The sequence below is a fragment of the Arvicola amphibius genome, chromosome 12, assembly GCF_903992535.2.
Source record: "Arvicola amphibius chromosome 12, mArvAmp1.2, whole genome shotgun sequence".
NCBI classification, from domain to species: domain Eukaryota; kingdom Metazoa; phylum Chordata; class Mammalia; order Rodentia; family Cricetidae; genus Arvicola; species Arvicola amphibius.
Window position 1 is genome coordinate 119,675,164 of NC_052058.2, and position 144,179 is coordinate 119,819,342.

Genomic DNA, 144,179 nt, shown 5'->3' on the forward strand with positions numbered 1-144,179 from the left:
CTTTCCACAAATTGGAGGCTTAGCTGGATGGGGTCTTTCTCTGAGGTAACTACTCCCTTACTCCACTTAGACTAAGGGTTTTCTTTAATCTGTTTTTACTTCCTGGTGCCTCTTTTCTCCTCATACTGTATACATTCTATTTTTCTTTGCTTAGCTTGTTCTTTTTCATTATAGATCTGCATAAGAGTGGCCAATAATAGCCAACAACAGAGTCAATACTAGGCTGTCTTGAAATCCATAACTCTTTAATTTAGCATCGGGCAGATTTTTGGACAAGGACAGAAAGCAACCACATTATTCACCAAAATATCACAAGAATGATATCTAAGCCACATATTACTATTCTTCTCCTCTGAAACCTCTTGAACCAGACCCCAGAGTACAAAACAACACAGTACCAATATTTTCCATGCTCCTAATATTATGTCCCATTAAGCCTCACTTAAAGAACTCAACTGCTTTCCCAGTGCAAAGTCACAAAGTCCATATTCCTCCAAATAACACTGTGGTCAGTCATATCACAGCAATATCCTAGTCTGGTACAACTTCTGTCTAAGTTAGGGCTTCTATTGCTGTGAAGAGACACTGTGACCACAGCAATTCTTATAAAGGAAAACATTTAATTGGAGCTGTATTGCAGTTTAGAGGTTTAGTCCATTATCAACAAAGTGGGCCACAGTGGCATGCAAGCAGACACGATGCTACAGAGATAGCTGGGAACTCTACATGTGGATCATCATGAAGCAGGAAGAAAGAAAGACACTGGGCCTAGGTAGCTTGAGCATGGGAAACCTCAAGGCACACCCACAATGACACACTTCCTCCAAAAAGGACACACCTACTTCAACAAAGATGTACCCATTAATAGTGACACTCCTATGAGCCTATGGGAGCTATTTTCATTCAAGCCACCACAGAGACCATTACTAAGCAAAGCAATGCAAAAATCTCTAATGTGTCCATAACCTGTTTTCAAGCTGAGCTCCATGTTAAAAATGGACCACTGACCCATTTTGCCACAAAGAAGGGTCTACTGTTGGCAGCACATACCACGTGCTGTGCCTTCCTAACATAAAGCATACAAAAATGAAACGTAATCCAAATGCAGTAAATACTGTCATTTTCCCTCTGTGAGCATAAATTTAAAAGGTACATGGAAGACAGTAACTACCTTAGTCATATCCTGTACTCCACAGCACCCTGAGCAACTTTTAGTGACTGTGATGTTAAAGCAAATAGCATTGAGATTAATAGTTTTCCTTGGTCCTCCTGAAAGTATAAAGTTCAGATTTTACACTCAAGCCCCATGTCACCAAAGAAAGATGGCAATTTTGGTCTTCTTAAAAAAATACTGACAGTATGATTGGTCATCTCTTGGGTAAATTCCCAAGAGTGGAATTGCTGGGTCCTGGGGTAGGTTGATCCTGAATCTCATGAGAAAACGCCACACTGTTTTTCAAAGTGGTTGCACAAGTATGCATTCCCACCAGCAATGGATGAGTGTACCCCTTACCTGACAACTTCTCCAGCAAAGGATATCATTGGTGTTTTTGATTTTAGCCAATCTGACAGGTATAAGATGGAATCTCAAAGTTGTTTTGATTTGTATTTCCCTGATAGCTAAGGAGGTTGAGCATGACCTTAAGTGTCTTTTGGCCATTTGAACTTCTTCTGTTGAGAATTCTCTGTTCAGTTCAGAGTCCCACTTTTTAAATGGGTTAATTAGCATTTTAAAAGCGTTTGTTTAACTATGTTCATTATTTGTAATATAATTGTAATAACTTGTAATAGCCAAAACCGGGAAACAACCTAGATGGCCTTCACTGAAAGAATGGATGAAGAAACTGTGGAATATATACATATTAGAATACTACTCAGCGGTAAAAAAACAATGACATCGTGAATTTTGCAGGCAAATGGATGGAAATAGAAAACACTATTCTAAGTGAGGTAACCCAGACCCAAAGAGATGAACATGTGATGTACTCACTCATAATCGGTTTCTAGCCATAATTAAAGGACATCGAGACTATAATTCGTGATCCTTGAGAAGACAATAAGAAGATGAACCCAAATAAAAACATACAATTATCCTCCTGGATGTTGGAAGTAGATAAGATTGCCGGGCATAAATTGGGAACTTGGGGGTGCGGTGGGATGGGGGCAAGGGGAAATGGGGGGAGAAGGGCGTGAAGGGGAGGATGGGGAGAGCTTGGTGGAAGGGGATGCTTGGGATATAGGAAGGGTAGACATGGGAGCAGGGAAGCATATATCTTAATTAAGGGAGCCATCTGAGGGTTGTCAAGAGACTTGACTCTAGAGGGGTTCCCAGTTGTCCAGGGAGATGCCCCCAGCTAGTTCCTTGGGCAGCTGAGGAGAGGGAGCCGAAAAAGGCCAGATCCTATAACCATACTCATGAATATCTTGCATACCACCATAGAACCTTCACCTGGTGTTGGATGGAGATAGAGACAGAGCCCCACATTGGAGCACCAGACTGAGCTCCCAAGGTCCTGATGAGGAGCAGAAGGAGAGAGATCATGAGAAAGAAAGTCAGAACCATGAGGGATGCATTCACCCACTGAGATGTGGGACAGAACTAACTGGAAGATCACAAAGTTCAGTTGGAATGGGACTGATGGAACATGCGACCAAACTGGACTCTCTGAAAGTGGCTGATGGTGGAGGCTGACTGAGAAGTCAAGGACAATGGCGATGGGCTTGGTCTCTAAGACAAGGACAGGCTCTGTGTGAGCATTGTCATTTTGGTTGCTCATCTTCCTAGACCTGGAGGGAGTTGGGAGGACCTTGGACTCAACATGGCTTTTTGGCCTGGAGAGGGAGGGAGTTGGGGTATGGGTGGAGGGGAGGGGAGGGAAGGGAGAGGAGGCGGGGAGGAGATGGCAATTTTTAATAAAAAAATAAACTAAAAAAATACTGACAGGAAGAAAGGTCCTTGACTCCTAACCCACTCTCTGTATTGCAAGATCCCTAATGATGTGCTCTATAGGATATCATTCTTATTTCAATCAATGAAATTCATTTTGAAATGGATAATCTCCCCTTTTCGATGTCCTTCCTCTCAACAGCTATTACCAGAGCTGTTCCTATCAGTACTTGGGCTCTGACCACGTTAACGAAGTCAGGACCGCGAGGGGTGCGGTAACCCACTGAGATGGTGTGACAGATCTAATGGGAGATCACCAAGTCCAGCTGGAATGGGACTGATGGAGCATGTGATCAAACCGGACTCTTTGAATGTGGCTGATGGTGGAGTCTGACTGAGAAGCCAAGGACAATTGGGCTGGGCTTTGATTCTACTGCATGGACGGGCTCTGTGGGAGTCTTTTCAGTTTGGATGCTCACCTTCCTGGACCTGATGGGAATTGGGAGGACCTTGGACTTCCCATAGTGTAGGGAACCCTGATAGCTCTTTGGCCTGGAGAGGGAGGGCGTGGGGGTGTGGTTGGAGGGGAGGGAAGGGAAGTGGGAGGAGGGGCGGAGATGGAAATTTTTAATTTTAAAATAAAAAAAGACAGATGAAAAGGCAAGGTTAGGAGTGAAACACTGATGAAAGATTAATCCTCTGCAGCCTCGCAGGGAAGACAAAAAACAAGGTCCAGAGACAGCCCCTCCATGTCCACTAGATGGTTAAATGAAATTCCATTTTCTTTGTTCTGTTATTTCAATAGTCTGACAGCCAAATGTGGAAAGAGATACAATAGGATAGGTACTTCCACAGTCTGAACCCCAATACCAGCAACTTCTATCTTTGCATGAGAGAACTGGCTCCATTGACATCAGCATTGCACCTGCCATGAGGATGCTTATTTAGAAAACTGATTGTATATTCTTGGTTTTAGGTCTTACACTAATGTTTGTTGGGAAAATTTAATGCACACACTTATTGGATAATTCATTTTTATCTTTAATATTAACAATAGGGTAGATATTTCTTTGCATATAAATTAGGAAAAGCAGTTATGTTTAAATTCTCACACTTTAAAGATAGTTATGAGTACATGCTGTGTTAACTTTTTTTACAAATACAAATTTCTTCAATTTTTAACTTTACATTTATGTATAATATAACTAAGTTGTGTACTATATCCCTACATATCATCTTTGAAAGGAGCTAGCAGTAAATTATTAGACATGAAGTAGGAGTGCTGAAGACTGTTTTACCTTTTATAAATATCAAATCCATGTACAATAATCACAAGACAGAAGGAGGACTCCATGTTGCATCACCAGTCACTGGGGAATGAACTCTCAGCTGCTGAGCGGAAACCTTATTCCCCAAATGCCAAGAGGAACTCCAGCCACAGCCCTGCAGTTCCCATACCATCCCAAAGAAAGTAAGCATGAATTCCTCATCTTCATTTCTTGTCCAGTCACTTACCCAGAGAAGATCACACCCAAAGAGCCAAGCTACCCTGATGTGGGATTCCCTTCTGTATGCTTTGAATATCATTGGTTAATAAAGGACTGTCTTGGGCCTGTGCAGGGCAGGCAGGGAAAACTAAACTTAATGCTGGGAGAAAGAAGGTAAAGGAAGTGAGATGCCATGTAGCCGCTGCTGGGAACAGACATGTTGGAAACTTGCCAGTAAACCACAGCCATGTGGCAATACACAGATTAATAGAAATGGGTTAAATTAAGATATAAGAGTTAACCAATAAGAAGCTAGAGCTAATGGGCCAAGCAGTGATTAATTAATATAGTTTCTGTGTAGTTCTTTCGGGGCTGATCAAGTGGAAACAAACATGCAGCCTCCTACATTACCCCAAGAGAATTTTCAGTCAGATGAATTGAATTCTCACAACAGGCTTTACCACCAGGTGCTTCCCAGACTCAAATTAACAAAACAAGCCATCACTATAATGCAAGGAAATGCAAACCTTCATTTGTGTTCTTCCTTGATTTGATGTACATTATGTACATAATAGGGCATTTGAATCACTACAATTCAGAAATAACACATCTTTCCTACCATACTTTGCATACAAATCATCACCAAATAATATTTAAATTGTGGTGCATGAGAAAAGTTATTTTTGTGCTAAGTAGTATCTTTTTCTCATTTTTCTAAAGACAATGCTCAAGGAACTGTTTTAAAGATTGAAATTCTCCCCTAAAGATTTGAGGTAGTGATGTATAAATGTATCTATGTGATACTTCAATAAAATTCAGTATAAAAATTATTCATTTTAGCCAAATACAAAGCTTATCTCCATATGCCCCAATTGATATCCACATATTTTGTATTTATAGAATATAAATGGTCTTCTAGAATAATTTCTATAACCTGAAAACTAGGACCAATATACACAGAAAAATGATAAGAGTAAAGTTATAACTTAAAGAAAATGAGTTTAAACTCTTTGAAAAACAATAAAAATTAGTATTCTTAATTTTTTGTTAAGTTTGGCTTTTCAATCTCTCAGTTATTCATCGACTCTCAGCTGTATATTCTGTTAAAATTATCTGTATAGGTATCACATGAAAATATCAATTCTAATTTGTATGTATCGTATATATAACAATACATTTTAAAATTTTGGTTTTATCAGGGAAAGTATAACTGTACTTAATAGCAGCAATTTTCTTTACAGTGTTATTCTCTCCATTTCTTTCAATGATACTAGAAGCATGATTCTGATACTAAAAATGCTTACTTTTACTTTTTTAACTTTTTGGTTCACTTTGATTTAGAAGAGTTTTTCTTTCTCTCTTTTTCTTCAATCTGTAAAAAGTTCTTACACACTCACATGATATATACACAGGTGATTACCACCTAATAATGAGTACAACCTAGATACAAAATAAAACATGTGGTGATTATTATGCAAGCATTATAGAGAATATCTATTTACTCCTGTGTGGTACAACATGCTCAACAGCAAACATATTTATAGACTACATGTGTTCAGCCACAAATTGTCTCTAGAGATACACTAAGTGAAATAGTATGAAATCAAAGCAGACACAAGTGAAAATTTCAATGTATAGATGGGAATCAACATAAGATCCATAATTCTGGTGCTCCTATGATCCTCACAAGACCATATAGCTATTACAGTAAAAGTTGTAACTGAAGAATGACCATGAATTAATAATGTAATTATTAACACACCGCGAGTGAGTGACTATCAATGCACAAGGTCCTTGTGCTTACAGATAAGCACTAGGAAACCCAGAAATATAAAATTAACAGAGCTGACTCCTCAGTAGAGAGATATATACCTGTTTTCCACACAGAAGTCTGGGAGTGGATAATATTAAGAGCCTGGTGATATGTGCTTTCTGAATGGACAGGCCATACCCAAATCCCCAAAACTATTACGTTTACCCCAGACTCTTCTTCCCTAGACCTTTAGTTTTAGCTTTGTTTCTCAGTCAATAGAACCCATTCTTAGGGGAAAAGTCTCACATACTTTGTAGCTTAATGGCATATATAATAATTAGACTTCACAAAATTACCCCCTAGGTCCTTAGCTATAGAACACATTCTTATGGAAGAAGTCACTTTGCAAAATAGTTTTGATGTCATCATTCTTTAAGTTTTATTGTCCAAATGGGATTGAGATGACTGTTAATAGGAAACTTTTCTTCCAAAACTGTACCATATTTAAATGCCTAAATTTAAACTGCCCAGGGTCAGACTCTAGGAATTTAAGCCAACAATAGCTCCTGAGTTGTGTTGAACAAGATTTCCTTCATACCTCACATGGATCATTACCCTGATGGCCCTGGTGTTTTGTAGTCACCCACAAAAGCAGCATTGCTGCTTATTGCTATTGTCAAGGGCTATGTATTATATTTAACCATGGGCTCTAAAGTCTGACCCACAGCAGATTTGCACACAAAACAAACATGAACACAAGCATAAGTAATACATTGCTCTCCATCAGTACCACAAAGACATCAGTCAACTCTAGAATATTTTCAGTTCCATTATCCTCTAAAGGGACTATCATGATATATGCTGTGGCTGACTGAAATCCCTCCTCTTTCTACTTTTCTCCATCCTTCTTCCTTATCTCTTCCCTTTTCTCTATTCCTATGTGTCTATACTTCATACATGTAAAATAAATCTAACAGTGTTTTGATAGCTAATTCAGTTGAGTGAATGGAAACATTTAAACACATGATAATAGGCAGTTCTGTTGGAGCTGGGATGCTGCAGTGAATATCTGTAAGATCAACCTACATTCTTGTAGATGTTTGTACTGAGAAGCAGAAAGTTGGAATCTTTTGTTCTCTGCCAGTTTCACTTCACTGATAGTCACTCAGGGTGCCTGTTGAGACTGCTTTCTCTTCTGTTGTTCTATTTCCATATCTCAAATATGACTTGTTTTTATATTTTGTGCATCTTGAGAGTGTCAGACTTACAAAGGCCAGGCTTACTGTAAATTGCATTTGTATTTAATTTTAACCAAAACTTTTTCAAATGGTTCTTTTCTTGGAGGAGTATTTCCTGTTCACTGGAAATTCCTGTTCCTGGTCATTATTTGGTGAATGGCTGAGGTCTCTGTAAGGCTACAGATACCTATTTATGGGAACTAGGCTCCTTAGAGGGAGTGGAAATTGACTGCTTAAGATTGCAGTGTCAAAACAATGATTTTATTTTAAAAAAAACACCATATCAGATGCAATTTCACAAACCCTTGATAGACTAAAATATGAAAATGGAGATGGACCTTTGACAAACTCAATGAGCCAGGACACGGAATCTAAGGAGTCTGTAATAAAACTTACACTGTCCCACATCAATTTCCTTAGAGAGTGCTTGCATTTTCTTCTCTGTGCTTTGAGACACTCTTGCTATAGTTTAAGCTGGTGTCCTACTTATGACAATCTTCTTACTTCACTTTGTCATATGCTTGGATTGTAGGCATAAACTTTCATGCCCAACTCACAGGCCACATATTTAATATATATCTGAACAGGACATGTTTATAAAAATAGAGGAGACATGGTGGCAAATTAATTTTTTTGCTGCTTAGAAGTACAGATTTCACCCACAGACACCAACTACAGGCATTATGTCACAAGGTAGGCTTTATGCCATGAAATATGTTTATAATACAGTTTCTAATTGGCCAATGCTGGATTCTTTTAATTTTAGCAGCAATGTGGAGTAGAGGATTTTATTTTAAACATCACTCTCAATATGTTGCTTCTTGTTATTGGTAGGATGGAACCATACTGTATTTTAAAGACAAGTGGCAGCTCTGGTTCCAGAAATCACAGTCACTGCATGTACGATCTTAACTACAGGGTCAGAGCCTGGGAGGGCACAGTTCAATAATCCCCTTTCTTTTCTTCTTTCCCACCCCTCTACTATCGCCTACACAGCTTTTGTTAGTCCACAGTGTTTCAGATGGTGTGCAGATGTTAGACTGTCAATCAGTATCTTTTCAGAAGTCCTTCATGAAGAGCCAATAATTAGTCATTTACAAGAAGCCACACCTTGCCTGTTGTTTTTAAACATGACAAGCAAATAGAGAGAAAGCAAGACTTTAAACTAGACTTGCAGCTATGCCCTGAGAAAAGAACATATAAGACAGCACAAGTCATGTTACCATGATATAAACTCTCATCACAAGCACAGATACCTGTGATCAAAGAAGATACACAGGTGACTGTTTCCTACACATAGCACAGAGAGCCTACACTTCCCAAACTGTCATTGCTGGCAGCTGAAACTTAACTTGCAAATGGATGAGTCGGGATGTTCAATGGACAGCAACCTGGAGGCTTCTGCAGTGCCTCTTTTCATGTTCAGTGTTACTGTCACAGTGCTCATACATGAATGTAATCACCTAAGTTGTTTGTTTCTTTGGTTGGTTGGTTGGTTGGTTTTTCAAGACAGGCTTTCTCTGTGTAACAGCTCTAGCTGTCCTGGAACTAGTTCTGCAGACCAGGCTGACCTCAAACTCAAAGAGATATGCCTGATTCTGCCTGCCAAGTGCTGGGATTAAAGGTGTGCACCACCACCACCTGGACAACTGCCTTTTTTATATAAGAAAGGCCATCTGGCTGAGGCCTTGTGAATCCCCTGATGTAGGGTAGCAAATGTGCAGTCAGATTCTGACCAGGCTGATGAATGGGAAACGGATCAACTGTTAGGGATTCTCCTATATGCTTGATATAGGGAAAGGAAATAGATGCATTTCATCACTAGCCAACAAAGAATAATGAGGGATAGAAAAAAAGGGGAGGGGTAAGAGAGAAAGAAAAGAGGAGAAAGGTATAAAAATATTTCAGGAACACACAGTTTTATTAACAGAAACTTCTTTCTGGACAACAGACAGTGTGTATGGATTGAAAAACATATTAAAAAGCATAATTATTGTATATTGTCCTTAACACAAAATGAGCTTTTATCTCCTGAAATTTGTTAAATTTTCATGTTAAGACAAAGTATTAGATTAAAGAAAAACATTCATGTATCAAGAACATTTTATGGTGAAGAAAAGTTCTTTAAAGGCAGAGATAGTTACATTTATGTGAGCTGGATCTTCAATCTAAGCCAGTCTCAAGCTATTGTTTCCTACAATCTTTAAACCAGTGATGAGCAGTGTTCATATTTACAAACTGTTTTCTAAATTACAGTTTCTTTGTTAGTTTAACATTACTGTTCATTAGCCAGAGAGAAACAGTAGAGGTAAAAGTAAAGGATTGAAGACAAATAAAATAAAAACAATAATAACCATGTGTCAGTTACAAGCGTCTCCATCACAGAGTTGCAGGCTTGTGAGTAAATAATCTGTCCAGCTTTACAATCAACAACAGCATCTGCTTGTACAGGCTTCCTTTGTTCCTAATCAAACAACTGTGCTATTTAGTATATTTCTATGACAATTGCCTAGGACAGATATATATATATATATATATATATATATATATATATATATATATATAGAGAGAGAGAGAGAGAGAGAGAGAGAGAGAGGGGGGGGGGGATGGAGGGAGGGAGGGAGGGAGGAAGGAAGGAGGAGAGGGAGAGGGAGAGGGAGAGGAGGAGAGAGACAGAATCAGAAAGACAGAGACAGAGAGAAGTAGAGACAGGCTGACTGACTATACTGACTTGGATAAGTAAAGAAAAGATGAGCATGTGCTGTAAGCTATGGTATAATCCTTTCCAGCCTTGCTCAGGTTCTCTAGTTTGAGGCTTGTTTTGTATCCCAATGAGTAGAGTTATTGTCTAGAATTCTTGAGTTCAAAGACCCTAGTCAACTAGGAGTGGAATGTAAGTTTAGAAATGCACCTGTTCATGGCCTTGTGTTGAAGATGTTGTATCGGAGGAAGGAAACTTAACAGAATCAAATGAGTTTACAGAAAGAGAAAAACACTGAGCCTAAACAAAACAAGCATCAGTTGTATAATCAAGGGGAAAATCGATAATATCAATTTAAAAAACATTTTATTAAATTTTATTAATATTTTTATTAAATATTATATCAAGTTGGATGTTATTACTAAAAGGAAATACTAGTAAAATTCTAAAATAGTTTGCTAGCATTTAGCCTCTCAATATGATGGTGGGACAGAAGTAACGGGAGATCACCAACTCCAGTTGGAATAGGACTGATGGAACATGTGACCAAACCAGACTCTCTGAATGTGGCCTACAGTGGGGGCTGACTGAGAAGCCAAGGACAATAATGCAGGGCTTAGATTCTTCTGCATGGACGGGCTCTGTGGGAGCCTTCTCAGCTTGGTCGATCAACTTCCTGGACCTGGGGGGAGTTGGGAGGACCTTGGTCTTAACATAGAGTAGGGAGCCCTGATGGCTCCTTGGCCTGGAGAGGGAGGGAGTGGGGGTATGGGTGGAGGGGAGGGGACGGAAGGGGGAGGAGGAGGGAGGAGATGGAAATTTTTTAAATATTAAAAAAATAAACTATGGAAAAAAAGAAGACAGACATTGTACTATCACACATGTATGTTGTCCTTAGAACATGAAAATCTATGCAGACAAGGTAGAGGGTAGCGGGTGCAAACGTGGGAGAGGGAACGGGGAGCCAGTGCTTCATGTAATAGAATCTCTGTTGAGAATGATGAAAAATTGTGGGAATTTGATGGTTTATGGCTGCACAATATCATGAATATTCTTAATGTTGCTGATTCGTTAGATAGTTGAAATGCCAAATGTTATAATACATACATGTGCATACATATATATATATATATATGTGTGTGTGTGTGTGTGTGTGTGTGTGTGTGTATGCATATATATACACATGCACATACATACATATGTACATCTATGAATATCTATGTACATATGCATGTCACAATAAAAATAATTTTACCATAAGAAAAAAAATATGGTCACATTTTAAACCTTTATTTCTTGTTTTAATTTTCATTTATTTAAAATTAGGAAAGAGTTAACTAAAATTGTAGAGATTACTTGAACAGTCTACACTCCTCTATGTACCTTGACTTCTGGTGTTTACTGCTTGACCAATATTAGAGAGTTGATTTAAGCACACTGATTGCGTGAGAAATTCTATTTAATGCTCTCTTTCTAGTACTTGACTACAGTGTGCAACTGGGATTCCCATGATGAACCACCTGCTCTGTGCACTTAGGAGCTTGGAGAATTTGAACTTGAATATTATTCTAGCTTCTATCCTCTCTTGCTTTCCCTAGCTCTTGTGTCATGATGTTTTATGTGTCCACAAAAATATCTTTAAACAAATCTTCCCATAGTTGTATATTCTTAGAGAAGTCAAACAATTTAGAAAACTGCTACAAAGATTTTGAGAATATGACCATTAATTTGGATCAAACATACTTGATATTATTCTGAGAAGCAGGAGAAAATATTAAGAACATTTTGACAACTGGGATATTAGCCCCTTAGCTCATAAATAAAGTATGTATATCGATTGGAACATAATCCTAATACTTTGATTAAGGACAAATGAGTATGATTATATATGAAAAAGTAAAGGCAATAATATAGGAGAATATAAGTAACGCCAAACACCATTTAAAAACCTCACATGAAAGTTGATGTGCTTCTGTAGATCTTCACATATGTATGAAGGGAAAGATAGGTTGTAGTGTTAAAGTTTAGTTACCCTGTAATGGGTGGCAGTGTCCTAATAGACAGCAGAGGCTGAAAAATAAAAATGTCCAGTTCCAGGAGTAGGTTACATCATAGGAGATGCTGCCAGTGAGTCTCATAGACTTGCAACGTTAAAGTCTATTGCCAGTGCTCTGGGTTACCATTCATAACTTGACTAATAAAATGCTATTACTGAAGACACCACATACTTAAGTCATGAAAGGTGATTTTAAGCTGCTTACCTGCAAGCCTCATCCCTATTAATAGTGTTCTAAGTGCTACAAGGTACTCTGCATGATACCACAGGAGAAAGGTAGTATTAATCTTACTCACTTCTTAGCCCCAGTTAAGTACCAGTTTTGAAGATATGGCCATTGATGTATAGAGGGGGAAATATCATGGGAGTACCCGACCACTTTCTGATTGCCTTTACATTCCACTTCACAAATTAAAACTAATATTTGATAGCAATGTTGGGACATGAACCTGAGAACAGACAGATCATAGACTCTAGTGGAAAATGTACTATTATTATTCTGATAAATGGAGATAGTATTAAACTGACTGCTAGGGACTCATAGATTAATGCATCTCTCAAGCCCCATCAGAGAAGCTACACTTTGCTTTGTTGTTCAACACAAACACCCATAATGGTACAGGGTACAGAAAATAAGAATTTACAGAGTTCACAAGTCATAGTGGAACATCTATATCACTACCTTTCCAAGTTTCATGGATCACTGTGGAAGAAGTGAGCAGAAATTCCCTATAAGCCAGAGATTATGGGTGAATACACAGAAACAACAGGGAAAGTGCACATATGAACTAATAGAAATTGTGACAGCATACACGAGCTGTATGCAAACTCACGCAGTGTCAAGTGGGTTGACACAAAGTCCCATGACTAGCTGAGTACTGGCAATAGATAGCTGCCGGGAGAGCGATGATGTTCTTGAAGACTGCTATCCTTGGTAAGTTGACTGTACTTCAGTGGAAGTCTGCACATAGAAGAATATGTAGGCAACTCAAATTGTACTTGATAACTAAGGCAGAAAAGTAGTCACAATGTTGGCAGAGCTGTGAATGGGAGGTGGTTCTGGGAAAATTTTGGGGACGCTTGAATGTAATCAAAACATTGTACAAAATTCTCAAAGGATTTAAAATATTTAACAATAACACAGCCTAGGAGTAAATACTTGAGAAAGAATACATTTGAGTGCTATATTTGCCCTCGTGTTAAAAAATATGAAAAAAATCCCTGGCACTAAACAATAACCATAGTGTCTATTACAAATCATTTCTGGAGATTAATCTGATAAACATTAATTCTAAGTATGTGTTTTAGCTGTTTGTACTGGGGAATAATTTTCCCCAGTAATAATAATAATAATAATAATAATAATAATTTAGAATACAATCATGGTTAGAGAAAGGTGGGTAAGAAATACCTTACCACATGGAAAACAGATGATTTTGTCAACCCTGATAAAAGACCACTGTTCTCACGAATGCACAGAAACATACATACATACACATACACACATACACACACACACATGAGAGAAAGAGAAACAGAGGAGAAAGAGAGGGAGGGAGGGAGGGAGGGAGGGAAGGAGGGAGGGAGGGAGGGAGACGGAGGGAGGGAGGGAGGGAGGGAGGGAGGGAGAGAGAGAGAGAGAGAGAGAGAGAGAGAGAGAGAGAGAGAGAGAGAGAGAGAGGAGGCATTTGAAGGCAGGAATATAATCTTATCTTTTCCTTTGTCTGTTCTGGGAGCATAACTTTCCTACAATCACTATAAGTGAAAAGGAGATTTTCCCCAAAACAAACTAGCATCCTTTTCATGCTGGGTTGGCAGTCAGTTATTAAGCCTTCTGATATTCAGCTGTTCTGAAGTTTTACAGAGTGGAATAATATCAAGTAAGGGGCAAGAGACTGAAGAATAGGTCCAGGCTTTCTCCTCAGGAAAAGGACATAAATAAATTACAAATTTTAACTATGTACATAAAGAACAGCCTGAGTTAAGTCAGAATGTGATAGATGAGAGACAAGACTGAGTACAAACACATCAACTATGCCCACCTTTGATTTAAGGTTGAGGATTCATGCTGAGCAGACACTGACCTTGCTATGTCACAGAGTAAATTGAAGCCCTGCCTACAGTTATATGTCTAACCACATTTTATCCTTACAAATAATAGCTGATGATGTGGCAAAGTAAACAAGGGTCATGTAATAAAAGATATGGTGTATCTTAGATACAAAAGTTTACTTGACAGCAAGAGATGATTCTGCTTTCCCTACTGCATTTTGTAAGTTAATCAAAGAAATAAAGTAGCAATAGATTGACAGGAATAAATGCACGCATACAACTTAGATTCAATAACACAAGCACAAGAGGACCATAGGAATAGGACTAAATTCCTCCAAAATGTGAAGATTTATGAGCTTGCATACCATCTTAATCCCAGAGCAGGAGAGTGGGTGTTGCAGGAGAGAAGACAGACTGTTGATGATGAATGGACCTTCTTCTCTGCACCTTTGACAAGTTCTCTTTCCTGGAAGATGAAACTCCGGGGCAAGGTTCTGAGGATTGTACCCTTCCTGGAAATAATGTAAATGAGAAGATAAAGGTAGGCCAAAGAAATGTCTCTGTGTTTTTCTTCTATTTTAAATGCCTTGTACCTCAAATAATAATCATAATCACCAGGGACAATGACATAATTTAGGTGCCATGAAGTATCTTGAACTCTCTTGTAGTCATGGTTAAGTGTGATATATTCTGCTTTCTACTATGCTACTAAAGTATCTAGATGGTGGTGAGGTCTGATTTCCACGTATGGAAACAATGACATCATGATGACACTGGGGACAAGGGAGAGGCGACTGCTAAAACTTTTCCATTATTTTCCCTTGGCTTTAAAGACAATATATATTATCTTCAGATATATTGGAGTATTACATTGATATCACATTAAGATTCTGTGGTATCTTCAGAAGAGAAGCCACAATTCTCCCTCTGCATTTTTACATAAGGACACATGTTAAAAACAAGACAAAGGCTCTCACTGCATACCTAATCTACCAGCACCTTGATGGATAACCTGCTCTCCAGGATGGCGAGAATCAATTTCATTTTGCTTTTAAGAATCACTGATTTATTAATTTTTATAGGCTAAATGAGTTAAGATATCCAAATGCTGTACTTATAAACAGAAGCATATGTACATACATACAACCTTATATATAAAAAATATGTGTGTTTATACACACTTCAGGGTTCACTTATAAGGAACTAGCTTGAACAGAGACATTAAAACCAAAATAGAGACATTAAAGAAAACACAAACCGAGTAAGTTCTGGAAATAGAAACTATGAGTAAATGATCAGGAAATACAAATGCAAACATAGGCAGCAGAATAGAAGAGATGGAAGAGAGAATTTCATGTGTTGAAGATATGATAGAGGAAGTAGATTCATCTGTCAAAGAACATGCTAAATCTAAGAAAAAAATTAACTCAAAGTATCTAGGAAATATGGGAAACCATGAAAGACCAAATCTAAGAAAACTAGGGAGAAAAGAAGTTCAACTCAAAGTTACAGAAAATATATTCTCCAAAATCATAGAAGAAAACTTTCCCAACCTAAAGAAGAATATGCCTATTAAGATACAAGAATGTTATGGAACACCAAGTAGACTGTACCACAAAAGTCCCCTTAACACATAGTAATCAAAACATTAAACACAGAGAATAAAGAAAGAACATTAAAAGCTGCAAAGTAAAAAGGCCAAGTAACACATGATGGCAGATCTACTAGAATGACACCCGACTTCTCCATGGAAACAATAAATGTCAGAAGGAATTGGTCAAGTGTTATGCAGATATTAAGAGTCCAAGGATGCCAGCCCAGACTATTATGCCCAGCAAAACTTTCAATTACCATAGACAGAGAAAAGACATTCTATGACAGAACCATGTTTAAACAATACCTAACCACAAGTCCAGATATATGCACAGTACTAGAAGGAAAACTTCAACATAAGGAAATCAGCTGCATCCACAGAAACACAGACAATAGATGATCTAAGAGCGACAAATTCCAAGTAAGGGAAAAGATCACGCAATAACATCACCACCAACAAAAAAGCAAAATAACAGTCACTAGTAATGACTGGTCATTAATATCCCTTAATATAAATGGACTCAACTGACCTATAAAAAGACAAACATTCTTAAGGTTAGGACAGCTGACAACATGAAATGCAAGTTTGCAGTGTTTATCTGCTCTCAAAGTTGGGGTGTCTTAGTCTGTTTTCTATTGCTATGACAAACACATGACCCAAAGCAACTTGGGAAGGGAAGCTCAGAACCTAAGGTTATTCTCTATGACTGAGGGAGTCAGAGCAAGAACACAAGGTATGAACCTGGAGGTAGGAACTGAAACAGAGGCCATGGAGGAGTATTGCTAACTGACTCTCTCCTCTTTCCTCTGAGTTTGTTCAGCCTACTTTTGTAAACACCCCAGGACCATATTTCTAGTAATGACACCCAGTGGGTTATGTCCTCTCACATTGATCAACAATCAATATGATGCTATTTAGACTTTTCTTTTCTTTCTTTTTTTTTTTTTTCATAAAGTAAAATTTAATTAATTTAAAAAAATAACTGAGTGAGGCCAAGCATGATGGCACATGTCTTTATGCTCAGCACTCGGGAGGCAAAGACAAGCAGATCCCTGAATTCAGAGCCAGCCTGGTCTACAGATCGAGTTCCAGGACAGCCAGGGCTACACAGAGAGACCCTGTCTTTACAAAAAAAAGTCAGGCAGTGGGGGCACATAGACAATGTGATGGAAGCATTTTCTAAATTTCAATTCCCTCTTTCCAGATTCCCCTAAGCTGACAAAACTCTAAACAACATCAAGAAGGAAGCAGTTGTCATTGCTAATAAAGGTTAAAACTTACAGTAATTTAGACTATCCGATATCTGTCTACAAATGCATGCATATATTTCTATAGTGGTATCTCAAAATCCTTAAGTATACTTCAGGAAGAACTTAAGTTTCCATTTATTTGTTTAGAATAATGCAAAGAAATAACAACAGATAACAAGACAGTAAAACTCCAATATTCCAGGGTCCTAGAAAAGGTATCACCACCTGTACCAGTGATGCCAAATGTTGTTGTGTTGTGTTTTGCTATTTTGTGTTCTGATTGAGGAAAGAATGAGTCAAATACCTAGAGTCATGAAGATCACTGTGTGCAGTCCCATGAGGCTCAAGGAACTGTCAGTGTCTTGGTAATTAGGTTTTCATAAGATTTGCAGCACAAGGAGCAGCACTAAAATAGCAATAGTAGTGAAATTGCTTCACAGTCCTTCTTCCATTCATTGATAGAAGGATCATGAAGGGTCGATGTTTAAAATAATTATTCTGCTCTTTAATTTTGTCATTTGTTCTGACTATTTACAAATAGGGGCTGGAGAGAGGGGTCGTTGGCTTACAGCGCTGGCTTCTCTTGCAGAGGTCCCAACACATAAGTGGCTCACAACCATCTCTACCAACAGCTCCAGGGAATCTTACACCTTCTTTCCCTCTAAGGGTACGTACTCAGATGACATATTCTCACACTACAAATGCATACTAAAAATAATAAGTATTTGAAAAATGTACAGAGTATATGTAGTACATTCATTAACACATATAAATATGTATAAACTTGTGTCAATTCCTGTACCTATAAATGTGTATAAAGTGAGGTAAATCTAAAATTCTAGAAAGGAAACAAAGACAGGGTAATACTAAGTGGTGCAGAAGGACAGGATATAGAAAAATGATGTATGGGTCATAAAAGTGGCTATTTTTTTTTCTAGCTTCAATTGTCATAGATTTTTGCTTGTTTTATGGTAATGGATATGTGAATTCAAATATGTAATGAAGTAGCAAGAACCATTTTTATACTTCTAAAGAATCCAACAAGTGTTATTCCTATGAGCCAGTGACCTGTAAGTTGGATTTCTGTAAAATCTCACTGACCATTAGAGTAAATCATACATAATCATACATGCATAACTAGTCAATGAAAATGTTGTTCAGATCAACTAATTCAGAAAAACATACTATAATTTTTTAAAAAACTTATGTGGGGAGGACTTTTTTTCAAACTTACAGCTTTATTAAAATTTGATTGATTGAGGATTTTTTTTCTTTTTTATTATTAAAAATTTCCACCTCCTCCCCGCCTCCCATTTACTCCCCTCCCACTCCACCCCCCCCCCATCTCTCCTGTCCAAAGAGCAGTAAGGGTTCCCTGCCCTGTGGGAAGTCCAAGCCCCTCTCCCCTCCATCCAGGTCCAGGAAGGTGAGCATCCAAACAGGCTAGCCACCCCCCCCCCCCAAAGCCAGTATGGATCCAAATCCAGTGTCATTGTCCTTGGCTTCTCAGCAGCCCTCATTGTCCACCATGTTCAGGTAGTCCGGCTTTATCCCATGCTTATTTAGTACCAGTCCAGCTGGCCTTGGTAAGCTCCGATTAGATCAGCCCCACCATCTCAGTGGATGGGGCTCTATGTCTTCTTCCCTCATCTTCTACTTCCTGATGATTTAATGAGAATGCCCATTCCCCAGGGCTTTTATATTTGAATGCTTAATTCCTGTAATGGACTGTTTGGGAAGAGTTAGAATATACAGTGTCTTTGGAGGAAGCCTGTAAAAGGGGGTGAGTTTTGAAGTTTATGGTACCCATGCAAATCTCTCTCTCACTCTCTCTCCCCCTTTTCCCTGTCTTGCTCATTCACTCAGCAGGCCTCCTGTGTATCAGAATGAAAAGATCTCAGCTATACTGCAGAGACATGACAGGATAGCTACTTCCTGACATGATGATCATAGACTGGCTCTAAAACTGTAATCAAGCCCCCAAACAAATCTATCCTGTCAGAAGAATTGCCTTCATCATGGTAGCTCTTCCCAGCAGTAAAACAATAACTAAGATACTCACCAAGGACATCTTCTGTGCATAGAAATATATTAATGTTATCTGTTGAAGTCTGAGAATCATGTGGAAGTGATAAATGTCTTTATTCATGATCACTTGTTAAAAACATGTGACACTATTCCTAAACTAAGCATCTTGGAAACAAAAACTGTCAATTCAGATATGCAGATTGCAGAAAGCTCTAATCTTTCTGAAGGTGTCATTCTGTCCCTTTTTAATCATAGTTTCTTGGATTCCTATTGGCTTTCACCTGCTTTATGACATCACTGCCCGTCTTAGCCAATCAGCACCAGATAGAGTTTTGAGGTTTCCATGGAGTTTGCTGACCAAACTTGCCTCAGTACGAGCATCTTTGATTGTGCACACGTGATTTTTTACTGTGAAATCTATGGACCCATTTTATCATCCCGTTATTCAGACCCTACTCCTCGCTTTCCCTGACTTGAAGATGTCAGGTAGGAAAAGAAACTTTAATATTATCTAATTGTAAAGCTCCCTAAATGAGGAAGCATCAAAATCATGTGAGACAAAAGGGAGAGTGCGGAACAACAGGCTGGTGCCCTAACTTTCCCCTTGGTTCTGATGTCTCCTAGCAGGTTCCAGGGCTGGAATTCTTTTTGCTCCATAAACATCAGATGAGAGTTTTCACACACACACACACACACACACACACACACACACACACACACACATAGATAGAGAGAGAGAGAGAGAGAGAGAGAGAGAGAGAGAGAGAGAGCCATCAGGGTTCCCTTCACTATGTTAAGTCCAAGGTCCTCCCAGCTCCCCCTAAGTCCAGGAAGGTGAGCAACCAAACTGACAAGGCTCACAGTGAGCCCGTCCATGCTGTAGAGTTCAAGCTCATCGCCATTGTCCTTGGTTTCTCAGTCCTCCTCCACCATCAGCCACATTCAGAGAGTCCGGTTTGGTCCCCTGTTCCATCAGTCCCATTCCAACTGGACTTGGTGGTCTCCCATTAGATCTGTCCCACCGTCTCAATGGGTAAACGCACTCCTCATGGTCCTGACTTCCTTGCTCATGATCTCCCTCCTTTTGCTCCTCATGCTCCTCATCAGGACCTTGGGAGCTCAGTCCAGTTCTCCTATGTGGGGCTCTGTCATTTTCTCCATCCAATGCCAGGTGAAGGTTCTATGGTGATATGCAAGATATTCATGAGTATGGCAATAGGATCTGGACATTTCTGGCACCCTCTCCTCAGCTGCCCAAGGAACTAGCTGGGGGCGTCTTCCTGGAAACCTGGGAACCCCTCTAGAGTCAAGTCTCTGCCAACCCTAGAATGGCTCCCTTAATTAAGATATATAATTCCTTGTTCTCATAACCACCCTTCCTATATCCCAACCATCCTATTCCCCCAAGCTCTTCCCATCCTCCACTTCACACTTTTCTCTCCCCATACTCCCATCTCTCCATGCCCCCATCCCCCATCCCACCCCACCCCCAAGTTCCCATTTTTTTGTCCGGCAATCTTGTCTACTTCCAATATCCAGGAGGATAACTATATGTTTTTCTTTGGATTCACCTTCTTATTTAGCTTCTCTACTGTTTTTTACGAATTATAGGCTAGATGTCCTTTATTTATGGCTAGAAACCAATTATGAGTGAGTACATCCCATGTTCATCTTTTTGGGCCTGGGTTACCTCACTCAGGATGGTGTTTTCTATTTCCATCCATTTGCATGCAAAATTCAAGATGTCATTGTTTTTTACCGCCGAGTAGTACTCTAATATGTATATATTCCACAGTTTCTTCATCCATTCTTCCACTGAAGGGCATCTAGGTTGTTTCCAGGATCTGGCTATTACAAATAATGCTGCTATAAACATAGTTGAACAAATGCTTTAGTAATATGATTGGGCATCTCTTGGGTAAATCCCAAGAGTGGGATTGCTGGGTCCTGGGGGAGGTTGATCCCAAATTTCCTGAGAAACCTCCACACTGTTTTCCAAAGCGGTTGCACAAGTTTGCATTCCCACTATCAATGGATGAGTGTACCCCTTACTCCATATCCTCTCCAGCAAAGGCTGTCATTGGTGTTTTTGATTTTAGCCAATCTGACAGGTGTAAGATGGTATCTCAAAGTTGTTTTGATTTGCATTTCCATGATTGCTAAGGAGGTTGAGCATGCCTTTAAGTGTCTTTTGGCCATTCGAACTTCTTCTGTTGAGAATTATCTGTTCAGTAGGTCTAACAGAAGGAGATAGAGTCTCAATTGGCCATTTCTTGTTGCCTCCGCTTGGCTGGCTGCATGGCCCACCATTAGCGCTTGGGCCCATCTCTGCCCTGGGACCAGCCACTCGGGACCTGCAAGTCTCTGCGTGGCTCCGCCAGCCCACCCGGGGTATGCAGCATTTTTAAAATAACAATAATCACCCATGTTGGAACCAATTTATTGTTGGAGGCCACTAGTTTATTTCCTAACCACCCTTTCTCAAAATAATCACATAGAAATCTGTATTAATTGCAATATTCTTTGGCCAATAGCTTAAGTATATTGCTAGCTAGCACTTATATTTTAAACTAACCCATGTCCATTAATCTGTGCATCACCATGAGGTTGTGGCCTACTGGCAAAGATTTGGTAGGCTCTGGTGGAGATGTCTATCTCTTGCAGTGGCTACATGGCTTCTCAATGACTCTGCCATTTTTTCTCCAAGCATTCAGTTTAGTTTTCCTACCTAACTCTTCTGCTAAGCCACTAACTGAAACAGCTTTATTCATTAACCAATAAAATCAACACATACATAGAAGGACTTCCCATACCACCCACAGACTCTGAAGCAGCATGCACAGGGCCTACAGGGGTCTGCAAGAGATCCTCAGCAAACATATTTGAGTATTCATTTTTGTGTTTTTATGGGACTCCTAATTGTGGGAACAAGTGTGTCTCTGATTCATGTGATCTCTTGCAGGGTCTTTTCCTTCGGATGACATTTCTTGCCTAACTTCAATGTGTTGATTTTGTTTGTCATGATGAGTTTGATCACAAAATCCCATAAGAAGACTGAAGGAGAGATTCTACCTCATGAAATTGTCTTCTGGCCTCCACACTTCACATGTGTACTTTCCCATATTAAAAAAGAAACACGATCAAAAACCTTTAAGTAGCTTTCATGAGTGGTGTAGAGATGCCTCAGTTATTAAGAGCATCTACTGCCCTTGCATATTACCTGAGTTGAGTATGCAGTGCCAATATCAGTGCGCTCACAACCATTTGTTACTCAAACTCCAGTATCCACTCCCACACCTGCAATCAAGTGCACATAGCCTCCTCTCTCTCTCTCTCTCTCTCTCTCTCTCTCTCTCTCTCTCTCTCTCTCTCTCACACACACACACACACACACACACACATACACACACAATTTAATTTCCTTAGCAGTTAGAAGCACTTGTTTTTGCAAAAGATGTGGTTTCAATTCCCAGCACTCACAAAGCAGCTAACGACTGTAGGACTTCCTCAGATACTAGGTCGACACATGATTGGTATACATGTATGATAACAGAATGCTCACACCAAATATATAAGATGATTTCTTATGTATTTTTTTAAAACTAGTAAGTACCTATAACTTCCAGGAGTACCTCCCACCTGCTTTTTATTTGAGATCAAGGTACACCAGGCAAGGAAAGGACTCTGAGAATGATTTGCCATTGAGCCATCCAAGTTGCTGGTACAAAGGTGAGGCTGAGGAATATTACTGGTACACTGTAAAGCACCTGTCCTGTTGCTGGATTTGAAGTTGGCAAGGGGCTGCCTGCCCTCTGTCCATGCTGAATCTGCACCTACTAGGATGGTCAGCAGGTAAGGCAGCCACTCCCGTGGCCCTTAAATCAGAGCTACATGCAGGTGTAGTGTAGTAAGACCACTGGTGACCCTGGTGAAGCCTTGCTAAAACAAAGTCATGGAGGAAGCCAGCCAGGCAACACACATGTTCCCAGAAATGTTGCTGGGAGCAAGGTGACCATAGACCCCTGCCCCCTCTTTCTTTGGCACTGGAAATGCGCCTGTGCTGATATCACCAGATGCTGATAGTCCCTCATGGAATAACTGCCTGAGAGCAACCTCCTGAGTCTATAGATTGGCACCTGCCTTGTCTGGGACCCCAACTTTTCCTGCAGCAAACCCCACTGAATCTTAGTCTGCTGGACAACCAGGAAGAGCTCTGAGTACACAAGCAATGTGTCCATGGTGGCATGTGAAGGCCATGGGCAGGTCAGGGCATTGTATCTGCTGTGTCTCAGGTGCTTCAAGTCTTAGAGAAAATCACATGCAGAAAAATCAAAACCACTTCTAACTCCACTCCAGGAGATTCAGCATCCTATTCCAGTGATGGAGAGTAAATGTATTTACATGACTCACACACTGACACATACAAATAAATCCTCCATAATAAAATAATAAATATTAAAAAATATAGTATGTGTAATAAATTCTTTTACATATGTATTTATTAGCATATGTGAAATAATGTACTATAAAATGTATATATGTATGCATTTATATATGTATGTATGCATGTTTGTATACAGAGATACACTGATATACTACATATGCACACAAAGGTTTCTGATGTGGTAAAAGACTAAATCATTATAAAGAAAACAAACACTGAGTAATATAGGTAAGATAGGGTGTAGTCAAAGGATTTATGAAAATGAATATTATTAATCTATTTTTTCTCATTTTAATTTTCAAAGGTATTTTGTTTGTTTTCTGATGATGGATATGTGAATTCAACTATGTAATGGGGTAGCAATAACCATTTTTATATTTCAAAAGGAATCCAACAAGGGTTATTCCTTTGAGCCACTGACTATGAAAGTTGGATTTTCTTCTAAATTCTACTTTCCATTAAAGTAGTAGGAATCACAAAAAAAAACTGGTCAATTAATAAATTGTTCACATCAACTAACTCAGAAAACAAGTCTTTTTAAAAAAATGTTCTGTAGGGTGGAGTTTGTAACCTGAATTTTTCTCCCTTGTTCTTAAGTTTGAAACTATATCAAAGCCTCCTTCCCCCCCCCCCCCCTATCTCTGGCATTCAGAAGAGCTAACCCCATCTGCTGTGGGAACTTCTTTAGCCAATGGCCTTTGGGATGCTGGCCCACTTTGGACATGGTCTCATGTACTATAAATGAAGACACAGAGGTGAGCACAGGCCCCTTGACTGCTGGATTTGGTTCCAGTTCCCCATGTATGCAGAGAACTACAGATCACTACTGTTTCTGCAAGTTTACCCCCTAATGGATAAACCTTTGTTAAGCTCCATTCTGAGCTAGTGTGGAAGTGTTTTTTACAGTGACAGTTTGACACCCATGTGGTCAGAATCCATGCCTTTGTCAGGCCTTGCCCCAAAGTTTGCAGCCTTCTCCCACCCATAGACATGAACTACCCTCCGCAGCTGAACTACCCCTCTGGCATGTGGCTGTGCATTCTTTGGCTGTGCCCACCACGAAGTAACTTGGCAATTTCCCTCTGTCCAACACATTTGGCTTGGCCCTGCCTATTGAGTGCTTTTTTGCAGAAACTCCTCTGTGGATTCTCTGGTTTCTGCCAAGCCTGCTCTAATCAGACCTAGTTCTGTTTTGGGGAGCAGGGGTTGCTCTGGCTTGTGTTTCCAGTTCAGATCCAGGAATGTCTGGTCCAAGCTCTAGGCAGTATCCTTGCAGGTCATGTCTGCCTGCAAGCTTTGGGTTCTTTGATATGCTGCACTACTGTATATGGATGTGCTGCTCTTAATTAACTAAATTTGTTGGTATTTAAGTTTCAGGTATTTCAGGTACTGATCTAGGACCTGCCTTTCTGCTACCACTGCAACACCTGCTGGGGTAGTAAAAATTGTTACTCCCATAACAATTTTCTGAAAATTATAACAGAAATAAGTTATATTGATTAATAAAAATAAATTTGAATATTGTAAACCAATCACCAAGATAATTTCAGACAATATCACCATCCAGGAATTTAACAACATTTTTGTTTCAAATATGGATTTAGTTCTACAAAAGTTATATTAGTTACTTTGTATAAATATATATTTGTGCTCATGGCACTTAGCTTTGTACTTCATATTATATCCTCAAAGAAATGGTTAGATAACAGGGTCAAGAATAAGAAACTTTTAAGAAGGATACAGTTCTTAGCTAAAATTGTTCATACTATTGAAAATGACAACCTTAATTTGACAGACAAAATTCAATCCATGTCAATGGATTATAAAATTTTATAAAAGGGTGCTGAAAGATTATCTAAAAAATCATATTGTTAAAATTGACAGTCAAAATCTCTTAAAAAGTTATGATAAGTTAGCATATAAAACATGTCTCCAGGAATGCACTCTGCATACCATCCAAATAATACCCAAGGATGAGACAATATCATTAAAGGGAAAGTTTAATACCTTGAAATTACATGTGCAGAACAAGAACCAATAATTATTTGATTTAATAAAATAAAAAAAATACAAGTCAAGAGATTCAGGCTGTACAAAAGACAGTGATAAAAAGATTTAAATTGATTTATAAATCTTGTCAAAACTGAAAAGAAAGGAGAGGAGGTAGAGAAAATGATTTAACATTGCCAGTTCCTCTCAGAGTCAGAGATGACTTACCAAAAGTTTTATCTACTTATCCTGTTATTATCTCTGAATAGTCAGCAAATACTCAATACCCAAATGGATACGAAATATGTAAACAAAACATATAGGTATGAAAGATCTAAAAAAAATAAGCAAACAATTGTATCTTATGCCATGCATTCACTATTTGTTAGGGAGATGGTAAAGTTATGGGCTTTAAGCAAAAATGTCACTCCACATGATTGGCTTCAATTAATTTCCGTGGTGCTTGCAGACTGGTCACAGTTACAGTAGAAGTGCTATTGGAGAGAGGAGGCTAAAGCCTTAGAACAGCAAGAAAGAGTCAAAGGATTTGAGGCTTACCAAGATCAAATTTACAATGATTTAGAGGTTAATAGTCATCCACATTTGTCATATTTATAGTTAGACTAATAAGGTCCTTTAGATGTATAGAGATATTATAAATAGGTAATCTTCAAATACTTCAAAGAACTATAGAATATGGCATTTAAATAATTTAGGATTCTGTTGACAGGAGACACATTGCTCCTGACAGCACCAATCTATTCCTGAGAGAATCTTGGGCACCAAAGAGACTCCACTTGGAGCTTATTTTCTTCTTGGAAAAACTGGCCTTTGGAAAAAAAACTGGCCCTGCCTTGATGACTGACAAAATGCATGGTGTCCAGGCTGGACAAGCAAAATACAAACAAAAAGACTCCTAAACCTTAGCAAGACAGGGTAAGACAGTTTTTAAATTGTTCTTGCCTCTAAAAATGGTGTATCAGTTACTTTAGGCATTAGCCAAAGTTGGTTGTCCCAACGTTGCAAATGAGATGTTGGATGATTGCCCAGGTAGCCAGTTGTCTCTGTCATTTCTTGTACCTTTTCTAAGTTACTTGATTGTACTTCCTGTTTACTCAAGGAATATTATTTCCTTTCTTGCTTTTGGACAATTGTCTTGTATCCTGTAATGATTTGTAACTTGTATTGGTTTAATAAAAAGCTAATTAATCAGTATCCAGGCAGAAAGTATAGGCAGGACAACCAAAACAGGAGAATTCTTGGAAGAGGAAAGGCTCAGTCTGCAGTCCTCACCCAGACCAGAAGCAAGCAAGATGAGAATGCCTCACTGATAAAAGGGACCAAGCCACATGGCTAACACAGACAAGAAATATGGACTAATTTAAGATATAAGAATCATTTAATAAGAATCCTGAGTTAATAGTCTAACCAATTTATTACTAATGTAGGCCTCTATGTGTCTCTTTGTTACTGAACAGCTGTGGGACTAGGCAGGACAGAAAACTCTGTCAATAGTTTCTCAGGTATTTCATGGGGTTAAGAACTAAATAGTCATAGTTACTCTCTTCTCATGACTTAGCCAAACCATTTCTAATATAAGACTTTGACATCTTGGAATAAGATAACTATTGAAACATTTAGCATATGTTTTCCGCTTGATGTTGATTATGCTGGTTGTGATTCTAATTTTTATGCTTGATATTGTTTCTTATTGTATATAACTTTGAATTGAACTTGGAACTTCTTTATCTAGGCAAAAGAGGAAGGTGCTGTGGAACTCCTTCAGCCAATGGGCTTTGAGATACTGGCCCACTTTGGGGGTGGTCATATGTAGTATAAATGCAAATGTAGGGGCGTGCATGGACCCCTTGAATGCTAGATTTGGTTCTAGTTCCTTATGCTTACAGAGGACTGTGGATCAGTATTCTTTCTGTAAGTTTAACCATGGAGGATGGACATATATGAGAGCAAGGAAAGACATATCTTGATTGAGGAAGTCATTATGGAGTTAGCAAAAAACCCAGCTCTAGAAACATGCCCAAGAACCCATAAGCATGAACCCAGCTGAGACCCTAAGCAATAGAGGGTAGGGGGTCTGAACTAGTCTTCCCCTGTAGTCACACTGATGATTATCTTATATATCACTAAAGAACCTTTGTCTAACAACTGGGGAACCTAGTCAATGACCCACATCAGAGCCCTGGACTGAACTCCCAAGATTTAGTTGAAGAGTGGAGGGAGTGAGAGTATGAGCAAGGAATTCAAGACCACGGGGTCATCCACTGAGCCAGTTGGCTTGAGCTAATAGTAGCTCACCAACTCAAACTGGACTGGGAGTGAATAAGCATGGGAACAACCAAGCCCCCTCTGAAGGTAGATGACAGCTAGGGCAGACTGAGTGACCAATGATATTGACACTAGGGTTTGTCTCTACTGTATATACCGGCTTCATAGGATCCTATTTTTTTTTAATGTAAACCTTGCTCAACCTAGATGTAGCAAAGAAGGTTTGGACTTTCCACAGTGTGGGGTACATGGCACTCCCTTATGTCTGGGGAGAGAGAAGGAGGGGACTCGGAAGAGGGGAGAGAGTGGGAATTTGGATTGGTATTTTTGTAAGTAATAAAAAAGGAAAATATTTAAAATAAATAAATAAATAAATTATAAAAAAATAAATTTTTGAACAATCAATTTTGGGCTAGTGTATGGAAATACCCATTTCTCATCAACTGTAGCCCTAGGGAGTGCAGGCCATGCATTTTGCCTGGGCAGCGCAGTGGAGCTGACACTACTGACAAGGGTGTCAGTGAGAATGTGAGCATGACCTCAACTACCTTATAGTGGCAGAGTGGAGGGTAGATGCCCCCTACACCAGGAGATGTCCCCACACCCCTGACTACTGGTAGCAGGTGGGAGAGTTGACTCTGAGGTCATGAGATCCTGTGAGATAGTCATGCACCTCACTAGCCGCAGCAATTAGGAGAGCAGGACCTGCACCTCTCCTAGGCAACCCAGTAGTGCTGACACTGCTAATGAGGACACAGGTGAGTTGGCCCCAAGGGCATAAGCATAAGGATCTAGCCCCCATACTCATCTGTCATGAACAGACTTGGGTGGGGGAGAGATGCCACCCTTTGCCCTTTACCTCTCATTTCCTGTGGTAGATGGGAAAGCAGGTCCCTGGATCATGAGACTAGAAAACCTGGCCCTCCCTGAGCAGCTACAAGAGAACAGTTCCTGTACTTCACCTGGGTAGCATGGAAATGCTCGGCCTGGTGGTGTAATTTAGATGAGCTGTCCACAAGCAAATGAGAGCAGAGGAACTCACCATGCCTCTTATGGTTTACTGCTTGGGGGAGCTAGCAGAGGACAGTGCTGGAGAGCTCACCCTGGTGTTAAGAATGAGGGAGGGTTGACGATCTGACTAATCCAGCAACCACTTAGGCCCACAACTGGGGTTATGAGTTGGCCCATCCCAATATCCAACCCATATATAAACTACTACAGCTTGTGAAGGGGCCAGTCCCACAGAAGCAATTTTCAAAATCTCCAAGACACAGGACAACAACAGAGTATCCAAGAGGAGTCCAAGTGAGGGCCCAGGATCAATAGTGGAGCAGAAACAAGAGCACTCAAGAAAGACCAATGATTCATTGCTATGAACACTTGCAAGTAAAAATGTATGGACTAAAGGATATATTTGTTAATCAGTGTGTCACAGCAAAACTTCCATGACAAATTTTCAATTTTGTTTTATCTGAAGTGGGGCTTGCAAAGGCAGAACATGGATGTAAAGGAACAGGGAGATGAATGGGTTTGAGATGTGTGATGTGAAATTCACAAGGAATTAATAAAAAATTAGAAAAGAAACTATGCCAAAATATTATTTTAGAGTATTATTTGTTAATATTTATTCATTGTCTGATTGCTGAATCTTTGAACAATACTTTCAGACCCATAACAATACATCAAACTGTCAATGTTGAATGACATCTTCAAGTATAAACAATATTCTTCTCCTAAGTGGACCATTAGAACAGTGTTTGGGCCTGTAGAACATACTTTTACACTATGCAATCTGTTCTATATCTGTTGCAACAGGAGTCTCCTGAAACGAACAAGCATCATTTAACACAATACTTTATTTCAGATTATGGTTTTAGATGTGGTATTGGGAACACAGACAGTCACTGTATTGTACAACTCAAAAATTTATAGCACATGATATTAAATAGTCCATTATTTATGAACAAGGTCAACTGAGCTCATACAAACATCTATACTGCAGATACTTATCACTCATCTGGAATATGCACAATATTTAGTGTGCTTTCTTGCACAAGGCTTCTCTAGCTGGACAATAATGATTTTTTAAAACAATAGTGCAGGCCCTTTATGATTAAGCTGGTCAATGACTTTCTACACAAATAAAGTCACAAGTAATTAAAACAACAGTAAACCAGTGTGAATTTCATCAAACTACACAGATTTTTGCCCCCACAGAAAACAATCAGTAGTCCCTCAAGTTTCTCAAGAATAATAAAAATAGTGTTAGAAATGCATTGCTTCTTTCCTTATAAGCATGAATATACCTTTTTTTCCAGTTAATTTTATGGTTCACCTCCCATATAGATGACTCAGACCCAGGTCGGTTCTGAGCTTGACAGTGGAAACAGGAGACTTAAACATCTAGGAGATTACTTCAGTATAGAATCAAGTCACAGACCCAGTCTCTATTCAAACTGAAAACAAATGTCTCCTTATTCTACTTCATCTATCCTCATTGACCAAAAAGAATTAAGGCAGATATCTGTCATGCATTTATGTCCTGGAGGAATTCCTGCTTGCAAATGAGAAAGCACTGCTAGTTTCCACATTTCCTGTACACCAGAGGCTGATAGGCTCCATCTTCCTCTTTCTAAATGAGGATTCTCTTTATGATTTCCTTCCTTTTTCTGACAGAGCTACTTGCCACAGCAGTAAATATTTTGGGCTGTGTCTTGCTCCTTTAAACTTAAAGAAAAAACACATTACAGTCATAGTAGAAAGCAGTATCTTTCAGAAATCCAGAACTGTGGACCTCAGTGAATGCCTGGACAAAATTGTGGATAATTTTGTTTATGAAATAATTCTGTTACTCTGTGCAAGATACAAAGTCTATATTTAATGATATATAGAGCAAACATATAAAAGATAACTCAATGACTTATTGAAATCTTAATTATACTTGAAACCCTACTGACCATATCTTTTCTAACCATTACTCTGTGATTAGCTGATGTTATGGAAGAGAAATCTCCTAAAGTAGGGTTCCCTGCTGGAATATCTTGTCCATAATGGTCCTGATAGAGTTTTTACTCCTCTTCTATTTTTAATGATTGGTGAAAGAATTGATCATAAGTACCTAGAGGAGATAGTCCAATATTGAAAGGGTCTGGACTCTAAAGTGCTACATGGAACAGAGATTACAGTCTTTACCCAATCTCTGCACATTCCCCACAGTTGAACTTTAGCCAAATAGTAACATTATGCATTTAAAGATTTTATAATCTGGAATATGAGTTCAAAATATATAACTTTTAGAGTACTGATATATTCCAAAATTGAAAATTCCTACACCTCATGTGATGGATTGTACTGAAAGTGTGGATGTGGCAAAATACTATAGAAAACCTTTGTAAGGCTATATGTATGAGGTGCCAGAAAAACATCAATGAAGTCTCGGATGAATCACAACTCCAATCAGTTCCTTAAACTATCTAAATATGATAAACTATGAAATTATTCCTGAATCTAAAAATATCTGAAATCTGTAGATAACCTAGGTAATAAATATTTCAGATATTTGACACAGCATTAATATAAAACTGTTGTCATTAATATTAACAGTTGTAGTTAGAACTTACTAGTGGAACAGAAACAATAGAATGCATGCACATTACAAAGCGGATTTATTAGACTGACTTGTATTATAAATACTAGGTCATCCAATAGTGGCCATCTGCTAGAGAAGCTGATTACCCTTATGAGTTTAGATGTCTTAGAAATTCCTAAATAGCCCTGGAAAACCTAGAAGTTTCCTTGAAAGTCACTTTCTTCAATCCACACCCAAAAGCCATAAAAATATATTTAACATGTTACTGATGGATGACTGTATCAGAGGAACAACTGTCAAAGAGCATGAAGTAAAGTCAGGTGTCTTAGTTATGGTGACAATTGTGGTGATGGAACACCATGAGCAAAAGCCGCTTGAGGAGGAACAAGTTTAGTATGCTGACATTTGCACATATCTTTTCATCATCAAAGGAGGTCAGGGCTGGAACTCAAGCAGGAATTTGGAGCAAGAGCTGATGCAGAAGTCATGGAGGAATGCTTCTCATTTGGATTACCATGATTAGCATGCCCTCTTATAAAAGTAGGAACAACCCACATCCAATCAAACACAATGAGCTGGGTCCTACATCAGTCACTAATTAAAAGAAATGCCATAAAGGCTTGCCTTCAGCCAGATCTTTGGAGGCATATTTCTCAATTGTGGCTCCTTCATGTCTGATGATTCTAGTTGGTTTCAAGTTCATATAATACTAGGCAGCAAAATTGAATCATTGTCAGTTTGACAACCAAACACATTACTGTTAATTCACAAACCTCTTGTTCATCCCCAAGAGCACACATAAATATTAACATCATAATATAAAACATTTTACAAACTTAGAGAGGCCAATAGTCTTAGAGATTCAAACACTTTAAAAGTTAAGTTTCTTTATTGTATAAGATTGTTTTGGCTATCCAGGGTTTTTGTTTTTCCATATAAAGTTGATTATTGTCCTCCAATATCTGTGAAGAATTCTGATGGGACCTTGATGGGGATAGCATTGAATCTATAGATTGCTTTTGGAAGAATTGCCATTTTTACTATGTTGATCTTCCCAATCCACGAGCAAGGGAGATCCTTCCATTTTCTGGTATCCTCTTCAATTTCTTTCTTCAAATAAATTTCTTTCTTGTCAAATAAATCCTTCACTTCTTTGGTTAGAGTTACCCCAAGATATTTTATGCTATTTGTGGCTATCGAGAAAAGTGATACTTCTCTGATTTCCCTCTCTAATAACTTATCCTTTGTGTATAGGAGGGCAACTGATTTTTTGGAGCTGATCTTGTGTCCTGCCACATTACTGAAGGAGTTTATCAGCTGTAGGAGTTCTTTGGTGGAATTTTTCGGGTCGCTTATGTACACTATCATATCATCTGCAAACAACGAAAGTTTAACTTCTTCCTTTCCAATTTGATCCTCTTGACCCCCTTATGTTGTCGTATTGCTATTGCTAGAACTTCAAGCACTATACTGAAGAGATAAGGAGAGAGTGGACAGCCTTGTCATGTTCCTGAATTTAGTGGGATAGCCTTGAGTTTCTCTCCGTTAATTTGATGTTAGCTGTCGGCTTGCTGTAGATAGCCTTTATTGTATTTAGGAATGACGCTTGTATCCCTAATCTCTCCAAGACCTTTATCATAAAAGGGTGTTGAATTTTGTCAAATGCTTTTTCAGCATCTAATGAGATGATCATATGGTTTTTTTCTTCCTTCAGTTTATTTATATGATGGATTACATTGATAGATTTTTGTATGTTGAACCAGCCCTGCATCTCTGGGATGAAACCTACTTGATCATAGTGGATAATTTTTCTAATGTGTTCTTGGATTCAGTTTGCCAGTATTTTATTGAGAATTTTTGCATCAGTGTTCATGAGTGAGATTGGTCTGTAATTCTCTTTCTTGGTTGAGTCTTTGTGTGGTTTAGGTATCAGGGTAACTATAGCTTCATAAAAGGAATTTGGCAATGACTCTTCTGTTTCTATATTATGAAATACCTTAAGGAGTATAGGTATTAGCTCTTCTTGGAAGTTCTGGTAGAATTCTGCATTGAAACCATCTGATTCTGGGCTCCTTTTGGTAGGGAGGTTTTTGATAACAGTTACTAATTCTTCACAACTAACAGGACTAACTTCTGGAGGCATTACCATCCCTAACGTCAAACTCTATTATAGAGCTACAGGATTGAAAACAGCTTGGTATTGGTATAAAAACAGAGAAGTTGACCAATGGAATTGAATAGAAGACCCGGATCTTAACCCACAATCCTATGAACATCTGATTTTTGAAAAAGGAGCCAAAAGTACACAATGGAAGAAAGAGGGCATCTTCAACAACTGGTACTGGCATAACTGAATGTCAACCTGTAGAAGAATGAAAGTAGATCCATATCTATCACCAGGCACAAAACTCAAGTCCAAATGGATGAAAGACCTCAATATTAATCTGAACACACTGAGCCTGACAGAGGAGAAAGTGGGAAGTACTCTACAACAAATGGGCACAGGAGACCGTTTCCTATGTATAACCCCAGCAACACAGACATTAAGGGCAACATTGAATAAATGGGACCTCCTGAAGCTGAGAAGCTTCTGTAAAGTAAAGGACACTGTCACTAATACACAAAGGCAGCCTACTGACTCGGAAAAGATCTTCACCAACCCTGCAACTGACAAAGGTCTGATCTCTAAAATATATAAGGAACACAAGAGACTAGACTTTAAAATGCTAATTAACCCATTTAAAAAATGGGGCTCTAAACTGAACAGAGAATTCTAAATAGAAGGAGTTCAAATGGTCAAAAGACACTTAAGGTCATGCTCAACCCCCTTAGCTATCAGTGAAATGCAAATCAAAACAACTTTTAGATACCATCTTATACCTGTCAGATTGGCTAAAATCAAAAACACCAATGACAGCTTTTGCTGGATAGGTTGTGGGATAAGGGGTACACTCATCCATTGCTGGTGGAATGCACACTTGTGCAACTACTTTGGAAAGTAGTGTAGTGGTTTCTCAGGAAATTTGGGATAAACATACCTCAGGACCCAGGAATTCCACTCTTGGGAATTTACCCAAGAGATGCCCAATCATACTACAAAAGCATTTGTTCAACTATGTTCATAGCAGCATTATTTGTAATAGTCAGAACTTGGAAACAACCTAGATACCCTTCAGTGGAAGAATGGATGAAGAAAGTGTGGAATATATACATATTAGAATACTACTCAACGATAAAAAAATGACATCTTGAATTTTGTGTGCAAATGGATGGAAATAGAAGACACTATTCTAAGTGTGGTCACCCAGACCCAAAACAAGAACATAGGATGTACTCACTCATAATTGGTTTCTAGCCATAACTAAAGGACATCGAGCCTATAATTTGTGATCCTTGAGAAGATAATAAGAAGGTGAACCCAAAGAAAAACATATAGTTATCCTCCTGGATATTGGAAGTAGACAAGATTGCCTGGGAAAAATTGGGAACTTGGGGGTGGGGTAAGATGGGGGTAAGGGGAGATGGGAGGAGAAAAGCATGAAGGGGAGGATGGGGAGAGCTTGGGGGAATGGAATGCTTGGGATATAGGAAGGTTGGATATGGGAGCAGGGAAGCATATATCTTAATTAAGGGAGCCAACTGAGGGTGGTCAAGAGACTTGACTCTAGAGGTGTTCCCAGGTATCCAGGGAGATACCCCCAGCTAGTTCCTTGGGCAGCTGAGGAGAGGGAGCTGGAAAAGGCCAGATCTTATAACCATACTCATGAATATCTTGCATATCACCATAGAACCTTCACCTGGCGATGGATGGAGATAGAGATGGAGACCCACATTGGAGCACTGGACTGAGCTCCCAAGGTCCTGATGAGGAGCAGAAAGAGGGAGAATATAAGAAAGAAAGTCAGTACTGTGAGGGGTGCATTCACCCACTGAGACGGTGGGACAGAATTAACAGGAGATCACCAAGACCAGTTGTAATGGGACTGATGGAACATGCAACCAAACCAGACTCTCTGAATGTGGATGATGGTGGAGGCTGACTGAGAAACCAAGGACAATGTCGATGAGCTTGGACTCTATTGCATGGACGGGCTCTGTGTGAGCCTTGTCAGTTTGGTGGACCAACTTCCTGGACCTGGGGGGAGTTGAGAGGTCCTTGGACTTAACATAGTGAAGGGAACTCTGATGGCTCTTTGGCCTGGAGAGGGAGGGAGTGTGGGTATGGGTGGAAGGGAGGGGAGGGAAGGGAAAAGAGGAGGAGAGGAGATGGAAATTTTTAAAATATTAAATAAAAAAAGAAAAAAAAAGAAAAAATTTAAGTACTTAAAATTAGTAAAAGTCTTTCCATTGTAGGCTTCCATTAATCAGAAACAAGTTAAATTCTCATTTCAAGAAAAATCTATGTCATTGTTAGGTATTTTGTCTTAGATGAGCCTCCATGCTGATACAAGTAATCCTAATCAGACCAAATCAAATCAAATTAAATTAAATATGCCTATCTTTCATAAAATGTCCTTACTCCCAGGTGGCACCAAAAAAGCATGGAGAGAGGAATAGAGGAAAGGGGAAACCACATGAAATCCAGAGTCCACATGTTCATTCCCTGAGGGGCAGTTTAAATAGGCTGTGGGGAGTGGTCCTGAACTTCCTAGGGAAGGGTTGTCATTTGGTGGCCTTTCTTGACCCTCCCTGGGGAGGGAATTTATGCCAGGAACTGGGTGAAGCCCCCAGGCAAACAATCCAGACTTATGTATAAAGAATTGTTAGGAAGCTGGGGTGATGCTTCCACCCAAACAAGCACAGTCCCAATTCAATAAGAAGCAAAATCAAACTGCTGCTCTGTAAATAACTGCACTGTCCAATGTCAAGGATCCAATCACGATCTGCTGCACTGCTTCCAAGCCAGATCCTCTGTCAGGGTCACTTTTCTGGCTCCACCCTGTACCCTCAACCGACTGCCTTAAGAGCCAGTAGAATCCATTCCATTACTATAAAAGATTTGCATTGGTATGGATCTTGGTTTATTGATACAAATTTAAGATCAATTTTGTTATACTGTGTACATAATTTCTGATCTTGATTAAGGTATTATGTTTGTTCAGCCTATTTTAAAATGTATTTTGTAATTAAAAATATAGGTTAATGGGTAATCATATATAAAATTCAAGCTTGTAGTCATGTTGGTTAGATTTTCTAGATGTATAGAGGTATATTTCAGTTAGATAAATATTCTTTAAATCTTACAGAGACCTTCAAAATATGGAATTTAAAATGTTTAAGAACTTAGGACTTTTCATGACAGTAAGACACATCTGCTTCTGGCATCACAAGCTACTTCAGGAGGAATATGGGCATCAAAGAGGCTCCTTATGCAGTTGGTTAGCCATTTGGGCAAGAAACTCCTCTTGCCCGAACTGCTTAATTGGACATGCAGTACCTGCCAAAAAAGGACTGCTAAACTTGCCTAAAGATGATATGGTCTGTTGGGGTTCCTGCTTAATAAAAGAGTCTACCAGACATTCTGCAGGACACAGAAAATAGTGACTTCAAACTGCCAATATAGGCAGACCTGTTTTTGAAATTTCCTGTTTCATGGAAAGGTCTGTTGGATACTATGGGCCTATGGGCTGAGATGGATGCCCAATGGTACAGAAGAACTTGGGTGACTGTCCAAGTATTGAGATGTCTCTGGCAATTCAAAACTGTTGAAGTGGTTTACAAGCATTTCCTCTTTACTTAGGTAATATTATATCCTTCTGGAGTCTTTGATGGAGGTGAAGAATTTATAGTTATAGTTTTCCTTAGTTATGATAAAAGATTAAGTAGATATAAATATTGTAACTGTAATCTTGTTTGATAACTATTTTGTTATATGTAATTTTAGTATGTTAAAGTTAAAAACTTCCTTTTATTTAAACAGAAAAGGGGAGGTAATGTGGTAGTCCCCTCTGTGTGCTGTAATTACCATTAACGAATAAAGAAACTGCCTTGGCCTGTTGATAGGGCAGAACTTAGGTAAGTGGGGAAGACAGAACTGAATGTTGGGATTAGAAGGGCAAAGTCAGAGAAATGCCATGGATCTGCTGTCAGAGTAAGACTTGCCGAATCTTTGCTGGTTGGCCATTGTCATGAGGCAATACACATATTAATGGAGATGGGTTAAATTGAGATGTAAGAGTTAGCCAATAAGAAGCTAGAGTTAGTGGGCCAAGCAGTGATTTAAGTAATATGGTTTCTGTGTACTTATTTTGGGCTTAAGCTAGCCAGGTGGCCAGGACAAACAAGCGGGCCCTCCTCCTACACTTCATGGCTGCTGTTGTTCTTGGAGATCATCCTACGATTCTGGCATATCTAAATTGTTAGAGTCTTTTGCTACAACTTGGCTACACATTCACCAATAACCTTTCCTGGGTTCCTGTGGTGACTCTAGCACTAACACATTCTACCAAGTCTCAACAATTCTCCATGAACCCTTCATGTATTCCTTCTAAATTAGTACCATGTGACACTACCGATTTCATGTGCCAGGAAGAGGTACAGCTTTGGCTCTGTGGAACACAACTTCTGTGTACTAACTCTGAGTAAACACTTTCCAGAAGACTTCACCTCAGTGATGCAGCTCCCTTATTAATCACCCAAATTTCTCAGCTCCTGCTGACTAGTAGTGATTGTCAAACTGTACCTTAAAATAAATAATTCAGATGTCAAGTAGGTGCCAGCATCTGGGAGTCATGGCACTGGTTCTCCAGAAGGCTGCTTGTACTTATAAACATAAAAATGTAGTATTGTGTTTCTTATATCTGTGATTCATTATTCAAGAAAATACATGTTCTCGAATGGACCACTGGAAATACTGCTGCCAACTTCTCCACTAGTTAATATGTTAAAACTCTGAACTCTAATTAATATCATGTGTCATCTTTAATTCTCATTTTCCTCATACCTTAAATTACTTTCCCAGAGTAATAATTTACATAATTTACATGAACCTTGAACTGCTTTTCTGTCTCATCTGGAAACATCCAAACATTTCTTGATGTGGGATTCCCCTCTTTATGCTGTGAATACTATTGTTGAATAAAGAAACTGCCTTGGCCTGTTGATAGGGTAGAACTTAGATAAGCGAGGAAACTAAAATGAATGCTTGGAGAAAGGAGGCCAAGTCAAGGAGAAGCCACATAGCCTTGCCAGAGACAGATGCCAGAACTTTACCTGGTAAGCCACACCACATGGCAATACACAGATTAATGAAGATGGGTGAAATTTATATGTATGATTTAGTCAATAAGAAGCTAGAGCCAAGCAGTGTTTTAATTAATACAGTTTCTGTGTGGTTTGGGGGGCTGAGCAGCCAGGAACTATCAAGCAGCCTCCTTACAATTTCTTACAAGATATAGGTGGTTGAAAACTGAGATCAATTGTTGCCTACCAAGTTCTTTAAACAAACAGAAAAAAACTTTTTTTTTAACTTTCAACTTGTTTATCTGCCTTTCTCAACAGAAAGCTCATCAACAGGGTAATCCTATCTGTGAGTTTGCTTTCCTCAGCAGGAAACCTGTCATCATGATAATACTGTCTGTGAGTTTGCCTTTCTCAGCAGGAGACCATGAATCTTCAAAAAAGCAAGGCTTGATTTTGCATAATAAATGGCTATCCAGGAGCTTCAGTCCTAGATAGGGGTGAAGCTGGCTGAGGTTGGCTTGCTCCTGCTAATTGACTGCCATCTACTCTATCACAGGGACCCTAGAAGAATAAGTTGGATAATGAAGTATAAATCTAATGGCTTCCTTATCAGCTAAAATGACAGCAATCTAACTATTACCTGGACAGCCAGCCTTGGACTTCTTCATGGTAATCTCTATGGTTTTGTTGGGGAAAATCTACTGTTCTATTAAGCCAGCCAGTATAGAACAGTGGGGAATTATGAATACAACAACAACCATGACACTTCCTTGACTCTGAATTTCTAGATTAGAAAAATGTTTAAAGCACCATAACGGCATCATCATGTAGGCCAAGTATCACAGTTTTAGTAGATGTATACATAGGGATTCCAAATCAACACCCACAATAAATATCTATAATACAGTAAGTAACTCTACAATGTTGACTTTCCCAGAATTTGAATGGTCCAAGGTTTGTGAACTGGGACCTAGTCACTAGGTGGTTATCCAAAGAATGATGTCCATTGTGGGTTCAGCATTGGTCTCTGCTGTTGGAGGATTTGGCATAAAGCTACTTCCATGTTCCCTTCATTTTTGGTAAATGAACGTCCATTTTTTTATCCTCATGTATAAATTCTACTCTGACAATGTTTTATGGTCACATGGCCGCATATGCTGTATTTCAATCTGAAAGATGGCAAGAGAGAGGCCAACAACCCAAATAATCATAGTTAAATTAATTAAAATAAGCAGTTAATTAAAGCAGCTTTTCTTATTTGTGTATAACAGTTGCCTCCCCAAAAATGAGGGTTTGAGAGGACAGCATTGGAGGTAAGAAAGACAAGATTTTCTAAAGTTCATGGGAGAAGATTCTAAATGGAGGATTTGATGGATAAAAGAAGGGGGGATACAGAGCAGAATAGAAGCATAACGCGATAGTCCCAAAGTCCTCCAGGACAAAGACAAGGTTACAAGCTGGGATAACAACAGTTAGCCATAACAAGGTAGCAATTACAACCCTTCTCAATCAAAGGTATTATTTCCAATTCTGGAGCAGTCAGTACAGAACCATTTGTACATAAAGTTACAGGTTATGTTATTTGACACCACTGGGAAAGACCAAAGACGTAGACTCTATTCAAATTCTCATTGCTAATATAAACATAGAGCCAAACGTTGCTGAACGGGCTGAAGGACAGGTTTACCAAGATGGATATTAAAGGTGTGCATTACTGTTATCTATGGAATCAACAGCTGGGAAAAATTGTTTTACTCCCCTCTCTTGTTTCTCTTTCTTATTATATAGTTATGCACGATCAACTCATCCTGGTTCCAGAGCATTGGGAAAGTTCACAAAAACAAAATACAAGTGGTTAAACACCTCACAGCAGGATCACCATTATCTTCTTATCTCAGAGCACTAGGATCTCATAAGTATTTGAGGACAAGAGTCAATGGCCCCTAAGGGATGCCTGGTACCATATGAAGTGTCTTTAGCCATCATATGGGGGACTTGTATATAAATCATCACACAGATCTGAGCACTCTGGCGGCAGAGTCTCTACTGACTGGGATAGAGCAGTCTATTTCTCATCAGACAGTAACACAGTGCCCTCAGGTTAGGACTGGCAGTCATGTCCCCACAAGATCTCCATCTATGCTCCTTCTGGATGTCTTTCTAACCAATGGACAAATCACACACCTTGAAAGTTCCCAACCATTTGTCCTCTGATTTTTCTTCTTATAGAGACTGAACAAGAACGTATCAGATTTCCTGTCTACCTCACTTTTGAAAGCATTATGATTAATTAGCCATAATCAAACCCTTATAAACATTTTTTGCATACACTGTCTATCAAGGTGAATATCCCACCTTGCCTTTGTAATTTGGTGCTGCCATATAGACATTCCACTGTAGGATTCAGTCTAACCTATTGCAGTGAAGACATGCAATTTCAGTCTATGCTTCCCTATATACTCTGGTAAATATTTACATATATTCATGGGCTTGCCATGAATCAGCTCCTTACAGGATTAGTGAAGAAAGTCTTCTGGTCACCTCCACTGTAGAGAATTGTGCCTTATGTGATAAACCACTCTAATCTTCCCATTTGATCATTCCCTTGATTCTTTCATGAATAGAAAGTAGAGGCATGTCAGACATTTCAAACTCCTTCAGAGTAGACTATTGTATAACATAGGTTCAAGCAAATAATCAAATAAACCATAGGTACCTTTTAAAATTGAACTGATATAAGAAATCTAGATTCTTTATGCAGTAGGCTTTTGTCAATAAGTCAGTATGATCTAGTTTTTTTCTGTTATCTCATGCCAATGAAACCATTTTCACATGTATCATGCAGACTTCCAATTATAATAATTAGAAGACTCATCAAGTTCTTTAGCAATGTATCCTCATTTGTCACACTTTATCCCTGCCCTCCATTTGCCTGCTTACCTTGATGCTGGCTATCCATCTAAAGTACAGACAAGGGATCACCTAAGTACATTACCCTTGTGTTGATTGTTATTTCTTTCACCAAAGGTCTTTGTCGGCTCCACAGACAAGAGAGAATTAATTCCCCAGGGGAAAAAACAGGTAAGAAATATTTCAGGAGGTAAAGGTGAGGATATATCCACTACTAAGGGATCTGAGTGTTCTACTGCCTCAGTTATATATAGTTATCCCACATCATTTCATCCTAAGATATAGAATCTCTTTTACAACCACGAACTCACTTTGACTGACAGTTGAGAATGGAACATCACGTTGTGATGTACCAATATTATGATGATGACTTGGGCTGTGTTTTCAGTTATTTAAGCCCTATGAGAGCTGTAGAATAGTTTGTTTCCTTGTGAACATAGAGAAAACTTTAGGTTGTTTACATGCCTATAGAGCTGGGGAATTTGATGTCCAAGGTCATTCCCTCCATTTTTACCATATTCATAAACACCAGATGCAACCAGCTAGCTTCATTAAATTTCTTAATTTTTTGAATATGCAAAAGTTCTCATTATTAGTCACCAAATACTTTTTTTCACAAGAGTTGAATCAGCAGTATCCATACATTTATTTTACATAGTTCTTTAGATAGTTCACAGTAAGCTTTTCCAGTCCATTCCTTACTGTAGGCTGAGTATTTTGTACCTGAAGCTGTAGTCAAATTGGAGAAACAGTTCTAGATACAATTACTGGAGTAATGCATCATTACATTTGTTTCTATAGAACTACTCGATACCAAAATGTATACTAAAGGTTTTAGAGGGCTTGAATACATTTCATCATTTAATCCTATATGTGTGTATAATTGTGTTAAGACACTGCGCGAGCACCCTACTCTAAAACCTACTATTCTAAATCTAAGTTCTACATTGAGAAAAACTTTAATACTAATATAAGTATACAGCACAGGATTCCAGACCATCAACCTTTGTGTCATAAACAAACTAACTAATAATTTGTCATAAAAATCTTTTAAGGATATTTAGATAAGATATCCATGAAACATAAATTGATTTAACCTTAAAAGAAGTGCCCTAGCCTCAGCAATACATATAGGAATCTGTGTAAAAATCCACCTATTTCTACAATTCAAATACTCTCTCAAGCATTACAGGTAAAGACTATCTTGTGTTGGGGGAGGACGCTTGTTCGTTTCTGGCTGCACAGAGCAGAAGTAATCCCACAGAAATTATATAAATTGCAATACTGTTTGGTCAATATCTTAAGTGTATTTCTGGCTAACTCTCATATCCTAAACTATTCCATCTCCATTAATCTGTGTATTGCCATGTGACTGTGGCTTACAGAGTAAAGTTCTATACCATGGATCTGTCTCTACATGGTGGTGGTGCTACATGGCATCTCCATGGCTCTATCAACTCTCTTTCTAAATATCTCTTCTAGTTGGGCTATATTTTATTAAGCCACTGGCCAAAAGCACCTTCTTGAGTAAAAACTTACTTTCAGATTTTCAACATTAAAGGAGTGTGCTGTCTAGCCTGTATCAACTTGAGACAAGCTAGAGTTAACTGAAAGGAGACAACCCCAATTGAGAAAATGCTTTCTAAAATTATTTTTTAAAAGAAAACAAACTACCTTTTTTCACTTTATATACTAATCCAAGTTCCCACTCCTTCCTCTCCTTCTATTCCTTCCATCTACTCCTCCACCCCACCCGCCATCCACTCCTCAGAGAGAATAAGGCACATTTCTTTGAGGAAGGTCCAAGAACCCCCCCTACTATATCTAGGCTGAGCAAGGTATCCATCTAAAGAGAACAGGTTCCCAAAAAGCCAGTACATGCAATAAGGATAAATTCTCTTGCCACTGCCAGTGGCTCTGCAGTCTGCCCCACCGTAGTCAGAGGGACTAGTTTGGACCTATGTGGTTTCCTTTCTTGTCGGGCTGGAGTTAGTGAGCTCCCATTATCTCAGGTAAACTGTTTCAGTAGGTGAACCCATCATGGTCATGACCTCTTTGCTCATATTCTCACTTTTCCCACAATTCAATTGGACTTTGTGAGCTCAGTTCAGTGATATGATGTAAGTCTCTGTATCTGTTTCCATCAATAGCTAGATGAAGGCTCTATGGTGATATTTAAGATATTCATCAGTCTGACTACAGGGCAAGGCCAGATCAGGTACCTTCTCCTCTATTGCATAGGGTCTTAGCTGGGGTCATCCTCGTGGATTCTTGGGAATTTTTCTACAGTCAGGTTTCTTGCTAACCCCCAAATGGCTCCCTCAATCAAGATATCTCTTTCCTTGCTCTCATCTCTGTCCTTCCTCCATCTCGACTATCCCATTCCCTCAAGCTCTCCCCACTACTCCCCTTCTCCCTTCCTCTTTCTTGCATTTAAATGTTTTGAGAAGGTGTCTTATTATATGTGCTTTATGTAAGGAATTGGGAATACGAGTAGGAATATATAAGTAATGTATGGTGTAACATTTCTATATGTCCTATATCTATGAATCTGAAAAAGGATTACATATGGGTCACAGAATGCACTAGTTTTCCTAGATGCAAACACAAGGTCATACACTTTAATATTTTTATGCCTACTGTGACTAGTTAGGTTGTTTGTTTGCTTGTTAATTTTAAATTTCTATCATGACTGAATATTGTAAGAAGGAGATGGGACAAACATGATTAATAAAAATATAATTTCATTCAAAAGATTATGTTAAATGTGTGATTTCTATGATTAGAGGATATACCGGGTAATACACTTGTCTAATGTTTTTAAATGGTGGATTTATTTTTCCTGATAAGTGAGACCAAATAATTAATTTCCTTATCATATTCAACCTGTTTCCATAGCAAGTTAAGCTTGGGGGTTGTCTGTACCTAGGGTATTTGCTTTTGTGTCTGTGATAATATATCATGACCAGAAGAATCTTATAAAATAAAGAGTATCTTTGCACTTCCAATTTCAGAGGCATAAGGGTCTATCATGGTGGGGAGACTCAGCACAAGTGGCAAGACAAGGATGCATAGAGATTCCATCTCTAGCACAGGCTGGAAGCAGTGGGCAGAGACTATGACCATTCAAGGCCTTCCTCCAGGGACAGATGTCATCTATCAAAACCTATCTCCCAGATGTTCCACATCCTCCCCAGTAAGCACCACCATCTGGGAACAACTGTTCAAATATCTGAACTTGTGGGAGACATTATCATTAAAAGCACCACAGAGACCAATTTAAAGGTCTGACATTATAGTCTGGAGATATGCATGAAACAAGAATCATTTTGAAATAATAGCAGAAATTTCCTCATATCAAGAGAAATTAGTGAACTCATCTATAGACCACAACAGTCATGGCTGGATAATAATCTCCCTGCATAGTGTTGTAGTTATGTTAAATTTTTAAAAAATACTTCACATTTTTATTTTTGGGACACTATGTACCTCTGTCTCACTGTGAACACCAGACTGACCTCAAACTTCAAGAGATTTACAACTCCCTATGCCCTTCCTAGTGCTGGGCTTAAAGGCATTGATACTACTCCTTGCCTCACAAAAGGTAAAACACCAAGGCTTTGTACTACACTGAAAATCCAAGAACACAGAAGAAAATCTCTCAGATAGAGCTTCAAGAGAGAAGTAGTTTTCCTAAAAAGGCAAGCCCATTAATGACCACTTAGTAAGGATAGATAGATGATAGATAGATAATAGATAGATAGATAGATAGATAGATAGATAGATAGATAGATAGATAGATAGATAGATGTCAGACAGAGAGACAGACAGGTGGGAGAGAGAGACAGAATTTAAGAATAAAGTATTGCAGCTGCCAAACATAACAAGCCTCAAGCAAGATTCCTGTACCGAATAACGGAATCCATCAACCTTTAAGAAGCAATACAGAGACTTTGCAGGATAAACATAAACTAAAGCCAAGGTTACTGCCATGTGACACTGCACATGCGCAGTGAGCACGCTTTCATGTGCTCTGTGTTGCTTAGCAACGGCTTTTACATAACCAGCCCCATCCATTTTTACTGGTCAAACTGAGCAAAGGAGGACTCCTTTCATCATGCTTACATAACTAGCATTTTTCAAAGGCCAGTATAAAGACTAGGAATTCCGTGCATATAGGTCACATTTCAGTTAGTGCCAAGCACCATGAGATATGTGATGATATTCTTTATTGGGTATTGATTATTTTAAGTGTTGACAATCTTTTATCACATTATGAGTTGTAAATGTCCTTCCAATTTTAGAGGAGTTAAAATGTGACAAAGGAGAGCCTCTCAGGCTAGGTACTGTGTTGTATCCACAATTCCAATTACCTGCAGCATGAGGAAGGAGGAACATAAATTTAAAGCTGACTGTGTCTCCAAAACTAAAGTGATTCTCATAGATTTTGTGAAATATATATTCTTTCATATACTGGTAAATTAGATACAATGGTAATAATGATGACTTTAATTATGTTTATTGCAGTGTTAACACCAATAACTTAAACAATCTAAAAGATGCTCAGCCTGTTCTTCAAGAATATTTTCACAGTCATTGCATAGGTCCATATTAATGTATCCTAATTTGACAGCAGAGAAATAATCCCTCTTACTCCCAACTTATGGACAAAGAAACCACAACACAGAAAGGCTGAGTGAGAAGACAGTAGCTGATAATGGATCCCAGAACAGGATGCAAATTCATCAGGAGTTCAACCCAGTAGTCGCGTCACATTCTTTCTCTTGAAAAGCGATGATCTTGTCTACCTAGCTCAGTGGTGGTACTCTTCTCTTGGCGGCATCAGCTGTGGGTTTTATTCAAATTGCCCAAAAGTTATGTGTAGTCCATTTTTTTCTATAACTGTGTATTATAGGAACATAATTATAATTTTAGAATGAAGTTATTTGGTTTCTGTGACAGAGGTCCTTTCATATTTGCATCTGCTCCATTATTAAGGAAAACAGAAACCATCTGTATATGTTGCAACAAAGGAAGTATTGTTGATTTACAGAATGCAACTTAATATCTTCTCTCTTCCATAATGATTTATAGCAAAGGGATATTAATTTGACATTTATTCAAACCACTACGTTTCCATTTTTGCTAAAATTAAAGCATTGATCTATATTCATTAGTGCAATGGACTCTGGATCACACAGGGCAGTAATCTCACCATTATTAAAAAAACAGGAAACAAACAAGATGCAGGTGACTATGAAAGCATGCAAAGTGCAATGAAGTTCTAGGAAAAGAAGGATGCTGGCAATATGAGGTCTATCTACAAATATTGCATGATGTATCACAGTCTCTCCATTGGAGTATTTAATATTTGGATCTGTTAAATTTCACGATTACAGAAGAAATCCAAGTCTCCCAGCTCTGTGTGCCTTATGGATAATGCCACAAGGGATAATATTGTGGAGTCATAGAATGAAATGTCAACTTCCCCAGCTTGTACCCTTGTTTATATTTTATTGATGATTTTACTTTCATTCAAACCATGTAGATCAACTTAATTACTTAAATTGAATTTTTAACTACCTTCATTAGTGGTGTGGTACCCATCATCAAGGACATTTGTTTTGCACTCATTGAATAAGAGGAAATAAACCAGATCCAGAAGACAATCGAAACAGGCAAAGTGTAGTGCAGTTCTGTGGGTTTAAGAAGTCTTTTATACATGCTAGAATACTACTCAGCGGTAAAAAACAATGACATCATGAATTTTGCAGGAAAATGGATGGAAATAGAAAACACTATTCTGAGTGAGGTAACCCAGACCCAAAGAGATGAACATGGGATGTACTCACTCATAATCGGTTTCTAGCCATAATTAAAGGACATCAAGCCTATAAATTTGGGATCCTTGAGAAGATAATAAGAAGGTGAACTCCCAAAAAAAGATATAGTAATCCTCCTGGATATTGGAAGTAGACACGATCACCAGGCAACATTGGGAACTTGAGGGTTGGGCAAGACTGGGCCAAGGGAAGATGGGGAGAGAAAAGTGTGAAGGGGAGAACGGGGGGAGCTCGGAGGAATGGGGTGCTTGGGATATAGGAAGGGTGGTTATGGGAACAGGGAAGCATATATCTTAATTTAAAGAGCTACCTGAGGGTTGTCAAGAGACTTGACCCTAGAGGGGTTCCCAGGTTTCCAGGGAGACGCCCCCAGTTAGTTCCTTGGGCAGCTGAGGAGAGGGAGCCTGAAAAGGCCAGTTCCTATAGCCATACTGATGAATTTCTTGCATATCACCATAGAACCTCCACCTGACGATAGATGAAGAAAATGACAGAGCCCCACATTGGAGCACCGGACTGAGCTCCCAAGGTCCTGATGAGAAGCAGAAGGAGAGAGAACATGAGAAAGAAAGTCAGGACCGTGAGGGAACCTCCAGCTGGCGACAGATGGGGAAGGTGACTGAGCCCCACATTGGAGCACTGGACTGAGCTCCCAATGTCCTGATGAGGAGCAGAAGGAACGAGAACATGAGGGAGAAAGTCAGGAACGAGAGGGGTGCATTCACTCATGGAGATGGTGGGTCAGAACTAATGGGAGATCACCAACTCCAGTTGGAATGGGACTGATGGATCATGCGACCAAACCCGTCTCTCTGAATGTGGCCAACAGCGGGGGCTGACTGTGAAGCAAAGGACAATGGCTCTGGGCTCTGAGTCTTCTGCATGGACGGGCTCTGTGGGAGCCTTCTCAGCTTGGTCGATCACCTTCCTGGACCAGGGGGGAGTTGGGAGGACCCTGATCTTAGCATAGAGTGGGGAACCCTGATGGCTCCTTGGCCTGGAGAGGGAGGGAGAGGAGGTATGGGTGGAGGGAAGGGGAGGGAAGGGGGAGAAGGAGGGGCGGGAAGGGGGAGGAGGAGGGAAGAAAAAAAAAGAAAAAAAGAAGTCTTTTTCTCCGTTTTCTTTAAGTGGGCACTTTGTGCTATGAACTTTCCTCTTAGCACTGCTTTCATTGTGTCCCATAGGTTTGAGTGTGTTGTGTCTTTGTTTTCATTAAATTCAAGAAAGACTTTAATTTCTTTCTTTATTTCTTCCTTGACCCAGGTGTGGTTCAGTAGTTGACTGTTCAGTTTCCATGAGTTTGTGGGCTTTCTGGGGGTAGCATTGCTGTTGAATTCTAATTTTAATCCATGGTGATCCGATAAGACACAGGTGGTTACTAATATTTTTTTGTAACTGTGGAAGTTTGCTTTGTTACCAAGTATATGGTCTATTTTCGAAAAGGTTCCATGAGCCCCAGAGAAGAAGGTATATTCTTTCCTATTTGGGTGGAATGTTCTATAGATGTCTGTTAAGTCCATTTGGTTCATTACCTCCATTAAGTCTTTCCGTTCTCTGTTAGGTTTCTGTCTGATTGACCTGTCCATTGGTGATAGAGGAGTGTTGAAGTCTCCAACTATTAGTGTGTGTGGTTTGATGGCTGCCTTGAGTTCTAGAAGTATTTCTTTTACATAAGTGGGAGCTTTTATATTAGGGGCATAGATATTCAGGATTGAGACTTCATTATGATGGATTTTTCCTGTTATGAGTATAGAGTGTCCCTTTCCATCTCTTCTGATTGATTTTAGTTTGAAGTCAACTTTGTTGGAAATTAGTATGGCCACACCCGCTTGTTTCTTAGGGCCATTTGCTTGATAAACCTTTTCCCAATCCTTTACTCTGAGTAGGTGTCTGTCTTTGTGGTTGAGGTGTGTTTCTTGTAAACAGCAAAATGTTGGATCCTGTTTTTGTATCCAGTCTCTTAGCCTGTGCCTTTTTATAGGTGAATTGAGTCCATTGATATTAAGTGATATTAATGACCAGTGGTTGTTAACTCCGGTCATTTTTTGTAGTAGAGTTTCTGTGTTTCCCTTCTTCAAGTTGTTCTGATGAAGGGTCGCTAGATGCCTGAGTTATTGTGGGCGTTGTTGGACTCCTTGGTTTGTGATTTTCCTTCTATTACTTCCTGCAAGGCTGGATTTGTGGCTACGTATTGTTTAAATCTGTTTTTGTCCTGGAATATCTTGTTTTCTCCATCAATGGTGAATGCAAGCTTTGCTGGGTATAGTAGTCTAGGCTTGCATCCATGTTCCCTTAGTGTCTGTAGCACATCTATCCAAGCTCTTCTGGCTTTCATGCTTTCCATTGAGAAATCAGGTGTAATTCTAATAGGTTTCCCTTTATAAGGGGAAGAAGGACGGGAGGGAAGGGGGAGGAGGAGGGGAGGAGATGGAAATTTTTAATATAAAAAAATAAACCATGAAAAAAAATTAAAAAAAAATAAAAGAAGTCTTTTTAAAGAAAACTCTGGGGCAATATATCAACTTCACAATTTCACATGTAATTATAAGTAGCATGTAACATATAAGTCCACTGACCAATAATCAAATATTTAACTTCATTCTAAAATTTTATTTTTCTTATAATTTTCTATATTATAAATGTACTATACAGAGCTATTATTTTAGCTTGAATAAAACCCAAAGACATTGCAGCCTCAATAAATTTTTAAATGGCCTTAGAAGTTTTCATTAATCTCTCTCTCTCTTTCTCTCTCTCTCTCTCTCTCTCTCTCTCTCTCTCTCTCTCTCTCTTTTTCCCCTCTCCTCTCCTGTCCTCTCGTTTCCTCTCCTCTCCTCTTTCTGTAATTAACACTAATACTTTCAAAAAGAAGCTATCACTTTAAGAGGTAATGAAAAGGCACAATTGTGATGGTGGAAACATTGCGTAAGTTTAAGTAAGGAAAGAAATTGGTAAAGTGATATAATTTATATGTTAATTAAAACATAAAACAGAATTTTAAAAATCTCTATTTTGAGAACTGGGGATACTTTGCTAAAATAAAAGTGTTACTCTTGATCAGAACTAAAGTTTAGTTCTTAGAATACAGTTCAAATGACCCAGAGCTGCCTATTATTCCAACTCCAGGGACTGCAACCCTTTGTTCTAGTCACTCTAAGCACCTTTAAACCCTAACATATAGAAACACACAAAAAGAGAATAATTTAAATTTTTCAGAATAACTGCTATAAAAAATTTAAAATAATTAGAAATGAAACATCCATTACTTCAATGAAAACACACAAAAAAGCTGAATATATAAGGAAAAGGACCAGGAATTTGGATGTGAAATGCAGGAGAACTAATGTGAAAACTTGCTGTAATTTTTCCAATATAATATTTTTAATGGATAATTTGGTAATCTCATACAGTGCTCCCAAACACACTAACTTCCCACAGCTCCAGGTTCACCCTCCCACACTTGTGCCAACCCTCCAAATAAACCAAGGACAATTTGTGTTGTTATGTACTTGTTCAAGTGGCTGACCACTGAGAATTTGATTTTTGCAGTTTTTAATATGGAATCTTTTCTCTATTTACAAAGCATAGAAATTCCCTCAAAATTATCAGCAGTAGAGAGAATTCAGTAGACAGAGTTGGATACTAAGGTACATGTATTATTACAGGAAGACACTAATAACTTAAAAGTAATAACTTCATATTAGAAGATCTCTGGGATGCTAGTATTCAAAGATAGTTTTTGTCAATTTTCTGTTTCTGTGATAAAACATAATTACCAGAAGCAACTTGTAGAAGAAAGTGTATTTGGGCTTCCAATTCTAGAGACACAGGAGGCTGTCATGTTGGGGAGACTTAGCAACAAATGGCATAGATGAAGCCAGGAAAAAAAAAAAAAACTTAGAGATTCCATCTCAATCACAGTCAGGAAGCAGAGAGCAAACAGTGTGCAGAAACTGTGAATATTCAAGACCTGCCTGCATGGATAGATGTCATCTTTTCAAAGCTCCATTTCCCAGATGTTCCACAGTCTTCCCAAATAGCACCACAACTGAAAACCAAGTGTTCAAATATCAGAACTTATGGGAGAAATTCTCATTAAAAACACCTCAGATACCAAATATAAATATCTGCTTTGCAGAGAGTGTGGAGATACACAGGGCATAGGAAGCATGTTCTTTGAAACAATAGCAAAAATCTCCCCATATCTAGAGAAATATATAAATTTAGCTATATAGAAAATATTCAGAATCACAGCAGCCACGGCTGGACAATAATGTCTCCATATAGAGTTGTAATATTGTTAAATTTAATTTTGTATATCTATTTTTGAGGACATTATCACTAAGCAGCTCTGGCTCAGTAGACCAGGCTTATCTCAAGCTTACAGAAATCCATATGTCTCTGCCTCCTGGCATGCTCTGGGATTAAAGGTGTGTACCATCACTCATGAGCTCAGAAAAGTTTCACTATATTGAAAATTCCAAGAGCACAGAAACAAAACACCAGAGAGAAACTTCAAGAAAGAAGTTCCATTTCCATGCTAAGGAATCCCCACCCATGACCTCTTCGTAAAAATGAAAAAAAAAAGAAGCAAAAATAAACAACAGCTACAAACTCAAGAAAAAGATTTTATAATGAATAATTGCACCCCTCCATCCCAAAGAAGCATTAAGCAAGATATTGTGTGGAAAAACAGGAATCCACCAACCTTGAGGGATAAATAGATACTTTGCAGGATATGCTTGTAATAAAGCTAAGGAAGACCACAACACTTATCGTACACGTGCACAGTGAGCTTGATTTGCTCAATGAACCATCAGTTATGCCTGTGGAAGAACGAGCACGCTTTTGTTTACCAATGTTACTTAGCAACGGTTGTTCCATAACTGAATGCTTCTGTTTGAGCGGTCAAACCAGAGCCTTGCAGTTGGGAAAGTCGTGGAGTTTGACTCTGGTTGTTAGGCAGTCAGTGGTTAAAACTTCATTTTGTAAAATTATTTTGTGTTGAGCTGACAGAAGGGTGGTCACAGCGATGTTCTCCACCCTGAGGAAGCTCTTCTGCTTTAAGAAGCCTAAAACGCCCTTAGGGTTTACGAAGGCCCAAGTAGTGAAAGAGAGACCTTGTTCTACTGTAACTGTAGAACTAGTGGATGCCAACAGCTGTATGAGGCAGAGAATGAATTTCAGGAAGCAGTGTGCTCAGGACAACTCAAAGTGGCACTGCATCTCCTTGCGAAGGAGGGTTTTCATGTAAATGATGAGGACACAAGGAAACGGTGAGAACCTACGGGCTAAGTAAGGATGAGGGTCCTGATGAAATCGGGTGATGGCAGAACCCTAGCCATCCTAGCTCCATGGCCAACACGGGTGAGGCGAGTCCAGCTATGCTTTCTATGCTCCAGGGACCTTGGCATCTGTGCTCACAAAGATGTCCAGCGTCCGGATCTTCTTCTGGAGCAGAAAGAATTTAAGACCAAAGCATCAGCAGGTTTAGTGTCTACCCATAATTGCTCCATCGGGTATTTTCTGAAGGAACATTTAATATGGAATAGAATAAAATAACAAAGAAATGGGATTTAATTTCTAAATACATAACACAATGTTACATATATGGTAGAAAGTGCAGAACTCAAGTAATCTTCCTTATAAGTTTTCTTCCACCTAAAATTATCCAAAAAGGATTTGGTATGTAGTTTTTATCAGTGTGCACTAACATTTATATTCCTTACTGAAGAATACAAAAAAATCAAAATTTGATGAAAGTTGGCTCTTTGCTCTCTCTTCTCCTTCTTCTCGCTCATGTTCTTGCTTTTTTTTTTTTCACTAGTTACCTAGGGATCTCACTTTCCCATGTCACTAGATTTTCCCTGATTTATCTTAAGTTTCTTGCCTCTTCACTTCATGTTTTCCTTAAGGCTTATTCAGCTTTGTTCTGATCAGTCACCATTATTTTTATAACACAATGTGACAATGAGCTCCAAGTTCTCAGAGATTGACTTCTGACATCCTTACACATTTCTGATAGAGTCGACTAGAGCTTGCTGAGAATTGCATGATTTACAAATCAGCAAGCTAGGTACACCACAGTATCCTAAATCTCCCTTGGTAAATTCACATTAGACACTGACATTAGGCAGAGAAACATTGAATTTCTATATATTCAATGAATTTAACTATTGTCAAAAATGAACCATACTTACTTATTTGACTTGAAGCTCCATAGTTAGTTCCTTTGACTTGAAGTTCTTAAAAATCAAAGCAAATTTTGCTAGGCATTTAGATTTTGCTGTTGATACTTTTCAGTTTTAAGCAATAGTACTTTACATAACCATCTTTAAAACACACTAAAAGACTAGGATTTATACATGTATACAAATCTCAGTCATATATATATATTCAGTACAAAGACTCAGAATGTGCATTTTATGTATATGTATTTCACATTTCACTTAGAATAGATACCATCGATGGCATGACTTTTTTAACAGTTTTATCATGCATATAATTGTCTTGTTGCGTGTTTATACATACAACAAGATGAAGCCAGAAACGAGTGTCAAATGCTGTGGAAATGGACTCAGATAGTTGTGAGCTGCCAAGTGGTTGCTTGAAATGGAACCTAGATTTTCTGTAAAAAGCCGCCAATGCCCTCATCCCCTGTTCCGTTGCTTCAGCCCCCCTGCCTATTCTAATATGCCACAGCAATATATTTATATAACTACAATGTTTTTATAGCTATACATCTATCTTCTAATAGCTCTTAGTATGACTGTTATATTTCAATGTGCTGTGAAAATATTTTGTTACAATCTGGTATTGTGTCTTCTTTCCTACTAACATCTAGAAATGCTATTAAAATTCTGGAAGTGTCTAATGATTTTTGAGCCCAACAAGTACTATCTGGGTATATATGAGCCCTTAATTTAATATGAATTTCTGATGCAACTAAAATCTGAAAAATTCTCTATAATATCAATATATACTGTAATTATCAGTAATGTTAAACAAGCAATATGTTTTAGACATTTATGAACACTCATTTCCTACAGAAGACTAAAATACAAAATAAAGAGAATACACTAAACACTGATTTAGTTTGTTTTAGGCAATTTCCAATTGCAATAACAAAATACTGGAGGCTAGATCATTTATTTTAAAAATTAGAGAGGTTTTTATCACCATAAACCTCTATTTGTTTTTGAAGCCTATTGTTTAAAATTAAATAGTTCCCTGAATTCTGTGTCAGTGGAAATCTAAAGGTACATGCCATCAGGGTGTGTGCACCTACAAAATGATCAAAAGGGACACGGGATGTCAGAGTGACTAGAGAAGGACCAGGTGTGCACTTGTATAACAGCTGTGGAGGACTAACCAAGGTCCCCAGATAGCAACCTCAGTTCCTCCCCTGTATGATTCCTCCAGTAACCCAACACATGCCAGATCATACCTCTTAAAGGTTCAACACCTTTTTATTTTGTTATACTGTGGACCAAGCTACCAATACAACAATGCTCACTGAATGTAAGCAACATACAAACCACAGGAAGTATGGGATCACACTGTGGGTTACAAACAGTACTATTTTGGTCGTGATTTTTTTTCCCATAAGAACTATTTTCTAAACTTTTCATCATTTTATGTGCTGATATTGTAGGATCAACTCTGCTAATTGCTTAGGCAGAATGGTGTCATTGTTCATGGTTTGCACTTCGCTGGTGAAGCTCCATTAGAAAGCTTTGTTTCCCTTTCAAATCTATAATTTTAAAGATTTGATGAATTCTTGAGTATAATTTTGGGATACTTAGGGAAACTTTTTTTCTAGCTGAGTAGAATTTAAATTTTATACAGAGAGCTACAAGCAACATGCAAATGCACTTTGGGATATTTTGCTGCCAAATGAGTAAATCATGCAAAGTAATTTTGATTTATTTTATTTCATTTGAATATGTTATTACTCTGTGCAATTGTATTTTTCCATACCAAGAATACAATTAATGATTATTTAACTTCCAAAGTCTTCTGGCATTTAGTTGTAAAACACACATTTTACATATATGATACATATAAGAATATATGAAATTCTTCCATCTATGAATATTAATGCATTCTGTGAGGGACATATAGAGTATTTTCATAAGTAAGTTTTACTGATTTTAACTACTTCTAAGATCTTTTGGATATGTCTTTAAATGGATCACTTAAAACAAATAATCTCTCATTTTACATATAATAGAAGAATTAAAGTGGGATTAATGTGAACATTAGTGTAAAATAACCACCACAGAATATAATGCACAAAAACCCTAGTTTGTAGCATGTAAAGGTAAAGGTTAGGGCTGGAGAGAGGGCTCAGCAGTTGTTTTTGCAGAAAACCCGAGTTCAGTTCCCAGAACCTGTGTCGTAGCTCACAATGGTCTGTAACTTCAGTTCCAGGTGATCCAAAAACCCCCACTGGCCTTTTCTGGCCTTCACAGGCACCAGACATGAACATGGTACATAAACAAACATGCAAACAAAACACTATGTACATTAAATAATAATAATGATAGCAACAATGATGGTGATGATGTTTTAAAGTAAGAGTTGGGTTGGTGTTAGATGGGTCTTGTCTGCTTCTGTCTCTCCATGCTGCTCTCTTTAAAATATTTTTATTCACTCCCATTGCTATATACATCTTTTAAGCACAAACAGTACTATAATTTTTATCACTAGACTTGACTTCTTCACTGACACTTAAGGCTTATGCTTAAAATCTTTAGTAGACAGAGGACTCTAGAGTCCTCACTGTCCTGTGAGGAGAATTTTAAGAGTCTGAATTTCAGCTTACTCCTCAAAGAAGCTGGGCAGAGGTTTGAAGACAGCTTGTACCATCGATTAAGAAGCTGCAGCAGACTAATGAAAAACAAGAAAAAACAAGCAGATGAGCTTAAAAGAACTGGTGACTTCATGGAACTATAAATACACCTAATATTTTTAAGTGGGGTCCAAAAAGTAATTATTCTCTTCTCAAGAATGAGTGTCATATTAAACTTTTATGATTTCTTACATATTTTTTTAACTTTATGGTCTTATTTTCTTACATACATAAAATAATTTAATTTTGAAATGCTTATAGGTAAATATGCAGAAATACAGAAGAAAACCAGTTATCTCTAGTCTTGTAACTCTATAGTATAACATCACCAGGAGAGTGTGCTGAGATCTGGATTCCTGTACAGACCATCATGACAGTGATACCTTAATAATCATATCTCTTTTAGTTATGTACCGAGTCTTAATCCTTAACCATGCCAATCCCTCTTCCATTTTTATTATCCTGTAAGGGAGTTGTATTAGTAGAATGATGCAATATTAAATGTCTGAATTTGGTAATTTTTCTCAGCATATTTCTAGAAACACTCTTCCAAATTTTGGTTAAACTGTCATTTATACTCCTCGTAGTTTAGGATTTTTATGTGTAGTAAGTTTATGTAGGCATTTACTGTAGAAATATCTTTGGGATTTTCTCTGTACTTTTGGAGTTCTCATTAATGTGGTACTGTTGCTATGATCATGTGCTATCAGAATTCTTGTGGACTTAAATATTTATGTTGGGAAACATGTTCACACAAGTGCACCTGGGTGTGGGAAGCCTCTTTAGGTTTCAATATGTTCCCAAGTAGCTGCATCCTGTGACCTTCTGCCAACAAATTAGAGATCTTAAATACAAATTAGAAATCAAAGAAACTGGATTTTTGAGTTAAGAGTTGCATGCTGATAAGAAATACAATGACCCTTGTAATGTGTCTATAAGTACACTATTGATGATTTTTAGTTTGTTTTTACCAAATTAATGATGGCAACAGACATCTTTTTGTGTGTTTAACTCTATTATTCTCTTTGTGAAATATTAACTCCAGATTTTCTGTACATTTTATAGCTTTATTTTGTTTTTTATTTATTGGAGTTTTTAATTTGTTTTTTCCTGTTTGCCCTTCTTCATGCTAAATGTGATTTTTTTATTTCTTTTTGTTTTTTTTGTTTTTGTTTTTTATGGTTTATTTTTTATATTTAAAAATTTCCATCTCCTCCCCTTCTCCTCCTTCCCCCCTCCCCTCCCCTCCACCCATACCCCCATCCCTCCCTCTCCAGGCCAAGGAGCCATCAGGGTTCCCTACTCTATGTTAAGTCCAAGGCCCTCCCAACTCACCCCAGGTCCAGGAAGGTGATCAACCAAGCTGAGAAGGCTCCCACGGAGACAGTCCATGCAGAAGAATCAAAGCCCAGCGCCTTTGTCCTTGGCTTCTCAGTCAGCCTCCACCTTCGTCCATCCACATTCAGAGAGTCCAGTTTGGTCTCATGTTCCATCAGTCCCAATCCAACTGGAGTTGGTGATCTCCCCTTAGTTCTGTCCCACCTTCTCCATGGGTGAACGCACCCCTCAAGGTCCTGACTTTCTTATGTTCTCTCTCCTTCTGCTCCTCATCAGGACCTTGGGAGCTCAGTCCGGTGCTCCAATGTGGGGCTCAGTCATTTTCTTCATCTATCGCCAGGTGGAGGTTCTATGGTGATATGCAAGAAATTCATCAGTATGGTTATAGGAACTGGCCTTTTCAGGCTCCCTCTCCTCAGCTGCCCAAGGAACTGGCTAGGAGTGTCTCCCTGGAAACCCGGGAACCACTCTAGAGTAAAGTCTCTTGACAACCCTCAGATGGCTCCCTAAATTAAGATATATGCTTCCCTGCTCACATACCCACCCTTCCTATATCCCAAGCATCCCATTCCTCAAAGCTCCCCCGATTCTCCCCTTCACGATTTTCTCTCCCCATCTTCCCTTGGCCCGGTCTCGCCCAACCCTCAAGTTCACAATTTTTACCCAGCGATTGTCTCTACTTCCATTATCCAAGAGGATTACAATATGTTTTTCTTTGGGTTCACCTTCTTATTATCTTCTCAAGGATCCAGAACTATAGGCTCGATGTCCTTTAATTATGGCTAGAAACCGATTGAGTTAGTAAATCCCACGTTCATCTTTTTGGGTCTGGGTTACCTCACTCAGAATAGTGTTTTCTATTTCCATCCATTTACACTCAAAATTCAAGATGTCATTGTTTTTTACCGCTGAGTAGTATTCTAACATGTATATATTCCACAGTTTCTTCATCCATTCTTCCACTGAAGGGCATCTAGGTTGTTTCCAGGATCTGGCTATTACAAATAATGTTGCTATGAACATAGTTGAGCAAATGCTTTTGTAGTATGATTGGGCATCTCTTGGGTAGATTCCCAAGAGTGGAATTGCAGGGTCCTGGGGGAGGTTGATCACAAATTTCCTGAGAAACCGCCACACTGCTTTCCAAAGTGGTTGCACAAGTGTGCATTCCCACCAGCAATGGATGAGTGTACCACTTACACCACAACCTCTCCAGCAAAGTTATCATTGGTGTTTTGGATTTTAGCCAATCTGACAGGTATAAGATGGTATCTCAAAGTTGTTTGATTTGCATTTCCTGATAGATAAGGAGGTTGAGCATGACCATAAGTGTCCTTTGGCCATTTGAACTTCTTCTGTTGAGAATTCTCTATTCAGTTCAGCGCCACATATTTTAATTGGGTTCATTAGATTTTAAAGTTAGTCTCTTGAGTTCCTTATATATTTTAGAGATCAGACCTTTGTCAGTTGCAGGGTTGGTGAAGATCTTTTCCCAGATTTCCATTGTTGCAAAAACCACAGGCTGCACAGTTCAGGCAGACCAATGGCTTCTGTTGACCTTGATAATGGAGCAGAGGCAAATACGAAAGACATCAACGGAAAAAGAGGATACAGCTTGCCTTGTTTGTAGACTTGCCAGATTACCGCCAACTGTCTTCTTTCATGGCAGTGTGATTGTCATTGCAGGCTTCTATGATCATCTTTATCTTAGCAATTTCCTGTTATTTAACAACTATGAGATATTTTCTCTAGATGACCCAGTGTCAATACATTGAATGGATGATGAACAAAGATTCAATGACAGTACTAAAGATAATCTTCCCATTCTGAGAAAATTGAGCTACACTTTGACTGTTTCCTTGGTCATCTGGATCTGGTTTATTGCCTCTTATTCAATGAGTGCGAAAACAATGTCCAGATTGATGAAAACTTCACACCACTAATGAATTTAGTTCAAAGTTTCAATTTCAGTAATGAAGTTGATCTAAGAGGTCAGAATGAAAGTAAAATTATCATTAAATTATACACAATAGTACGAGCCAGGGAAGATGACGTTTCTTTCTATGAATCCACAATATAATCCTTGTGGCATTATCCATAGGGTGCACAGAGCTGGGAGACTTAGATTTCTTCAGTAATCGTGATAATTGAAAAGATCACAATATTAAATGCTTCAATGGAGAAACTATGATACATCATGCAATATTTGGAGATAGGTCTCATATTGCCAGCATCCTTCATTTCCAAGAACTTCAGGTAGCATTTTGCATGCTTTCATGGTCACCTGCATCTGGTGTATTTCCTGTTATTTAATGATGGAGAGATAACTGCCATGGGTGATAAAGCGTCCATTCCACTAATGAATCCAGAAAATACTTCAATTTCAGCAAAGAAGTGATACATAGTAGTTCGAATGAATGTCAAATAATATCCTTCTACTATAAATCGTGATGCAAGATTGGCGGAATTAAGTTGCAGTCTATGAATCATCAAGATTTCCATTGTTGCAAATCCACAGGCTGTACAGTTCTGGCAGTCAGATTGCTTCTGTTTACCTTGATAATGGAGCAGATGCAAATACGAAAGGCATTAATATAGACACAGGATACAGCACGCCTTTATTTTAGATTTGCCAGATTATTGCCAACTGTCTTCCATCAGAGAAGTATAATTCTCTTTACAGGCTTGTATGGTGATCTTTATCTCAGCAATTTCCTGATATTTAAGAACTATGAGATATTATCTCTGGATGACCCAGTATCCATACAATGACTTGAGGATGAACAAAGATTCAATGACAGTACTAAAGATAATCTTCCCATTAAAAGAAAATTGAGCTATATTTTGCCTGTTTCCATGGACATCTGGATCTGGTTTATTGCCTCTTATTCAATGAGTGTGAAATCAATGTCCAGATTGATGAAAACTAAACACCACTAATGAAGGTAGATTCAATTTCAGTAATTAAGTTGATCTAAGTGGTAAGAATGAAAGTAAAATTATCATAAGGCGAGCCTGGGAATTTGACATATTTTTCTATCAATCCACAATATTATACTTGTGTCATAATCCAAAGTGTGATGAGCTGGGAGACTTAGATTTCTTCAGTAATCTTGATAATTGAACAGATCCCAATATTAAATACTTCAATGGAGAAAATGTGATACATAATGCAATATTTGGAGATAGGTCTCATACTGCCAGCATCCTTCATTTCCAAGCACTTCATTGCACTTTGCATGCTTTCATGGTCACCTGCATCTGGTGTATTGCCTGTCATTTAATGATGGAGAGATAAATGCCCTCTGTGATAAAGCGTCCTTTCCACTAATGAATCCAGAAAATGCTTCAATTTCAGGAAAGAAGTGATACATAGTAGTTCAAATGAATGTCAAATTAATATCCTTCTACAATAAATCGTGATGCAAGATGCGGGGAATTAAGATGCAATCTATGAATCATCAAGATTTCCATTTTTCCAACATCCACAGGCTGCACAATTCTGGCACACACTTGGCTTTTCTTTACCTTGAAAATTGAGCAGATGCAAATACGAAAGGCATCAATCTAGACACAGGATACAGAGTGCCTTGTTTGTAGACTTACCAGATTATCGCCAACTGTCTTCTTTCATGGCAGTGTGATTCTCTTTGCAGGCTTCTATGGTCATCTTTATCTCACCAATTTCCTGTTATTTAAAAACTATTATATATTATCTTTGGATGACCCAGGGTCCATACAATGAATGGATGATGAACAAAGATTCAATGACAGTACTAAAGATAATCTTCCCATTCCGAGAAAATTGAGCTACACTTTGCCTGTTCCCATGGTCATCTGGATCTGGTTTATTGCCTCTTATTGAATGAGTGTGAAATAAATGTCCAGATTGATGAAAACTCCAGACCACTAATCAAGATAGTTCAAAGATTCAATTTCAGTAATGATGTAGAACTAAGTGGTTAGAATGAAAGTAAAATTATCATTAAAATACAAACAATTGTACGAGCCAGTGAAGATGACATGTCTTTCTATGAATCCACAATATAATCCTTGTGGCATTATCCATAGGGTGCACAGAGCTGGGAGACTTAGATTTCTTCAGTAATCATGATAATTGAACAGATCTAAATATTAAATATTCCAATGGAGAAACTGTGATACATCATGCAATATTTGGAGATAGGTTTCATATTGCCAGCATCCTTCATTTCCAAGAACTTCATTGCACTTTGCATGCTTTGATGGTCACCTGCATCCGGTGTATGTCTTGTTATTTAATGATGGAGTGATAACTGCCCTGGGTGATCAAGCCTCCATTACACTAATGAATCCTGAAAATGCTTCAAATTCAGCAAGGAAGTGATACATAGTAGTTCGAATGAATGTTAAATTAATTTCCTTCTACTATACATCATGATGCAAGATTGGGGGAATTAAGCTGCAATCTATGTATCACCAATATATTCCTTGTTGCAGCATCCAAAGACTACACAGATTTGGCAGACACTTGGTTTCTCTTACCTTGATAATGGAGCAGATGCAAATATGAAAGGCATCTATTTAGACACAGGATACAGAGTGCCTTTATTTTAGACTTGCCAGATTATTACCAACTGTCATCTTTCATGGAAATGTGATTCCCTTTGCAGGCTTCTATGGTCATCTTTATCTCAGCAATTTCCTGTTATTTAAGAACTATGAGATATTATCTCTGGAAGATGCAGTGTCCATACAATGACTTGAGGATGAACAAAGATTCAATGACAGTACTAAAGATAATCTTCCCATTAAAAGAAAATTGAGCTACATTTTGCCTGTTTCCATGGTCATCTGGATCTGGTTTAATGCCTCTTATTCAATGAGTGCGAAATCAATGTCCAGATTGGTGAAAAATCCACACAACAACTTAAGGTAGTTCAAAGTTTCAGTTTCAGTAATGAAGATGACCTAAGTGGTTAGAATGAAAGTAAAATAGTCAATAAAATTTAAATCATAGTATGAGACATGGAAGATGACGTTTCTTTCAATGAATCCACAATATAATCCTTTTGGCATTATCCATAGGGTGTACAGAGCTGGGAGAATAATATTTCTTCGATAATCGTGATAAGTTAACAGATCCCTATATTAAGTTATTCAATGGAGAAACTGTGATATATCATGCAATATTTGGAGATAGTTCTCATGTTGCCAGCATCCTTCATTCCAAGAACTTCATTGCACTTTGCATGCTTCCATGGTCACAGGAGTCTGGTGTATTGCCTGCTATTTAATGATGGAGAGATTACTGCCCTGGGTTATCAAGTGTCCATTCCACTAATGAATCCAGATCAATGCTTCAATTTCAGAAAAGAAGTGAAACATAGTAGTTCGAATGAATGTTAAACTAAAATTTTTCTACTATAAATCATGATGCCTGATTGGGGGAAATAATCTGCAATCTATGAATCATCAGTATTTCCCTTGTTGCAGCATTCACAGGCTGCAAAGTACTGGCAGACACTTGGCTTCTGTTTACTTTGATAATGAAGCAGATGCAAATACGAAAGACATCAAAGGTGAAACAGGATAGAGCATGCCTTGTTTTTAAACTTATCAGATTAGGGCCAACTGTCCTCTTTTCCGGCAGTGTGATTCTCTTTGCAGGCTTCTATGGTCATTTTTATCTCAGCAATATCCTGTTATTTAAGAACTATGAGATATTATCTCTGGATGACCCAGTGTCCATACAATGACTTGAGGATGAAAATGATTCAATGACAGTACTAAAGATAATCCTCACATTCTGAGAAAATTCAGCTACATTTTGCCTGTTGCCATGGTCATCTGGATCTGGTTTAATGCCTCTTATTCAATGAGTGGGAAATCAATGTCCAGATTGGTGAAAACGCCACATCACTACTTAAGGTAGTTCAAAGTTTCAATTTCAGTAATGAAGATGATCTAAGTGGATAGAATGAAAGTAAAATTATCATTAAAATATAAACAATAGTACGAGCCAGGGAAGATGACGTTTCTTTAATGAATCCACAATATAATCCTTGTAGCATTATCCAAAGGGTGCACAGAGCTGGGAGACTTAGATTTCTTCAGTAATTGTGATAATTGAACAGATCCCAATATTAAATATTTCAATGGAGAAAATGTGATACATCATGCAATATTTGGAGATAGGTCTCATATTTCAGGCATCCTTCATTTTTCAGAACTTCATTGTACTTTGCATGCTTCCATGGTCAACTGCATCTGGTGTATTTCCTGTTATTTAATGATCGAGAGATAACTGACCTGGGTTCAAACAAACATTCCACTAATGAGCCAGATCAATGCTTCAATTTCAGAAAACAAGTGATACATAGTAGATCGAATGAATGTCTCATTAATATCCTTCTACTATAAATCGTGATGCAAGATTGGGGGAATTAAGCTGCAATCTATGAATCATCAATATTTCCCTTGTTGCAGCATCCATAGGCTGCACAGTGCTTGCAGACACTTGGCTTCTGTTTACCTTGATAATGGAGAAGATGCAAATACGAAATACATCCATGGAGAAACAGGATACAGAGTGACTTGTTTGTAAACTTGCCAGATTATCGCCAACTGTCCTCTTTCATGGCAGTGTGATTCTCCTTGCAGGCTTCTATGGTCATCTATATCTCAGCAATTTCCTGTTATTTAAGAACTATGAGATATTATCTCTGGATGACCCAGTATCCATACAATAACTTAAGGATGAACAAAGTTTCAATGACAGTACTGAAGATAATCTTCCCATTCCGAGAAAATTGAGCTACACGTTTCCTGTTTCCATGGTCATCTGGATGTTTTTTATTGCCTCTTATTGAATGAGTGCGAAATCTACGTCCAGATTGGTGAAAACTCCACACCACTACTGAAGGTAGTTCCACATTTCAATTTCAGTAATGAATATGATCTAAGTGTTTAGAATGAAAGTAAAATTATCATTATAATATAAATAATAGTACAAGCCAGGAAATCTGACATTTCTTTCTATGAATCCACAATATAATCCTTGTGGCATTATCCATAGCGTGCACATAGCTGGGAGGCTTAGATATCTACGGTAATCGTGATAATTGAACAGATCCCAATATTAAATAATTCAATGGAGAAACTGTGATGCATCATGCAATATTTGGAGATAGGTCTCATATTGCAGGCATCCTTCATTTCCAAGAACTTCAATGCATATTGCATGCTTCCATGGTCACCTGCATCTGGTGTATTGCCTGTTATTTAATGATGGAGAGATAACTGACCTGGGTGATCAAGCATCCATTCCACTAATGAATCCAGAACAATGCTTCAATTTCAGTAAGTAGTGATAAATAGTAGTTCGAAGGAATGTCTAATTAATATCCTTCGACTATAAATCGTGATTTAAGATTGGGGGAATTAAGTTGCAATCTAAGAATCATCAATATTTCCCTTGTTGCAGCATCCACAGGCCGCACAGTGCTGGCAGACACTTGGCTTCTGTTTAGCTTGATAATGGAGCAGATGAAAATATGAAAGACATCAATGCAGAAAGAGGATACAGCATGCCTTGTTTGTAAACTTGCCAGATTATCACCAACTATCTTCTTTCATGGCAGAGTGATGCTCTTTGCATCATCTTTATCTCAGCAATTTCCTGTTATTTAAGAACTATGAGATGTTATCTCTGGATGACCCAGTGTCCATACAATGACTTGAGGATGAAAAAGATTCAATGACAGTACTAAAGATAATCTTCGCATTCTGAGAAAATAGAGCTGCATTTTGCCTGTTTCCATGTTCATCTGGATCTGGTTTATTGCCTCTTATTTAATGAGTGTGAAATCAATGTCCAGCTTTGTGAAAACTCCACACCACTACTGAAGGTAGTTCAAAGTTTCAATTTCAGTAATGAAGATGGTCTAAGTTGTTAGAATGATAGTAAAATTATCATTAAAATATAAACAATAGTACGAGCCAGGGAAGATGACGTTTCTTTCTATGAATCCACAGTATAATCCTTGAGGCATTTTCCATAGGGTGCACAGAGCTGGGAGACTTAGATTTCTTCAGTAATCGTGATAATTGAACAGATCCCAATATTAAATACTTCAATGGAGAAACAGTGATACATCATGCAATATTTGGAGATAGGTCTCATATTGCAGGCATCCTTCATTTCCAAGAACTTCATTGCACTTTGCATGCTTCCATGGTCTCCTTCATCTGGTGTATTACCTGTTATTAAATGATGGAGAGATAACTGCCCTGGGTGATCAAGCGTCCATTCCAGTAATGAATCCAGATCAATGCTTCAATTTCAGAAAAGAAGTGATACATAGTTGTTCGAATGAATGTCTAATTAATATTCTTCTACTAGAAATCGTGATGCAAGATTGGGAGAATTAAGCTGCAATCTATGAATCATCAATATTTCCCTTGTTGCAAAATCCACAGGCTGCACAGTGCTGGCAGACACTTGGCTTCTGTTTACCTTGATAATGGAGCAGATGCAAATACGAAAGACATCCATGGAGAAACAGGATACAGAGGGCCTTGTTTGTAGACTTGCCAGATTATCGCCAACTGTCTTCTTTCCTGGCAGTGTGATTCTCCTTGCAGGCTTCTATGCTCATCTATATCTCAGCAATTTCCTGTTATTTTTTTTTTTTTTTTGGTTTTTCGAGACAGGGTTTCTCTGCAGCTTTTTTAGAGCCTGTCCTGGAACTAGCTCTTGTAGACCAGGCTGGCCTCGAACTCACAGAGATCCACCTGCCTCTGCCTCCCGAGTGCTGGGATTAAAGGCGTGCGCCACCACCGCCCGGCTCTTCCTGTTATTTAAGAACTATGAGATATTATCTCTGGATGACCCAGTATCCATACAATGACTTGAGAATGAACAAAGATTCAATGACAGTACTAAAGATAATCTTCCCATACCGAGAAAATTGAGCTACACTTTGCCTGTTTCCATGGTCATTTGGATCTGGTTTATTGCCTCTTATTTATTGATTGGTGAAAACTTCACACCACTACTGAAGGTAGTTCAAAGTTTCAATTTAATTAATGAAGATGATCTAAGTGTTTAGAATGAAAGTAAAATTATCATGATAATATAAACAATAGTACGAGCCATGAAAGATGACGTTTCTTTCAATGAATCCAAATATAATCCTTGTGGCATTATCCATAGCGTGCACAGAACTGGGAGGCTAGATTTCTTCAGTCATCATGATAATTGAACAGACCCAATATTAAATATTTCAATGTAGAAACTGTGATACATCATGCAATATTTGGAGATAGGTCTCATATTGCCGGCATCCTTCATTTCCAAGAACTTCAATGCACTTTGCGTGCTTCCATGGTCACCTGCATCTGGTGTATTGCCTGTTATTTAATGATGGAGAGATAACTGACCTGGGTGATCAAGCATCCATTCCACTAATGAATCCAGAACAATGCTTCAAATTCATCAAGAAGTGATGCATAGTAGTTCGAATGAATGTCTAATTAATATCTTTCTACTATAAATCGTGATGCAAGATTGGGGGAATTAAGCTGCAATCTATGAATCGTCAATATTTCCCTTGTTGCAGCATCCACAGGCTCCACAGTGCTGGCAGACACTTGGCTTCTGTTTACTAGATAATGGAGCAGATGCAAATACGAAAGACATCAATGGAGAAACAGGATACAGTGTGCCTTGTTTGTGAACTTGCCAGATTATCACCAACTGTCTTCTTTCATGGCAGAGTGATGCTCTTTGCAGGCTTCCATGGTCATCTTTATCTCAGCAATTTCCTGTTATTTAAGAACTATGAGATGTTATCTCTGGATGACCCAGTGTCCATACAATGACTTGAGGATGAAAAAGATTCAATGACAGTACTAAAGATAATCTTCGCATTCTAAAAAATTGAGCTGCATTTTGCCTGTTTCCATGTTCATTTGGATCTGGTTTATTGCCTCTTATTCAATGTGTGCGAAATCAATGTCCAGATTCGTGAAAACTCCACACCACTACTGAAGGTAGTTCAAAGTTTCAATTTTAGTAATGAAGATGATATAAGTAGTTAGAATGAAAATAAAATTATCATTAAAATATAAACAATAGTACGAGCCAGGGAAGATGACGTTTCTTTCTATGAATCCACAGTATAATCCTTGAGGCATTTTCCATAGGGTGCACAGAGCTGGGAGTCTTAGATTTCTTTCGTAATCGTGATAATTGAACAGATCCCAATATTAAATGATTCAATGTAGAAACAGTGATACATAGTGCAATATTTGGAGATAGGTCTCATATTGCAGCCATTCTTCATTTCTCAGAAATTCATTGCACTTTGCATGCTTCCATGGTCACCTGCATCTGGTGTATATCCTATTATTTAATGATCGAGAGATAACTGACCTGGGTTAAAACATCCATTCCACTAATGAGCCAGATCAATGCATCAATTTCAGAAAACAAGTGATACATAGTAGTTCAAAAGAATGTCTAATTAATATCCTTCGACTATATATCGTGATGCAAGATTGGGGGAATTAAGCTGCAATCTAAGAATCATCAATATTTCCCTTGTTGCAGCATCCACAGGCCGCACAGTGCTGGCAGACACTTGGCTTCTGTTTAGCTTGATAATGGAGCAGATGAAAATATGAAAGACATCAATGCAGAAAGAGGATACAGCATGCCTTGTTTGTAAACTTGCCAGATTATCGCCAACTATCTTCTTTCATGGCAGGGTGATGCTCTTTGCAGGCTTCTATGGTCATCTTTATCTCAGCAATTTCCTGTTATTTAAGAACTATGAGATGTTATCTCTGGATGACCCAGTGTCCATACAATGACTTGAGGATGAAAAAGATTCAATGACAGTACTAAAGATAATCTTCGCATTCTGAGAAAATAGAGCTGCATTTTGCCTGTTTCCAAGTTCATCTGGATCTGGTTTATTGCCTCTTATTTAATGAGTGTGAAATCAATGTCCAGCTTTGTGAAAACTCCACACCACTACTGAAGGTAGTTCAAAGTTTCAATTTCAGTAATGAAGATGGTCTAAGTTGTTAGAATGATAGTAAAATTATCATTAAAATATAAACAATAGTACGAGCCAGGGAAGATGACGTTTCTTTCTATGAATCCACAGTATAATCCTTGAGGCATTTTCCATAGGGTGCACAGAGCTGGGAGACTTAGATTTCTTCAGTAATCGTGATAATTGAACAGATCCCAATATTAAATACTTCAATGGAGAAACAGTGATACATCATGCAATATTTGGAGATAGGTCTCATATTGCAGGCATCCTTCATTTCCAAGAACTTCATTGCACTTTGCATGCTTCCATGGTCTCCTTCATCTGGTGTATTGCCTGTTATTAAATGATGGAGAGATAACTGCCCTGGGTGATCAAGCGTCCATTCCAGTAATGAATCCAGATCAATGCTTCAATTTCAGAAAAGAAGTGATACATAGTTGTTCGAATGAATGTCTAATTAATATTCTTCTACTAGAAATCGTGATGCAAGATTGGGAGAATTAAGCTGCAATCTATGAATCATCAATATTTCCCTTGTTGCAAAATCCACAGGCTGCACAGTGCTGGCAGACACTTGGCTTCTGTTTACCTTGATAATGGAGCAGATGCAAATACGAAAGACATCCATGGAGAAACAGGATACAGAGGGCCTTGTTTGTAGACTTGCCAGATTATCGCCAACTGTCTTCTTTCCTGGCAGTGTGATTCTCCTTGCAGGCTTCTATGCTCATCTATATCTCAGCAATTTCCTGTTATTTTTTTTTTTTTTTGGTTTTTCGAGACAGGGTTTCTCTGCAGCTTTTTTAGAGCCTGTCCTGGAACTAGCTCTTGTAGACCAGGCTGGCCTCGAACTCACAGAGATCCACCTGCCTCTGCCTCCCGAGTGCTGGGATTAAAGGCGTGCACCACCACCGCCCGGCTCTTCCTGTTATTTAAGAACTATGAGATATTATCTCTGGATGACCCAGTATCCATACAATGACTTGAGAATGAAAAAAGATTCAATGACAGTACTAAAGATAATCTTCCCATACCGAGAAAATTGAGCTACACTTTGCCTGTTTCCATGGTCATTTGGATCTGGTTTATTGCCTCTTATTTATTGATTGGTGAAAACTTCACACCACTACTGAAGGTAGTTCAAAGTTTCAATTTAATTAATGAAGATGATCTAAGTGATTAGAATGAAAGTAAAATTATCATGATAATATAAACAATAGTACGAGCCATGAAAGATGACGTTTCTTTCAATGAATCCAAATATAATCCTTGTGGCATTATCCATAGCGTGCACAGAACTGGGAGGCTAGATTTCTTCAGTAATCATGATAATTGAACAGACCCAATATTAAATATTTCAATGTAGAAACTGTGATACATCATGCAATATTTGGAGATAGGTCTCATATTGCCGGCATCCTTCATTTCCAAGAACTTCAATGCACTTTGCGTGCTTCCATGGTCACCTGCATCTGGTGTATTGCCTGTTATTTAATGATGGAGAGATAACTGACCTGGGTGATCAAGCATCCATTCCACTAATGAATCCAGAACAATGCTTCAAATTCATCAAGAAGTGATGCATAGTAGTTCGAATGAATGTCTAATTAATATCTTTCTACTATAAATCGTGATGCAAGATTGGGGGAATTAAGCTGCAATCTATGAATCGTCAATATTTCCCTTGTTGCAGCATCCACAGGCTCCACAGTGCTGGCAGACACTTGGCTTCTGTTTACTAGATAATGGAGCAGATGCAAATACGAAAGACATCAATGGAGAAACAGGATACAGTGTGCCTTGTTTGTGAACTTGCCAGATTATCACCAACTGTCTTCTTTCATGGCAGAGTGATGCTCTTTGCAGGCTTCCATGGTCATCTTTATCTCAGCAATTTCCTGTTATTTAAGAACTATGAGATGTTATCTCTGGATGACCCAGTGTCCATACAATGACTTGAGGATGAAAAAGATTCAATGACAGTACTAAAGATAATCTTCGCATTCTAAAAAATTGAGCTGCATTTTGCCTGTTTCCATGTTCATTTGGATCTGGTTTATTGCCTCTTATTCAATGTGTGCGAAATCAATGTCCAGATTCGTGAAAACTCCACACCACTACTGAAGGTAGTTCAAAGTTTCAATTTTAGTAATGAAGATGATATAAGTAGTTAGAATGAAAATAAAATTATCGTTAAAATATAAACAATAGTACGAGCCAGGGAAGATGACGTTTCTTTCTATGAATCCACAGTATAATCCTTGAGGCATTTTCCATAGGGTGCACAGAGCTGGGAGTCTTAGATTTCTTTCGTAATCGTGATAATTGAACAGATACCAATATTAAATGATTCAATGTAGAAACAGTGATACATAGTGCAATATTTGGAGATAGGTCTCATATTGCAGCCATTCTTCATTTCTCAGAAATTCATTGCACTTTGCATGCTTCCATGGTCACCTGCATCTGGTGTATATCCTATTATTTAATGATCGAGAGATAACTGACCTGGGTTAAAACATCCATTCCACTAATGAGCCAGATCAATGCATCAATTTCAGAAAACAAGTGATACATAGTAGTTCAAAAGAATGTCTAATTAATATCCTTCGACTATATATCGTGATGCAAGATTGGGGGAATTAAGCTGCAATCTAAGAATCATCAATATTTCCCTTGTTGCAGCATCCACAGGCCGCACAGTGCTGGCAGACACTTGGCTTCTGTTTAGCTTGATAATGGAGCAGATGAAAATATGAAAGACATCAATGCAGAAAGAGGATACAGCATGCCTTGTTTGTAAACTTGCCAGATTATCGCCAACTATCTTCTTTCATGGCAGGGTGATGCTCTTTGCAGGCTTCTATGGTCATCTTTATCTCAGCAATTTCCTGTTATTTAAGAACTATGAGATGTTATCTCTGGATGACCCAGTGTCCATACAATGACTTGAGGATGAAAAAGATTCAATGACAGTACTAAAGATAATCTTCGCATTCTGAGAAAATAGAGCTGCATTTTGCCTGTTTCCATGTTCATCTGGATCTGGTTTATTGCCTCTTATTTAATGAGTGTGAAATCAATGTCCAGCTTTGTGAAAACTCCACACCACTACTGAAGGTAGTTCAAAGTTTCAATTTCAGTAATGAAGATGGTCTAAGTTGTTAGAATGATAGTAAAATTATCATTAAAATATAAACAATAGTACGAGCCAGGGAAGATGACGTTTCTTTCTATGAATCCACAGTATAATCCTTGAGGCATTTTCCATAGGGTGCACAGAGCTGGGAGACTTAGATTTCTTCAGTAATCGTGATAATTGAACAGATCCCAATATTAAATACTTCAATGGAGAAACAGTGATACATCATGCAATATTTGGATTTAGGTCTCATATTGCAGGCATCCTTCATTTCCAAGAACTTCATTGCACTTTGCATGCTTCCATGGTCTCCTTCATCTGGTGTATTACCTGTTATTAAATGATGGAGAGATAACTGCCCTGGGTGATCAAGCGTCCATTCCAGTAATGAATCCAGATCAATGCTTCAATTTCAGAAAAGAAGTGATACATAGTTGTTCGAATGAATGTCTAATTAATATTCTTCTACTAGAAATCGTGATGCAAGATTGGGAGAATTAAGCTGCAATCTATGAATCATCAATATTTCCCTTGTTGCAAAATCCACAGGCTGCACAGTGCTGGCAGACACTTGGCTTCTGTTTACCTTGATAATGGAGCAGATGCAAATACGAAAGACATCCATGGAGAAACAGGATACAGAGGGCCTTGTTTGTAGACTTGCCAGATTATCGCCAACTGTCTTCTTTCCTGGCAGTGTGATTCTCCTTGCAGGCTTCTATGCTCATCTATATCTCAGCAATTTCCTGTTATTTTTTTTTTTTTTTGGTTTTTCGAGACAGGGTTTCTCTGCAGCTTTTTTAGAGCCTGTCCTGGAACTAGCTCTTGTAGACCAGGCTGGCCTCGAACTCACAGAGATCCACCTGCCTCTGCCTCCCGAGTGCTGGGATTAAAGGCGTGCGCCACCACCGCCCGGCTCTTCCTGTTATTTAAGAACTATGAGATATTATCTCTGGATGACCCAGTATCCATACAATGACTTGAGAATGAACAAAGATTCAATGACAGTACTAAAGATAATCTTCCCATACCGAGAAAATTGAGCTACACTTTGCCTGTTTCCATGGTCATTTGGATCTGGTTTATTGCCTCTTATTTATTGATTGGTGAAAACTCCACACCACTACTGAAGGTAGTTCAAAGTTTCAATTTAATTAATGAAGATGATCTAAGTGTTTAGAATGAAAGTAAAATTATCATGATAATATAAACAATAGTACGAGCCATGAAAGATGACGTTTCTTTCAATGAATCCAAATATAATCCTTGTGGCATTATCCATAGCGTGCACAGAACTGGGAGGCTAGATTTCTTCAGTAATCATGATAATTGAACAGACCCAATATTAAATATTTCAATGTAGAAACTGTGATACATCATGCAATATTTGGAGATAGGTCTCATATTGCCGGCATCCTTCATTTCCAAGAACTTCAATGCACTTTGCGTGCTTCCATGGTCACCTGCATCTGGTGTATTGCCTGTTATTTAATGATGGAGAGATAACTGACCTGGGTGATCAAGCATCCATTCCACTAATGAATCCAGAACAATGCTTCAAATTCATCAAGAAGTGATGCATAGTAGTTCGAATGAATGTCTAATTAATATCTTTCTACTATAAATCGTGATGCAAGATTGGGGGAATTAAGCTGCAATCTATGAATCATCAATATTTCCCTTGTTGCAGCATCCACAGGCTCCACAGTGCTGGCAGACACTTGGCTTCTGTTTACTAGATAATGGAGCAGATGCAAATACGAAAGACATCAATGGAGAAACAGGATACAGTGTGCCTTGTTTGTGAACTTGCCAGATTATCACCAACTGTCTTCTTTCATGGCAGAGTGATGCTCTTTGCAGGCTTCCATGGTCATCTTTATCTCAGCAATTTCCTGTTATTTAAGAACTATGAGATGTTATCTCTGGATTACCCAGTGTCCATACAATGACTTGAGGATGAAAAAGATTCAATGACAGTACTAAAGATAATCTTCGCATTCTAAAAAATTGAGATGCATTTTGCCTGTTTCCATGTTCATTTGGATCTGGTTTATTGCCTCTTATTCAATGTGTGCGAAATCAATGTCCAGATTCGTGAAAACTTCACACCACTACTGAAGGTAGTTCAAAGTTTCAATTTTAGTAATGAAGATGATATAAGTAGTTAGAATGAAAATAAAATTATCGTTAAAATATAAACAATAGTACGAGCCAGGGAAGATGACGTTTCTTTCTATGAATCCACAGTATAATCCTTGAGGCATTTTCCATAGGGTGCACAGAGCTGGGAGTCTTAGATTTCTTTCGTAATCGTGATAATTGAACAGATCCCAATATTAAATGATTCAATGTAGAAACAGTGATACATAGTGCAATATTTGGAGATAGGTCTCATATTGCAGCCATTCTTCATTTCTCAGAAATTCATTGCACTTTGCATGCTTCCATGGTCACCTGCATCTGGTGTATATCCTATTATTTAATGATCGAGAGATAACTGACCTGGGTTAAAACATCCATTCCACTAATGAGCCAGATCAATGCATCAATTTCCGAAAACAAGTGATACATAGTAGTTCAAAAGAATGTCTAATTAATATCCTTCGACTATATATCGTGATGCAAAATTGGGGGAATTAAGCTGCAATCTAAGAATCATCAATATTTCCCTTGTTGCAGCATCCACAGGCCGCACAGTGCTGGCAGACACTTGGCTTCTGTTTAGCTTGATAATGGAGCAGATGAAAATATGAAAGACATCAATGCAGAAAGAGGATACAGCATGCCTTGTTTGTAAACTTGCCAGATTATCGCCAACTATCTTCTTTCATGGCAGGGTGATGCTCTTTGCAGGCTTCTATGGTCATCTTTATCTCAGCAATTTCCTGTTATTTAAGAACTATGAGATGTTATCTCTGGATGACCCAGTGTCCATACAATGACTTTTGAGGATGAAAAAGATTCAATGACAGTACTAAAGATAATCTTCGCATTCTGAGAAAATAGAGCTGCATTTTGCCTGTTTCCATGTTCATCTGGATCTGGTTTATTGCCTCTTATTTAATGAGTGTGAAATCAATGTCCAGCTTTGTGAAAACTCCACACCACTACTGAAGGTAGTTCAAAGTTTCAATTTCAGTAATGAAGATGGTCTAAGTTGTTAGAATGATAGTAAAATTATCATTAAAATATAAACAATAGTACGAGCCAGGGAAGATGACGTTTCTTTCTATGAATCCACAGTATAATCCTTGAGGCATTTTCCATAGGGTGCACAGAGCTGGGAGACTTAGATTTCTTCAGTAATCGTGATAATTGAACAGATCCCAATATTAAATACTTCAATGGAGAAACAGTGATACATCATGCAATATTTGGAGATAGGTCTCATATTGCAGGCATCCTTCATTTCCAAGAACTTCATTGCACTTTGCATGCTTCCATGGTCTCCTTCATCTGGTGTATTGCCTGTTATTAAATGATGGAGAGATAACTGCCCTGGGTGATCAAGCGTCCATTCCAGTAATGAATCCAGATCAATGCTTCAATTTCAGAAAAGAAGTGATACATAGTTGTTCGAATGTATGTCTAATTAATATTCTTCTACTAGAAATCGTGATGCAAGATTGGGAGAATTAAGCTGCAATCTATGAATCATCAATATTTCCCTTGTTGCAAAATCCACAGGCTGCACAGTGCTGGCAGACACTTGGCTTCTGTTTACCTTGATAATGGAGCAGATGCAAATACGAAAGACATCCATGGAGAAACAGGATACAGAGGGCCTTGTTTGTAGACTTGCCAGATTATCGCCAACTGTCTTCTTTCCTGGCAGTGTGATTCTCCTTGCAGGCTTCTATGCTCATCTATATCTCAGCAATTTCCTGTTATTTTTTTTTTTTTTTTTGTTTTTCGAGACAGGGTTTCTCTGCAGCTTTTTTAGAGCCTGTCCTGGAACTAGCTCTTGTAGACCAGGCTGGCCTCGAACTCACAGAGATCCACCTGCCTCTGCCTCCCGAGTGCTGGGATTAAAGGCGTGCGCCACCACCGCCCGGCTCTTCCTGTTATTTAAGAACTATGAGATATTATCTCTGGATGACCCAGTATCCATACAATGACTTGAGAATGAACAAAGATTCAATGACAGTACTAAAGATAATCTTCCCATACCGAGAAAATTGAGCTACACTTTGCCTGTTTCCATGGTCATTTGGATCTGGTTTATTGCCTCTTATTTATTGATTGGTGAAAACTCCACACCACTACTGAAGGTAGTTCAAAGTTTCAATTTAATTAATGAAGATGATCTAAGTGTTTAGAATGAAAGTAAAATTATCATGATAATATAAACAATAGTACGAGCCATGAAAGATGACGTTTCTTTCAATGAATCCAAATATAATCCTTGTGGCATTATCCATAGCGTGCACAGAACTGGGAGGCTAGATTTCTTCAGTAATCATGATAATTGAACAGACCCAATATTAAATATTTCAATGTAGAAACTGTGATCCACAGGCTGCACAGTTCTGGCAGTCAGATTGCTTCTGTTTACCTTGATAATGGAGCAGATGCAAATACGAAGGACATCAATGGAGAAACAGGATACTGCCGGCCTTATTTGGAGACTTGCAAGATTATTGCCAACTGTCTTCTCTCATGGCAGTGTGATTCTAATTGCAGGCTTCTTTGGTGATCTTTATCTCAGCAATTTCCTGTTATTAAAGAACTATGAGATATTATCTCTGGAAGATGCAGTGTACATACAATGAATGGATGATGAACAAAGATTCAATGACAGCACGAATATAATCTTCATATTCCGAGGAAATTGAGCTACACTTTGCCTGTTTCAATGGTCATCTGGATCTGATTTATTGCCTCTTATTCAATGAGTGTTTAATCAATGTCCAGATTGATGAAAACTCCACACCACTAATGAATGTATTTCAAAGATTCAATTTCAGTAATGAAGTTGATCTAAGTGGAAAGAATGAAAGTAAAATTATCATTAAAATATAAACAATACTGTGAGCCTGGGAATTTGACATATTTTTCTATCAATCCACAATATTATACTTGTGTCATTGTCCAAAGCGTGATGAGCTGGGAGACTTCGATTTCTTCAGTAATCGTGATAATTGAACAGAACCCAATACTAACTACTTCAATGAAGAAACTGTGATACATCATGCAATATTTGGAGTTAGGTCGCATATTGCAGGCATCCTTCATTTCCAAGCACTTCATTGCACTTGGCATGTCTCCATGGTCACCTGCATCTGGTGTATTGCCTGTTCTTTAATGATCGAGAGATAAATGCCCTGGGTGATCAAGCATCCATTCCACTAATGAATCCAGATCAATGCTTCAATTTCAGAAAAGACGTGATACATAGTAGTTCGAATAAATGTCTAATTTATATCCTTCGACTATAAATCGTGATGCAAGATTGGTGGAATTAAGATCCAATCTATGAATCATCAACATTTCCATTGTTGCAGCATCCACAGGCTGCACAGTGCTGGCAGACACTTGGGTGCTGTTTACCTTGATAATGGAGCAGATGCAAATACGAAAGACACCAATGGAGAAACAGGATACAGCTTGCCTTGTTTGTAAACTTGCCAGAATATTGTCAACTGTCTTCTTTCACTACAGTGTGATTCTCTTTGCAAGCTTCTATGGTCATCTTTATATCAGTAATTTTCTATTATTTAAGCACTATGAGATATTATCTCTTGATGAACCAGTGTCCAAACAATTTCTTCAGGATGAACAAAGATTCAATGTCAGTACTAAGGATAATTTTCCCATTCTGAGAAAATTGAGTCCCCTTTGCCTGTTTCCATGATCATCTGGATTTGGTTTATTGCCTCTTATTCAATGAGTGTGAAATCAATGTGCAGATTGATAAAATCTCCAGACCACTAATGTAGATAGTTCAAAGATTCAATTTCAGTAATGAAGATCATCTAAGTGCTTAGAATGAAAGTAAAATTATCATTAAAATATAAACAATAGTGCAAGACTGGGAATTCGATGTCTCTTTCTAAGAATCTACAATATAATCCTTGTGGCATTATCCACAGGGTGCACAGTGATGGGAGATTTAGATTTCTTCAGTAATCGTGATAATTGAACAGATCCCAATATTAAATACTTCAATGTAGAAACTGTGATACATCATGCAATATTTGGAGATAGGTCTCATTGCCGGCATCCTTCATTTGCAAGAACTTCATTGCACTTTGCGTGCTTTCATGGTCACCTGCATCTGGTGTATTTCCTGTTATTTAATGATAGGGAGATACCTGCCCTGTGTGATAAAGTGTCCATTCCACTAATGAATCCAGAAAATGCTTCAATTTCCGTAAAGAAGTGATACATAGTAGTTCGAATGAATATCAGATAATATCCTTCTAGTATAAATCGTGATGCTAGATTGGGGGAATTAAGTTGCAATCTATGAATCATCAAGATTTCCATTGTTGCAACATCCACAGGCTGCACAGTTCTGGCAGTCAGATTGCTTCTGTTTACCTTGATAATGGAGCAGATACTAATACGAAGGACATCAATGGAGAAACAGGATACTGCCGGCCTTGTTTGTAGACTTGCCAGATTATCGCCAACTGTCTTCTTTCATGGCAGTGTGATTCTCTTTGCAGGCTTCTATGGTCATCTTTATCTCAGCAATTTCCTGATACTTAAGAACTATGAGATATTATCTCTGGAAGATGCAGTGTACATACAATGAATGGATTATGAACAAAGATTCAATGACAGCACAAATATAATCTTCACATTCCGAGGAAATTGAGCTACACTTTGCCTGTTTCAATGGTCATCTGGATCTGATTTATTGCCTCTTATTCAATGAGTGTGAAATCAATGTCCAGATTGATGAAAACTCCACACCACTAATGAATGTATTTCAAAGATTCAGTTTCAGTAATGAAGTTGATCTAAGTGGAAAGAATGAAAGTAAAATTATCATTAAAATATAAATAATACTGCGAGCCTGGGAATTTGACATATTTTTCTATCAATCCACAATATTATACTTGTGTCGTTATCCAAAATGTGAGGAGCTGGGAGACTTCGATTTCTTCAGTAATCGTGATAATTGAACAGAACCCAATATTAAATTCTTCAATGGACAAAATGTGATACATCATGCAATATTTGGAGATAGGTCTCATATTGCCAGCATCCTTCATTTCCAAGAAGTTCATTGCACTTTGATGCTTTGATGGTCACCTGCATCCGGTGTATGTCTTGTTATTTAATGATGGAGTCATAACTGACCATGGTGATCAAGCCTCCATTACACTAATGAATCCTGAAAATGCTTCAAATTCAGCAAGGAAGTGATACATAGTAGTTCGAATGAATGTCAAATTAATATCCTTCTACTATATATCATGATGCAAGATTGGGGGAATTAAGCTGCAATCAATGATTCATCAATATTTGCCTTGTTGCAGCATCCACAGACTGTACAGAGTTGGCAGACACTTGGCTTCTGTTTACTTTGATAATGGAGCAGATGCAAATACGAAAGACATCAACAGAGAAACAGGACACAGCGTGCCTTGTTTGTAGACTTGCCAGATTATTGCCAACTGTCTTCTTTCATTGCAGTGTGATTCCCTTTACATGATTCTATGGTCATCTTTATCTCAGAAATTTCCTGTTATTTAAGAACTATGAGATATTATCTCTGGATGAACCAGTGTCCATACAATGACCTGAGGATGAACAAACATTCAATGAGAGTATTAAAGATAATCTTCCCATTCTGAGAAAATTGAGCTACACTTTGCCTCTTTCCATGGTCATCTGGATCTGGTTTATTGCCTCTTATTCAATGAGTGCGAAATGAATGTCCAGATTGGTGAGAACTCCACACCACTACTGTAGGTAGTTCAAAATTTCAATTTCAATAATGAAGATGATCTAAGTGGTTAGAATGAAAGTAAAATTATCATAAAATATAAACAATTATACGAGCCAGGGAAGATGACGTTTCTTTCTATGAATCCACAATATAATACGTGTGGCATTGTCCATAGGGTGCACAAATCTGGGAGACTTAGATTTCTTCATTAATCGTGATAATTGAACAGATCCCAATATTAAATACTTCAATAGAGAAACTGTCATACATCATGCAATATTTGGAGATAGTTCTCATTTTGCCAGCATCCTTCATTCCAAGATCTTCATTGCACTTTGCAATCTTTCGTGGTCACCTGCATCTCGTGTATTTCTTGTTATTTAATGATTGGGAAATAACTGCCCTGGGTGATCAAGAGTCCATTCCACTAATGAATCTCGATCTAAGCTTCAATTTCAGCAAACAAGGGAAACTAAGTCTCAGTCTTACTGTGTTGTGATTTATTTTCCATAAAAAATGTGTGTAAAGAATACTTTTGTTATATTAAGTTGCATCAATTAAATCACTTTGCAATTATTCAGAAAATATTCTGGTATAACAGATGAACATATTTTTGAAATTTGTTTTTAACAGTAACACTAAAATAAGTGCATTTCATGTCAGTGTTTTATCTATTTTGTAATTATATTATGGAGTAAGTTTTTCCCAAATTTTAAGACAATCTTAAAAATTAAGACATATTCTGCTTTAACTTTAAGCTCCTCCTGCCTCAGTGTCCTGGATTGTATATATGACACATTACTAAGATTTAGATTTTGTGTTACTCACATTTTAATTTACCTAAAATTAAAATGTCATTTGCAATTCATAATGTATAAAAAACATTGCGAGAGCTTGCACCCAGAACCTTCCCCCCGCCCCCCGCTTTATCCTCCCATCTTTGGGGCCACAAAATCCCACAGCCCAGCCTGTTTGGGCGCCTGGACAGGGAATTGAGTGTTCCCAGGTCAGTGGGAGGTCCCCTGCTCCAATAGCCTGACTGCAGCAAGGTAGGCCCTTTGTCACATAGCTGCTTGGCCAGCAAGGAAACCTGACTGTCTACCAGAAGATCCATCATTCATTGGGGTGAGTGAGTGCCTGAACTGCGGCAGCTGCCCAGAGAGGGACCACCGACATTCCCCAACCCCCTCCCCCCCCCCCCCGCCCCCCCCCCCCCCCCCCCCGACACACACACACACTTCCTGCTCTTCCTGCAGGGGTTATTCTCCCCGGATACCACCTCTCTCTTCCTGTACCTTCCCAGCTTGCACTCAGAACCCTCCCCCCCCTGCTTCATCCTCCTGTCTTTGGGGCCACAAAATCCCACAGCTCAGCCTGTTTGGGCACTGGGACCTGGAAATGAGTGCACCCAGGCTGGTGGGAGGTCCCCTGTTTCAATAGCCTGCCTGCAGCAAGGTAGGCCCTTTGTCAGTGAGCCGCTTGTCCAGCAAGGAAACCTGACTGTCTACCAGAAGATCCACCATTCATTGGGTGGGTGAATTGAATTCATTGAGGTGAATTGAACTCTAAAAGAAGACCCAAAGGGGATCATTCACAGGAAGAAATGGGAAGGCGCCAATGCAAGAATTCCTCCAACAATTTGAAAATCAACATGAAAGCACCAGAACCCAGCAAACTTATAACAGGAGGACTTGAACACACTAATCAAGAAGAAGTAGAAAAAATTGACTTTATGAAAGTAATAGAGTCCCTTAAACAGGAGGTGAAAAACTCCCTTAAGGAAATGAACGAGAAGAATAACAAAAAGTTTGAAGAATTGAGTAAATCCGTCAATGATATCCTAGGAAACCAAGAAAAAACAATCAATCAGATAATGGAAACAGTGCAAGACTTGAAAACTGAAATGGAGGCAAGGAAGAAAACACAACCCGAGGGCCAGCTGGATATGGAAAATCTATGTAAATGAACAGAGACTACAGAAACAAGCATAACCAACAGAATACAAGAGATAGAAGAAAGAATCTCAGATTCTGAAGATACCATAGAGAAAATAAACGCACTGATCAAAGAAAACAGCAAATCCAACAAATTCTCATCACAAAACATTCAGGAAATCTGGAACACAATAAAAAGACCAAACCTAAGAATAATAGGCGTAGAAGAAGGAAAAGAATTACAGCTCAATGATCCAGAAAATATATTTAATAAAATTATAGAAGAAAACTTTCCAAACCTAAGGAAAGATATTCCTATTAAGGTTCAAGAAGTTTACAGAACACCAAATAGACTGGATCAAAAAAAAAATCCGCTCGCCATATTATAATCAAAACACAAAACATACAGAATAAAGAAAGAATATTAAGAGCTGCAAAGGAAAAAGGTCAAGTAACATATAAAGGTAAACCTATCAGACTAACACCTGACTTCTCTATGGAAACCATGAAAGCCAGAAGGTCCTGGATAGATGTTTTGCAGAAACTCAGAAACCATGGATGTGCCAGGCGGTGGTGGCGCACACCTTTAATCCCAGAACTCGGGAGGCAGAGGCAGGTGGATCTCTGTGAGTTCGAGGCAAGCCTGGTCTACAAGAGCTAGTTCCAGGACAGGTTCTAAAAAAGCTGCAGAGAAACCCTGTCTCGAAAAACCAAAAACAACAACAACAAAAAAAAGAAACCATGGATGCAAGCCCAGATTACTATACCCAGCCAAGCTTTCATTCACTATAAATGGAGAAAACAAAATATTCCAGGATAAAAACAAATTTAAACAATATGTAGCCACAAATCCAGCCTTACAGAAAGTAATAGAAGGAAATTCACAAACAAAGGAGTCCAGCATTGCCCAAAATAACTCAGACATCTAGCGACCCTTCACCAGCACATCTCAAAGAAAGGAAACACACAATCTCTACTACCAAATAAAAAATGACAACCGGAGTTAACATCCATTGGTCATTAATATCACTTAATATCAATGGACTCAATTCACCTATAAAAAGGCACAGGCTAAGAGATTGGATACAAAAACAGGATCCAACATTCTGCTGTTTACAAGAAACACACCTCAACCATAAAGACAGACATCTACTCAGAGTAAAGGGTTGGGAAAAGGTTTATCAAGCAAATGGACCTAAGAAACAAGCGGGTGTGGCCATACTAATTTCTAACACAGGTGACTTCAAAATAAATCAATCAGAAGAGATGGAAAGGGACACTTTATACTCATTACAGGAAAAATCTTATAGAATGAAGTCTCAATCCTGAATATCTATGCCCCTAATACAAAAGCACCCACTTATGTAAAAGAAACATTACTAGAACTAAAGGCAGCAATCAAGCCAAACACACTGATAGTGGGAAACTTCAACACTCCTCTCTCACCAATGGACAGGTCAATCTGACAGAAACCTAACAGAATTAAGAGACTTAATAGAGGTAATGAACCAAATGGACTTAACAGACATCTATAGAACATTCCACCCAAACATGAAAGAATATACCTTCTTCTCTGCGGCTCATGGAACCTTTTTCGAAAATTGACCACATGATCGGTAACAAAGCAAACTTCCACAGTTACAACAACATATTAATAAAAACCTGCATCTTATCGATCACCGTGGATTAAAATTAGAATTCAACAACAATGCTACCCCCAGAAAGCCTACCAACTCTTGGAAACTGAACAGTCAACTACTGAACCACAACTTGGTCAAGGAAGAAATAAAGAAAGAAATTAAAGTCTTCCTTGAATTTAATGAAAATAAAGACACAACATACTCAAACTTATGGGACACTATGAAAGCAGTGCTAAGAGGAATATGCATAGCACTAAGTGCCCACTTAAAAAAAAAAACGGAGAAAGCACACATTGGAGACTTAACAGCACACCTGAAAGCTAAAGAAAAGAAAGAAGCAGACTCACCTAGGAGGAGTAGAAGACTGAAAATTATCAAACTGAGGGCAGAAATCAACAAAATAGAAACACAGAAAACAATCCAAAGAATCAATGAAACAAAAAGCTGGTTCATGGAAAAAAATCAACAAGATTGACAAACTCCTAGCCAAACTAATCAAATGGCAGAGAGAGAACACACAATAAGATCAGAAATGAAAAAGGGGACATAACCACAGACACAGAGGAAATTCAGAGAATCATTAGATCTTACTACTAAAGCCTGTATGCCACAAAATTGGAAAATGTAAAATAAATGGACACTATTTTAGATAAGTACCATATACCAAAGTTAACCAGGACCAGGTGAACAATCTAAATAGTCCTGTTAGTCGCAAAGAATTAGAAACTGTTATCAGAAACCTCCCTACCAAAGAAAGCCCAGGACCAGATGGTTTCAATGCAGAATTCTACCAGAACTACCAAGAAGACCTAATACCTATACTCCTTAAGGTATTTCATAATATAGAAACAGAACAGTCATTGCCAAATTCCTTTTATGAAGCTACAATTACCCTGATACCTAAACCACACAAAGACTCAACCAAGAAAGAGAATTACAGGCCAATCACACTCATGAACATTGACGCAAAAATTCTCAATAAAATACTGGCAAACAGAATACAAGAACACATTAGAAAAATTATCCACTATGATCAAGTAGGCTTCATCCCAGAGATGCAGGGCTGGTTCATCATATGAAAATCTATCAATTTAATCCATCATATAAATAAACTGAAGGATAAAACCATATGATCATCTCATTAGATGCAGAAAAAGCATTTGACAAAATTCAACACCCCTTTATGATAAAGGTCTTGGAGGGATTAGGGAAACAGTGGTCATTCTTAATATAATAAAGGCTATTTACAGCAAGCCGACAGCTAACATCAAATTAAACGGAGAGAAACTCAAGGCCATCCCACTAAATTCAGGAACACGACAAGGCTGTCCACTCTCTTTTTATCTCTTCAATATAGTGCTTGAAGTTCTAGCAATAGCAATAAGACAACACAACAGGATCAAGGGAATTCGAATTGGAAAGAAAGAAGTTAAACTTTCTTTATTTGCAGATGATATGATAGTGTACATAAGCGACCCGAAAAACTCCACCAAAGAACTCTTACAGCTGATAAACTCCTTTAGTATCGTTGCGGGATACAAGATCAACTACAAAAAATCAGTTGCCCTCCTATATACAAAGGAAAAGGAAGCAGAGAAAGAAATCAGAGAAGCGTCACCTTTCACGATAGGCACAAATAGCATAAAATACCTTTGAGTAACTCTAACCAAGGAAGTGAAAGAACTATTTCACAAGAACTTTAAGTCTTTGAAGAAAGAAATTGAAGAGGATACCAGAAAATGGAAGGATCTCCCTTGCTCTTGGATTGGGAGGATCAACATAGTAAAAATGGCAATACTACCAAAGGCAATCTATAGATTTAATGCAATCCCCTTAAAGATCCCATCAAAATGCTTCACAGATCTTGAGAGGACAATAATCAACTTAATATGGAAGAACAAGAAACCCAGGATAACCAAAACAATCTTATACAATAAAGGAACTTCTGGAGGCATTACCATCCCTGACTTCAAACTCTATTACAGAGCTACAGTATTGAAAACAGCTTGGTATTGGCAAAAAAATAGAGAAGTCGACCAATGGAATCTAAACGAAGACCCAGATCTTAACCCACAAACTTTTGAACACCTGATTTTTGATAAAGGAGCCAAAAGTACACAATGGAAGAAAGAGTGCATCTTTAACAAATGTTGCTGTCATAACTGGATGTCAACCTGTAGAAGAATGAAAGTAGATCCATATCTATCACCATGCACAAAACTCAAGTCCAAATGGATTAAGGACCTCAATATCAATCTGAACACACTGAACCTGTTAGAGGAGAAAGTGGGAAGTACTCTACAACATTTGGGCACAGGAGACCACTTCCTATGTATAACCCCAGCAGCATAGACATTAAGGACAACATTGAATAAATGAGACCTCCTGAAGCTGAGCAGCTTCTGTAAAGCAAAGGACATTGTCACTAAGACAAAAAGGCAGCCTACTGACTCGGAAAAGATCTTCCCCAACCCTGCAACAGACCAAGGTCTGATCTCCAAAATATATAAGGAACTCAAGAGACTAGACTTTAAAATGCCAATTAACCCAATTAAAAAATGGGGCACTGAACTCAACAGAAGAAGTTCTAATGGCCAAAAGACACTTAAGGTCATGCTCAACCTCCTTAGCAATCACGGAAATGCAAATCAAAACAACATTGAGATACCATCTTACACCTGTCAGATTGGCTAAAATCAAAAACACCAATGATAGCCTTTGCTGGAGAGGTTGTGGTGTAAGGGGTATACTCATCCATTGCTGGTGGGAATGCAAACTTGTGCAACTGCTTTGGAAATCAGTGTGGAGGTTTCTCAGGAAATTCAGGATCAACCTACCCCAGGACCCAGCAAGTCCACTATTGGGAGTCTACCCAAGAGATGCCCAATCATACTACAAAAACATTTGCTCAACTATGTTCATAGCAGCATTATTTGTAATAGCCAGAACCTGGAAACAACCTAGATGCCCTTCAGTGGAAGAATGGATGAAGAAAGTGTGGAATATATACATTTTAGAGTACTACTCAGCGGTAAAAAAACAATGACATCTTGAATTTTGCATGCAAATGGATGGAAATAGAAAACACCATCCTGAGTGAGTTAACCCAGGCCAAAAGATGAACATTGGATGTACTCACTCATAATTGGTTTCTAGCCATAAGTGAAGGACATCAAGCCTATAATTCGTAAAAAAAAAAAATCCTAGAGAAGAAATATAAGAAGGTGAATCCAAAGAAAAACATGTAGTTATCCTCCTGGATATTGGAAGTAGACAAGATTGCCGGACAAAAAATGGGAACTTGGGGGTGGGGTGGTATGGGGGAAAGGGAGTATTGGGAGAGAAAAATGTGAAGTGGAGGATGGGAAGAGCTTGGGGGAATAGGATGGTTAGGATAAAGGAAGGGTGGATATGGGAACAAGGAATTATATATCTTAATTAAGGGAGCCATTCTAGGATTTGCAGGGACTTGACTCTAGAGGAGTTCCCAGGTGTCCAGGAAGACGCCCCCATCTAGTTCCTTGGGCAGCTGAGGAGAGGGTGCCAGAAATGTACAGATCCTATTGCCATACTCATGAATATCTTGCATATCACCATAAAACCTTCACCTGACATTGGATGGAGAAAATGACAGAGCCCCACATAGAAGCACCAGATTGAGCTCCCAAGGTCCTGATGAGGAGCAAAAGGAGGGAGATCATGAGCAAGGAAGTCAGGACCGTGAGGAGTGCGTTTACCCATTGAGACGGTGGGACAGATCTAAAGGGAGACTACCAAGTCCAGTTGAAATGGGACTGATGGAACAGGGGACCAAACTTGGACCTTGGACTTAACAAGGTGAAGGGAACCCTGATGGCTCTTTGGCTTGGAGAGTGAGGGAGTGGGGGTATGGATGGAAGGGAGGTGAGGGAAGGGGGAGGAGGAGGGGAGGAGATGGAAATTTTTAATTAAAAATGAGAAAAAAATATTGCGAACACTTAGAAGCACTTCTTGGTACATAAAGTCATCATGCCATCCATGGTATCTATTCTAAGTGAAATGTGAAATACATATACATATAAATACATGTTCCCAGTCTTTGTACTGAATAGATATATATATATATATATATATATATATATATATATATATATATATATCCTAGTCTTTTAGTGTGTTTTAAAGATGGTTATGTAAAGTCCTATTTCTTAAAACTGAAAGGTATCAAGAGCAAAATCTAAATGCCTAGCAAAATTTGCTTTGATTTTTAAGAACTTCAAGTCAAAAGAACTAAGTATGGAGCTTCAAGTTAAATAAATAAGTGTTCATTTTTGACAATAGTTAAATTCATTGAATATATAGAAATTTAATGTTTCTCTGCCTAATGTCAGTGTCTAATATGAATTTACCAAGGGAGATTTAGGATACTGTGGTGTACCTAGTTAAGTGAAAACTGAGAAAGCAAGATAGTTTGTTGATTTGTAAATCATGCAATTCTCAGCAAGCTCAATCTTAGTAATGTGTTATATATGCAATCCAGGCAACCTGGACACTGAGGCAGCAGGAGCTTAAAGTTAAAGCAAAGTATGTCTTAAATTTTAAAGATTGTCTTAAAATTTGTGAAATACTTACTCCATAATATAATTACAGAATAGATACAACATTGACTTGAAATGCATTTATTTTAATGTTACTGTTAATAACAAATTTCTAAAATATGTTCATCCGTTGTTCCAGAATATTTTCTGAATAATTGCAAAGTGTTTTTACTGATGCATCTTAATATAACAAAAGTATTCTTCACACTCATTTTATGTAAAAGAAATCACAACACCGTAAGACTGAGAAGTAATTGTAGCTGAGCCTAGAATAGGATACAAAATTAGAAGGAGTACAAACCAACAGTCATATACCTTTTGTTCAAATACTCTACCCTTCACTACATAGCTCAGTAAAATATGTTTTATTTTTCAATGTTTAAAACATTTGTTTCTTCAGAATCATATTATTTTTGTTAACAATTACAATAGTATTGGTTTTCAAAGTTTCATGCAAAATATTTTGATCATGCTTTCCCATCCCCCAACTCATTCCAGATCCTCTCTTCTTTGTTATGCATCCAAGTTTATATTTTATTTTTTATTTCTGTTTGTCTCAAAAATACCATAAAACAAATAAGAAAACAAGAAAAAAATACAAAATTATCCCTGTTATATCATTAAAAACTTGAATTCATTTTATGTTATCCATCTACTCATAAACATGGGGGTTTTGTATTCATAGATTCACTCCATTACAAGAATCAGGTTTTCCATTTCTGGTAGGTATAAATTACAGATACTGACTTCATTAGGGATGGGAACCCATGTCCATTTGCCACATACTCAGTCCTGGAACCTCATGTAGCTTGGACCTGTGTAAGGGTTTTGTAGTCTGACATAGTCTCTGTGAATTCACTTGTGCATCAGTCTCATTGTGACTGGAAGACATCCATTACCATGGTGTGCTTTTAATTTTTTCATTTCCTGATAAAAACATTTTATGTTTAAACTTAACCAAAAATGAAGATATTCTCTTATGTGCCAAGATGCTTTACTCTCATTTTAGGATGTACAATTCATGAACAAGAAGGATTGTCTATGTGGATTATCACTCTGTAGAGAAATAGATACCACAATGGATATATAATATACTTACATGGTAGAAGAAAAATGAAACACTGTTCTTTTCTAAGACAGAAATTGTAGTGAAAAACACACACTTACTATCACATCTTTAAGTCTGATGTCACTATGGAAGCATGTTAGAAATTTTTGAAATTGGGTATGCAAAAGTTTGGAAGACATGCCATTTCCATCTAGTAATTAATAATTGAAATGTAGTTTGTGAGACATGATTCACATTGGATGAGTAAGTTATATTTTGTAAGCACATCTTTACTAATGTGCAATATTAACTTACTTGCAAAGTTATGCAAGATGCATAGAAAACATTTAAATTATGTATCTGGATGAGAAGGTGGCTAAGTTTTGAAAGTTTTTACAATGAAAGTTTTGCATTATGAATATTTCTTCTACATCATACAAATTCTATCTTATAAACCCATGTTTCCTCTGAATGATTATATGTATGTAAGTGTATTGGACAAGATATTTGGTCCATTTCTGTTATTTCAATATACAAAAGGAAGAAAATAAGAACTTTCTGTTTGGTTGCTCTCCAAAATATCACCAAAATATCAAAGAATCCATTTAAAAATGAGGTGCATATCTAAACAGAAAATTCTCAACAGAACAAATTTCAATTTCCAAAAGACATTTAAAGAATTGCTCAACATCCATAGCCATCAGGGAAATGCAAGCAAAAATGACTCTGACATGCCATCTAACATCTGTCAGAATGATTAAGATCAAGAACACTAATGACAGCTTATGCTAGAAAGGATGTGGAATAAAGGGAACATTCATCCAATTGCTGGTGGGTGTGCTAAGTTGTACAGCCACTTTGGAAATCAGTATGGTGGTTTCTCAGAAAACTGGGAATAAATCAACCTCAACACGTAGTAATACCACTGTTGGGAATATACCTAAAGGATGTGCAACCATACCACAAGGACATTTGTTCAACTATGTTCATAGGCAGCATTATTCATAATAGCCAGAACCTGGAACAACCTGGATGCCCCTCAACCAGAGAATGGAAAAGGAAAATGTATAACATTTAAACAATGAAATATTATTCAGCAGTAAAAAAAATGATATCTAATTTGCAAGGAAATGGATGGAACTAGAACAAAAAACATCCTGAATGAGGTAACTGTTGGCAAAGACTGCTTGCTCATTTCCTGGCCACACAGACCCAAATAATCACTCAAAAATTATATTAATTACAACACTGCTTAGCCTATTAGCTTATGCATATTTCTAGATAGCTCTTATATCTTAAATTAACCCATTGCTATTAATCTGTGCTTTACCATGAGGTCATGGCCTCTCAGCATGTTTCCAGCACCTGTCTCCTCTGATGACTATATGGCCTTTCAGTGACTCTGTCTACTTTCTTCTGTATCTCTGCTTGGAATTCCTGCCTTATTCTATTCTTCCTTGTGATAGGTAAAAAGCAGTTTATTAACCAATGGCATTCACAGAATACAGAGGGGAATTGTACAGCAGGTAACCCTGAAACAGAGAGACACAGTATGTACTCACTCATAAGTGGTTATTAGATGTAAAGCAAAGGTTAACCAAGCTACAAACCACAACCCCAGAGAAGATAGGTTTAAAAAGGGGGCTCAAAGAGGGACATACATGGAGTGACCCAGGAAGGAAAGTAGTTAAGATCTTCTCTGTAAACAGGGAAGCAGTAGAAAGGAGTAAATGGGGGATAGGAACATGAGGGATCAAGAAGACTGAGTTGGGGGAGGGGTGAAAAGTTAGAGCAATGAAAGAGATATCTTGATAGATGGATCCATTATGGGGGGAGAGATAATACTGGTGCTAGAGAAATTCTCAGGAAACCACAAAAATCACACCAGCTAAGACTCCTAGCAATAGTGGAAAGTGTGTTTGAAGGCCATTGCCCTTTAAATCAGATTGTGACTACTCTAATTGTCATCATAGAACCTATATCCAGACACTGATGAAAGCGGATGAAGTGACCCACAGTCAAGCACTGGGATGAGCTCCTGGAGTTGAGCTGAAGAGAGAAAGGAGGGATCATATGGTCAATGAGGAGAACAACAGAGACAAATGACCTGCAGTAGTGGAACCTCATGGACTATGGAGTGGCAGCTGGGGAGCCTACTTTGGACTGAAATAGGGGGTCCTGACAGTAACACCAAGACCTATCCCAGAACTAGCTCTTGTAGACCAGGCTGGCCGTGAACTCACAGAGATCCGCCTGCCTCTGCCTCCCAAGTGCTGGGATTAAAGGCATGCCCCACCACCACCTGGCTTCTGCTGAAACTTTTGACAAATTTTTCATCATTACCTATGTGACTTATCATTGTTCTGAAAGGAGACCTACATTGATCTGACACCCCCCATCACCCCATACATGGTTTCATCCTCGTGGATCTTCCCTGATATCCTTGTTCACTTCACATTACTGATCTTCCTTCCCCATCATCCTTAACTAATTTTTAGAACACTTTATTTCTCATCTTATTGATTAGCCACCTTAAGGATGGGAAAGCTATACTTGGGTAGTGTTTGGAAAGTAAGTCTTGAATTCCACACAGGATGAACTAGTGAGTTAGAATGAACTGGATTCTAATGAATCATGGAAATCTCTGGATGGAATGGAAAAGGTGTTGAAGGGCTTCCCCTGTGTCACAGGGAAGACTCCTGGAAAGAGCAGGTTGGCTTTTTGTGATTTAGGGAAGAACTAGCTATCAGATAGGTTATGATCTTAAATGCTTCTTGTGTGGACATTCTATTGAACCCAGGAGAGCCCTTGGCATCTTCTGTGAAATCACCAGTGTTGTGGAAATACCAACTGCCCTTGTGGATTTGCCTGCCTCAGAGTTATCAGGTGATACAAGTGCTAAGGCCAGAGAGTCCCACTCAGAGCATTACTGCATTCATCTTTTGTGCTCACCTTGGTGTCTCACTGGAATTCACTGGGGGAGATTATAAAGCCATCCTGATGTACTGTCTCCTCCATGGAAACTTTGATCATGAATTCTGAGAATCCTTGGAATAATAGGTACACAGAATAAACAATTCCTGTTCTGAACACAGAAACAATGTCATCATAGGTTTCAGGTGGGCCCAGAGCTGTAGCACAGACTCCTGGGATCTTCTTAGAGATCTGGTCTGTCCCTCCAGGCCTACTGAGAGAGCTCATGTAGCCCTGTCTTTCTCCCTCTTGACACCTTGCCTTTGTGTCCCTGGGGGAGGGTAGCCAGTAGGTCAGGAATCCTGGTACATAGAATTCAGGATGGGACATCTAGTGCACTGCAGTCATCCAAGACTCAGCCTTAATTTGTGTGATCCCGGAGTACTGTGTTCATAGAATTCTTTGCTCCTAGGTACATGCCCTACCATAGATTGAATTCTGAGCTTGAGAAGCTGAAAATAAATCATCAGAAGGAGATGTCAGATCTGACGAAATTCCCCAAGGAAAGGAGATGACTGAGAAGACCAACTCATATCAGTTAGTGTCTGAATGAATGGGACCCCAGAACTTGGGAAGGACAGCATCTGACCATTGCCTTTGAACTTAAGTAATAGCTGTGATTCTAGCCTGTTTATGTCTGAGTATGAAGCCTGTCTTATACTCTTGTATTTGTGCCTCAAATACTGATTTTAACTAAGTGCAAGGAGTCTGAGAGTCCCTCCCAACCTTGTAATGTCGGCCTCCAGAGCTTTTAGATAGAAAACATGGCTTGCACTAGAAATGGTTTCTGGGAATCTGGCAAGGGCTTACAGATCTTGTTTCTGTGGGACACATAAAAGGAATGTATTCCTGTTGTGTCCTCTGTCCACCCTCAGAGCATGTCTTCCCTATACCTAATGATGATCTCCCAATACCATCAGCAGTGAAGCACTTAGCTGTGTGTGTGTTTGGAGCAAAGGTTGTTTTCAGAGGTATATGGATCCATTTTGGTGTCAGGGTCTTCAGAAGTAGTTTGATGTTTTCTGGAATTTGATTGTTCTCTGACTTTGGCCTGCACCTGAGGGACGCTTGCATGGCTAATTTGGGATCTACCTGGTGTTATCAGAGGACATAGGACCATGCAGGAATAGTGTTGTAGTAGGTAGGAGCGGCAGGTGGAGGTTGACTGACGCTCATCATTTTTGTGATGGTTAAGTACCCTCCAGAGCCAGCTTCTGAGTGGATACAGTTGAAGGAAAAAGTGGGCATGTTAAAAGAGGACAGCAGAAAGCTTCAGGAGGAGCAATTATTTTGTAAGAGTCCTGTGAGAAGGTCAAGATGCTCTCTGAGGAGGCCCAGGAGAGGATCTATGCCCTCTGGACAAAGCAGCAGCAGGTAGGCTGAGGCAGCAGGAGCAAGCTGCCTGACTACTTAACCATGCACATACATATATTCACAGTCGTGTAACCATCCACTCACTTACCCAGCTGACAACCTACATTCCATCTAATAGTTAATTTCTATGATTCTTCACAAGTCTTTCTGTGAACTTAACCTCTTGGAAGACACAACATGATTGGCAAACAAACCATCCCGCTCTAGAAGAAGTTGCAGTCCATTGAGGGAGATGGGTAAATCCCATACAGCACACCTACATGTCAGTACGGTAGGAAGGGTGCTATGCTGGGAGCCATTAAGGGAGTATCACAGAGCTTTGAGTGAGTAAGCTCACGGGCCTGTGGTTTATTTGCTTGGTAGAATAGAAAATTTCTTTTCTAACCAAATTGCCTAGCTAGCCCGAGCTCTTAGGATCTCTTTTCTCCTCAGAGGTACAGCCTTCTGTCTTTTCCATCTCATCTAATTTCTAAATGGTTCATTTGGTCAGAAAGAGAAAGGACTTGGTGATTGCTCTCATTTTTTATAAAATTTTGACTACTTTGTAATTAATATGTTTCGTAATAACAAAAATCAAACACCAGAGCTATTTTAAAAATAAAAGTAGACTTCTTCCCTTTCACCAAAGAGAGGTAAATTCTTATGAAAGGTCTGATCTATCTCATTGGCTTCACAACACAGAACCTGGCAGTACATTTCTTTGTTGACATTTTGATACTCACTCTATCACGGACATACTATGTCATAGTACAGACTCCCCTTCATAGTTATATAGAGTGTCCCTTTTCAGAAAAGCACTGTGGGTGACCTCACTAGGTTCCTACTGAGTGACCTGGGCTATTTTCATATTGCTTGCACTCTGTTATAATCAAAAGTTGTTGGGTGATAACCATGGGTCACTTTCATTCTCTGGTTCTATCAAGGTCCTCTGTGGAGAAGCCTGGGTAAGTTTACTTAGGAGACTGTGATGTGTCAACTAGGAGTTATTGGGAGGCTTCGTGTCCAGCCCTCTTCCCTTGGATCTTGGTCTTTTGTGCACAAGTTCAGTTGTGCAGCAGTTGTCACTTACCTGTATGATTATTGGGTTTTGAGATGAAAAACTTCCTTGGAAGAGCAAAGAAGTTCAGGCCAGGGCAGAGTAGCCTGGCTGAGTCTAAGAGCCTTGGAGACAGCACACAGAGGACCCACTACCTCACCCTTGCAGCAGAAAAAGTGCTGCAATACTCTAGTTCTCTCCCTTGCCTTCTGGGTTCAGGAAAAGTATGTGGTGGTGGTGGTGGTGGTGGTGGTGGTGGTGGTGGTGGTGGTGGTGGTCTGTGTGTAGTTACTGTTGTTGCTTTTATGTCTATTTTTGTGGGTTTGAGCCTCTATATGTGTGTTCACTCACTCATGGAACGATGGGCCATCTCTAAGGATGATGGAGACCAATGTTAATGAGAAAGAAAGGTGCCTGTTCTGGTTAGTATCAATTTGCATTAGTCCTGGAGCACATAGAGGTTCCCATATTTCTTCATGTCCACACAGCTAACTAGAACAAAGCACCACAAAACTGATGTAAGCTAAATACTTTCCACATGTTTGTGGAGGCATAAATATTCATCTGCAGAGAAATCTTCAGAGAAAACCAAAGTAATGTGGTACATGAAGGTGAGAAAGAGTCTGCTGAGGCAAATCACGGTGCCTGGGAGGTAGGAAAGGCTGGCTGAGGGTGTGAGCCCTTCTCTGCTCTGGGTGAATGCTGACAGCCCACTGATGACTTCCCTGTGTCCTGTTTTGTTCTTCTTTTCATTGCCTGTTGCCATTTTTCTTTAATCTTTGTCTATCCTTGGCACAGGTGAACCTGTCCTTGAATCATGGCAGTCCTGGATTTTATTCTCTGAGAAATTCTGAACCACTGAGGTGCTTGTGGCTGCATCTCGGCCCAGCAGAAGTCCCATAGCCATGCTGTTGTGTGAGAACAGGTTGTCTTAGTGAAACCCTCTTAGGTTCATCACAGTCTACAGTACTCACTCCATGCTGTGTCTGCAACACTCAGAAACTGCTTTTATTCCAAACTTCTTAATACTGAGTTAAAATTGGCCTGATAAAAGGTTGGGAGAAATGAGGACCCTCAGATATTGATAGTGGTGTTAAATGGTATAGACCTGTGAGAAACTATATATAATTTTTCAAAAAGTTGAACTGCAGTCCCTAGGTGATGCAGTGATCCCAGAATGAGAAGTAAGTGTCCACAGACAATCTAAGGGACACTAGGATTATACCAGCATCCTTAGAGTGTTCCCAAACCAGAAACTATCCAAATGTCCATCATTGATTGATAAAAACGTACAATTGATGTGGAATTTTCACTGTATGTTGTGATTATCATTAATGAATAAAGAAACTGCTTTGGACTATTAGCAGAGCAGAACTTAGGTAGGCAGCGAAGATGGAACTGAACGCTGGGCCAAAAAGCCTGAGTGTAAGAGAAGCCATGGAACCGCCAGAGACAGACACTGGGAATTTTATTGGGTAAGCCACAGCCTTGTGGAGATACACGGATTAACAGAAATGGGTTAATTAATATGTAATAGTTAGCCAACAAGAAGCTAGAGCTAATGGGACAAGCAGTGATTTAATGAATTCAGTTTATGTGTGATTATTTCAGGTCTACGCTAGCCTGGTGACCCGGAACCAACAAGCAGCTCCCTCCTTCAACATACAATGTGGTCAAGCCCTTTCATGCAACATTTTAAAGCATAAAGTAGTATATGAAATCATTTGGCTATGAGTTATTTGGCCTTCTGTTACTTAGAGAAATCCCTGAGAAAATGATTATACTTGAAAGAAAGGTTTATTTGACTCCTGTTTGTAGAGACTTTAAGTTCATTGAGCCTAAATTGAGGTACATTGTAATTTAGAGAGCTCCTTTTGGAGGAAGCTGCCCTTCTTGGAACCAGTGGGAAGCATTAAATGAGAGTAAGGGGCTGGTCCACCATCATACAGTGGTCCTGTGCTGGGAAATAAAGACTTAAATGCACAGACTGGAAAACTTGCTATGCAAGCTTGGATAACTGGTCATGGAAACATTTTGTGTACTGGGTTTACAAGGCAAGCACTACATTGATCTGCCCACTGAGTTCTTCTCCCAAGTTACCAGGCATACATGTGGTACACAGACACATAGGCAGGCAAAACACCTGCACATATAAAGTAGAAATAAAATAAAAATATCAAAACAGAGCAAAAGTACACAATCCTCACTATATCACCACATCCCTGTGCTCAGAGCATCTTGTGTTTTCCTGCCAGTGGGTTGGAATATGGGTAGAGAGGCATGGGCTAATGAAAGTTAACTCACTTCTCTATAGTATCGCACTTAATCTCTTCTTACATTAATGTTAGCTAGAAACTAAACATGTGGATGCAATGCAGTATGCTTGTATGTGTGCATCCATGTACTTGTGTGTGTTCAGGAGTGCTTGTGTTTTTGTGTGTGCGCGCACACACACATACACACATGCATACAACCCTGCCCTAAGAATACAATCTTCTAATGAATAAGAACATCAAAGACTGGAGGAATATCTTCAGTCCCCACTGAAGCAGAAGGAGCTGATTACCCAGCAAACAGACTTGGCAGTAAAGCTGCAGCATCACTTCACTGTGTCCCAGATGAGGTTGGAGCCCCTGCTGACAGAAGCAGGTGGAGTCTAGTGAATCCCCGTACATGAATCTCTATCTTCTTTGGGGTTCTGCTCATTTGTCAAGGCTCAGAGCCACAGCAGGGAAAGAATACCTCAGAATATCAATCTGGCTAATCAGGAACTTCTGCCCAGAAAACATTATGCTTATCTTTAGTCTTATGGGTATTGTGTCCCCTTCTTGTGTTCTGCTTTCTCTAGTATTGTCTGAGTATCTTATCCCTTAGGTTAGGTCTCCCCACAAATATTGTCATGGAATCTCCAAACCTAAAAGGAGGAGGTTCAATTGTGAAGGTTAGTGTGTCCTCCAGCAATTTATTTCTTTTTAGGAAAATCACTTTTAGAGATAAGTTTCTACTCTTCAGCAGATTTGAATGCAGCACACTCCTACTGATTATAGTCCCTCTGTAGGGTTCATCAGTTTACTGTGAGAAGATTTACTCTAGCCATAAACAGATTAGAAGATGACAAATTAACCCAACTCAGGGTCTGAGCTGTAAGATTATCAGAGCCTTCTCTGCAGTGTCATGTAGGCTCCACTAGATGGCAGGCATAGAGATTTTTCACGATGTTTACATTCTCCTGTAATCAAGGCCATGAATATCTTCCCTGAACTGTGACTTGGACATTGATATTTCTCCAAAATAATGTTTTTAGACTGTTGGAGAATATGCTAGCTTTTTTAGTTCAGCCCAGTGTATATTTTCCAGTTACCTTCTACCATTTTTCAAAAGTTGAGATGGAAATCCAACCCAGGTCTCTCTAACCCTTTCCCTTGAGGAAATAAGTAATGTGTTCAGCTGAAAGGTAATGCTGACAGGTAATTCTGGGTTGTCCAGATGAATAGAGCTGGTGAGGGTTCAAATGCTGACATGGCAGATCCCTACCAGGTTGGTGTCTCAGCTGCCTTCCTCCTCTAGGTTTGAACATTTCCAGCATGCACTGGAACAGACCACAGCCCAGGAGGAGAGCCTCCTCTGATGGAGCTGCTGCAGTAGGAGCACTATGTGCCAGGCAAGTGAGCCACCACTGAGCCCCATTCCCACCAACCAGGGTATTCATGGTGTGGGTTTTCTTCCTTACCTTTTGTTTACTATGGGAGAATAGACCCTGACTTTTTTCTTGCGAGGGGACCTGAGAGACTGTTACTATGTCTGATTTCCATTCCTTCCCTGGAAGACCCACTTAAGAGAACTGAGAGGGCTGGAGAAAGCCAGGGACAACTTGAAGGCATGACATTCTACTCTCCAGGATGAAGGCCCCTTCCGAAAAAGCCACCTTCTTGCACCTGACTGGCTCAGGCTCCTTACCTTATAAACTCTTACATATAAAGCAACCCATTTCTAATAATCTGTGTTTTGCCATGTGCCCCATGACTTACTGGTAAGGCACTGGTATCTTAATCTTCTGGCAACAACTGGTATTTTCCTAACTACTTCTTCTTTCTCCCTATATCTCTGTTTGGATTCCTTGTCTATCTATATTCTGTCCTGCCATAGACCGAAGCAGCTTCTTTATTAATCAATGGTATTAAAACATTCACAGAATGCAGAGGGACATCCCACATCACACAAGATTACAAAAAAAGCCCAAGCTGGAAGCAAGATAAGAAGCTTATTTAGCTTATACTAGTCTGCGGGTAAAAGAGCATGGGGCTGGCATCTGCTTGGTTCTCCTAGGTGTCTTCTGGCTGTATGACAGCATTGCAGATGGAATCGTGGTGTGAATGTGTGAGGAGAGGTTACCAGATACTACAGGAAGCTCTGCTCTTGTGGGAGTTAACTGTAGTTCTGTGAGAACTGTGTTCATCTCCACCATATATTTTATAATTAAAATTTTTTATTTTCAGTTTTTCAATACAGGGTTTCTCTGTGTGGTTTTGGAGCCTGTTCTAGAACTCGTTCTGTAGGCCAGGCTGGTCTCAAACTCAGAGATCCTCCTGACTCTGCCATCCAATTGCTAAGGTTAAAAGCATGGGGCACCACTACTATCACCTGGTGAAACATGTTTTTCATACATTATATTTTGACCATTTTTTCCGCTCTCTCAATTGTTCCCATATCCCCTCTACTTCTTTTTTCTCTTTTTATTACTTTAAAAATAGTACTAATCAAAATTCCCACTTCCTCCCCTCCTCCCACTTTCCTCTCGCTCTCCCCTCCCCCTCTCCCCACCCTCTCCAGTACCATGAGTGGGCAAGGCCCCCTGCCCTGTGGGAAGTCCAAGGCCCTCCCCTCTTCATCCAGGTTTTGGAAGGTGTGCATCCAAAGATAATAGGATACCAAAAAGCCAGTACATGTAGTAGAGACAAATCCCAGAGCCGTTTTCATTGGCCCCTCAGTCTGCCCCAACTGTCAGTCACATTCGGAGGACCCAGTTTGATCCCATGCTCATTCATTCCCAGTCCAGCTGGAGTTGGTGAGCTCCCATTAGCTCAGGTACACTGTCTCAGTGCGTGAACCCCTCGTGGTCCTGGCTTCCTTGCTACTATTCTCCCTCCTTTCGCTCTTCAACTGGACCTTGGGACCTCAGTCAAGTTCTCCAATGCGGGTATCTGTCACTGTTTCAATCTGTCGCTGGACGAAGGTTCTATGGTGATATTCAAGATTGTCATCACTCTAACTACGGGACAATGCCAGTTCAAGCACACTCTCTTCCACTGCCCAGGGTCCTAACTGGGGTCATTCCTGTGGATTCCTGGGAACCCCTCCAGAGCCAAACTTCTTGCCAACTCCAAAATGGCTCCCTCGATTAAGATATCTCCTTCCTTGCTCCCATATCCATTGTTCCTCCATTTCAACCATCCCACTCCACGAAGCTATCCCAAACCCTCCCCTTCTCCCCTCTCCCTCCCCCTCTCCACTTCCTCTACCCCCTGCCCCCATGCTAGCAACTTTTGCCAGACAATCTTGTGTGCTTCCAATTTCCAGGTGGATCTATATATATTTTTTTTTGGGTTCACCTTTTTTACTTAGCTTCTCTAGGATCATGAACTATAGGCTCAATGTCCCTTGTTTATGGCTAGAATCCACTAATGAATGAGTACATACCATATTCATATTTTTGTGTCTGGGTTATCTCACTCAGGATAGTGTTTTGTACTTCCATCCATTTGCATACAAAATTCAAGATGTCATTGATTTTTACCACTGAGTATTATTCTAATGTGTAGATGTGCCACACTTTCTTTATCCATTCTTCCATTGAGGGTTATCTAGGTTGTATCCAGGTTCTGGCTATTACAAGCAGCTTTATTTGTAATAGTCAGAACCAAAACTAACCTAGATGTCCAGCAACTGAATAATGAATAAACAAACTGTGTTACCTATGCACAATGGAGTATTAATCCATTAAAAATTATGACATCATGAAATTTGCAAATGGATAGAACTAAAAATATCATCTTCAATGAGGTATCCAAGACCCAGAAATACAAACACAGTCTATACTCACTTATAAGTGAATATTAACTGTAAAAAACTCTGATATTCTTAGACTCGGGTAAGTAACAAGGAGGGCTCACAAGGGAGATGCTTGGATCTCCCTGAGAAGGGAAAATAGAATAGATGGATGTAAGTAGGTGAGGATAGTAGCATAAAGGATCAGGTGGGGATAAAGAGGAGAGTTCTGAAAAAGATGATTGGAAAGTGGGATCGTTTGAGGATGAGGCAGAAACCTGGTGCAAGGGAAACTCCCAGAAATCTACCAGGATGACACCAACTAAGACTCCTTTAATAAAAGATATGCAGCCTGAACTGGCCATCTCCTGTAACCAGACAAGTCTTTCAGTAGAGGGAGTGGGGCACCTACTCAGCCATATATCTTTCAACCAGTAGTTTTTCCTGTGAAATGTGAACACAGAATGTGCTGGGGTAAATATAGTGCAGAATTTGTGGAGTGCACAACCAATGACCCACTCCAGCCTGAGACTCATGTCATGAGAGTGAGCCCACATGTGACACTCCCTGGAGCTCCAGGACCCAGTGGATAGATAGTCCATGGACCTAGGACAGAATCAAACAGGACTGACAAAGATATGTCAATTCAATGATGCCTAATGGTATTCTGCTCTACTCATAGTTTCTTCCTTATCTCAATTGTCATCAGGAAGACTTCATCCACCAACTGATGGAAATAGATGAACAATTTAGGCAGAGATCAGGGAATACCTTTGAAGGGGACACAAGGATTGTAGGAGCTAGAGGGGTCAAGAACACCACAAGAAAACCTACAGAATCAACTAACCTGGGCCCATATTCGCTCTTAGAGATGACACTGACATATAGGGAGCCTTGTGGGTTGACCTAGGCCCTCTGCATACATGTGACAGTTGTGTAGCTTGGTGTTCATATGTGACTCCTAACACTGGGTGCAGGGAATATTTCTGACACTTTTGCTGTTGTTTTGGACCCTATGCCTCATACTTGCTGCCTTGCCCAGTTTTAATAGGCTGGGATGGAAGATGCTTAGTCCTGCTGCAGCTTATTACTTCATGCTTTTTGTTTTTTTATATCCATGGGAGGCCTATCATTTCCTAAACAGAAAGGGGGAGTGGATGGGGGAAGGGCCAGTAGGGTTTGGGAGGAGAGGGAAAGGAACCTGCAGTCAGGATTTAAAAATAAATAAGAAAAAAGAAAGAAATGAAGGAAGAAAGGAAGGAATAAGATAAAACTTTTTTAGCAGTATAGATACAGTGAACAGTTAAGTTTTGCTGGCAGCATTTTTGCTACACTGAACACTTTCAGCAGGGAAGAACAGTTGCTGTTCTATCCACTGCCATTAGAGGGACTCATTCATACAAACTGTATGCTGCAGTTCAGTCCTACAGGAGAGAATTCAACTAAACTGTTGTTTTACTTAGAGGCCACAAGAGGCTCAGTTTAATACACCACACAATTATAACTGAATAACATACCTACAGTTTGTACCTGAAACTACAGTGGTGTAAGAATGTTATAAAAGTTTTCCTCTTTCTTTCCAATTCGAATCCCCTTGATCCCCTTGTTTTGTCTTATTGCTATTGCTAGAACTTCAAGTACTATATTGAAGAGATAAGGAGAGAGTGGACAGCCTTGTCGCATTCCTGAATTTAGTGGGATGGCCTTGAGTTTCTCTCCATTTAATTTGATGTTAGCTGTCGGCTTGCTGTAAATAGCCTTTATTATATTTAGGAATGACCCTTGTATCCCTAATCTCTCCAAGACCTTTATCATAAAGGGGTGCTGAATTTTGTCAAATGCTTTTTCTGCATCGAATGAGATGATTATATGGTTTTTATCCTTCAGTTTATTTATATGATGGATTACATTGATAGATTTTCGTATGTTGAACCAGCCCTGCATCTCTGGGATGAACCCTACTTGATCATAGTGGATAATTTTTCTAATGTGTTCTTGGATTCTGTTTGCCAGTATTTTATTGAGAATTTTTGCATCGATGTTTATAAGTGAGATTGGCCTGTAGTTCTCTTTCTTGGTTGAGTCTTTGTGTGGTTTAGGTATCAGGGTAATTGTAGCTTCATAAAAGGAATTTGGCAATGACTGTTCTGTTTCTATATTATGAAATACCTTAAGGAGTATAGGTATTAGGTCTTCCTGGATGTTCTGGTAGAATTCTGCATTGAACCCATCAGGTCCTGGGCTCTTTTTGGTAGGGAGGTTTCTGATAACAGTTTCTAATTCTTCGTGACTAACAGGACTATTTAGAGCATTTACCTGGTCCTGGTTTAACTTTGGTATATGGTACTTGTCTAAAAAAGTGTCCATTTCTTTTACATTTTCCAATTTTGTGGCATACAGGCTTTTGTAGTAAGATCTAATGATTCTCTGAATTTCCTCTGTGTCTGTGGTTATGTCCCCTTTTTCATTTCTGATCTTATTAATTTGTGTGTTCTCTCTCTGCCGTTTGATTAGTTTGGCTAGGGGTTTGTCAATCTTGTTGATTTTCTCCAAGAACCAGCTTTTTGTTTCATTGATTCTTTGGATTGTTTTCTGTGTTTCTATTTTGTTGATTTCTGCCCTCAGTTTGATAATTTCCAGTCTTCTACTCCTCCTAGGTGAGTGTGCTTCTTTCTTTTCTAAAGTTTTCAGGTGTGCTCTTAAGTCTCCAATGTGTGCTTTCTCCGTTTTTTTTAAGTGGGCACTTAGTGCTATGAATTTTCCTCTTAGCACTGCTTTCATAGTGTCCCATAAGTTTGAGTATGTTGTGTCTTTATTTTCGTTAAATTCAAGAAAGACTTTAATTTCTTTATTTCTTCCTTGACCCAGGTGTGGTTCAGTAGTTGACTGTTCAGTTTCCATGAGTTTGTAGGCTTTCTTGGGGTAGCATTGTTGTTGAATTCTAATTTTAATCCATGGTGATCCGATAAGATGCAGGTGGTTACTAATTTTATTATTTGCTGATGATATGATAGTGTACATAAGCGACCAGAAAAACTCCACCAAAGAACTCCTACAGCTGATAAACTCCTTTAGTAGCGTGGCAGGATACAAGATCAACTCCAAAAAATCAGTTGCCCTCCTATATACAAAGGATAAGGAAGCAGAGAAAGAAATCAGAGAAGCGTCACCATTCACGATAGCCACAAATAGCATAAAATATCTTGGGGTAACTCTAACCAAGGAAGTGAAAGACCTATTTGACAAGAACTTTAAGTCTTTGAAGAAAGAAATTGAAGAGGACACCAGAAAATGGAAGGATCTCCCTTGCTCTTGGATTGGGAGGATCAACATAGTAAAAATGGCAATACTACCAAAGGCAATCTATAGATTTAATGCAATCCCCTTAAAGATCCCATCAAAATTCTTCACAGATCTTGAGAGGACAATAATCAACTTTATATGGAAGAACAAGAAACCCAGGATAGCCAAAACAATCTTATACAATAAAGGAACTTCTGGAGGCATTACCATCCCTGACTTCAAACTCTATTACAGAGCTACAGTATTGAAATGGTATTTCAATACTGTAATACCATTTCAATACGGTAATACAGCTTGGTATTGCAATAAAAATAGAGAAGTCGACCAATGGAATCAAATAGAAGACCCGGATTTTAACCCACAAACCTATGAACACCTGATTTTTGATAAAGGAGCTAAAAGCACACAATGGAAGAAAGAAAGCATCTTCAACAAATGGTTCTGGCATAACTGGATGTCAACCTGTAGAAGAATGAAAGTAGATCCGTGTCTATCACCATGCACAAAACTCAAGTCCAAATGGATTAAAGACCTCAATATCAATCTGAACACACTGAACCTGTTAGAGGAGAAAGTGGGAAGTACTCTACAACATTTGGGCACAGGAGACCGCTTCCTACGTATAGCCCCAGCAGCACAGACATTAAGGGCAACATTGAATAAATGGGACCTCCTGAAGCTAAGCAGCTTCTGTAAAGCAAAGGACACTGTCACTAAGACAAAAAGGCAGCCTACTGACTGGGAAAAGATCTTCACCAACCCCGCAACAGACAAAGGCCTGATGTCCAAAATATATAAGGAACTCAAGAGACTAGACTTTAAAATGCTAATGAACCCAATTAAAAAAATGGGGCACTGAACTGAACAGAGAATTCTCAACAGAAGAAGTCCGAATGGCCAAAAGGCACTTAAGGTCATGCTCAACCTCCTTAGCAATCAGGGAAATGCAAATCAAAACAACTTTGAGATACCATCTTACACCTGTCAGAATGGCTAAAATCAAAAACACCAATGATAGCCTTTGCTGGAGAGGATGTGGAGTAAGGGGTACACTCATCCATTGCTGGTGGGAATGCAAACTTGTGCAACCACTTTGGAAAGCAGTGTGGAGGTTTCTCAGGAAATTTGGGATCAACCTACCCCAGGACCCAGCAATCCTACTATTGGGAATTTACCGAAGAGATGCCCAATCATATTACCAAAGCATTTGTTCAACTATGTTTATAGCAGCATTATTTGTAATAGCCAGATCCTGGAAACAACCTAGATGCCCTTCAGTGGGAGAATGGATGAAGAAAGTGTGGAATATATACATATTAGATTACTACTCAGCGGTAAAAAACAATGACATCTTGAATTTTGCATGCAAATGGATGGAAATAGAAAACACCATCCTGAGCGAGGTAACCCAGGCCCAAAAAGAGGAACATTGGATGTACTCACTCATAATTGGTTTCTAGCCATAAATAAAGGACATCGAGCCTATAATTCGTAAAAAATCCTAGAGAAGCTATATAAGAAGGTGAACCCAAAGAAAAACATATAGTTATCCTCCTGGATACTGGAAGTAGACAAGATTGCCGGACAAAAAATGGGAACATGGGGGTGGGGTGGGATGGGGGGATTGGGGGATGGGGAGAGAAAAGGGTGAAGTGGAGGATGGGAAGAGCTTGGGGGAATAGGATGGTTGGGGTATAGGAAGGGTGGATATGGGAACAAGGAATTATATATCTTAGTTAAGGGAGCCATTCTAGGGTTGGCAGAGACTTGACTCTAGAGGGGTTCCCAGGTGTCCAGGAAGACGACCCCAGCTACTTCCTAGGGCAGCTGAGGAGAGGGTGCCAGAAATGTCCAGATCCTATTGTCATACTCATGAATATCTTGCATATCACCATAGAACCTTCACCTGGCATTGGATGGAGAAAATGACAGAGCCCCACATAGGAGCACCAGACTGAGCTCTCAAGGTCCTGATGAGGAACAAAAGGAGGGAGATCATGAGCAAGGAAGCCAGGACCACGAGGAGTGCTTTTACCCATTGAGACGGTGGTACAGATCTAATGGGAGACCACCAAGTCCAGTCGGAATGGGACTGATGGAACAGGGGACCAAACCGGACTCCCTGAATGTGGCTGACGGTGGAGGAGGACTGAGAAACCAAGGACAATGGCAATGAACATGAACTCTACAACATGGATGGGCTCACTGTGAGCCTTGTCAGTTTGGTTGCTCACCTTCCTGGACTTAGGGGGAGCTGGGAGGACCTTGGACTTAACATAGTGAAGGGAACCCTGATGGCTCCTTGTCTTTGGAGAGGGGTGGAGTGGGGGTATGGGTGGAAGGGAGTGGAGGGAAGGGGAAGGAGATGGAAATCTTGAATAAAAAAATGAGAAAAAAATGATTGCAAAAAAAAGTTTTCCTCTTTTCTCATAGGGAAGGAAAAATTCTCAAAAACATGAGATGAATGAACATGTCACAGCCTGGATAATGTACTATACTGAGCTACAGAACTGGAATGGATATCTGAGACTGACCAGCACAACTGCAGACATGAAATAGTAACATACATACGTGAAAACATATAATCTGACTCTTGAGCCCCTATTAGATAGTTATATAGCTCCCACTCCTCTTTTACTTAACAAAAACTGCTACATAATCATTGTGGACAGTGGGAGAAATTGTTGGGGAACTCATTCTAAAACAAGATTTCTGGCACCTGCTGAAGGCACCTTGGATAAAAATATTCTTTTGTTCATTATTTCATTTCCTTTCTTCAGTGAGTTTTCTGTTTATATGGTTGTATTTTTGAACATCCTATATTTGTGTTCTTTCTTGTACATATGTTATGAAAATATGTTCTCCAAGGCTGAACCTTGTTTTTATATTCCCTCAATATTATTTGTACACAGAATGTTTTAGAAAAGTTTAATTCACCAGTGTTTATGTTCTATGAATCAACTTTTTGATGGCTCTGAGACTGTGTCAATGAACCCATTTGCATTTGATCTATTTTAACTACATGTGCAAGATGATTGGAAAGATTCACAGTTTTATGTGTGTACCTTATTTTCCATCATCACATTTTAAAATCAATTGTTCTGTGATGAATATATTCTTATGTCCCTTTGTCAGAAACATATTATGGGGTATCTATGTCCAGGTTTTCCATTCAGAATTATAGCTCTGTGACTACTCTTTCACTTACAACAGTGTGCTTGGTCTTATAGGGAAACCATTGAGTTTTCAATCATTGTGGGTGATGTTGGCTGTTGACTTGACATAACTGGAGTTTCTGCATTTGTTATGTCTGTTTTCCCTTTCAGGTGCAGATATGATGAGAAGAAAAGAATCAACATCTTCAAGTGTTAAAACAGACTTGTACTTTTGATGTAAGGCTCACTTGATTATTTTATATTATCTTGTCCATTAAATGTTGCTGGATATTATTTGTGAAGGGATTTTGTGTTAAATTCACCTTGAAATACCTGTCATCTTCTCTTTATAACACTGTCTGGCTATTGTATAGGGGAAATGGTAGCTTCATAAAATAAATTTAAAATTGTTTCCTCTTCACACTTTCTGGAAATATAATGTGTGAAATCCATACCATTTATTTGTGAGGAAGAATTTGGGACAATCTCATTATATAGTTCAGGCCTTCAAGCTCTGCGTGCCTCTGCCTTTTCTTCTTTAGTTTATCGTGATTCTTAAAATCTTAAAGAGTTCATCAGTAGAAGTTTCTTGAGTTTGTGCTGAAGTTCATGTTCATCCACACTTTATATGATGAAGAAATGCATCCCCATGAGATTTAATCACTTTTCATACTTAATCAACTGCCCTTGCACAGTCCTAGTTGAAGTGACTCCATCAATGAATACATTTCTTTGGAGAACTCAAAACAAAATGCACAGAATCACAACATGACATGCTCATTTCAGAATACTTTTGTAATCAGTGTACTATTGCCTTGGTTTGGGTTCCTACTGCCACAGTGAAACACATGATGAAAAGCAAGTGGGGAAAGAAAAGTTTTATTTGGCTCACACTTTCCCATCCTAGTCCTTCATTGAAAGTAGTCAGGGCAGGAACTCAAACAGGACAGGAACCTGGAATCGGGAGTTAATACAGTGGCCATGGCAGGTGTTACTTACTGCTTTGTTCCACATGGCTTGCTCTGCCTACTCTCTTATAGAGCTCAGGACCACCAGCCTAGGAATGGCATCACCCACAGTGGTCGGGGCCTCTGCCATCAATCATTTACTAAGAAATTGCCTTACACATAGATCTTATGCAGTCATTTATCAATTGCTGCTCCCTCCTTTACCATGGGTCAAATTGACATGAGGTTATCCAGAGCAACCATGAAATAAGAACAGAATGTATTGAAGTAAAGGAGTACACCAGCAGCATAACTCTTCAGTATTATTTTTTGTTGATGACACACAGGTCTAGCACTCACAACGCACTAGGGAAACCAGGAATCTTAAACATTCAGGGTTTCTCTGTCCCCTTGGTGGAGGAGATAAAATACCTGTATTCCACCCAGAAAACTGGGAGTGAATATTATTAATGACCTGGTGACCTTTGGCTATCTGTGGAGCCAACCTCAACCACATCCCTCAGATTACCCCAGACTCTCCCACCCTAGACTTTTATCTTCAGCTCCCACCTACTGAAACCATCCTTAGGGAAGATGTCAGGTGTTATTTTATGGCCTTCTGATCTCTATGCTCTCAAAGTCAGACACACACTAGATTCTAGGCCTTTAAGCTACAGAACCTATCTTCATATTCATGGTCATGTAATTTGCAAAGGGGTTTCTATGTAGTCACACCTTAAGCTTTATTGTACACCTGGAATTGGGATGATTGTTGCCTGGAAACCTGGAATATGAATGATTTCTTCCTGAAAACATTATCCAAATTCAATTGTGTTTAAATATAATTACAAGAAAAATGCATGGCACCAGACTCCCAAAGTTTGAATATCTCTGTAGTTAACACATCTGTTTGGAAGATTTAGATCTAGAAATCCAAAGTTTCTTACAGAAACTTTGATAATCCAGACATTAGGGTAGACATAGATAGATAGATAGATAGATAGATAGATAGATAGATGATAGATAGAGATAGATAGATAGATAGAGATAGATAGATAGATAGATAGAGATATGCAGTTCACAACTCATGACAAGAGTGTAAACACACAGCCAAAAGTGGTCTCATAGCCGGGCGGTGGTGGCGCACACCTTTAATCCCAGCACTCGGGAGGCAGAGGCAGGAGGATCTCTGAGTTCGAGGCCAGCCTGGTCTATAAGAGCTAGTTCCAGGACAGGCTCTAGAAACTACAGGGAAACCCTTTCTCGAAAAACCAAAAAAAAAAAGTGTGGTCACAGATTTATGTGAAACTGTTTTTTTGGGGGGAGGGTGGAAATGTCACCAGGGTTAAAATGGGAGGGCACATTTTACTATAAAAATTGTTGGAACTACTGAACATCTTTGTAGATAAAGTGAACATTTCATTATTTCACACCATGTACAGAGAATACATACTGATATGACTTAAAAACCAAAGCCAATAATCCTTAAATAATACAACAGAGAAATCATTGTTGCTTTGTTTGGAGTTCAGGAAACAAGCTCACAAAATAGGACAACAAGGAACAATAAATCTCATTAGCATAAAAATTTGGTTTGTGCAATAAGCCTAGAGATAAACCTTCAAGCCACAAACTGGAACAGATACTTGTGAAGCATTTGCCCCACAGTGCTTCTGTATACAAATATGAAAGAGAACCAGAAGATAAAAGATAGAATAACTGTTTGGAGAGGTTTGCTTGAACACTGAACACAATGCAACTGATATAGCCATTTGCAAATCAAAAACCTCATAAAGTTGAACATATACTTACACAATGCACAATGCACAGTCACACTTCTCAATATTTACCTTCTACTAGAAAGACATGTTTTCGTGGACTAGCGTTAGGGTCATACTCTGCAAAGTCCTGAGCAGGAAACACACCTTCCTTGTCGAATAGGTGTGTCTGTGGAGTCTCATTGCTGCAAAATGAGCCAAACTGTTTATTACACATCCATGACTGTGGAGGAGGCTATCAACTGTACTAAAAGAAGAAACCAAATGTGAAGGCTACATACTTTATCATTGTTTTATAAAAATTAAAAATATATATAGTAACCCTGTAGATTCATGGTAGAGGTCGAGGCTCAAAGAAACACACAAGGCAAATGGATACGAAGAAAATTTGAATTTAAGCAAACATATCATTACTGTACTCTTGTTACATAACTGTGTATAATTACTAGAATCCAAACTTCAGGTGTTAATATAGTGTGAAAAGGCTACTTTATAATTTTGTATTGGTTCAAAATTCTCCATTCATTATGCAGCTATTTTGCAAGTTTAGTGAGTAGCAGACTCCTCCAGGAAATTATTTAAGTTCCCAGCTATTTATCTTGCAGATTTAGCTACTGTCATCCTAGTTGTTGGGCACAAGGAGCAGTAAGCTGTTTCTTCACCAGCAGGTGAGGTTTGATATAGGTACTATTGCCGATCTTAAAGATCTAGAGCCACAGACCCCAAGAATAGAAGCAAGAAGATGGGAAATCCCCAGGGAGTAAAAACTTACTTTCAGATTTTCCACATTAAAGGGTGTGCTGTCTAGCCTGTATCAACTTGACACAGCTAGAGTTAACTGAAAGGAGAGAGCCTCCATTGAGAAAATGCTTTCATAAGATACAGTTGTAAGTCATTTTCCTTTTTTTGCACTTTTTAAGATTATTTTTTTAAAAAGAAAACAAGCTACTTTTTCCACTTTACATACCAATCCAAGTTCCCACTCCCTCCCTTCCTTCCCTTCCCTCCATCTACTCCTCAACCCCACCAGCCATCTACTCCTCAGAGAGAATAAGACACATTGCTTTAGGGAAGGCCCAAGCCACATGCTCCCTATCTAGGCTGAGCAAGGTATCCATCTAAAGAGAACAGATTCTCAAAAAGCCACTACAAGCAGTAGGGATAAATCCTGGTGCCACTGCCAGTGGCCCCTCAGTCAGCCCCCACCATACAACTGTCACCCACATTCAGAGGGACTAGTTTGGAATTATGTGGTTTCCTTCCCTTTCTGACTGGAGTTGGTGAGTTCCTATTAGCTCAGGTAAACTGCTTAAGTGGGTGTACCCATCATAGTCTTGACCTTTTTGCTCATATTCTCACTCCTCCCCACTATTCAATTGGACTTTGTGAGTTCAGTTCAGTGCTCTGAAGCAGGTCTCTGTGTCTGTTTCCATCAGTTTCTGGATGAAAATTCTATGGTGATGTTTAAGATATTCATCAATCTGACTACAGGGCTAGGCCAGCTTGGGCACCCTCTCCTCTACTGCTTAGAGACTCAATGTCCTTTGCTTTACAACTAGTATCTACTTATGAGTAAGCACATACCATGTTCATCCTCTGGGTCTGGGTTACCTCACTCAGGATGGTGTTTTTCCTAGTTGCATAAATTTACATGCAAATTTCAAGATGCCATTGTTTTTTACCACTGAGTAGTACTCTAAGGTGCAAATATGCCACATTTTCTATATCCATTCTATGATTGAGGGGCATCTAGGTTGTTTCCAGTTTCTGGCTATTATAAATAATGGTGCTATGAACAGAATCGAGCAAGTGTCCTTGTAGTATGATTGAACATGTTTTGGGTATATGCTGAAGAGTGGTATTGCTGAGTCCTGGGGCAAGTTGATTCCAAATTTTCTGAGAAACTGCCATACTGATTTCCAAAGTGGTTATACAAGTTTGTATTCCCACCAGAAATGTAGGAGTGCTTCCCTTACTCCACATACTCTCCAGCCTGAGCTATCATTACTGTTTTTGATCTTAGCTATTCTGACTGATGTAATATGGTATTTCAGAGTTGTTTTGATTTTTATTTCCCTGATGGCTAAGGGTGTTAAACATTTCCTTAAGTGTCCTTCAGTCATTTGAGATTCTTTAGTTGAGAATTCTCTATTTAATTTTGTACCCCATTTTTAAATTAAACTATTTGGACTTTTGATGTCTAATTTCTTGAATTCTTTATATATTTTGGAGATCAGGCCTTTGTGCAATACGGAGTGAATGAGGATCTTTTCCCATTCAGTAGGCTGCCTTTTTGTTATCGACTGACTTTTGCTTTACAGAAGCTTCTCAGTTTTATTTATTGTTGCTCTCAGTGTCTGTGCTACTGGGGTTATATTTAGGGACTGGTCTCCTATAGCCATGCATTGAAGACAACTTCCCACTTTCTCCTCTATCAGGTTCTATGTGTTCAACTTTGTATTGAGGTTTTTAATCCATTTGAACTTGATTTTGTGCATGGAGATAGATATGGATCTATTTTCATTCTTCTACGTATTGATTATTCAGTTATACCCCACCCTTTTTGAAGATGCTTTCTTTATTCATTGTATAATTTATTTTTGGAAAAATCAGATGTTCATATGTGTGCAGATTAATATCCGGGTCTTTGATTTGATTCCATTGGCCAACCTCTCTTTTTTATGCCAATATCAAGCTGTATTCATTACTGCCACTCTGTAATAGAGTTTGTTGTCAGGGATGGTGATGCCTCTGCAAGTTCCTTTATTGTACAGGATTGTTTTGACTATCCTGGTGTTTTATTTTTCCATATGAAATTGATTATTGTTCTTTAAAAGTTTGTGAAGAATTGTGTTGGGATTTTGATGGGGATTACATTGAATCTATAGATTGATTTTGATAGGATTGCCATTTTTACAATGTTGATCCTATCTATCCAAGAGTATGGGAGATCTTTCCATTTTCTATCATATTCTTCAATTTCTTTCTTCAAAGACTTAAAGTTCTTGTCCAACAGTTCTTTCACTTCTTTAGTTAGTGTTATCCTAAGATACTTTATGTTATTTGTGGCAATAGTGAATGGTGAAGTTTTTCTGATTTCTTTCTCAGATTCTTTCTCATTTGTATATAGGAGGGTTACTGATTTTTTTTGAGTTGATCTTTATCCTGCCACTGTAGGTGTTCCCTAGTAGAGGGGTTTGGTCACTTTGTATACTATCATATCATCTGCAAATATGAAAGTTTGACTTCTTCCTTTCCAATTTAAATCCCTTTGATCTCCTTTTGTTGTCTTATTGCTCTAGCCAGAACTTCAAGAACTATGTTGAATAGATATATACAGAGAGTGGACAGCCTTGTCTTGTTTCTGATTTTATTGGAATCACTTTGAGTTTCTTTCCATTTAATTTGATGTTGGCTGTTGGCTTGCTATATATTGTTTTTATTATGTTTAGATATATTCCCTGTATCCCTGATCTCTCCAAGACTTTTATCATGAAGAGGCGTTGAATTTTGTTGAATGTTTTTTCAGCATATAATGAGATGATCATATGTTTTTTTTCTTTCAGTTAATTTATATGAGGGATTATATTGATAGATTTTCGTATGTTGAACTACCCCTGCATCTCTGGGATGAAGCTGACTTGATCATGGTGAATGCTTTTTTGATGTATTCTTGGATTCGGTTTGTCAGTATTTTATTGAGTATTTTTGCATCTATATTCATTAATAAGATTGGTCTGTAATTCTCTTTCTTGGTTGAGTCTTTGTGTGGTTTCAGTATCAGGGTAACTGTAGCCTCATAAAAAGACTTTGGAGATGTTCCTTCTGTTTCTACTATGTGGAACATTTTGAAGAATATAGGTATCATCATTTTCTTAATTAGTGATAGATGGCAAGGAGCCAGCCTATTGTGGGTGTTGTTCCTGGGTGGTCCTGGGTTCTTTAAGAGAGCAGACTGGGCAAGCAATGGAAAAAAGCCAGTAAACAGCACCAATCAATGTCTTCTGAATCAGTTCCTTGACTCCAGGTTCCTGCCCTATTTGATTTCCTGTCCTGACCTCCTTCAATGATAAACAGCAATATGGAAATATAAGTCAAATTATACCCTTTACTCTTCAACTTGCATTTTTGGTCAGGGTGTTTCCTTAGCAATAGAAACCTTATCTAATTCAGGGAATTTGCAAACATGACTGTCTGCACAACAACACTTGAAGTTCAGCTTTGTAGTATCTTCAAGATCAGGAGCAACCATACTTTAGTAAGACTTTGAGCCTTAGGTTTGCAAGCCATTAGGAAACTGGGGTTTGTGGAAAGCATGGAAGGCAACGCTCCAGATGAGAGAAATCTCACAGAGGTCTCACTAGTCTCAGGACCACAGTTGGTCAAATCCAGGACCTGGAATCGTATCCCAAGATGTCTGTTATAAGGGAAAGCCAATGATACAACCCTGTCCAACCCTATCCAGAACTTTCAGTTTCAGTCTGTGGATTCTCTTACCCCATCTCTCTCCTTAACAGGATGCTCTTTCCATTTTCCTGAAAGAAATAACTGGCAGCCTGGACAGCCTGTCTTCAGGAACTACCCTCAGGGAAGAGGCAGGATAAAGTACCAAGCCATGCTCTGGGAGGAAGCAAGAAGTTGCTCTGTGAAGAGGATGGTCAGAGAAGTAAAGGTGTAGAACACTCTGAGGTGAATGATACATCATTTCTAAGGTGAGAGATATAAGTTGGGAGATGACCTATCTCACCAATACTGACTTGTTGCATTATTAGCGGTCTAAGTAAAGGAGGGTTCCGGATTTTAGAAAAATTAAGGAAGCAGTACCCTGTAAGAGAAACTACTTCTCAAGGGTTGCTTCCTGCTCACACACACCCCTTCCCTCATTTCATTCCAACACCATACCAGCCCCTACACCTGAATTTTGTAACTATTACAAAGAGTACTAAAGGATGCTAGAAGAAAATGTCCTGGAGGTGTTTGGTGGTAATTCTTTGAACCCTCTAAAGGAGAAGGGGATGGAACCAGGGAAGGGTCGGAGCCAGGCCTCTCCCACCAGGCCTGAGCTCAGTTGTGTGCTCCCGAGCAGGCTGAGGTTACCTTTTTGCACTCTCACAGTTTGAAGCTGCTGCTTTCTCTGTAGCTGTGGCTTTGTTTCTCTTGTCCATTATCCCACTATGGAGTTCCCTTTGCACTCCTTAGTCTGTTGTTTTCTGTTTCTCCATACTGCTCTTCTTTGCAGGAAGTATAATTCTTTGTCACTCCCACACAACAAACTCTACCCTGGGTAGAGCCAACAAAACTGAACCCCAAGACCACTATAACATAGAAAATAGAGGTTTCTGGGAGCCTTGAACTCTCTTTCCAAAGAACATGTAGTTGCTGCCTCAATGTTTCTACTGAAGTGAGGGTGGTGTCCCTGCAGATGTCACAGGGAAGTGAACCTCATAAAGAGACAGGAATGAAACATCAGTGCAGATTGACTTGTTCAAGCTGCGTCAGATTTGGAGAGTCTAATAACATGTATCTTATTCCCAATGTATTTAAATCAAATCTTCCATGTGTAAAACAATCCCCATTGCACAAGGGAGTGTTGAGAAGCTCTACCCAGCCCCACTCTTTCCATTCCAGACGCCACCCATGACAAAGCCAATCATTGGCAGCCCCTCCTTTTGAGATGCTCAAGACCACACATATAGCTTACTTAAGATGAGGTCCTTAGATCTTCTACATGCTCTCCTTTCTGCCTTCTTTAGAGTCTTTCAGGGAGTGTTCTGCTTTGCTTACTCTGTTTATTAAACCTGAACTTACTTATTAATAAGGATTGCTTGGCTTAATACATCAGCAGCAGAAAGATACCCAATAACTGGGGGACCCAATATTTATCAGGAAACATAATTACATTGAAGTTCAACTTAGAGTACACATCATCCTCTCAGGAAAGTGGGATCTAGAAATAGACTACATGTACTTGCTTAAGGTACTAAGGGTCTGGCCTAGTCTTGGTCATAGAGGTAGCATAGATAAACAGTAGATCTCTTAATGAAATTTATTGAATTGAATTAACACTCATGTGTCTGAAATTTCTTTGTCATTAATATGTCTCTCCCATATGCGGCCATGTTTGGCTTTATTGTTATTGATCCTACCTAGTTTGTACTTCTCACACTCAAGTGTTCGTTCTGAAATATGTCTCCCACTTCTTCCCATTCCCTGTTTGAATGTCCATTTGAATCTTCTTCAATGGTCTCTTTGTATCCTCCATTTCTCAAAACAGCTGCTGTACTTTCTGATTCTTTATTTCACTGGGATTCATCCTTCTCCAGAGTAATCTCTAGATATATAATTCTCTTTTTTATGCCTGATGCATCTGGAAGCTTATGTATAGAAGTGTTTTGTAAACTTTAAATTATATTTTTAGATTTCTGTCCCTAACTTTTATTTTCTTGAAGGTTCCATTATCCTGAGTATTAATAATGTTGTTAGCTGTTCTTAAAAGAGCCCATGTTTTAAATTTCTTTTATTTTTGTTGTTGTTGTTTATTTGTTTGAGATAGTGTCTCACAATGCAGTCTTAGCTGGCCTAGAGCTTACTCTGTAGCTCAGACTGACCTTAAAACTTATAGAGATCTGCAGTGCAGTGATTAAATGTTTGTGCAACCACATTTGTCTAAAATGTCTGTTTTACATGTATATTTAATTGTTTTTGTCTTTTTACTGTTTTTTTTTACAAACATATTTTGTAGATGGTTGTTTTAAATTATGTCAACCAGAATAGCATGTCTTGAGAGCTATGCATTTCTTCCTCTTTATTTACATAACTTGAGAGATTTGTTTCATTATATACTTTGAAATTTTGGTTAAAACCCATAATCTGGGAATAATGGTATTGTTATCAATGTGAGTGTGGTTGTAATAGGCGCAAAGCTGTTAATATTATCACAGTTATTGATAGTATCTGTAGCATACTTAATAACTTCTGGGTGTAGTACTGATATTTGCTTCAGAATGTGGCACCATCATTTGTAATGGCCACATTGCCTTTTCTAGCTTCAATCATTTGGTCCATTCCTTTGGGACCAAGGCTTGTTGTGTTGGCATCAGCAACCACTTTGGTCACAGAAGTGTTTATGAACTGGATCTGTGTCAGCTTCTTACTGTCCTGGTAGGCACTTTTTCCTCTGTTGACAGACCTTACAACAGGTGTCTGACTTCTGATGATACATTCTTTAGCATGGCAACTTCGACTATGTCTGCACAGTATCAGGAGATGACAGAACTGGATTCCTATCCACTGTGGAGTAACAGTCTCTCAATTCCTTATCCATAAACTTTCCAGAAGCTGTGCCAAGAGAGGAACATGGATTAATACTTTTTTCTTTTTTCTAGATTAATACTTTTAAGTTTTAAATTTCCAGATTATAAGTTTTCTCTTTGATGTTTAAAATTTGTATGCAGGATATATAAATTATAATTTTTTTTTATTTTATTACTTTAAAAAAATACCAATCCAAATTTCCACTTCCTCCCCTCATCCCACTCCCCTTCCACTTGCTCTACACACACACACCCAAACCCCCCTCCAATCTTGAAAAAGGGCAAGGTACCCTGCCCTGTCGAAAGTCCAAGGTCCTCCCTACTACATCAAGGTTGAACAAAGTATACATCCAAGGAGAATATGAGCCCCAAATGCCGTACATGCAGTAGGGATAAATCTCAGTGCCATTGTCATTGGCTCTTCAGTCTGCTCCAACTGTCAACCATATTCAGAGGGACTATTTTGATCCCATGCTCTTCAATTCTCAGTCCAGTTGGAGTTGGTGGGCTCCAATTAGCCAGGCACATAGTTTCAGAGGGTGAACCCCTCATGGTCTCATCTTCCTTGCTCATATTCTCCCTCATTCTACTCTTTTAACCTAGACTTTGAAAACTCAGTCCAGTGCTCCAATGGGTGTCTCTGCCTCTATTTCCATCTGTTGTTGGACAAAGGTTCTATGGTGATATTAAAAATAATCATCAGTCTGACTACAGGGCAAGGCCAGATCAGGTACCCTCTCCTCTATTGCTTAGGGTCTTAGCTGGGATGATCCTTGTGGATTCTTGGGAAATTTTCTTGCGCCAGGTTTCTTGTTAACCCCAAAATACTACCTCAGTCAAGATAGCTCTCTTGATATCTTTCCTCCATCTCAACCATCCCTCTCCCTCAAGCTCTCCCCAGCTCTCCCCTTCTCCTCCCCTCTTCCTCGCATATAAATGTTTTAAGAAGGTGTCTTATAATATGTGCTTTATGTAAGGAATTGGGAATACAAATAGGAATATATAAGTAATGTATATTGTAACATTCTATATTCCCATATCTTGGAATCTGGAAAAGGATTACATATGGGTCACAGATGGATTCTTTTAAACAAAGAATATTATTTTTATAAAATCACTAGTATTGCTTTCATCATACAAATGGCAATTCCTTACTTGACAGGAAGGAATGGGAATGTTTCTTTTGTAAATCTTTGAATAAATCTAATAAATCATATCAGAAGCATAGTAATTCCCACACTAAATCGTACTCATGCCTTCAAGATACTCAGTCTATTAAGAGCTGGTCAATTCTTACACAAACATGACAAGCCATTTGAGTGGTAAAATAAGTTCAGTGAACGTTTTAATATCAGTTATTCCATTGGTCTGTCATTCTAGAACACTCACATGTAGAGTTAATGGAATTCTAAAGGCAATTGGTTGAACTGCCTGTTGAAACAAGGCATAGCTCACTTCTTATGGAGTTCATTTGGATGAAGTGCACTGCACCATGCTAGAGCAGGAAATCACGGATGTAAGTATACACATTACAGTGCTTTAAGTAAAATTGTGCAGACAGAATGACTTACAAGTGTGTATTTACACACCAGGTGAGAGTTTAATGAAAAGGTTTTATTCAACTCCTTTTGCCAAAGAGCAGCAAAAGGGAAGTTCCAATGGGAAGCAGCCATGGTTTGAAGGATAAATGTCTCAGGACTCATTTATGGTTATTCTGAATACAATGCCAGTGACATTAACATATTAGGCATTGTTCTATCACTGAGTTGCCTCCTTAGCTTCTGTTCTGAAGCTTTACTATCTTAAACCATTGAAAGATACATTACATTCCTTTTCACTCCATATCAGCACCATGTATGGGAGAGAACTGGTGTCTGTATCATTTTTTAAATATTCCTTTGATTTTCAAGTGTATAGATTTTAAAAATCTTAAATCTTATATTTTGCATAAATTATTTTTATTAGCATGTTGGAATAGCAAATATTCTGCTTTTATGCTGCATTCCTTTCCCAATTCTAGGATTAGTTTTGTGCTGCCATACCTAGCTTTTGGTATTCTTTTGTTCTCTGCTCCTGTACCAGAATTTCACTGTTTTATCCCTAGCTGGTCTAGCAAATTCTACGTAGGAAAAGGATATTTTGATTGAGGGTGCCATTGTGGGGGCTGGCAAGAAGTGTGGCACTATAGAAATTTCCCACGAATCCACAAGATGCCCTGAGCTAAGACCCTAAGTAACAGAGGAGAGGGTGCCCTGAACAGGCCTTTCCCCTGTAGTCAGACTGTTGAACATTTTAAATGTCAACCATAGAACCTTCATCCAGTCAACTGATGGAAACAGAGGCAGAGAGACCTGCAGCAGAGCACTGGGCTGAGCAACCCAAGTCCAGTTGAAGAGTGGGAGGAGTGAAAATATGAGCAAAAGAGGTCAAGACCAGGATGGGGACAACCACTGGAACAGCTTACCTGAGCTAATGGGGCTCACTAAACTCCAACCCAACAGGGAAGGACCAGCATAGAATCAAGCTAGATATTCTTAATGTGGGGTGACAGTTGTATGCCTGGGATAGACTGGAGGGGCCATGGCAGTGGCACAAGATTTTGTCTCTACTGTTGTACTATCTTTTGGGAGCCCACTCTCTTTGGATGGATCACCTTGCTCAACCTGGATATAGTAGGGAGGGCCCTGGTACTTCCTTGGAAACAAAGTGCCTTGTGCTCTCTGGGAAGTAGGTTGTGGTGTGGGGGGTTGGGAGGAAGATGGAGGGAATGGAGGAGGGGAGGGAGTATGAACTGGGATTGATATGTAAAATTTAAAAAGATAGTTTGTTTTCTTTTAAAAAATAAAATCAGACAGTTTGTATTATCACCAATAATTAGATTGATTATTGTTTGTAGGCCATCTTTCTTGTTCAAACTGTTTCAGGTGTCTACTTCTATGTTATCTTATGGTTTCTACATCTGTTTAGTTATTACCTTACCATTCTGCTTCATTATAACATGTATAAAACACCTATTGTCCTAACAGTGGGTATTGTCAGCCATTTCACACTCTGTCAGTCATTTGTGCCCCTTAACTGAAATACTGAATCAATAGGTCTATAGCTAGACTCATGGAGGTCTATAATTTTTGTTTTCCTTATTTTTTAATATTTGAATAAGAATTCAGAAAGGAAATTTGCTCTGTAGTATATGTGTTATTTAGCATACTGAATTTTGTTTCCTGTTAATTTTTCAGATTATTTGTGTATGTTGCTGTATTAATAAATCAGTAAGTATCTCATTTAATCATTTGACATTATCTAAATCTGTTGGAAGTTTATTGGCAATTTTTCTAGAATAATTTAAAAAATGAAAGGAGTGGAAGATACTTAACAAAGAAAAAGAGAGAGTTGGTCAAAATGTTTTCCAATCTAATACTCAGAAGTATATGGATGCAATATTTCGTTGTATGCTAAACTGCTCTTGATCACTTCTACTTTACCTAGTAGTATTGTTTCTCTAAATTTAGACAACCCTCAACTGGGATTTTTATTATACTAGTGACCATTCTGTATCTGGACATACTTCACTAAAGAGACTACCCTGTATTGGGAACTCATTAATACACCTGCTAGATTAGCTAGTGACATGGCCTGCCACCATGGCATTCAGAAAGTCTGGGGGAGGATGGTGCAGAGAAGGCACTTTTGTAAATGTCTCTGTCTGAGGATGTAGGAAGCAGTTGGTGGTCCATCTTCCCCAGCTCCTATACTTTGCTGTCTTTTTGATGTAACAGGTATTTGAAGTATCATTTAATCTGTACATGTTTTACCTTATTCATGAAGAACTTAAGGGGACTTTTCTTGGTCAAGAAAATAAAAGTTGTAGGCAATTACGTGGTAGGACTAGGAATGCTGTTATTCCTGATGCAATTCCCAATGTTTATTTCCTGTCTTTGATAATTTCTGTCTAGCTGTATCTTCACTGTATGAAGAAACTAGATAGACCAAAAAAAAAAGACAAATATATACTTACTCACTCATAAGTGGCTTTAGATATAAGACAAAGAACACAACTTCAGAGAACCTAGACTACAAGAAAGACCCTAAGAGAGACATACATGGATCTAAATAGGAAAGTAGAAAAAGACAGATATCCTGAGTAAATTGGGAGCATGGAGGGTTAGGGAGAAAGTAGAAGGGGAGAGGGGAGGAAGGGATAGAAGCAGAGAAAAATGTATAGTACAATAAAAAGAAACAACTATGATTCTAATAGTTTATGTTTATCCAAGATTATAATTTACTGATGTACAGGATTTTGTACATCACTGTCATAGTCCAGTTACGTATTGGCATATTCTATAATATACCTGAAGTTTATATATTAGATAACTGGTGAATTTCCATTGATAAATTGAGGCTTGTGGTGGCAAGTCAGTGTTTTGAGGGTTCTGTGATCCTTGTGCAGTGGCAGATTTAAAACTGACTTACAGCTTGAGAGTTTGCTCTTTGTAGCTTCTTTGATCTTTAAATTAGAAGAGCTGCGAATTAGGAAAAAATATACTCAACAATGGGCATCCATGGTAAAAGTGTTAGGACTGTCACTTCCATTTAATCTTAGGGTATTCTCTTTCTTTGGATGGTACTTTTGAATATCACAGGGTTTTATTTGTTTTGGTTCCTTGCTTGTTTTTAATATTGAAGTCAGTGGACATATTTGTTAAAAATTCCTCATTTTATGACTTTGTAAAAGCACTATACCAGAATTTAAATGCTGCTATGTATATTATCTAAGTTTGAATGCTTTGGTATAATTGCTGGGGATTAAGTATATTTTCTTATGTTAGACTGCTTCTCTTTACAGAGAAAATGTGTGGCATATGATTATTTTACTCTTGTCATCACTATTTAATATAAGCTTTTGTTTTATGTATTTGATGCATAATTCAGTATAAGTTAAATTCTCTTATTCCTTTAAAAGTCTTAAAATAAATCACTTTAGAGCCCACATTAGCTAACTGCTTTAGTATTCAAAAAACTATGATTAATAAACTGACCAGTCCTTTGTAATTGAACTACTGTGGTTACTTCTATTAACTGTATCGGTGATCCATATTAAAACAACATCAACAATAAAACATTCACCTTTTTCTTTTGGAAACATTAAGGTTTTTGAGTAAAATGTTACAAACTGTTTTTAGAAATTTGTTTTTTAATACAATTTCATTTCAAAGAATCTTGTAAACTACTTGACCTCTGAATCTCAGTATAGATTACTATTATACTGTTAAAAACCTCTTGGAGTGTTACTGTTACTCTGCCAATGTTCAACCGCAGATGCTAATGGCATTACAGTTTCATTAAAAGGAAGAATAAATACAGGTATGTAGCTCGAATAGTTGATGTTCCTGACACAGGATTCTAACAGCATCTGGTTTCTTACCCTTCTGTTATTCCACCATATCTTTGGGGAAACTGTGAACTACAGTGGAAGACCAGCATTCCAGTGATGACATTAGTTCACTCCGACAGAGTAGTTTTGTCTCAGGCAAACAGATACAATGAGGAAAGACTCCAAGGTGCTAAGAGGCAGAAACTCCCAGTACTTTACACCAGTACAGTACCCCCCAGCAAATCAGTGGTTATTCCAAACTGCTACCTAAGAAGTGTTCATTTCAGTCCATTCACACTTCAGTTCTGATCCCCAGCTGAAGGAATCTGCACTATCAAAACTGCCTGTACCCAGAGATTTTTATCCCTGTACAGGAAATCAGAGGAAAGGGGTACGCATTGCTACAAGAACTGTAGGTTGGTCTATTGTTTCACTGAGCCTTACACAACAAGCCCAGCCTTTTGTCTGCGAGTTCCCTGGCCAGCAAGTGGCCCTGATCCTCTACCAGAAAATCATCGGATAGTATTTGAAGAAGAGATGGGCAGGTGCCAATGCAAGAATTCCTCCAACAATCTGAAAAACAACATAACACCAGAACCCTAGCAAACATACAACAGGAAGACTTGAACACCCTAATCCAGAAGAAGTAGAAGAAACAGACATTATGAAAGTGATAGAGTCCCTTAAACAGGATGTGAAAACTCCTTTAAAGAAATGGATGAGAAGAATAACAAAAAGCTTGAAGCAATGAATAAATCCCTAAAAGATACCCTATGAACGAAGGAAAAAAACAATCAGATAATGGAAACAGTTCAAGACTTGAAAACTGAAATGGAGGCAATGAAGAAAAACACAACCGAGGGACAGCTAGATATGGAAAATCTGGGTAAACAAACAGGACTACAGAGACAAGCATAACCAACAGAATATAAGAGATAGAAGAAAGAATCTCAGATTCTGAAGACACCATAGAGGAAATTTTTCTAGTGGTAGAGTTTGTGTGTTTCCCATCTTTGAGTTGTGCTGGTGGAGGGTTGTAAGATGCTTGTGTTTATTATGGGTGTTCTTGGCTGCCTTGGTTTGTGATTTTCCTTCTAGTATTTTTCTGAAAGGCTTGGTTTGTGGCAATGTATTGTTTAAATCTGTTTTTTGTCCTGGAATATCTTGTTTATTATCCATTGATTTTGAATGCACGCTTTGCTGGTTATAGCAGTCTGGACTTGCGTCCAAGGTCTCTTAATGTCTACAGTACATCTATTCAGGACTTCTGGCCTTTCATGGTTTTCATTGAGAGTTCAGGTGTAATTCTGGTAGGTTTCCCTTAACATGGTACTTTGACCTTTTTCCTTTGCAGCTCTTAATATTTGGTCTTTATTTTGTATGTTTTGGTTTTTAATATTATATGGCAAGAAGTGCTTTTTTTTGATCCAGTCTATTTGGTGTTCTGTATGCTTCTTGTACCTTCATAGGAATAATCCTTCTTTAGGTTGGGAAAGTTTTTCTTCTATAATTTTGTTGAATATATTTTCTGGGTCTTTGAGCTGTAATTCTGACCTTCTTCTACCCCTATTATTCTTAGGTTTGGTCTTTTCACAGTGTCCCAGAGTTCCTGGATGGTTTTTTTTTTTTTTGTTAAGAATTTGTTGCATTTGTTTTGTTCTTTAACCAGTGTGTTTATTTCCTTTATAGTATCTTCAGTGCCTTAGATTCTTTCTTCTATCTCTTGTATTCTGTTGGTAATACTTGTCTCTATAGTTCCTGTACATTTACCCAGATAGTCCATATCCAGCCCTTCTCTCGGTTTGTGTTTTCTTCATTACCTCCATTTCATTTTTTCAAGTCTTGACTGTTTCCCTTACCTGTTTGATTGCTTTGCTTGTTTTTCTTGGGAATCTTTGAGAGATTTATTATTTCCTCTACCTTTTTGTTTGTCATCTCATTTCTTTATGCAGTTTTTTAACCTCCTGTTAAGGGTCCTCTATTATTTTCATAATGTTTTCATTTAAAGTCAATTTCTTCTATTTCTTCTGGGGTAGGGTGTTCAATTCTTCTTGTTTCATGATCCCTGGATTCTGGTGATGTCATGTTGCTTTTCAGGTTGTTGGAGGAATTCTTGCATTGGTGCCTACTCATCTCTTCTTTCAAATGAAGCCAGGAGAGTCTTGGTGTCTTGGAACAGTCTTTGCTTGTGACTGACTCTCTGGGTGCAGGAGCAACAACTTTTCTTCTCTGGATGGGAATTCCTCGGCACAGACACAGGGTCTCTGGTAGTCCAAGAACACTGCAGACAAAGGCAAATATGGGGGGGCAGGGCAGGGTCAAGTGGAAACTCAGAAGACCCTGCAGCAGAAGCTGAAGGTTGCCCTGCACTCCCTTGCCAGCAGGCACTCACCCCTCTGGGTGGGATAGCTTAGTGCAGGAGCAGAACTGATCTTGGGCCAAGGACCTTGTAGACAATAGGGCAGGCTTCGGGGAGGCACAGTCGTGGTGTAACAAAGAAGCCCCTGCAGCAGGAGCTGAGGGGGACTGTGCTTTCTTCTGGGGACAGTCCGCCTTGTATAGCACACACTCACTGTCTGGATGAAACTCCTCAGCACAGACACAGGGTCTCCTGGTAGTTCAAAGGACACCACAGACAAAAGGGCAACATAGGGGCAGGGCAAGGGGTCAAGTGGAACTCAGAAGACCCTGCAGCAGAAGCTGAAGGTGCCTGCAATCTCTTGCAGGGACCTTTCTGGCCTGCTTGGCAGGCAGACACTCACCTTTCTCTGTCTTTTTTTTATTATATTGGGTCCTACTTATCCAAAAGCATGGGAGATCTTTTTAAATTTCTGACATCTTCCTCAATTTCTTTCTTCGAAGACTTAAATTTTCTTGTCATTCAGAATTTTTTACTTTCTTTGATTAGCATTACACCTAAGACTGATTTCTTTCTCAGCCATTTTATCATTTGTATATAGGAGGACTACTGATTTTCAGGTTGATCTTGTATCCTACCCCATTACTGAAGTTGTTTATCAACTGTAGGAGTTTTTCTGGTAGAATTTTTGGGGTCACTTATGTATACTATGATATCATCTGCAAATAATGAAAGCTTGACTTCTCTCTTTCTAATTTATATCCCCTTGATCTTCCTTTATTTTCTTATTGTCCTAGAAATAAACTTTGAGTACTATATTGAATAGATATGGGATGGGAGCATGGACAGCCTTGTCTTATTTCTGACTTAGTATAATCACTTGAGTTTCTCTTCATTTTATTTTATGTTGGCTATCACCTTGCTGTATATTGCTTTTATAATGTTTTATATACTTCCTTGCATCCTTGATCTCTTCAAGACCTTTATCATGAAGAGGTGTGTGGATTTAATAAAAGGTTTTGCATCACCTATTGAGATGATCATTGTTTTTTTTTCTTTCAGTTTACTTTATTGATGAACTACATTGGATAGATTTTCATGTTGAACCATCCCTGCATTTCCTGGGTATGAAGCCAACTTGATCATGCTAAAACCCTAAGCAGTAGAAGAGATGGTGCCTGAAATGGCCTTCCCTTTTAATCAGAATGATGAATTTTTTACTTGTCATCATAGAACCTTCATCCAGGCAACTGATGAAGCATATGTAGAGATCAACAGCTAAGCACTGAACCAAGCATCCAGACCAGTACAAGAGAGGAAAGGAGGCAATAAGTGTTGGAGGAGGCTGTTTGTTTGTTTTCAGGCTGCCCAGACGCCTGAAATAGCACACGAAACTGTGTTAATTAACCATCACTGCTTGACCTATTAGCTCTAGATTCTTATTGGCTAACTGTTACATCTTAACTGAACCCATTTCTATTAATCTGTGTATCACCACATGACTGTGTCTTACCAGCAAGATTCTGTCTGGTGTCTGTCTTTGGTGTGGAATACAGGCTTCTCCGGACTCCTGCATTCTTTATCCAGCATTCAGTTTAGTTTTCTCCACTAGACTAGCTACTCTGTCCATCACAGACCAGAGTTCCTTATATCATTAAACAATAAAAGCAGCACATATACAGAAGGATTCCCACAACCAAATAATATGAGCAAAGGAGTTATATAATGGTGATCCCATAGAAATAGCTGACCTGAGTGTACTGGGAGTTCACTGTCTCCAGCCTGATAGTAGGGAAAACTGCATGGACCGGACTAGGTCCTATGAATGTTGGTGACAGTTATGTGATGTGGGCAGTCTGTTTTTCTACTGGCAGTGGGACTGGGGCGATTTATTTGTAGTGTTTGAACTTGATTTTTAGAACTTATTCTTTTTTAAGGGATTCATTGCTCAGCCTAGATATAGGGGAGGAGAGCCTGGTTCTGCCTCAAAATGATGTGTCAGACATTGTTTGATTCTCCATGGGAAGCCTTACCCTCTCTGATGAGTTAATGGGGTCTAGGGTGTGGGAAGGTAGTGGGGAATTGGGAGGGAGAGAAGGGAATCGGAACTGGGATACTCATGTAAAATGAGGAAAAGATTGTTTTAAAAAACAAATAAATTTTAAAAAATAAATTTAAGTGATATTCAGTTGAGATCAGTGATAGTAACTCTCTGATATGTCTTTTATTGTACAGTAGTGTTTTAGCTGCACCTGGGATTTTGCTTTTCCATATGATGCTGAGTAATTATTCTTTAAAGATCTTTAAATATAGTGTTAGAGAATTTTGTTAGGTATTTGCATTGAAAACTGTGATTGCTTTTCCTAATATGTCCTATTCTAATTTATTTCTATTAATTATGCCAATACATGCTTGGGTTATAGTTAACCCCATGATATTTATATTGTTTTTTAGCTATTGTAAATAGTTTTGTTTCTATGATTTCTTTCTTCCTCAGCTTTTTAATGATATGTATATAAAAGGAATACTGATATTTTTCAGTTAATCTTATGTCCAGCTATTTCACTAAAGGTGTTTATCATCTTCAGGAGTTCTCTGTTAGAAATTTTGGGGCTGCTTATGTATACTGTCACATCATCTGCAAATAACAATACTTTAACTTCTTATTTTCATTTCTATACCCTTGATCTTTTTGTTTCCTATTTCTCTTGCTAGTGTACTATATTGAATAGATATAGAGTAGACAGCCTTTTCTTGTTTCTGATATTAGCAGAATTTCTTTGATATTTCTCCATGTAATGTAATTTTTGCTATAGTATTTCTACAGCTAAAGTACTGTATTAAATATATATATTATATTATATATTATATATGTATTAAATATATATTTATATCAAATATATATCATATATATATTTAACACACACCCACACACACACATATATATATATATATATAGAGAGAGAGAGAGAGAGAGAGAGAGTAGACAGCTTTGTCTTGTTCCTGATTTTAGTGGCATTTCTTTGAATTTTTCTCTTTGTAATTTAACACCAGCTATCAGCTTGCTGTATATTGCATTTATTATATGTAGATATGTTATTTGTATCCTATTTTTCTCCATGACTTTTATCAGGAACGGGTAGTGAATTCTGTCATAGAATTTTCAGGATATAATGAGATGATCATGTGTTTTTATATGGTGGATTACATTTACAGATTTATGTATTTTGAAATATCCCTTCATTCTGGGATAAAGCCCACTTGGCTATGGTGGATTATTTTTTTCATGTGTTTTTGGATTTGGTTTGCCAGTATTTAATTGAATATATTTGCATCAATGTTCATAAGAAACATTTGTCTGTAATTCTTTTACTTCGTTGAGTTTTTGTGTGGTTTGATAATAGGGTATCTTTGACCTCATAAAAATTTAGAAATCTCTCATCCATTTCTTTTTGTGGAATCATTTGAAAAATAATGGTATTTTCTCTTCCTTAAAAGTCTGTTAGAAGTCTGTGTTGAAACCATCTGACCCTGGCCCTTTTTGGTTTGGAGAGTTAATGTCTGCTTCTATTTCCTTAGTGGTTATCGGTCTATTTAAATTATGTTCCTGGTCTTGATTTAATTTTGGTGTGTGGTATCTATTACATTTCTTTTATATTTATTTGTAATAGCCAAACCTGGCATCAATCTAGGTGTTCCATAACAAAAGAGTGGATAAAGGAAAAATGGTATTTGTATATGATAGAGTATTACTCAGCTGGTAGAAACAACAACAGCAGGAAATTTGAAGGCAAGTGGATGTAAATAGAAAAAAAAAACATTCTGAATGAGATAACCAAGAGTCAGAAAGACAAACATAATATGTACTCTCAGAAGTTGATATTAAATATAATGTAAAAGATAACCATGCTACAAACCACAGACTCAGAAAGGTTACGAACAAGGAGAGCCTGTAGGGGTACAAATGGTTCTCTCTGGGAAGTAGAAATAGAGAGATCTCATGGCCTAGAGTCAAGTGGTGAAGGGATCTTTAAAGTTTGGGGTGGGAGGTGAATGGAGAGGGTGAGTGCTGAAAGAGATGAGTGAAAATGGAGAACATTTTGTGGCCAGGCATAAACCAGAGTCAATGAAAACACACAGGAATCTGCATGGACGACCCAGCTAAGACTCCTACAATAGTGGATACATAGCCTGAACTGGTCATCTCCTGTGATCAGATTGATGGCTACTCTAATTGTCATGAGAGAGCCTCCATCCAGTAATTAATGGAAACAGATACAGAAACTCACAAGCAAACATTAGTCCAAGCTCAAGGAATCTTGCTGAAGAGAGGAAGGATTGTAAGAGCCAGAGAGGTCAAGTATAACACAAGAACACCCACAGAAACAGCTAACCTATCTCATTGGAACACACAGTCAGAATCAACAAATAGAAAGTCTGCATGGTAATGAACTAGGCCCTTTACATATATCTGACAATTATATAGCTTGGTCTACTTATGCAATTCCTAAAAATGGGAGTAGTAGGAGCTGTCTCTTGGGAACCTGTTTCTCATACTACACTGCCTTTCCTAACCTTAATACAAGGGTAGGTGCCTAGTCTTACTGTAACTTGATATGCCATATTTTGTTGATACCCACATGAGGCCTGCCCCTTTCTGAGCAGAAACAGAGAAGGAGTAGATTGAGGCAGGGGGTGGTGATGGAGACCCTGAAGGGAGGTGAGAGGAGGGAATGTGAGGAGATGAGGGAGGGAAAACTACAGTCAGGATGTTAAACAAACAAATTAACAAACAATAAGTTACTAATTAAGTGAACCTTCACAAAATAGTATACCCTATTATAAAGGTTAATTCATGTCTAAATCACGTTAGGATATTTAAATTGATTATAATGCTATGCAAAGCATTTTGAGTGAATGAAATTTCTGCATCACTTCTTGCTTTATTTCTGTCTATTTAGAATAAATTAAAAAATGATTTCTGTACACTCATGAACACACTTATTAATTAATCTTAAGGAGTACAGATATATCTCATTTTTCTCATTCCTTGAACCGCATACCTGCTAAGAAGCGGCTTAAAGGAGGTTTATCTTTGCACATGCTTTAAGGGCAGAAGGTACATCATGGCAGGAAAGCATGGCAGCTGTAGCTTCAAGGCTTTGATGTGAGTCTGTGGTAGATGCTACCTATACACATCAAAGTCCATATCCACCCAGCCAATCCCCTCAACAAAGCTCGACTTCTCAAATACTCCAAAAATCTCCCAAAACAGCAGCTCACAATTCAAATGCAGAAACCCAAGGTCAAATCATCAAAGCAAATAGTGGTTTGGAGCTTTTCAAACATCAGATGTTGAGAGTCAAAAAGCAGTGGCATTATCCCTCATGAATGGAATACCTAGTTTTTGAAGCAAAATTGATGGTGCACATGTTTTACTTTTGATTAGAGTCTTAATCCAAAGTAGCTGAACTAGGGAGGTATCAGAGTTCATGACAAGTGGAATTAGGATCATGTGGTTAAATAAGATTGGTCACAGATTTAAAGATTGGTAATTCCAGGAAAGATTAAGCTTCTAGAAAAAAAATAAATACTCAATTAGCATAGCAGAAAGGCTAAAGAAATAATGTTGAGTAAATATTTTCTCTCTTTCCATTGTTTCTGGAATCACTTTTTACTTAATGCACTTAATTATGGAGCTACAAAATATTCCTAATTCCTGTTAATGAGCTCTTCTTATATGCCATAAACTGTGTTACTTAACATGCAGCCAATAAACCTAATCATGTAATTATTTTATTGCCTGCTTTAACCCAGAGTAATGTATAAAGATAATGTAGTATATTTACACAATGGATGGTTACTCAGCTGTTAAAAAATAACACCGTGAGAAGCTAAGAGATCTGAAAAGTGATGGAAAGATTTATCTGTAGTGATGAGCAGCGGGCTGCATCCCACCACCCAACTCCCACATGGCTAAGTTAACACCCGAAATAACAACACACAAATTGTATTTATTTAAACACTGCCTGGCCCATTAGTTTCAGCCTCTTACTCACATCATCATTAACCCATATCTAATAATCTGTGTAGCACCACGAAATTGTGCCTTACTCTGAAGATTCTAGCTTAAGTCCATCTTGGGCTGGAGCTTCATCGCATCTGTCCCAGAGAGAAGAGGCATGGCAGTCTGACTAACTTAGGAGAGGCGTGGCATCTGACTGAGCCATCTACCTTACTTCCTTCATCCTGTTCGGTCTACTCCACCCACCTAAGGGCTGGCCCATTAAATGGGCCAAGGCAGTTTCTTTATTAACGAATGAAATCAACACAAACAGAAGACTCTCCCATATCAGATTTACGTGTGTATATTTATTTATATGTAGACATCTTTTCAAAGTCTTAATTATTCATGATTTTAAATATGGTTTGTTTATAATTTTAGAAGTTAGAAATGCTTAATGTTGTCATGCACTCCTTTAATCACTCTACCAGAGAGATGTAAGCAAGTGTTTCTCTGTGAGTTGGAGGCCATCCTAGTTACTAAGTTCCATGCCAACCAGAGTTACATAGCAAGACTCTCTAAGAAAAGTTAGAGGGGTAAATTTCACAAACTTTTACAAAAGAAGAATGTTTTGAAGTATAGGTTTTATATACTATATGTGTGTATAGAAATAAGACGTTTGTATTATCACCTAAAATGAGATTTTATTTTAACCCATTATTTTGTTGTTCAACAGTATTTCAGGCATCTGGTTCTATATAAGTTAATGATTCTCCATCTATAAAATCATTGTCTGTACCATTCTGTTTCAATAAACCATAAGTTGTCAAAAAATGACACCATGAAATTACAGCCAAATGGATGGAATTAAAAAATCATCTGAAGTGTGGTAACCCAGACTCAGAAAGACAAATATGGTATCTACTCACTTATAATTCAGTATTAGCCCTTATAGAAATGATCCCACATTCCATTTACCCAGTGAGGTTAGGTAAAGAGGAAGGCTCTAGGTGGAACACATGGAACTCCCTGAGAATAGAAAACATCACAGGGCTCCATCTGTAGTAATGAGACGAGCAGGCCAGCTTTTTGTCTGGCCCAGCTCCCAAATGCCTGGCTAGCTTTACACCTGAAATAATTACATGGAAACTGTATTCTTTTAAACACTGCCTGGCCCATTAGTTCTAGCCTCTTATTGGCTAATTCTCACATCTTGATTAACCCATTTCTAATAATCTGTGTAGCACCATGAGGTGGTATCTTACCGGGGAAGATTCTTAACCTGCGTCTATCTCGGAGAGGAGAGCTATGGCATCTGCCCGAGGTGTCAGCCTCACTGCCTTCTTCCAAGCATTCTCTTCTGTCTTCCTCACCTACCTATGTTCTGACCTATCAGGCCAAGCAGTTTTCTTTATTAATTAACCAATGAAATCAACACAAAACAGAAGACCCACCTACATCATCCATCATTACTTGTGATCCCCTCCCCAGCTTACTGGTTCACTAATCTATGAGAGTTCTCAGAGGGCTCCTCAAGGTTATGCATGATTGGTAAATTACTGATGTTTAATATAGGAGTCACACCACAGAAGAGTTTAAGAAATTGCCTGAAAACCACTTAGAGTACTTCTGGGAGTTGAGGTGTGGACAGAGTAGGGAATGATGCTCAAGTTCATCTCATGGTGATTGACCTCTGCCAAGTGAGCCTCTAGAGAGTGTAAATCAGTTCTACATACCTGTGGTTTAATTAGTATTTCATGGAAAATATTGAAATTTATAGTTTTAATAAATACTATCACCTGCTTTTATTTGAAGTAATTTTGTCTGGATAATCCTCTTTAGTTGGAGATTTATTATGAGGAAGGCCCCCAGAGAGAAAATTTCATGAATGAAAAATCTACTTTAAATAATTTTATGTAAAGCATTCACCCCATTAATCTCATGTGCAATTATTTTTTTTGAAAATTATTACTGTCTTTTATCCAGGCAAAAATACAATCTTCAGTCTCCTTGCTTTGTTTTGATTTTAAAACATGAGACCCCTTTGAATCATTTTAAGACTTTTGAGATTGGAGTAGTATGGGATGTACTATTCTGGCTAATGAGACCAAATTATGCTATGATTAGAAATATTTGAAAATGTGAGGTAACTCAGGCTTGAAATTAATAAATTAAACATAAACAACATTTTATGTAATGCTTGGTTTAAACTATTCATTAGGCAAGGGCTGTGCATCAAAAAACATACTTAAAAGCCATAGTCATACAGATCCTATTTTTAAAAAAGATATTTTATGTGTATGTGTGTGTGTATGTGTGTAGGGGGGTAGTTAGGTAGGTACCTGTGGAGGCCAGAAGGAGGTGTCTGAACTCTTATAGCTGGAGGTAGTAAGAAAGCTGTGAGCTGCACGTTATGGGTGTGGGAAGTGAATCTGGATTTTTTGGAAGAGCAGCACATGATGTTAAATGCTGGTCCATTTATACAACACTATAGCTTACTTACTGACCAGTGAACAATGGAAACCCGTAGTCAGACCTGTGGGGATACACACAGGAGAATTTCTATGGCCCTGTACTTCATAACTGCTCAGGGTATACTTCACTTACCCTGGTCATTACATCAGGGATGCTCTCAAATGTTCATACAAATGTATCAGAATGAGGGAGAGACAGAGAGAGTTAGGGAAGAACTATGTTGAGTTTTTTAATATTTTAGTTCTTTACGTTTAGATGGCAGAAAAATCTACCTTTCCTGTTTCGAATCTCACTGGTTATAACACATTGCAACAGAGTTCAACTCTTGTAATTCCCATGTAATTACAGTCTTCTTATTTAAACATGAATAGCACATGCCACTTTGTATGGGAGGGCAGGGTAATGGGTGTGAAAAATTTTAACTCCCAGAGTTAGTCAGTGTCATCAGTCAACTTGGTTATCGACTTGCCATACCTGGGAAGAGGGAATCTCAAATGAGAATTTTTTTCATGATATAAGCCCATGGACATGTTTGTGTGACATTCTCAATTGTTAATTCCTAGAAGAGAACCCAGACAATTCTGGGTAGTGCCATCCATGGACACTTGGACCTAGACTGTAAAGGACAGGTACTGAACAAGTCACTAAGCCACATTTATATGACATCTAATAGAAGACAGTCATGATGTTTGGCCCCTCAGTATGAATGCATGAGAAACATCTGATGCTGCCTTAAGATCTCTGAAGCTGTGAGTTAAAATATTTTTTTCCCAAAACTGGAAAGATGACTCAGTAGTTAGAATCACTGACTGATATTGCAGTGGATCTAGAATAGTTCTCAGCATCCATATGGTGACTACCAACTGTCTCTCCACTCCAGTTTTAGGGGATCCAATGTCTTCTAATTAAAAAATTAGTAAACTATTAAAATTGTTTAAATCACTAATGATTTATTGTTAAATAAATCTAATTTGATGCATAATTAAGTTATTTAACGTAAGTGTTTTGTCTGTGTAACATGTGTGTGCTTGTCTTGGAGGTTACAAGAGGACATCACATCCCTAAATTACTCTTTTGGCACAGCTGTATCTGATAGGGATGGCTCACTTCCTTACCTGGAAAACTTCTTATATCCTCTGCTGGGACCTGGGGATGGTGCCTAGCACTTTATTTTTTAAAAATAAAAAAATGAACTGTCTTTTTTCATTTTACATACCAATCCCATTTCCCACTCTCTCCTCTCCTCCCATTCTCTCCACCTTCCTCCTCATCCCACTCCCCATCCACTCCTCAGAGAGGGTAAGTCACATTGCTTTGGGAAAGATCCAAGCCCCCCTACTACATCTAGGCTGAGCAAGATATCCATCCAAAGAGAATGGATTCCCCCTGCAAAAAAAAGTACAAGCAGTAGGGATACATGATGGAGCCACTGCCAGAGGCCCCACAGTCTGCAGCCATACAAATGTCACCAACATTCAGAAGGCCTAGTTTGGTCCTATGCTGGTTCTTTCTCTGTCCAGCTAGAATTCATGAGCTCGCATTAGCTCAGGAAAACTGTTTCAGTGGGTGTCCCCATCATGGTCTTGACCTCTTTGCTCATATTCTCACTACTCCTATTTCTCAACTGGCTTTGGAGTTCAGCCCAGTGCTCCACTATATTTTATGGGATCACCATGGTTTAAAGTTAGAATTTGACAGCAACACTAATTGTAAAAAACCTACAAATTCATGGAAATTGAACAGTGCTCAATTGAATAATCCCTGGGTCAAGAAAAAATAAAGAAATTAAAGACTTCCTATAATTCAACTGAAATGAAGGCACAATATACCCAGATTTATGGGACCCTATGAAAGCAGTGCTAAGAGGAAAGTTCATAGCACTAAGTGCCCACATAAAGATAGTGGAGAGATCTTACACTAGTGACAACAGCACACCTGAAAGATCTAGAACAAAAAGAAACATACACAGGAGGAGTAGAGACAGGAAATAATCGAATTAATGGCTGAAATCAATAAAATAGAAACAAAGAAATCAATACAAATAATCAGTGAAACAAAGGGCTTGTTCTTTGAGAAAATGAACAATATAGACAAACTGTTACCCAAACTAATCTAAAAGCAGAGAGAGAACATTGAAATTAACAAAACTCAGAGTCTTTTATTGCTCTGGTCAAAGTCTTTGAATGAAGTTCTAAGGCAGTTTGCCTCAAAATGGGATAACTAAGGCCACTTACACTGATAAAAGATATTGTTGTAAATATTTTCACCAGGTTAAATCCTTAAACAAATTCATAGTTGTGATTTACTGCAATAATTACTTTTTGAAGCAAAGTCCACAGCAGGGCTGGATGAGAGGATTTACACAGTTATGTTTTAGTAAAGTGGTGGTTGTAGATTCTCCTCTGAGTTTCAAGACTTTACTAACCCTGGGTAATTGTCTAGGTTTCCAGTACTACGCATCATCTCCCTCCTGATGAGTGATTCTTAAGTCCAATTACACAGCTGTTGGTTTCTATCAAGATATAAGTGCCACAATTTCACCCCTAGGTATTTGCTGCCAAGTGTTTAATTACTGTTGCTCATAGGCTTCACAGCTAAGTAGAACTGTTGGTTGTCTCCCTTCATTGGAAGCTTGCATGGCACCTTCTGGTACTACAAAAGCTAGTCCTCATAGTGGACACTATTAGGTCAGTTCCAGTTCAGGTACTCTGAATAATGTATGTGAAACACATGGTGTCTTCAGTAATATGTATGTATTCTCAACCTGGAAGACAAACTCTAAGTTAAGAAAATAGCCTCATAAGTTTGGCCTGGAGGTATGTCTGTACGTTTTTTCTTGACTAATAATTGATGTTAGAGGCCCTAATCTGTTGAGAGGTAACACCATGGGCAGGTGGTCCTGGCTAGAATAAGCAATAAATCTGAGCAAGCTTTGGAGAACAAACCACTAAGCTGCATTCCTTCATGACGGGGAACCTCTGTCAGCCAATAACCTTCAAGAGGTTGGATCAGGTTAGAGCATGGTCATTTGGGTACCCAGAGAGCACACACTCTTTCTGGTTCCCATGATAGATAGTTGAGGTTGGACTTCTTCTGTTTTGTGAGTTCACCCCTTGTAATAAAGAAAATATAATTGATATATTTTGGAGTTATCTTGGGATTTTTTGACCTACGACCTTCATGTTCTCTGTTTCTGTGCCTGCTTCCAGGTTCCTGCTTTGAGTTTCTTCCATGACTTCTTTTCATGCAGGACTGTAAGCTGTGAGAAGAATTCTTTTCTTCTCATGTAGCTTTTGGTCACAGTGTTTGTCACAGCAGTAGGAAGTGAGCTAGGACAGTGAGGAGGTATCAGGATAACTTATTTACTACATGTGTTTAAGAGTAAATGCTTTATGTTTTCAAAAAATTATCATATGTATGGGTGTTACGTACACAGGCATATAGGGTACAGCCCTATGAATGCTGGCAAATGATTCTGGGTTCTCTGGAAGAGCATCCAGTGATCTTTATAGCTGAGTCATCTTTTTATATTTATGTATGTATGTGGATTATACCCTTCTAGAATAAGAAATGTATTTTGTTGTTTTAGTTAAATGAACTAAAATAGATGCATGTTTGTATAATTAGGATATTTTGTAGTTATCATTACATAAAGAATGAGTTGAGTCTTATTTTTGAAAATTTACCCTTCCTGAGTCAGTACACACTGTGAGCTAGATCCTTGCCATCCACTTAGAGTGTTTATTAGTAACCACAGACTGGACATGAGGTATACTAAGGAGGAGTCAAGTATGATTATAACATGTTGGGTTAGGAAACTGAACTAACTCCACCATTAGATGAGAATGAGACTTCAGCAGAACAAATGATACCCCTTGTATGTGACACACCCAGGAGTTTAGTATCTGTGTCTTTTACAGCAAATACAAGAATTGGGATGATCTTTATATTTCTCCCAACTGATAAAGAGTGCCCTTGGGTTAGAAATATCTAATCGATATATTTTCTTTACTTACCAACATTTTTACTTATGCAAAGAAATACAACAATTTAAATAATACTCTAATAGAATGTTTTTGTATAGTTTCTTTTTCAAAGTTTTAATTAATTCCTTGTGGATTTCACATCATGCATCTCAATCCCATTCATCTCCCTATTCCTTCACATCCACCCTCTGCCTTTCCAACCCCCCTAAAATAAAGCAAAATAAAATTTTTTAAAAAAGAAAATTTGTCATGGAAGCTCTAGGGTGACACACTGAGTCACAAATATACACTTCATACATCTTTACCTGTAAGTGTTTGTTGCAATGAATCATTGGTCTGGCTTGAGACCTCCAGTTTCTGCTCCACTATTGACACTGGCTGTCACTGGGACTTCTCTTGGATATGCAGTTGTTTTCTTGTGTATTGGAGTTCCTGCAAATTTTGTTCTGTGGTACAGGACATTTCACATGCTCTAGCAGTTCATAGATGGGCTGGATGTTGGTATGGGCCAACTCATAACCATATGTGTGGACCTAGGTGGTTGCTGGATTGGTAAGATCATCAGCCCTCCCTTATTCTTTTTTTTCTCATTTTTTTTATTAAAAATTTCCATCTCCTCTCCTCCTCCTCCCCCTTCCCTTCCCTCCCTTTCACCCATACCCCCACTCCCTCCCTCTCCAAGCCAAAGAGCCATCAGGGTTCCCTTCACTATGTTAAGTCCAAGGTCCTCCCAACTCCTCCTAAGTCCAGGAAGGTCAGCAACCAAACTGACAAGGCTCACAGTTGAGCCCGTCCATGCTGTAGAGTTCAAGCTCATCGCCATTGTCCTTGGTTTCTCAGTCCTCTCCACCATCAGCCACATTCAGAGAGTCCAGTTTGGTCCCCTGTTCCATCAGTCCCATTCCAACTGGACTTGGTGGTCTCCTGTTAGATCTGTCCCACCGTCTCAATGGGTAAACGCACTCCTCACAGTCCTGACTTCCTTGCTCATGATCTCCCTCCTTTTGCTTCTCATCAGGACCTTGGGAGCTTAGTCAGGTGCTCCTATGTGGGGCTCTGTCATTTTCTCCATCCAACGCCAGGTGAAGGTTCTATGGTGATATGCAAGATATTCATGAGTATGGCAATAGGATCTGGACATTTCTGGCACCCTCTCCTCAGCTGCCCAAGGAACTAGCTGGGGGGATCTTCCTGGACACCTGGGAACCCCTCTAGAGTCAAGTCTCTGCCAACCCTAGAATGGCTCCCTTAATTAAGATATATGCTTCCTTGTTCCCATATCCACCCTTCCTATATCCCAACCATCCTATTCCCCTAAGCTCTTCCCATCCTCCACTTCACACTTTTCTCTCCCCATGCCCCCATCCCCCCATCCCACCCCACCCAGAGTGAGCTCCCCAGCACTGTCTCCTGCTAGTCCACCCTATAAAGAAATTCATCCAGGAGCAGGGCTGATTATTCTGCTCTCAGTTGCTTGGGGCCAGCTCACCTAAATCTACGCCACTGGGGAAAGCATTATTATGCTGTCCCAAAGAAGTTCAGGATCTGTTCTCCTGAGTCACTGAGTCCTGAGTCACTGAGGGGCAGGGCCAGGTCTTCTTCTCTTATGACCCAGGGACCTGCTTTCCCACCTGCCACAGAAGATGGCAGGTCCCCAGGAGAGGGAGGGCAATAGGAGGCATCTCTCCTCCACCCAAGCCAGCTCATGACAGATGAGTATGGGGGCCAGCTCTCTTATGACCTTGCTCTCAGAGACCACTCATGTGTATCCTTATCACCAGGGCTGGCACTGTTGTGTTGCCTAGGAGAGGTGCAGGTCCTGCTCTCCTGACTGCTGCAGCTAGTTAGGTACATGGCTATTTCACAAGATCTCATGACCTTAGAGCCAACTCTCCCACCTGCCACCAGTGGTCAGGGGTAGGAAGACATCTCCTGGGGTAGGGGGACATCTCCCCTCCACTTGTACCACCATAAGGTAGATGAGGGGTGGAACCAGTTCTCCCATGCTCACATCCTCACTGGCACCCCTATCAATAGGGTCAGCTCCACTGTGCTGCCCATGGAAAGTGGAGGACCTGTTTTCCCTAGTGCTGCAGTTGGTGAGGATGGGGTCAATTCCCCTGCATGCCACAGCTCTTGTGTGAGAAAGAAAGGAGCTTTCATATAATTTTAAATGTAAGAACAAGACAGAAAATGCAGATTACCAACTCCTCCTTACAGAACAAATTTTTTTTAAAGTGACCCTTTCTGAGTTAGTCGATGTGAGCAGTTTATTCACTGACTAGAATCTGTAGATTCCTACTACTCTAAAGGTCAATGGGATTTAAGAGAAAATCTAACTTTATAGTCAGTGTCTCGAAGGAATAACATTCGCTATATTCCTTTCAAAATATGAAAATGGTTCTTGCTACTCCATTATATATTTGAATTCACATATCCATCACCATAAAACAAAGAAAAAACTATGACAGCTAAAATGAGAAAAATATTTTATTTACTTTCATGAATCATGTATCATTTGAATACACCCTGTCATTTCTCATCACCTCATAATAACCAGACATTATTTCCTTTACAAAGTTTTAAACTTTTACCACAACTGACACCTGTGTGTGTATATGTAGTATATCTGTGTGTCTATGTATACATACATACTTGAATACATATATGTACATTTTAAAGTACTTGAATTCATGTTATAAATACATATGTAAATCAACTCATTGTACATATTTTAATTATCTTCTTTCTGAATATTTACTTGTATGTGTCAGTGTGTGTCATATGAATGCTTACACTCTTAGGCACTGGAATAGTGTGTCAGATCTCCTGGAGCTGGAATTGAAAGTGGTTGTGGTCCCTCTGCAGGTGATTTTCTCAGAGACTTTCAGCACTTGAGGCACAGAAGGTGTAAGGCCCTGACCTGCCCATGGCCTTCACATGCCACCATGGACACATTGACTGAATCCTCAGAGCTCTTCCTGGTTGTCCAGCATGCTGAGATTCAGTGGCATGTGCTACAGGCCATGTTGAGGCCCCAGTCAAGGCTGGTGGCAATCTACAGGCTCAAGAGTTTGCTCGCAGGCAGCTACTCCACCAGGGACTATCAACATCTGGTGCTGGAACACAGGCCAATTGCTAGTACCAACGAAAGCAAGGGGGCAGGGTTCAAGGGTCACCTTGCCTCAAGCGCCATGTTAGGGGGTACTCAACACCCAACACATGTGTGTCCCCTGGCTGGCTTCCTTTGTGACATTGTCCTAGCAAGACTTCACCAGGGTCACCAGTGGTCATACTGCACTACACCTACCTGCATGTAGCTGTGATTTAAGGTCCCTGGGAGTGACTGCATTACCTGCTGACCCTTCTAGAGGGTGCAACTCTAGCATGGACAGAGGGAGGTAGCTCCTTCCCAACTTCAAACCCAGCAATAGGAAAGGTGATTTTCAGTGTTCCAGAGATGCTCTTCAGCCTTGCATTTGTAGCAGCAACTTGGATGATTGGACAGCAAATCATTTTCTAAATCCTTTCTCTGCCTGGTGTACCCTGATCTCAAATAAAGGGCAGGTGGGAGGTACTCCTGGAAGTTACAGGTACTTACTCATTTTGAAAAAACACTTAAGTTTTCATCTGTTTATATTTTGTGTGAGCATTTGCCTGTGTACATTATTATTTATTTTATTTATTTATTTATTTATTATTTTATTTATTATTTTATATTTTATTGAGCTCTACATTTTTCTCTGCTCCCCTCCCTGCCTCTCCCCTCCACTTAAAGCCTCCTCCAAGGTCCCCATGTTCCCAATTTACTCAGGAGATCTTGTCTTTTTCTACTTTCCATGTAGATTAGATCATGTATGTTTCTCTTAGTGTTCTCATTGTTGTCTGAGTTCTCTGGGATTGTGATTTGTAGGCTATTTTTTTCTTTTGCTTTATATTTTAAAACCAGTTATGTGCGAGTACATGTGATAATTGTCTTTTTTTGTCTGGGTTACCTCACTCAAAATAAAGTTTTCAAGCTCCATTCATTTTCCTGCAAAATTCAAGATTCATACATTTATATCATTCATGTATGTACCTGGTGTCCAAGAAAGTCAAATGGGAAGGGATCTGTCTCCTTGGATCTGAAACCACAGCCACTGGTTAGCTGCCATGTGAGTGCTGGGAATTGACCCAGGTATTTTTCTAGAACAAGTGCTCCTAATTGCTAAGGAAATTAAATTGTGTGTGTGTGGGGGGGTATGTATATATGCACCTGAGTGCAGGGTCTGGGATAGGCACTAGAGTTTGAGTAACAAACAGTTATGAGAACACTGCACAATCAAATCAAGTCATATGAAAGAGCAATAGATGCTCTTAACAACTGAGCCATCTCTCCACTACTCATGGAAATGACTTCAATGTTTTTGATTGCTTTTGTTTCTTTTTTCATTATGGGAGGGTACACATATGTAGTGTCGAGGTCATATGACAATGTAATGAAGTAGAAGGGGTCTTTTATTCAATCTCTATGGGATTTGGGGATCAAACTCAGGATGTTGTCCTCAGCAATGGCGCTCCACTATCATTTGGAAGAGAGCACCCCTCTGTTTTAGTGATAGTGGGGCTTGTTTGTGGATTTCCCTAGGATGTCCTTGTTCAACAACTCAATTGAATGTAACCCAGTACCAGTACTAGAAGCCTCCTTTGGTAATGAGAGATGGCCAACTGGGACTTTGAATCTCCCACCATTAGACCTTATTAGGATCATCATTATATAGTTTATGAAGTTTCCACTGCACTAGGTTTCTGTATTATCCCTCAAATGCCCTTTAATACTAGCTGTCTCACCTCAAATTCCCTCCATCTACTCCATCTTCCCTCACCCCATCTGATTGACCCATTTCCTTCTGCAAATGACCCCAGTCCACCTGTAAAATCTATTTTATTTCCCCCTCCCAGGAGAGATGCATGTTTCCCCAAAGCCAGCTCATCCCTCTATCCTTAATCTCTCTGGGTATATGGATTATAGGTTGGGTTTCATTTGTTTAATGGATAACATGCACATATAAGTGAATCCATTTGGGTCTGAATTCCCTAACATAGGATGGTTTTTTTTTTTGCTTTCACCAGTTTGATTCAAATTTTATGGTGTCATTTTTTAACAGCTGAGGAATACTCCATCAAATAAATGTACCATGTTTTCCTAAAGAAGTTTTTCAGTAGGGTTAGGGTTAGGGTTAGGGTTAGGGTTAGGAAAAAAAAAAGAAAAAAAAAAGTTTTTCTGTCATGCCCATTAATCCTGAAAGCTGCTGTCAATTTGTCCATTAGATTGAAGAACAAACTTTTAGGAAGACAGTCTTCTATAATCCTCTAGGTCACCTTCCTTCCTCTTACACTTACTAATGGTTTGAATAAGATGCCCACCACCCAGGGCTTTCATATTTGAATGCTTTGTCCCCAGGGATGGACTGTTTGGAAAGGGTTAGAGTATGTAGTGCCATTTGGAGGAGGTGTGTCAAAGGGCCTGGGTTCTGAGGTTTGTGATGCCCATGCAATTCATCATTCTCTCTCTCTCTCTCTCTCTCTCTCTCTCTCTCTCTCTCTCTCTCTCTCTCTCTCTCTCTCTCTCTCTCTCTCTCTCTCTCTCTCTGTGTGTGTGTGTGTGTGTGTGTGTGTGTGTATCTTGTTCATTCACCTGGTAAGCCTCCTGTGGATCAGGATGAAAAGCTCTCAACTATACTGCAGAACCATGACAGTATATCTGTTTCCTGACAGGATGATAATATAATGACCCTAACTGTAAGCACACCCCCAATTAAATATTTTCTGTTAGAAGACTTGCCTTGGTCATGGTGGCTCTTCCCAGCACTAAACAGTAGCAAAGGCACTCACCAAGACATCATCTGTGCATAGAAATACATTAATGTTATCTGTTAAAATGTGAAAATCATGTGGAAGTGATAAATGACTTCATTACTGATCACTTGTAGGAAACGTGACACTATGAATTAAGCGTCTTGGAAACAAAAACTGTCAATTCTGGGTTGTGTGATTTCAGATGTACAGATTGCAGACAATTAGGTGTCCATTTTATGCCTTTTTAACACATGGCTTCTGGTAACCCTATTGGTTTTCACCTGCTTTATGACTTCACTCCCCCTCAGCCAATCAGCACTCAATAGAGTTCTGAGGTTACCATGGAGCTTACTGACCAAACTTGCCTCAATGCTGAGTATTTTTTGATCGTGCGCACACGTGACATTTTACTGTGAAACCCAACAATTCATTTTCTCATCCCTTTATCAAGATCCCACTTCCTTTTTTGGTTCCTGACTTAAAGATGTCAGGTAGGAAAAGAAACTTTAATGCTTGTTTAATTGGAAAGCTCCCTAAATTGGAAAGCACCAAAATCACGTGAGACAAAGGGGAAAGTGCTGAACAACAGACTGGTGCCCTAAGTATCGTCTTGGTTCTGACATATCCTAGGGCTATGGATTTGAACAGAACATTTCCCCACCATCTCACTAAATGTGTCTCCACTTTCCTTGTTGAGGTAACAAGCTGAGAGTGCTCATGGCTCTTTAGGAGCACAATACAGAGAAGGAAACCATAGAGTTTCTAGGAATGTTTTGGCTGAAGCAGAGAGACAGTTGAATATGTGGACAGGGTGACTAAGGACCATGAATCTTTCTCCACACAGTTTTCCACAACAGTACTTCACAATTGGTGTTGTTCAACAGTAGCCTTCAGAGAGGACTCAAGAATATATCTGACAATGTTCAACCAGCAGCTGAGATTGGCTAGTCTTTTCTGGCTAGATAGATGTGCCTTCCTCTTCTGTGGCTGCACAAGTGTATTCCCTAAAGCTTTTGAGGGATAGGAACGTTTTCTTTCTCCCATAAAACATGATTGTTTGTGACAGTCAAGAGTATAGGAGCAGATGTGATCTCACTGACACCTCCATATTTGGTCAATGTTCTTCCTGATACAGAAAGTCATCCTCCACTCTTGGTGCAGTTTACAGGTAGCTACACAACTTTGGCACTCACTCCACAAAATCTCTTAAAAGTATTAGAGCATAGTTCCATATCCCCATAATCTCAGTCCCTAGGAGCCTGAGATAGAAGAATCAAGGCAACTGGGCCAGTCTGTAGCTGCATAGTGACTTCTGTGATAACTTGGTTAAATGAGACCATTTTTGAAGAAATAAAATAAAACTAACGATTTTATTTTTACTTTTCTATCTTTTTTAAAAAAGGAAAGTATCTTTTTTCATTTTAAATACCCACTCTCTCCCCTCCT